We start from the raw sequence: 144,179 nt of genomic DNA, 5'->3' as shown, positions 1-144,179 counted from the left end.
ATTCAATATGCACCCGCTTTCTGATGCTGCTGTTCTCAGGGTAAAATATTAGCAATATTGCTATATGGTAGAGGATGTCATTTTTCTTGCCTATGTTCGCATAACGCTCTCTCCCTCAGCAGGTGTTATTTTGCAACCTGGAGGCTTTGTCTGTGGGTCTACGGGTCCCTTTGCATTGTGTTCATTGCTGCCTCTGGTGATTTTGTGGCGCTTTAAGAAAATACCTTCTGGGGAAGAAAAATAGGGTTAGAAGTTAGTAGGAGATTGTGAATTCGTAACAGGGAAGCTAAGGTTTGCTTATAGGCGCCTCCATTTTGTTGCTGTTCTCAGAAAAGCAGCTATATACGTATGGAATCTATCTATCTATCTAGATGTATATATTCCTCCTTCTTTCATTCGTCTCTCCTAAGCTTGAGGGTTTTGCTTCCAGGAAGATGCGGGGCTGCGATAGGTTTGGAAAATCCACCGGCGTGGGTATGCGGAATTTTCTAACCACTCTCAAATCCTTCTCCTAAAGGCTGTTAGAGGTGTCTTGGGGCGTCTCTCCGAGCCGCCGTGGTGTTTGGCCCCCCGCTCGTGGGGTGTGCAGACCGTCCTGGGGAGCCACTCACAGAGTCAAATCAAAGCTTTGGGTGTGGGAGGGGGAGAGGTGGGGTGTTTCATTTGTTTAGCAAGAAAGTTCACTCTGATGTCGACCAAGGCAGGTTAAGCAGTAGGTTGGTCTGCCCCAGGCAGGTATCATTAAACAAGGCCCAGAGCTCGTGAGGTTTATACTCAGATGCAAGCCATCGCCTTAAGCTGAAACGCCCTCTTTTTTTAATAAAGAAAGCCAAGTTATTTGTCCTCTTGGGGTGCATGCTTGTCTCATAACACCTTGGATTATCCTTCCTTCTCGCCGGAGTGCAACCGGGCAGCCTGAACCGTAGAATCTGCAGACAAAAAAGTTGCTGCTTGGAACTATAGTTATTTATGCTAATTACAGGGTGTCTGACAGAAATGTAATAAATGTACAGGGAGCCGTATAGAAATATGTTTCTTCAGGCAGTGTACAGTTCTACTCTTTGGGTTCAGGCTTGTTTTCCTGCTGTTCTTTTAATTTGCTTCTTTGGAAAATGTCTCTCTTCCCCCCCACCCCTTTGTTGACCTGTACTTCATATCGCACACCCTAAACCAAGATAGCTTAAGATGCCTGGGAGATTAACACTTCGTGTAATTTAAAGATTTTCCCCCCACTTTCCCGTGCTTTAGACAAGCTTCCATCTGGGAACGTCTGTAATGGGATTTGTTTAGTGGAAACCCGACATTTTTGGAAAGCCACCATAACATAGTTAAATAAATGGGTCCCGGGCTTTAATGGCACTTCGGAATTTATTGTCGCTGACACTAAGGAGTCTGGAATCCAAAGTTATAACGTCCAGCAAAATTCTTAGCAACAAAACGAGGTGTGAGTAGCCCTTAAACAGGTACAAAAACAACCCAAAACCTCCTCTACAGTAAACTTTAAATTGAACATTCAATTTCTTTACCTGTTCCCTGGTCCTCCCTTCCTTGGGGTGAGGGGAGGAGCATACACTTAAATATTATGTCCATAGAAAGGCACTTTGAGGCCATTCTTGTCAATAATCTGTTGTGTTAAAGATACTTCCCGTCCACCAGCTTTAACCCACCCCCCCGAAGAAATATGATATGAAAGTAGCCAAAGAAATTTGGAAAACAAAACAGCCGCCGGCTGCATCGCTGTGTACTACTTTGCTGAAAGTGGCCTTTCCTTTCCCCTGACTGATTTTAAAAAGGTAAAGAACATGACAAATAAAAGCCACGTAGGCGAGCAGGAGATTTTTTTCCCTCCTGGCCTCAGACTGTCTGCTCTACATTCATGCAGTCCAACGCATTGTGTACTTCCTTTTTTCTTCATAAGAGACAAGGGGAGGCTGGGTAAGCACAAAAGAAAGAAAAATTGGGGAACGGCAGAGAAGGGGCGGAAAGGAGGAAGGATAAGGAAAATATAACAAGTGAAAGCGATGCGACGCGGGGGTGAACTTTCCGCTGGGTAGGGATTAAAATATTCCTCGCTCGGGTGTTACCTCGGTGCTGTCTTTGCGGTTGGTTTCGTTTTCTTTACGAAGAGATAAGAACACAGCACCGGACGCGGGTGCTGGGATGCGCCGTGTGTGCCTGCGTTTGTGTTGTGTGTACTTGTGCGGCTGTGTGTGCGCCCAGGGGGGCTGAGGAAAAGAACGGGGGGAAAATAGATTTTTAATCCGAACTTGACAGTGTTAATGGAACCAAGTGGAAGCGAGGAATGCGTTTTTGGAGTCGCTCTGTTTGTCTGCCTGTCAAGGGTGGGGTGGTCTCTGCTAATCCCCAGGCCCTCGCTGGAGTTTAGCGATCCAACTCCCGCCTTCAATGTCTCCCTCGGGCAGCCGGTAGCCCACAGAGAGTTGCAAGTGCTTATCTATAAAGAGCACCGCTCTCTTCTCCTCCCCAGCTTCAGGGTGCAAATCCGGGCAGCTGCCCTCGAGCTCCTGGGTGGAGAACTACCGAGGGTTCTGCAGGCCTTGAATTGCAACCAGGGGGTGGTGGGATTTGTGCGTTTATTTATTTATTTCTAGTGGCTGGGGCGGGGGAGGGTTCCAAAGTAGCCTTCAAGGCAGCTGGTTTGTAAAGTTATTGACAAATAAATGCTTGGTCACTGAGCTGCAACGCCAGGGTCCGGGGCTTTTTGTATCTCCTCTTTGAAATCTGGGAAAGATTATCAAAGCAAACGGGCAAGACAGAATAAAGATCAGTAGTTATGTGCAAGCAAACCAGAGGAGGCATGGAGCTCTGCAAACTGCACACACACACACGCGCGCGCACACACGCACACACACACACACACACACCACGGGACCAAAGCGAATGGAAATAATTTCGCTCCCAAAGGTGTCAAAACTAAATGTGTCAGGTCAGTGATCAATCAAATAAACAATGGCGTGCGCTGTCTTTAACGTCACAAATACACATCTCTTTTGGGGCTATTTCCCCCCAAATTTCGTATTGTTGGTCTTTTCCAGTGATGGTTTCGTGAAAGGCAAAGAAGTTTTTGCTTTCAGGCTCAGAGGGGATGGAGATTAGACAGCCTGCATGAGAGATGATAGTCCAACATCATTTCCCATTGAACAAATAGCGAGGCACTTCTGGAAACAGAATCACATCTCCTCTGAGCGTGTCCAGAAACTTCACCAATGCTGCAAGACAGCCATGCGGGTATTGATTGTGTAGCAAAAGGGTGTTTTAATGGTAGTGTTCACCTCCGGTTGGAAGCCTTGAAAGAAATCTCTTTCAACCTATGAGCTTCTCTGCCCTGCTTTGAGACTCGATTTTATTCATGAAACCTTTCGCTTATCTACCTAACCCAGACAGAAACATCAGTGAGCAATGTTTGACTTCGCTGCAGAGTTAGGTTCTGCAATTACACAGCTAAGTGTTCTGATAATATTAGGCTAAGCCATGTTTTTACTCTACTGTAAGATGAGCTGTCTCTGTTTTGAACCGGGGAATTTCTCAAAGCATTCTTCTCCTTGAATGAAATGAGCTGGAGTTGCAAATGTTATGATTCCCTTTAAAAAACAAAACAAAACCTGTTCGGCCCTATGGAGAGATAACAATTCTGTTGGATGGAGGTTCCCCTGTACATAAAAGAAATCTTCTCCAGCAATGTTTTCCTTTGTGTCACACCAAAAATGCACCCTTCACAACTACATTGGAGACCTTCTCTGCTTGTGTTAAGGTTCCAGGAGCTGCTTTTATTTATTTAAGACTCCGCGTTTTTATAAGCCTGCTCGTTATGTATTTCATATCTTGTCTATTCTGTCATTTTTTCCTATTTTTTCCTCCACCAATCCTCTTTGCACTCTCGCCTCTTCTCTGTCTATCCCTCTGTACACTCACACATCTCTCTCTGTTTCATTCTGTATATATGTCCAGAGACACCCATTCTTTTGTAAGGCTCCATTTACAATAATTCATCCATGTACCAAAGACAAGATTCTTTTACACCTCCACGTTTTTCCCTCACAGCATATTAGCCGTCTTACGTGGAGAGTATTTAACCAAAAGGGACCTAGAGAAAGAATGATGAGTATAATTTTTTCCCTCGTGAGCATAAAAACAGCCGTCACTAGAGACTTTTGATTGACAAATAAATTGAACTCAATAGAGGCCAAAGGGGACGTTGGACTCCTGTAGGAATATCCCTCTTTAAGGGCTCACATAAAACACAGGGTTAGCAACGGAATGGGAATAAATTCTTGGAATGAACGAGATGATGTCTCCAGATTTCCCAGCCTCTGTCCGAATCTGGATTTTCACCCCCACAAAGCGAGGTCTACTTCTATTGAAAGCGGTGCCCTGTCAGAATTAAATACATTTCCACCACAAACTAGGACAGACCTGTGGCTGTTTCTTGGGAACTTTGGAAAGAAGGTGCAGGCGTGATCTTTTCTGAGGCTGTAACTTTCTAGGCGCTGGGAGCTTTTTCTTTTAAGCAGCGTGGTGTATTAACTCATATTTATGCCCGTATCTGCTTTTTTCTCCATGCTCGAATTTCCTATGGAACAAAGTAGGGGAAAAAAGCATTCAAGTCATGTGTGTTCAGGGGACTTGCAGACACTGTCCATAGTGTATGTCACTGGGGCTGCACCACTAACGGGCTCATGCCCTTCTCTGTCTCTTTCTCTCTCTCTCTCTCTCGCCTTGTCTATCTGGCTCGCTCTGCAAGAAACCATCATCACCATCGCAGGTTCCACTTTTCTTGCTCTTGCAAAATGTTGAGCCTTCATCCCACTCCAGTTGCAATGAAATTCCAAGTGATCATATGTCCTGCCAGCCCTAGATAATCCACATATTCCCCCCCCCCGCCTTTTTTAAAAGAAGAATAAATAAGTGGTGTTGCTGTGTAGGTTTATTCTTTTCCCCATCTTCCAGGGAAATCCACTAACTCCATTCTTTCCGAATCCAATGGGCGTGATCTATTTACCTACCTGCCTTTCTCTGCAAAAGAAAGGTTAATTTCTTTCAAAACACAACCCCAAGGTTAGGAATGAAAGGCCAAAAAATAAAATACAATACAATAGAATCCCCAGAACCAGAACCCAAACTACTTCAATCAATTTGGCAAAAAAAGTTCCCAGGCATTAAAATAATAATAATAGGAAGTGTCAAGTGTACATGCTTGCTTGTTGTAAAATATTCAGGTTTTTCCAGTCTCAGATTTTTCTGTTAGCTGAAACTCACTCGTACAGTTTTATTTAATGAAAGACACGTTTATGAACAATCAAATGATCCTCGTAAAATTTTTATTGAAGGACATAAAAACATCCACGGCTACTAGTCGAATAATTCAGATAGAGTCTGCAAAAGCCATCTTTTTTCTTTTTTGGGGGGTGGGGGGGTGGGAAGGGAGGTGGTTATTTTCCACTCATGTTGTACAAGGTTACCTTTGCCTTTCCAGAAGATAGTTATTAAAAAAAATAGATTTGCATGTGACCAACAGATTTCTTGCTCCTAAGCAGGGGTGATGAATATACTTCGCTGTAGCAGATGACAAAAAAGTCCATTTCATTTTAGGCGAAAGCAGCCTAAAACAAGATTCGTCCTCGGGTGGTGCTGAAATAGGAGGGCAGCCCAACTCTCTTACACTTTGATCCCAGCCCTTTTTAGTGATATTCAATTTAATGTATCCATTATAGAATACAAGCTGCAGAAGCAAAGGACAGACAGAGACAAATTACGTCAAGAAATAGTTCCTGAGGTACCTTACACACGTACCTTATAAGCTGCCTAGCAGGACAGCTCTTTAAGGCAGGCACTGCGGGAGAGCCCCCTTTGGTTAATGAAATGCAAGAGGAATTGCTTCTAATATCTGCATTATTTCGAGAGGTTTATGAAAAGCCAGGTCGCCTCGTCTCTATTACCGAAAAAAAAAAAAAAAAAAAAAAAAAAAAGACCTGCGGAGTGATCCACACTGTATTTTTGGGTAAATACAATCACGTGAGAGCCGCGAGCCAATAGCACACTGGGAAAGGCTGAAAAAATAATTACCTGCCCTGATTGTTCTATGAGAAGATAAAAAGTACACATACAGTTCATACAATAATCTTATGAATGTAAAAGAGGGGGGAACATGTCGGCTTCTGGTCCCATAAGCAACTATTATGTAGATTCCTTGATAAGTCATGAGAATGAAGAGCTCTTGGCGTCAAGGTTCCCAGCCACTGGCTCTCACCCTGCAGCCGCTAGACCTTCGGGATTAGTACCGGACTGTGCAGACTTTCCATCCTGCAGTTTTGCCCCTAAACCGGCCGTTTTTACTACTTCATGGGCTCCAGTGCATTCTCAGTCTTCTGTGGTTTACCATCCGTATACGCACCAGCCTCACATTGGGGCTGACACCAGGTATATGCGCTCTTGGTTGGAACCCATCTCAGGCGCTGTGTCCTTCCCTGGCTTCCCACCCAGCAGCAGGCATTACGGGCTGAAGCCGGACGCTTTCCCCGGCCGAAGGGCGGAATGTGGCCCGGTGGACGGGCGTAGTTATCCGGATTACATGTACGGATCCCCGGGTGATCTCAGAGACCGACCTCCGCAGACTATACCCTCTCCGGAATCGGAGGCAGTCGCTTCGGGCAAACACAAAGAAGAAAAGAACGAATTAGACCCTAGTAAGTTGAAGTCATTCTTGTTTACAACCGGGGAGGCATTACGACCCTCTCGTACAGTAGTCAATAAAATGAAATTACCTTAGAGGGCCCTGTCCTAAAACTCCAGATATGCAGGAAGACCCGGGTTTAAAAACCCTGCTCGTCTAACCTCAGGACAAAATAGTTTCATTTTCATTGCATTGCAAAAGGGGGTGGGGGGATGGAATCTAGTGGTTCGGTAAAATTGCCCGAACCCAGCCTTTTTGCACCCAAACTCCTGCCTCTCAGATATCAAGAGGAGTCCCCTCTAAATGAGAATTATTTCAGCGAGATGGAGAGGTGGTGGTGGTGGTGGTGGTGGTGGTGGGTGGGGGGGAAATGTCCAGGGATAAATAGAGAGAGGCATCTCCGTGACTTTAAAAATACTCAGTAGTGGAAATATTCATAAAATACTCCAAACACGTGGGAAGACAGGAAAAGGTAGTTTCCCTGGACGGAGTGCTAAGCAGAGGGTAATATTTGGACGAAGAACGTTATAAAGGGTCTAGGGGGGTAGATAAGGGCGAAATGCAGCCGTAAGCAAGGTATTGGGCCGAACATTTGGGGAGGAAAAAAGCTCTGTCTTCTTTAGTCCAAGTGGGAAGGGAAAAAAAAAAACCACTTGAGCAATGCAGGGGATCTGATGCGCCAGACGCCCCTTGCACCCTGGCAAATGTAATCGCTCTTTTTCCACTCCAAATTGTTCATCCCAGAATGAACATGTGCCTCTGTAAGGCAATGAGTGGCTTCTGACAGTGCCCGGAGTCCAGCAAGGCAACTCACCGGGCGCCAAAGAAAGTGTAATTCCAAATCGGGTGGAACTAGAATAAACGTCCACTTATGTATGTGGGAGTGTGTATGCATGTACCCACACGTACACACGCGCACACACAAGCACGCCATGTGTTTATTAAGCTTCCTGGCCTAGCAATCTGATGAAATGGGGATGTATAAATTGTGAATTGTGAGTCTGAGTGTGTCGGTGTGTCCCCATATGTACCTCTAGATGTGTGCACACACAGCGTTAGTATCCCTGCATGATTCTATCCAGTAGGTCTGTGATAAAATAAGTAGTAGGATCAAGGGAAACATTCTCCTTTGCTAGCAAAGGGCTCTTTAAAAAGCCCAAAGTTGGCTCAAGGAGATGATTCTAAAGATAAAAGAGCGTGATTTTTTTCCTTTTTCGTTCTGACAAAGTGAGACTGGGGTAGCAGACAGGAAAGTCTTTTAGGCTCAAAGAGAGGATTTTTGAGCCAATAGATTTATTCTGTGGCATCCTCTATATATTAAAAAAAATCAAATCAAATCAAATCAAATAAGCTAGTCATTCCAGGACTGGTATGGTTCTGGAGAAGGTATTGGAGAGCAGAGGTTGTAAAGAGAGTTTATAGGCCTATAAAATGGTGGGAATTTTTACTTTTTATGACTATGTTCTTAGATTACTCCTGCTAGGGGATGATTATTATTTTAAACCCATTGCTAGGGTTTTATTTACTGAAACTTTTTATCTGAGAGCACGAGTAAAAGGAAAGGAAATGCCCCCCTCCCCAAAATAAACACATTAATGCCTTCCGAGGGTTTCTTTAAAATATTTACCTGCTATTTCCTAATGAACCAAGTTTATTCTAGAAAAAAAAATCTCTGGGTGTGAGGAAGCCAGCTGTTGAAATCGATGATTTTATTTTATTTTATTTTATTTTATTTTTTTTAAATAATTTCCCCCAGGCAATCCGGTCGCAAATTGGATTCACGCCCGGTCTACAAGGAAGAAAAGATGCCCTTATACAAAATATCAGACCCTGGAACTGGAAAAAGAGTTTTTATTCAATATGTACCTCACACGGGACCGGAGGTACGAAGTGGCCAGAGTTCTTAATCTCACTGAACGCCAAGTCAAAATCTGGTTTCAGAACAGGCGGATGAAAATGAAGAAAATGAATAAAGAAAAAACCGATAAGGAGCAGCAATGAAGTTGTCAAAGTCGAATCAATGCAAGAGAAGCGAGGGGAGGGGAGGGAGGCCAGGAAAGCCGTTGGGTTTGGTTCGAAATGTTTCTGACTTTGAATGTGCTAATCGGTGTTTAGAATTAGTTCAACACAGCCAAGCTTGTGGGGACACCGGGCTTTTCGAAAAACGCAACTAAAATAAAAAAGATTTGGGGTCCTTTTTGGAAAACAAAACAAAACAAACAAAAAAGAGAGAGAGAAAAGTACTTGAATTTTTTTTTATTTTTTTTTTTAGTATTTTATTTCATAAGTTAAACTTCTCTGGTGTTTTATTTTTTTAATTTCATGACTTTGTGAGTGCATATTTTGTACAACAGGAGGAACAAAGCTCAGAAATGTTCTGTCATAGTGTTGGTCTGGTGTACTTATTTGTGTATTTTTATTCCTGTCTCTCAGACCTGTTCTGTAATATTGTTATGTTCCCTATAGTACAACAGCTCTATGTAAATATATACTTAACGTTACACACACACACACACACACACCCAAAAAAAAAAGGAAAAAAAAAAAAACCTTTCCATGCAGGTGTCTTTTATTTCAACTCCATCTCAGAAACAGCTCAGCGTTTATTTGGCTAAGGGTCCCACCTGCCTTACCCCAGTGGCTAAATCGCTGGTTTAAAAAAAAAAAAACCCACCCAGAAAAAAAAACAAACAAACAACCCATCCCTGAGCCATATTGCAGGCTCTGGAGATGGGATTGGAAATCCACCTTATTACAGGAAGCGAAGGCAGATGAGTGAGTAGAGAAAAGACGCGGCTTCCGCTCACAACATTTTGTATTTAATAGTACAATCATAAAAAGCGTTTAGGTAAGGGTTATACGTGCCGTAAATTTTTCGCTGGGGATAATTGTGGTAATTTATAGCCGCGGGCAATCGAAGTATATGTAAAAGATTAAATATCTACGCCGGGAAAGCGCGTTGGCGGGGCCGCGTCTGTTTGACACCCGCCTGGATGGCAACTTTCCTGCAATATGAAGGAGGTGCCAGGATAGTAGGTTTCTGTAGCTCGGAGGAGGTAAGGTTGCCAAGTCAAAAATAATCGGGGAGGGAGGAGAATATACTGAAAAATCGGTGCTTAAAATAGGGGGGTGGGTGTTGGAGGGGAGAATTTCTCGGTCTAAATAAAATAGGTTATGTCCCCCCCCCACCCCAGAGGGCTGGAGAGTTTTGCGGGGGGCACTCAGCTGGACCCCTTTCCGCCGGGTAGCGAGGTTCTGTCCTTGGCGCGGTCCCTGGCCATTTCGGTGGCGCAGAGGGGGCTCGCCCAGGCTGTCACCGGACATTTTTAGCGGGCGGGAGCGAGGGATGGATGCTCAGCGGCTGCAAGAGACGAGAGACAAGAAGAGCGGGGGACTGGGGGGGGGAGAAGAACAATGCTCAGCGAGGGAGGGGGTGTAACCCACCCCCACACTTCTCCTAGGTGGCTGTCTTTAATGACACCCGGCGAGCAGAAGCAGAGCGGGGTAGCAGGGTGGGTTGGTTCGCCTTCTGAGCGTGCCCCGAAATCAGATCTCTGGAATCCAGTCCCCGCCGACCTCAGACAACATGGCCCTTTGAATAGTCCTTCCCCGAAGTTTTGTCCCCCTCCCCTTTACTGAGTTGGACTCTCGCTTTGGAGGCGTCCTGGCTGGTTTTTAAGGGCGGCGGAGGGACGGATCCCGGGGTAGCTCAGCTGGAGCAATGCACAAGCGAAAAGCGGAGTTCATTCAAAGCCCAAGGCCGCTGCTCCTTCTGGCTGGGGCGTCTTCTGGAGTCCGCAGTCATGAGCAGGTTAAAAGGCGCTGGGGCACCGCCACCAAGGAAGGGACACCCTCCCCCAAATCAGCCTCCCGCCCCCGAACAAAACAGACCCCAGCCGTCCCAAACCCGAAAGGGTCTTGTATTTCCCCCACTCCCTCCAGCCGTCCTCCTCCGGTTTTAACTCTGCCCGCCAGAACTCGACAAAAATAAGCCATCAGGTTTCCAAACGGCTTGGCCACCTCGGATGGGCAAAAGAAGAAAATCCCCCCCTTTTACTAGGAATGCTTCCACTTCTGGGGTGGGACTTTTCAGGTCTTGCAACTCTTTCATGCGCCTGGAAAAGAACTGCTCCATAAGCCTCAGTCACCCGGCCCTCAGCTCCAAAGAGGACCTCTCTCCCCTTCCCCATCCTGCAGTCTTTACTCCGGCAAAAACCCCACTGGGCACGTGGAGGGGTTTCTTTTGTTGGTGGTGGGCTGTTTTGTTTTAAACCCTGCTGCAGTTGCAGTTCATGTGCAAGGCTCTTAGCTGGCCCATAATTTTAAGTGTCATTTGTCCGCTGGGCGATAGCGGAGGCTAACTGAGCCGGCATTGAATTGCCCTGCAGTTGGGAAGCCTTAGTCTTTCGATAAGAGGGGGGGAAAAGAAAGAAAAGATACAACGCGATTTAAAAGAGAGAGAGACGGTGAGAGGCACATTTTCAAAACCTTGCGGTGAGTATGGCTCTTCACGACGGTAACAATAATCCTCAAAGGGAAGATATTCCTTGGGCATATGGTTTGCATCTCTGTGTATATATTTTCCTGCTCCCTTTAAAAAAAAAGGCCCTTTTGTAACGCACACAAAAAAGACAGGATACTACCGCTTTGAAAGCTGACCATAGGTACATTTCCGCAGGAGGGGGGGTGTGTGGAAAAAGCCCATTTTACAACTCTGTTTGTCTCCCTGCTCTGTGTGCTGAATGGAAGTGAACAAAACAGGACCACGGAACTGGCTAGACGTCTGGGTTTAATTGTTTTATGGTTTAACGAAGGTGGGTGCTTTTCTCTTTGAAACCGGGTTATTGGAATGTTTTGTCTACAAACTACAAACAACAGACCCCCTTGGCTCAGGGAGGGAAAACGCCACCCTAAATTAAAACTGAGAAAAGCCCTGGAGTTTGGAGGCGAGATGGTGCGCCTCTGTGTTTGTCGGGGTGTATACGCAGGATGGGGTGGGGGATTAATTGGGCTCCCGAACAGAAAAAGAAGACACCGAAATAATGGGTGCAAACGTATTACCCTTAGGATTATGAAGAAACAATCGCTTATCTCAGCATATTTCTAAGGCCTCGGCTCAAGAGATAGCTGGTAAAGCAGTAATCCGTGGAATTACTAGAAAACGCCCGGTGCCCACAGCCACGTCAGAATTTAGTCAATCATACAGTTTTCTTTAGCTTTTAGATTTTATCTGCTGTTGATGCTGAAGAAACGGTTCCTTCTCCTTTTTGACAAAGGGGATCTCTCTCTTTCTCTCGCTCTATGTATAACGTGGGAACGCAAGATGGCGCTATTGTTCAATATTAGAAGTCGTTTGGCCCATTAACTTACAAGGCATCCTCCGGCACCTTTAGGCCTCTAAAAAGGTTATAAGAAAAACAAATCAAAACAAATATGTATAAATTCCCTCACTTATGACTTATACATTAGCTTAAAACGTGAATCGGAAAAGCAAACACATTAGCAACTGTTAAGGTGGTAGCACAGCTGATTGGAGGTAAAAGTGTCAATAAAAAGACCCTCTCTCTCTCTCTCTCGCTGTTTGCCTATTTTTTTAACAAAAATCGTTCGTTCTATCAGATGAGACACAGAACCACCCTCCAGTCCAAATATATAAAAGGCTTGCGGATAAAGCTGTTTTGTTGAAGGCTTTTTCTTTACTAGAGCCAGCACAAGTAACACCTTTTCTTGAACACGTTTATGGGGGGTGGAGGGAAGACAAAAAACCAGTTCCCGAAATTACAGACATTTTTGGTAGCAAGATCAGAAAATTAAAAATAACTCGGTCCCAGGACCCAGAGAATGAAAAGTCTAATCTTACAGACAGACAAACCTCTACAGCTGCATTCTGCAGCCTGCGCCGAGCCACACACAAGCAAACAAAAAAATGTAGACAAAGAACAGCACTTTCCGTGGATCGTAAATGTCAAGATATTTTTAAGCAGATCAGAGAGTTGCACATAACTGATTTAACCAGGGTGCTTTTTCCATAGGTCTTAAAGGTAAACATTTATTTTTAAGCCCGCATAGTTCTCGACAAATAGTCCGCATTATTCTGTGTATATTTGGGGTAGGACACGAATCCATACTCGGTTTAAAATGCAGCAAACACTTCGGGCGCATAAATTAATTTCACAAAGAGAGATCTGCTTTCTCTAGCATTAAATACCAATCGGCTGCCGCGTACAGAATGTTCGGTTACCGGGAATTTAAAGGGGGAATTACTTGATCATATCACTGTAAAATGGTCAGAGTGACTGTTAGCTGCTAATTAAGGCGTTTATATCCCCAGGTGCTTATTTACCCCCTTTAAATTGTTTTTAGGGGATTAATGAGACATAACGTTTGCCCATGTAAAAATCGACACGCTAATTCTACCGTGTTTGTCATTATTTTTAATTTGGGGTCATATTTGTTCACCTTACGTGTATCTTTTCATTTCAGTAATAACCTGTGACATGAGGGGAAAATTGCTCTCCGCTTCCATATGTACGAGTGTAAAATAATAATAATAATAATAATAATAATAATAATAATAATAATAATAATCCAATTTGTGAGTCTTATTGAAACAGGAAATACAGCCCTTTGCGTTATTTGAGGACTCCGCATGCTCGGGTTTTCTCTTTCCTGTAAAGAGGTGTATTTTAAAAAATAATACACCTAAATTACAGTCTCGCTAGCTATTTTAACTGAGCCCTCCCACTAAAATCAAGAATGGGAGCCCTGGCGTTATCTCCCTAAGTCGGGGTGAAAATGCATTTCACTCTTGCACACTTCAAAGCAGTTGGCATTTCTCAGGGCATTTCTGAAATTAATTAACTTGCATTTTCAGAAGCACTATAGAAGGGGGAGGATTTTGAAGCGATCGCTGGAAATATTGGAAGGGAACACGCTGATCCTTAGTATCACTTCAGAATTTATAGACGTGACTTGGATTTTTCCGTGTTTACATTCATTTATTTCGCCATTCTCATTAATTAAATACATACATTCGCAATCTTTTCCCACCCCAGTCCAATTTTTAAGAGAAACCCTGCCGCCTTCTGCTATATTGAAAGGTCTGCCTGCCTTAATGCTGTCATAAAATGAAGCCTCTAAAGTGAAAGGTTTCAATGAATGGTCGTTCCTGGGGAAGAGAAACTGGAGGGGGAAAATAGGTACATTCGGAGACTCTGCACAATTCAAAGATGGGAACAGCTGCCTGGGACTGAGAAACAAGTCTATTTTGAAAGACAACCCACCACACCGACACGCACACGCCAGAGTTCCTACTTCCTCATTTCCCTCTCTTCCAAAGTAGCTTTCTTTAAAAACAAAAATACATTGCTGAGTATGCTGCCTCCAAATGAGGCTTTCCTGTTCTTTTCAGCGACGTGTTTTCAATTGGTGGTCCAAAAGTGGCGGGGGGGGGCACAGACTATTTATTTATTTATTTAAAAATAGGACAACAATAACCCACCCATCAAAGCCATAGTCCCCTACGGGGCAGCTGCTCTTCCCCCCCCCCCCCCCGTTCTGTTTGTTTGTTTGTGTTCGGTTTTCTCAAGGACAACCACCACCAGCAAAAATACGCACGATTTAAATAGGGTGCCCACTCCTACCACCCTCCCCACCCCCATCCTCAGTGTCAGAAGAGAAGAGGAGAAAACCTTCCTCTAGATGCGTAACCCACTGGCTTCCTGTTTGGCTCGAGCCCCCAACAAAACACGGCCACGAAAATAATATTTCTATTGACACCGAACGGGGCTGGCTGGCGTTCCTTTTACCTGTTGAGGTTACCTAAATTGACCTCGCGGCGCATGTATTTGCTGAGATCTGTGAAGAGGCTCGCCTGCAAAAAGCACCTAAGGATATTAATGCGCACCTTTCATAACCTTCCTTCATTCATTAGGTATGTTTGTCCCCCCTTCCCTGCTGAAGTCTGGTTTTTCCACGTACCCTGCACCCCCTTCGAGACCCCCCAAATCCTTGTCGTTTTCTTTCTAGCCTGTCTTGGTGGGGAAGACTGATGAGTACAAATCGCGTGTGAAAGCGCCACACCATCGGGATTTTGAGGAATTTGCCTATGGTGTTAAAGGGAAGGAGCAACTTACAGACAAACTGAGAGAGAGAGAGCTCTACCTACCGACAGATACAAGAGAAGTCAAGAGCACTAAGAGGCGTAAAGCAGCCGTATATACACCCAGGCACTATGAAACGTCTTTGAGAGCTCATTAAAAAAAAAAAAAAGCCACTAAAATCAGGACTTTATACAGTCCCAGGGAGAGCCTAGCAGTAATCTCCTAGAATTAAAGACTTTTTTTTTCATGCGAAAGTCATGAGTTCCTACTTTGTAAACCCTCTTTTTTCCAAGTACAAAGGCGGTGAATCGCTGGAACCAACTTACTACGACTGCAGATTTCCACAAAGTGTAAGCAGGAGCCATGCTCTGGTTTATGGTCCGGGCGCTACGGCTCCCAGCTTCCAACACCCTTCCCACCACGTCCAAGAGTTTTTCCATCACGGAACCTCCAGCATCTCTAACTCTGGATACCAGCAAAACCCCTGCGCCTTGGCGTGTCACGGAGACGCATCTAAATTCTATGGATATGAAGCTCTACCAAGGCAATCTCTTTATGGTGCCCAGCAAGAGGCGACGGTTGTACAATATCCTGACTGTAAATCGTCTTCCAACAGTAACTCTAGCGAGGGACAAGGCCATTTAAATCAAAATTCGTCTCCCAGTCTCATGTTCCCATGGATGAGACCACACGGTTAGGACATTTTTTTTTCTCTCCTCCTTTAACTGTTTTTCATTGTTTTTATATATATTTATATTCATAGAGAGATATGAAAAATATAGACATAGCTATAAAGCAGGGGAGGAACGAGCAGTTTTGTAATAACATTTCTTCTTCCTAGGATGTCCTTTGCAATCCAACAAGCCAGCAGTTGCTAGAGAGAGGCAGCAAGGTGATCCTCGTGCACAGGGCTTAAATCACAATAAAGTAAAACTTGTTTTTTTATTGCTTGCCTTCAGGATAGGCAATAAGATACAGCTCCCACGAGGTTATTTGCATGTGGATAATACACAGCTCTCTAAAATGTCATATAGCCTTTCTTAACCGCTTGCAGACTTAGGCTAAAAGGTAGGCGCTTGTATAAGAGTATTATTCACACTTTATATATATGTGTGTAAATATGGTAGGTGATAGGTAGATCTAAATCTGTTGGTAGGTAGATAGGTAGATAGATAGATAGACAGACACCCTATTAAAAGAAAGTTTACCTTAAAGGAGACGTTAGTTGAGAGCTTTGAAATGGGATAGGGTGACGGAACATTCTACTGTCCTGGACAGGAAAAGATAAAGGGAGAAAGGAAAATGGACTGAAGAGAACTTTGTTTGAGGAAGTAAACTGTAACCATTCCTCGTTTGCACAGAATCCTGAATACTTCAAAGTACAAGTTTCTCTCTCCTAGCCTCAACGTTGCATATAATTCTCCTTAATGCAGAACATATGAAGGTTAGACTGCTGAGTGCTAATTTTAAAGGACAATCTAAGTAATAAAGTTCCCCTAGACCCCAGGAAGACCCACTTGGCTTTTAAATAATTTTAGGCTGTGGCCCAGAAAAGGCTTAAATTAGACATACAGTGGGAAAATGTTATTTATCTCAGCTTTGAGTCATAGGTAACCTTACGTATGTCAGAATTTCGAGCTATAAGAATAGCTTAGTAAACCCATGATTTTTTTTCTCACAAGTCAGTCATGGAAGAGGTAGTGGAAAGAACCAGATTCAGATACATAAGGCTTTGGTTTTTGTTTTTGTTTTCCTGTGGTTGCTATAAAATATTATTTGTGCAGCTGTTTTCAATACTATATATATATAATCTCCACACACATAGGTCCACATTACTATATGTGTATACACAGAGAGGGGAGGGGAGAGACAGAGAAAGATAACAAGATAACACAAACACACAAGGCAGAGGCAGCTAATCCAACAAAAGTGCAAATCCTCGAAGCTCAAAAATATCAGGAAACTGTGAATATATATTTTGTGGACTACCTTTGCAAAAAGAAAGCATTGTTAGACATCTTGCAGAAGAGCTGTGGGCTGGGGGAGGTTACATTAGTAATAAGATTTTTTAAAAAAACATTAATAGCTCATTTCATTTTCTTTAGCACCCCAGCTAAAATCCCTCAAACATTAAGAAGTTGGGAGGTTATATTTTACCTTTGCAAAGGGAAGCAAGCGATGGATATTTTGCAGAAGGAGGGGGTGGGTGTGGAAAGGAGCCTGATGAGGCTTATTATTATTATTGTTATTGTTATTGTTATTGTTATTATTATTATTATTATTATTATTAAAATACATAGTTTGTTTTATTTGGTTTAATAGCATGAGGGGCTGCAGGCAGAGAGAAAGGAAGACCCCCAGATTTTTCTAGGAAAGATCAGGCAAGGAGTTAAAAAAAAAAAGCACAAGGAGAGAGCTAACAAGTTATTTTGTTTGTGTTCTATAGCTCCCGGAAGGCGCAGTGGCAGGCAGACTTACAGCCGGTATCAGACCCTGGAGCTAGAAAAAGAGTTCCTCTTCAACCCTTATTTGACACGGAAGCGGCGGATTGAGGTCTCTCACGCCCTGGGACTAACGGAGAGACAAGTGAAGATATGGTTCCAGAACAGGAGAATGAAATGGAAAAAAGAAAACAACAAAGATAAGCTCCCGGGGGCCAGGGACGAAGAGAAACCCGAGGAAGAAGGGAATGAAGAAGAGGAAAAAGAAGAGGAGGAAAAAGAAGAAAGCAAGGACTGATTTCTCAGCTCCTTGAAGTCTCGTTTTATGGCAGATGATAAATCGAGATGTTTACGACGGTCATTTGCTTTTATAGAGTATAGAATGGAGAGCCTCACACAGCAGTAACTACCTGTCAAACAGTTGTAGCCTTTTTTATTGTCATAGAACTTCCCCTACTTTTTCTATGTGTGTGTGTGTGTATATATATATATATATATATATATATATATATATATATATATACACACACACACACACATACATACAGCTGTATATATATATATATATATATATATATATGTATGTATATGTATGTGTATATATATATATGTATGTGTGTGTATATGTATATATACACACACACACACACACACACACACACACATACACACCTATAGCTGCATTTTTGGTTTCATAAATATATAGGCTTTACTACAATTGGGGGGGGGGCAAAGAATCCAATCATTGAAGCAAATGCCACCTACCCATCTACCCTCAACCCACTCCTATCTATCTAGAGAGCGATATATAGATAGAGATAGAAATGTACGCATCTTATGTATTTGTTTTAGTAAGTTTGAATAGTATTTCTTCTCTCCCTTGGTATTCCCCATTCATGATCGGGGGGATAGTATGATATTGCTTTCTGCTAGACTTAGCTTATTTTAATATCTATATACCTATATATTTTCAATGCTAATAGCCATTTATCATTTAACTTTTTAGCTGCCTGTCTGAATTGGAAGATTGGAAGGTGACCACACCTGACACCAGGCACACATTAGCTATATGTGACGATATCTGTGTGTAGATGATACCTATACGCCTATGTCTCGGTAGGCCAAAACATGAAGGTTAAGAGCCTAACATTTCATGATTTATATAGGCACTGTTTACCATTTCACTGTGTGAGCACTCGAAATTCTTAATATACTACCTAAAGGGAAACCTGCAATAATAATCAAATCTATTATCAACCAGGGGCTTACATATCCTAAATTTTACTTGGTCAGAATTTATGGAAGGAAGGAGAGAGAGAGAGCGCTGCGTTTTGCCCTGATGCAAGCTACTAAGTAGCATAAAACAAAATGGTGATAATAAAAAAAATAAAAAAATCTTGTAATGTACTTTTCACTACCTATAGAAGGAGTCATGCTTTCAAAGTATTTGTAATGCGGTTTTGTTGTATTTGTTGCTGCTTTTTTGTTTCTTGGAAAAATTTTTCCCAACAACTGAAACTGCCTAGTTGAGAACGCACAGTATTGTATTATTTTATTGTGCTTATAAAGTAGTGTAGAAATAAATTGCACTGAATGTATAGTTATCTATTTGTCTTGACTTATCTGTTAATGCAACATGCTCGGAAAAAAAGCGTCATTTGTTTTATGTAAAAGCATAGTTCTGCGTGTTCAAAACTCTGAATGTAGCAATTTCTGCCAGAAGTCAATTTCTGGGCACCGTGGATTTGTATTGTATACGTGAGACATTACGTAAATAAATAAATGATAATAAAAAGATTTTAAAAGGGCTGAGTTGCTTAAATTGTTATGCACTTATTGAAAACCACACGGACACACGCACCCACCCGCACACGCACGCGCACGCACACACACACACACACTTCCTGATGAGCAAGCAAGCAAGCATGCCCGCGAGTCCCAAGTAGTATTTCATACATTCAGGTCGCCATGCTTAGCACAGCTCAAAAAACCTAGAGCTATAGTTATGTTGAGAGGAAATGAGGATGTCTGACTCTTGGCACAACTACAATAAATGTGGGTAATTAGACATGGTGAATAAGCCAGGGGGAAAATAAAACCTGTTATTGTCATTACCAATGCAGCATTGTTTGCTGATATAGAGTCTTAGCTCGTTTGAAAACTCCGTTTTCAGGTTGCAAGCTTCCAGAAACATTCATTGTTAAAATTCTTCTCCTGGTATGAAACATGCCTACACAAGTCCACAGCGACCTATAGTTCTTCCTGGGAATAGCTTGGTGGTGGTGGGGCGGGGGTGAGAGAATGAGCGAGATAGCAATGTATTAAACTCAAATATCTTTATTTTACTTTCTCCAGCTGGGAGGATCTCCTGAAAGGTCTCAAAAGTGTCTTCCACAGCACTAAAGTTCAGCAAACCCTTCACTCCTTCTTTGCTCAATAACCTAGAAGGTTCAGAATTTCTCATGTCATAGGCATGTGCAATTTGCTACTTGCGAGCCATTATCATAAAGCGATTGAGAGATCGGAAAGAGATTATGTATACATTAAAATATGCTTTAACTACATCGTAGAGATATTCACAAGCCATACTTGGGTTATATGGGAAGAGAATTAACTAAGGGGAATCTTTACCAGCATCCAACGAAGAAAATTGTCATGAAAGCAATGAATGGCTTTTTTTTTCCCTATGGAAAATCAGAAATTCTTTTTATGAGTCAATACATAGATATCAGACGCTTCTCTGGCACCTGAAGATGATATTTGAATCTGAATCTGAATTTACCCCAATTAAATCTCAGTGTGGTGTCTTCACTCCTTCTTCTTGGTTCCCTTGCGAAATACGGATATTACAAATATGCCCCCACCCTCACTTTATTGAACCGTGTATCTTCCCCTCCCTTCTGTTGATAAATGGACTCCATCATAAAGGAGTAGTGGGTATGAAAGTGACGGCTTGTTTACAATGATAGTATAGATAAGCAAACAGGAGATTCCTAAGATACATCTTGATGCCCTGAACTATGTCTGGAGAAGAGACGGGGGTTTGGGACATTCTTAACCCAAACCAACAAGCTTAAAGGATTTAAATGCTTCAAATAATTGAAAACGTTGGGCACTGCTCAAGAGGACTGTACAATGGGAAAGAACCAGTTTATTATATATTAAAACTACCCTGACGTGTATAGACTTATATCCACAGTTCTCCACCTCCATATGGAATATGCCCATGGAGAAGTGTGATTCCAGATATCTAATACAGTTTGTGTATGCGTGTGTGCACCTATAAATGTTCAAAACACGCACAATCCCTGTGCGTATGGAATAGGAAAGTGCGTGTTTCACTTGGAACCCTACTGCATATTGGATGTGGTTCGCGTGCACACGTTCAAAACAAAGACATACATAGTGCCTACACATATGCAATAAAATGGGTGTATGTACAATCCTAGAATCTAGTGCTGCCTATAGGTGTGCCTGCTATGCATGTTCATCACACAATATACAGTAAGGATGAGGGTGGGTATAATTCTAGAATTATAGTGCACGTTGTGTGTGTGCCTATTGTACTTGTCTATGCTATAGTGTCTGATGGGGTAGGTATAATTCTAGAATTACAGCGCACATTGTGTGTGTGCCTATTGTACTTGTCTATTCTATAGTGTCTGATGGGGTAGGTATAATTCTAGAATTACAGCGCACATTGTGTGTGTGTGCCTGTTATACGTGTTCAGAACTCAAACATGCACATGCAAAATGCAAAATGCATGTGCATCTGCAGTAAGAAAGGACGTGTGTATAATTTTAGAATTCTAGTGCAGATTGTGTGTGTAGGTGTGTGCGTTTTGAACATGCATAATAGGCTAGCATACAGAAAAGGAATATCTATATATCTATCTAATTTTAAAGTATGGACTTTATCCCCCGTGGGATTCTAGAATAACATGCAAACTCACGCTCTTCTATTGCATTGTGTTTTCCGGAGTGGACTATATGCTCGTGCTCTCGTTTTCGCCATGAAAAGTGCAAATAATAACAATGGTCGCTCCAGATTTTTTTCCATTTCGAATGCAGACACTTAAGGTAAACTGCTTTATTAGTCCTGAAATAGGCTGAACAGGGGTATCATCCTCTGGCTTATTCATCTGACTTTTACAGCGCCGTAGTTTTCTTCCGCTAGCTTCAATAGACTGCATCTATGCTCTTCAGGGGTTAAGGGGCTTTTGCAGATGACAGCTTGCGCTCTTGCTAAACTTTTTTATGAAGGTCTAAGCGAATCCATTGTCTAGAAAACACCCAGACACTTTTTTCTTTGCGAGGTTCGAGTGAGGAAAGATAACTTATAAAAGAGTTCTCTTTAAAAATTTAAGAAAAGCTGTAAGCGCAGTCTATCCATCATATTTAAACCCACATCTCTAAGTAGTTTTATATGAACGAACATACATAGTGACACTCATCTATCAAACGGTTAGGAGTTAAATTATTGAAACTATGAGGGAAGCAGTCGCTTGGAGGGGGGGCTTGTTTGTGCTGTCTAGTCAACACAACAGAGTCGCATCTTCAGTTGACAACCAGTTATTTTAGCAATCACTCCCCCATTTCAAGAGCAAAAAGAGAAAAGACTGTTTTATGGGGGAAAGTAATTTGAAAGAAGATTCGCTGCTCACAAACTGCCTTCGTCAGAAACCCTCATTACTTCAGTAATACTGAAATTAGACTCATCTAAGCCGCCTGAAGTGAAAAATATCCTATTCCAGGCTTTTTATTAGCCAATCAAATTTCCTTCGGATCTCCATTTGTGATTCGTGAAAAATGGAATTCCTTAAAAAACTGAGCTTGAGCATATTGCTCCTTTTGCCTTAATTTATTATTCCAATCATAGCAGCAGCTACACGACCATGCAGCCATTAGGCTAAAAAATTCGTTTAGATTTCATTCCCGGAATGGGCACAGATTATATTTTAGAGGCAACGAATTTCTCGGGCATTTATTGTATTTTATTTTATTTTTAATTTTTTTTGGCTCTGAAGGCAGAGAGGCGAGAGGAGGGTGAACACGGAAAGTTTGAAAAACAAAACTTGGAGAGCAATGAACCCTTTGGCATTTTCTGGCTGCAATTTTGCGCCCCGCTTTCTCCCCAGATTTGATCCTGGGGAGCAGGAGGTTGGGAAAGGCGGATGATTTCCCTAATACTTAAGGCAAGAAAAGCAGCGAGACGCAATTTGCCAAGACAAGGCTGTTGAATAAAGGGAATTGGGTTAAAATACTGAAGCCATGGGCCATAATGCTTCAAATGCTGGGGTGGGCTCGGGGCGGACGTGTCGGACAGGTTCCACTTTTACTTGCGGAGATAAAATTTCCTGTTCCTTGTATGGATTCTATTCTCTGGTCCGCTGGTTGGAAAACGAGGACTCCATTGTGTTCTTAGAGCTGTTGGAGCGGTCGCTTCCTCCTTGTAACTTTTAACTACCTGTTATAAAATTTATTGGTGGTTTGTAAAGTGAATAAAGTAATTTCCCTTCCATCCGGTTGTATTACAACCTTTGTGATGTTTGGATAGACAGACAGACAGTCAGACACACTTAGTCGCCCCCCTATCCCCCCCCAAACCCCCGACCCCCCAAAAGCAAGCAAGCCAACGAGAATTACCTGCAGAATTGAACTCTGGAAATACGTGAGCATGGGCGGGGAAGGTGTGATAAATATCTGTGTGTAGTGATTGCGACAAAGTGTGCTTTTGGCCTCCCAAAGCTTTCTGCCATGCCTGGCCCTCAAGCTAGGATTTAGGATTGCAGAGCGTTTCAAAAGGGGAAAGTAGAACGGTTCGGCTCAACTCGCAGAGCTGGTCTTTGCGGTTGTCCGGTGACCGACTTGTGCAAGGATCAAAGCAGGCCTCGATCTGACCCCCCCCCCCAGAATCGCCCTCACTCCAAATCCATATTTTCAAACTTTGGCTAAGGCCTCCAAATAAATGCAAAAAGGAAGAAAAATAGTGCCTCCTGATCTATAGCGCCTGCCCTTCCCGTCCCACCAGTCCAGAGAAAGACCAGACCCTGGAATGTTTCCTTGAGCACCAGTATTTACTGAGATTCTAGTCCGAAAGGGATCAGAAAAAGCCCGCAATGGAAAGGTGAAATTGGATCGCTAGTTGTTAATTAAAAAAAAAATCACCCCAACCTTTAAGGTAAAAAGATGGGGGTAAATACCGCCTCCGCGGCTGCCTTTTTGGCTATTACCGGGTGAATTTCACTCATTTCAGAATCTTGCTGTCCCGGGGCAGGGTCTGGGGATTGGCTCATGAGAAAGAACAAAAATTGTTAGGGTTGAGAAGAGCAAATTTGCGTTGAGTCTGCCAGGGCGAGTGGACACACCCTTGCCTAAGACCATTGTGTTGAACAGGGATGTTACTACCCGGTTTAATTCGGTTAACTGGCGGAGCTGGCAGACAGGAAAATGCTATTTATTCCTAGCTTGTCCTGTACCTTGCTAATTAACATGGTTTTATACAACGTTATTTTTTGAACCCTCCACCTCACGCCCTTTTCTTCCAGACCCTTTAAAGACCACCCTTCCTCCATGTTGATCTCTCTAAGCAACCAAATTAATTAGCGGTAATAAGAATAAAAAGCATTGCCTCCTGAAGGCCCTATCTCCCCGGTTAAACACCCCCCCAAAAAAGTCTCCCCATTAAGAGCGCGCTAGCGCGCGAGGTGTGCGTGCACATAGGAAAATATCTGAATTTCTCTCGGCCCCGTACTAATTTGCTCGCTTTAATTGCGAGGAGGGGTGAGGTGAGGAGGGGGAAAAATTACCAATATTAAGAAAGCATTGTATAAACATGGCGACAGAGGAGAGCATTTGCACTCGTCGCAAAAATGCAACGCATTCCTGGTTGTTTGCAGAAAATTTACAGCTAAGCAATAAAAGTTTACGACTGAATCACAAGTTGGATTGGCCACAGGAAGTCATGTGGACTCCATCCATGAACGTGAACTTTTTATTGTGGTTTCTCTTATGACTCTTTCGCAGTAGTCCTTCCTTTAACAGTCCAAGCAGTGCCAGGGGTAGGATGGTATTTTTTCCCCCACCTAATTATTAGCATGACGAAGGTTATTATTTTTTTTTAAAAATCTAGGTGTTTTTTTTTCCTCCTTTGGGGTTGGAATTTGTTGGTTGCTCTGGGCATTTTGGGAATGATGAGTTTACTCCTGCGTTTTGTTGCCGTCTCTTATTCTCCACCCCTAGGGGCAAAACCAATGCATTCCCCTTGGAGGATGCAGTGATGAGGGGCGCAAGGAGTTGTAAATACCTTTTTTTTTTTTAGAGAGAAAGAATAGCTGCCTCACCCAGCTTCCCCTCCTCCCCATCCAACCAGAGAAGAACTATTTTGCTTTTATTTCCATCTGTTTTTTTTTTAATGTTTCTGTGGAGCTGAGCTGCAGCGTCAGCGGAACAGAAAGAGAGAGAGAAAGAGAAAGAGAGAGAAAGAGTGGGAGAGGGGGAGACAGGCAACACTGGTAAGTGTTCCCTTATTGGCTCAAATGTGTAACTAATGATCCATAGCAATGAGTGTTAAAGATAATGATGCATCGTTTTGCGAGCGAGGGGTAGGCGAAGGGGTGTAGCTTGGATATGAGGGAATATGCTTCAGGCTCGGCAGCAATGTAGTTAATGCGGTGGGGGGGGCGGGGGGGAAAGGGTTTACGGGTTGTGATGTCACGTTGATGGGGAGCCGGCTTGCTGGAGGCAGACAGGGATGCGCGCTGCAGTCTGCCGTTCCGTTTACAATGGTGCAGTGTTCGCAGGGGTGGTGCCGCGGTGGGGAAGGGGCGGGCGGGCGAGGGGGGGGAGACTTACTGAAAGGCCTAAAAAAAAAAAAATAAAGCCACTGATCTGCCGGCTAAACTCAAGGAGTCGGGGGGGCTCGGATGGAGCCTGGCGGGGGCGGGGGGGGCAGGGACCCCGGAAGCGATTTTTTTTTCTAGATGAAAATGATAAAAAAAGGTAATCCCAGTCCAAACTTTTAATCAGAAGCCAACCTCGACTCTTTAGCGCACATGCGCAGTGGGCCAGCCAGCCGCATCCGGGAAGCCGGCTTTTTTTTTTTCTTTTTTTAAGTGCCGTTTTTAATGAGCAATTATGGCTTTGCTTCTATTTGTGTGCATCAGACACGGGCTGGCTCGCCCAGCCCCCCAACGGGGTTCTCCAAACGCTGGCACCGGAGGCAGAGGGAGCCTCCGCCCCCCCCCCCAGAATTTTGATTCCCCCCCCAGGGCTTTGCAATTTTGAGATCGCCCCTTTTCTCCCCAAACTCCGCCTCTGGTCCAAAGAGGCTGAAAATATTACCGCTGTTCTTGCTAGTGTTCACTCGCCTCAGAAGGAGCCATGACAAATATTTTTAGCTCCCCCACCAGCCCCGTTTCGTATAATAATAACTTTCTTATGGGACATTTTCATATGGGGTTTTTATGTTGTCATATTGTTATTATTATGACTTTGTTTAAAAGTCCGCGGAGCTATTCAATTGTATTCGGCTTTCCATTTCTCTCCTGTCTTTTAATTTCCTGAAATATTTTTTTCTTCAATTACAACACATGTAATTTAAATGGCAACCATTTCCCCTCTACTGCCTACCCGCCCCCGCACCTCGACACACACACGCCTTACTCCATTCATTTATTCACCCGTCCAAGAGAACAATATATGTGAGTTGGTTTCATTTAAGAATGTCTGTAATGTATTAACTTAATTTCCTGGAAAGTATATATCTCTTTTCTTCTCTGACGTGACAGCCCCTCTTGAAAAATATATATATATATTTATCGAGATTTGTCATAGAAATTCCTGTCGGTAAAAGTTACAGTACAAAACAGTGTACCCAAATAATAACATCGAGTAAAAGATAAGCCAGACATTGTTGTGACTAAAACCTGAGGTGGGGGAGGGGTGAGAAAGACAATTCTTGCTTCCTGCCTCATTATAAATTACTGCTGCCCCCATATGAATACAATATGTGAAAAGAAACCCTTACAGAAAGTACTCCGCGTTAAAATGTATTCGATTCATTCCTAAAACGTGCCGCTAGTGAAATATTTAGCATTTTCTGCCCTTAAAGACTAAATAAATAAATGGCCGCCTCTGTACTGCAGCCTTTCTGGAGACTACATAGGGGTTTATTATCTAAAGTGATCAGTGTTTTGGAAGTTACCGGGGGATGATTCTTAATTTGATTTCTATGCTTCTATGTGTGATATATATAATATATAGCATAATATATAATATGAATTATATATCATATTACAGACGCACACATATATGGCCATTTAAAAATAATTGCACGTGTTTATCCTACTATCCTTCCGAAAGCCATCCATCTGTGCCTGCATTTTTGACTCTGAAAATTGTCTTCTTTTCGTCTGTTTAAACCCAAACACCACCACCCATGTTTTGACTGTTGGCTAAGCGCAAGAAGTTACTTTTAATTTTAAAAAAATGGTTTCTCGAAACAATTTCTGCCTCATGCATTTCGGAGGCACTTTTTCGAAGGAAGAATCTGTTAGGTTGTGCGGAATTAAGTTATTTTTTTAAAGTAAGAGAAACCATGTTGTCTGCGGCTTCTTCCCTGAAAACACGTTGTCTCGCCCCTTGTCTGCAATCCGTATAGTCGTAAAGACGTTTTATGAGCAAACAATGACTGTTTATTGGAAGTACGTCATTACAGAAATAGTGTCTTTTTAAAGGCTCCAGACTAAATACATCTGCGAGCCTCTCGTGAGTTGTGGTTAATCTCACCAAAAACCTATCCCTCTTGCTTCGATATTTTATTGCAATAGTTGCATTTACTGTTTGCAATAACCACTGTCAGCTCCGCGAGGCCTGGAATCGGGTATACAAAATAATTTTTGATGTATTGATTTTCTACTTAGGCTGACGGACTGTCATCGTTTCGTATACTTGCAATGCTGAGAACCATTTTAGTAGGTATAAAATGAATAACGTAATGATTTATATTCTCGGAGTTTTACAGACTAAAACAGAGGAAATAAATAGCATCACTGCAGAGGCGGGATCATAAGAAAATAACCGCGTTATTGACCTATAACTGCAGACACATAGCAGCTTTTCTACTGATGTAGTTGGCTCAAAAGTTCAGGGGTCTGTAACATTATTGAAATGTAAATTATATTGTCCGCAATGTTCGTATTTTAATGACGTGATCAAATCTATTAAATAGCATCATTTACAGAGCTTACTGTAATAGATAGAATTAACAGGAATGTTTGGGACAGTTTCATTGATATTAATGGAAAGATGTCATATACTTAATTACATGTGTTTATATCTGGTCCTAATTTTGTCTAGGGATCGGAGTATGATAAATCTTTTTATATATTTTATCATGTATCATGGTAAAACATAGAGAAGTAAGAACATGAGATACAGATGCAGATTATATTCCAAAGTGTGTCTGCGTGTGTTGCAACACTTCCATATTAAAAGGGGGTAAACATAGAATAATATATAATATTAATATGCATAAATTATATATATATATATGTATATGTAATATAGAGAGAGTGATAGTATAGTAATAATTATACAACAGTTTACAGAAGTTTGAATATGGTAGCAAGGTGGGGAGGGGCGGTGAATCCACCCAGCCCACATGTTGTCCAGAAATAGGATGTTAATACACAACTAAGTTATAAATTCACATTCGTGTTAAGCGTAAATAGCTCCTGCGATAATGTGAACTTCGATTTTCAATGTGGCGCGTGTCGGGGGCATTGCTACATGAATGAATGTTATTTTTAACTATGTTTACGTTCGAAATTCTCTCCAGCGAATGCTTTTAAAGAAAGGAATATTGGAGGCCAGTCAAAGCTTTGGTGACCGTAGGGAGACAAAATATTAAGGGGAAAAATGTTTTCTTTAAAAAAATACGCCTAACCCCAGGAGATCGAGGAATTCCTGGTCTTTTCAGAGGAAAGATCCTTCCATTTCTTATTGCTAGCGCTACTGAAAATATAATCGAATGCTAATCTCTGTTCAGTCCTCGGAACATCAGGTTTGATTAGGGAAGGCCTTGCTACATGGAAGCAGTCCAGAGCTTTGGGAAACAACAGCGGTGCTAAAACATCCCAAGGCATCTCTGTAGATAATGTGTCCAGTGTATACTCAAGTCATATAAAATAGGGTGACCGAGAAAAGAAGTTTTTAGACAGACATAGATTACAGCTAATACGACCGCAAGTAGCTACCATCCGCATCTTTGTCGAATGGTATCTACAAAACAAGGAAGATCTTTAGACATCTCAGTGCGTTTTCAGTTATGGACAGAAGGAAGAAGAGACTAGCTGACAAGCAAGAAGCTCTGAGAGTCAGGTAAACGGATGCGGACATTCCTAAGTATTCTGATTCTAGCGAGTGTTTCCAAGGGCTCGTTTTGTTTCGTTTCTGCCTGTCGCGTGTGGACACACCTTTCTGGAAAACTCTCCCCCACCCCGGATTTGGGGCGGTTTGGTCCGATTTAAGAGTGTTGATTGCCAAGGGGCAAAAAGAAACCCAAACCCACTAGCGTTGAAATAATGCGCGTGCCTCGTATCTATGTTGTACAGTTGCTATTGTTTCCACAGGTAGCGAATTTTTTTCCGCCTTTCCTTCTCCCTGGGCGAGGGTTTAAATTTCTGCCCGTTTTGTTTACTCGTTTTGTATACTGCCACCAAGTGACAGAAACTTGCAAGCCAGCAATTTTGCAATTTGGTGCCTGTTTGTGGGGCGGGTGGGGAGCTGGGTGTGGAGAGTGGTGGGGAAGGAGTGGGTAAAACAACCTGACTTGCAAAAAGCTGAACTACAATAAAGGCCGGATTTGCAAGGAAGTTTTAGTACCTTAAAAGAGTCACTAATGTTTTCTCTCTGTCCTCCTCCGACACCCTTTGGAACTTCCATAAACGACCCCCTATTAAGGTACTCACTGAACGGTACTTCAAAAAGTTTGGCCTCTAAAAGCTGATTGAAATTCCTCCGTTGCACTTTATATCTATTCACTAGAAGTTTTCTTCCCCCTCACTTTCTTTTTAAAAGCTCCTTTCCTTCCATGTTCCCGTGTTTTAAATCATTCCAATGTACGTGCAGTCATAAAAATAGATAAGGCATGTCAACTTGGGAACGAGATTTCCCCCCCTTGAAAATATGAGTGTATTTAAGCAAATCCTGAAATATTAAATTGCAACTCGATTAAAGACCATGCAAATGTGTAAATTCAACAAAGAGCAGAGGTTGTCGCCAAATATATGGCTTCATTCGGTCTAAGTGATCGCCCCTGAAAAAAGCATCATTAAGGCATCTAATATTGTTTCCTGAATTATTATTTTTTACTCGCGACCTGAGATTAAATTTCTGCTTTAGGATCGGCGAACAATAAAAGAAAAAAAAAAAGCTGCCTATAGTTAATGACAACGATTTTTCATTGTTGAGTTATCCTTCCAGAACGTAATAAAATGGTCTTCCTTTTATTTTTAATCTGTACACCGACCATAAATAGTCGCGTGTCTATAGCTAGAGTTATATAGATACAGATACACTGAATAATTTTAAGCTAGTTAACCACTGCTGGCGTCAGCTCAGTGACGTCATACATGCAGCTATCTTGAATGTCCTAACCGCCGCCCCCCACCCCCCTCCAAACCACAAACCAGGATCGCCGGGAATATTTTCAGGCAACCGAACAGAACATCTAAGATAAACAATAGTTTTCTGAAATGCACAGGGCACTGGGATGCTACAGTGATACCCGCCTTTAACATGTGAGGCAGAACATACATGCGATACAAGCTGATGCATTCATTCGTCAAAATAGATGGGGCGGGTGGAATGTAGCAATGCTTTTTACTAGATCAAATGGAAGAAAAAAGTCCCTACTTTTTGATTTTAAGGGATTCTATTTGCAGATACACCAGGCAACACTCACTTATTTTGCTTTTATCCACGCCTTAGCTGGGTTTTCCTCCGCACTGAGCATGTTTATTCATAAGTGCATTTAATTATCAAACATTTGACATAACTGTTACATTGAAAATTGGATTATACCCATGCATTACTCATAATTGCATAGCACGTGGAAGGTGCAGAAGCTAACTTTAGCTGCAACATTGTTACTTGGCAATTTAAGACAAAGGGGAGTTCCATTTCTCCGGAGAGGTTTCGATTCTGGCTTCTTTTGTTGGGGAGCCGGCCACCAATAAATCTGGTAAGGAAAAAATAAATAAATCCACAGATTAGCAATGGTATTTCAGGCATCATAACTGTCTATTTCACTTAGAATACGAATTCAAATGAATATAAAGAAACTCTCCACTACCTTAGAAACTTTAGTAGGAAAAAAGGAATAAATTAAATAGCGCAATAGCTTAATTTATCTCCCCCCCCCACCCCGCCCCGCCAACTCCCAGTTTCCTGTTTATGAGATATGTGTTTTGACAGATTCCAGAATTCTGTCTTCTTCTTCTTTTTTTTCCTTCTTCTGGAAATGTGCGCAGTGATTACAGAATGGCTCTCGCAAACTTGCAGCAGCTCCGTTCCCCTGTTACCTTAGAACTGTTATTTTTCAGTTCTGGAAGTTAATTCAAAGGTTTGTACATTAAACTTTTTTTGTGCGTAGTAATAATGAGGTGATAGCGAAATCTTTTCTTTCTTTCTTTCTAAATAACAGTACATAAGACAAAGTATGTTTAAACTTATTTCCATCAGCCAGGCAACAAAATCAGTAAAATGGCTGGTGAGTAGAAACTACTCTTTATACAAAATTTGAAATACACTTGATGGTAAATATTGTCTTTCTAATCGGTCTCTCGAGATATTAAATGCACTTGCATACAGGACTGCAGAAAAGGCGTTTATATAATAGTAATATTATTACTAATAGTAAATATTTTATAGTATTAATTATTATGATTATTAAAGTCTCCTAGGAAAGAGGTGAAAGTGAGAAAAGAGAGAGCTCTATTATTGCTAATTATTGTTCTCTGCACCTTTGTCAAGAAGATGCCTTGAAGTGGCAAATAACCCTGCCAAATAGCCTGTCCCTTTCAGAACTATCTGTCTGCAACCTTGAAATAAAGTTTAAACAGTCCATCAAGCGCTGAATAGAAAGTATGCGCTAGATTTCCTCTTCTATTTTAATCAAAAGCTGCCAGACTCTTCCTTCTAGGGTATAATTACTGCAATATAACTTAAGGGGGGAAAAAAAGCGACTCAAAGCAATGCAAAACATTTCAGGTTGGGAAACAGTGCGGCCCATGACGCAGATTGTGCCGAGTAATCCTCAAATAGATTTTCGTTTTTATCTCTTTTTTAAAATAAGCTCTCTTTAAAAGAACGGCAACATTTGACTAGAGAAAGTCCTTGCTATAAAAATACAGGGATAAAACAATAAACAGAGGGCAAGAACTCACGTGCGCAGTACATGTCAAGGTTAAAAAAAGAGAGAGCTCAGAGATATAAGGTGAGATCAGCTAAAATCAGGAAGAAAGTTAATTACATCACGTGTTTACGTCTAACAGCCGTAAAATATTCAGCTCAGAAATGCACAGCACCTCTTTCTCTAGTCTACATACTATGTGTGAGTATATGTGCATTAATGCACTCATTTCTTGCATGTATAGCTGGGTATGTGCATGCAAAAAGAATTTCTGGTTGGACTATCCACATTCGTTCTATATAATGTATGTGTCTATACATGCACACATATATAATTCAGACAGATATTCAACATATAAATTCTCTTTGCACACACACTCTTTAGTCTGTACTCTCCCTCATACACGCACACAAACACACACGTGGAATACTAATCAGTAAATTCAAAATACAAACATTTTCTCGTCGCTCACACCTCCAGAATGTTCAAATTATATTCCTACTGCACAGAACGTCGCCGTAAACACTTCTGCCCCATAGTAACTTTTGGGGCAGGATAAACGCACCCAAAGACAGCCTGGATTTATGTACAAGTAGACTTCTACAGCGCTGGCTAACAGAGTGTGATTGCTTTTGACTGCAGTTGTGTTATTGGTCATTCTGACTAACAGACAACAAACTCATTCCCTCTTCAAACAAACAGACAGGCGTCTGAATTTGCATTCAGGATCTAAGCAGAATAGGAATCTGACAGTAGCGCTTTATTAAGACTGGAGGGTGTCTGTGTGTGCAGGGGGAGGACGATTTGGGTTTGTTTCCTTCCAGTAATTAGTGGGGACAGAGAACACATGTGTTGGGATTGCATTTGTGAAGCCTTTTTTTCTAATTCAGGTCTTCAATTCACTAATTATAGCTGGGAGAGAGAGAAAAAAATTCTCCCGACACATATTTTTCTTTTTTCCCCTTGTGAACATCAGGGTGTGTGTGTGTGTGTGAGCGTGTGTGTTGCGTGAGTGCGCGTGTATGTGCTGGGGAACAGGAATATGGCTTATGAGAAGTGGATGTTATTTCAGATTTCTGTGGGCTTTTTATTTTCTGGGAACAAAGAGCAACTGCTATTAAAGAACTACTCGAGGACTTGTGCATATTTCCACTGCTGTGTAGCAGTTTTAATAAAACATCTGTTCTTGCTTCTGCTGATGAGTTTACATAATTGTTTGCAGACCAATTTAACCAGAAATAGCCCTAGATATTTCCCTATACACGTTTTCATGGGGGAAAAATATAAATACCTTTTGCTAGTGACATACCTTGATGAAACACTTTCGAGAAACCCCAGTACTACTTAAAATATAGATTGACTAAAAATCTAGTGCATTTAAAAGGCTAGATTGAGACTGGTGATGCCCGCTCATATTTGCAGGAGGGGTTTTTATTTTCCACCCAAGAAACCTGATTTTTTCAGCAGGGAAAGCCTTCTATTTTAAGTTTCTTTACGGCAGCTGTTTTCTGTTCACTATAAATCGACCAGACTTTTAAGCCTTGCCCTCTGTTTAGAGAAGTAATAAAACACTTAACTTCCTCCACTCCCCGTCCCGCGGTTATCACGCAGGTCTTTAATACAACAGCACCTATACAAAAATTAATCCCGCCAAGCAGACTTTCCCCGAAACTTTAATAAGTCTGGGATTCTTATAAACGCCTCACTATTAGGTGAAATAAGCCACATGAACCAAACTCCATATAGGGTCTTGTCTATGTATCTTTCAAGGGTACCTGAGCTACTTTCAATTCATTCTCCAAGTGTATTTGGACCATAAGTAATGCATAAGGTAAGGCAACATACCAAGAGGATCTCCATGCATGCATGCCTTCATTCAGCTTATTGTACACAGGTTCATCTCTGGAAGCAGAGACCACTGATATCTTTGGTTTCCAAAGTAACCATGGTCTCCACTGAGCTTGTTCTTCTAGGCCATGTACATCCATGCATATATTCACAGTTCTAATCTAGATCACATCTACGCATCAGCAGACACATGCATCTGCTTGGATGTGCAACTTGTCAACACCAGGGGGATAACCTGGGTCCCTTTTTTGTTCCATTTTGTTGTGTTTCCATAACTGCCCTCGTCAAATGGCTGGGGAAGAGGGAGGAGCGGGTAGGGACAAGAAACCAAAATCAGCTTCGTTTAGGGGGAAATACCAGGAAATCTTCTCCACAGGCATAATTCCTATCTCTGGACCAGGCTGGCCACAAGTTGAGTCCTGCAGGGTGGGAACCAAGCTGGTCAACAGTGCTGAATAACATGGTGTGCACTTCCAAGCGAGCTTTTTTTTTTTTTGGTTAGAAACTTTATTTTATTTTTCTAGTGACACTCAAGGGAAGCCTTAATGTTATAGAAGATGAATACACGAGGCTTTTTTTTTTTTCAGTTGTAGTCTCGTTTATGGCTTTATTGCCACCATTGATTACTTTGCTTTGTTACACAGAGGAAAAAGATCATAAAATCCTTTGGCATCCGGGTTCCGGTTATAGCTAGGGGGAAAATATAGCTTTCCCCCTCTTCTTTGTAAACTAAAATCTTTTAGGGGAGACATCGCTTAAAAGAGATTAGAGATATTGACTAACAGCAAGAAAACACATTCAGCTGTTCGAATTTGTACCATGCCCCCTGGAGCCTGCATCTCAGCAGAACTCGACACAAATCCCCAAATTTTAAAATCAACCCTGCCCGAGAAGGAAAAAAAAAGAGGCCAAGGGTTCCCTGCCATAATTGAATTTTTAAATAGCAAGCCACGAGAATGATGAATATACCTTGCAATATTTACAGATCAGCAGGTATGTTTTACATTTAAGGAGCAATTTATGGGACTGGGTTGAAATTAAAATGAGATTAGCTGCCTCCATTTCAATTAGTTCGAGGTGCAATTCACCAGGAGAAGAGATAATATAATCCTCTTTTAATCTAACTAAACATTTGCAAAGGAAGTTCCCTAAATCTGTTGTAAATATCTGAAACCATAAATTGATGCAAACGTAAACACGAGGTGCTTGTCTTCTCCCAGTGCCTCAAAATGCCCTTACATCGCACACAGGAAAAGTGTGAGTTTTGTTGTGGTTGCTGTTGAAAATGTAAATATATTCTCACAGTGCCAACCACTGAAAATTACCAGGGAAATATTCAGGTCAGGAATGTCAAACTGCACTAAAAGAGAACGTCCAGCTTCCAGACTAATGTGAATTCGGATTGTTGTCTTTTTTTTTTTTAATTACAATGTTCTTTCCCTAATCCATAGTTCAGGGAAGCTTTAAATGCCACATTATCAGCTGAGCAGTCGCCATGTTTTTTTTTTCTTTTTGATCCCTTTATGCAATATTTTCCTCGTAAAGAACACAACCACTTGATTCCATAATATTGACCAACCCTCTATGAGGAAACGAAGAAAGATGGATAATTTATGGATTAATATGCTGTGGGCACCTGAGATTTATTACTTTGAATTCTGGGCTATTTTGCTGCCAGATAACAGGAAAACATAAAAAAAAATTCTGTACTTTCAAAGCTGTGCTTTTTTTAAAAAAAAAGAAAGAAAGAAAACAAGAAAGAAGGAGAGCGAGCGAGCGAGCGAGCGAGATAGCGAGAGAGAGAAAGTTAGATTGGGTTGTGAAATTTCAAATTTAATTCAGAGTTGTTTTTTATCTTGAAGAGTCCCTCCCGCCCCGCTTCAAACCCCCCCCCCACGCACTTAATATTTGCTCCCCCCTTCTTCCAAACCATCTTATATTTAGAATTTCAAGACTTACTTCCAATGCATACTTAGTTTCAACTGGGGAATCAACACAAGCAAAAGCAATTTTTCCCTTTCTTGACATCTAGCTTCCTATTGGCTCCAATCGGGTCAGCTGACTTTGTCATTTTGTCTGTCCTGGAGTAGAGCCTTCCCTATAACAATCTAGTTCAGGCTACAAACTGGAGACAGAAATAAATATTAAAGAAATCATACACCCAGGTATAGGGGACGGTATGAATTCCTATTTTACAAACCCCTCGTTATCTTGCCATCTAACCAGTGGCCAGGATGTGCTACCCAATGTAGCCCTCAATTCAACGGCTTATGACCCCGTCAGGCATTTTTCTACCTATGGAGCAGCCGTTGCTCAAAACCGGATTTACTCTTCTCCTTTTTATTCACCGCAAGATAATGTTGTGTTTAGCTCCAGCCGAGGACCCTATGACTATGGATCTAATGCTTTTTACCAAGAAAAAGACATGCTTTCCAGCTGCAGGCAAAATTCTATGGGACACAATACACAGACTTCCATTCCACAGGATTTTACCAGTGACCAAAACAGGAACACTTCGCAAGAACAAAAAACTAGCATTCAAATATATCCCTGGATGCAACGCATGAACTCCCACAGTGGTAAGTTTTACAGCTTGGAGATATAAATTAAATAAACTGAACCATCTTTACGACCATCTCCCGAGCAGAACAGGCTCAGCTACTTTTTATGGCCCTATAAAAACAATAATATAGCTCCTTCACAGTTGCCGCTACAGGCCTTTTATTTGTTAAGTTGTTGCAAGCAAATATGGCTTGTTATGCTCTTTCTAATTAAAAGACTCCGAGAGTGTAAAATATCTGTAATAAAGTGCACCGAGCTCTGCTTTGGAGTTAAGTACAAAATATTACGTGGGAGAAATAAGTTTTAATGATTGGTGAGTAGGGACCTTTTTTATATACACGGGGACGGGAAGGTCTGTAAGAAAGGGCCCCTCCCTGTGACAGAGTCCTACAAGGGAATTTGTGAAATTGTGTTGCACACACAGAAGAGGAAGAATCTATTTCTAGAACGCAAGGCAACACTTTTTTTGGGGGGGACTCTAGTTTTCTTCTCTCCATCTCTGACTCTCTGGTAGGTGGGAGAATTAAAGCAATTAATTAAAGCAAGACACCCTCCAAAGCTTTGCAAGGAGTAGCACGCCTAGGTGGGAATTTGTGTTGCAGGGGCTGAGTGTGTTAACTTGACGCTGGGCAAAGAGGAGCTAAGAACTTGGGGCGGGGGGGTGGGGAGTAATGACAATAGGGATGTGGGATCCGAGGGGAGGGGATGGAAGGGAGGGTCGAGGTTGTGATTGCAGTGGTAAAAATAGAGGTTTGCTTTGGTCTGGATGTCTCACTAATGAGTTTTAGTTTGCCTTGTTTCCGAATCCCTAGGAGTCGGCTATGGAGCGGATCGCAGGAGGGGTCGTCAGATCTATTCCCGCTACCAGACCCTGGAACTGGAGAAGGAATTCCATTTCAACCGCTACTTGACCAGGCGGAGGCGGATCGAGATCGCCAACGCACTTTGCCTAACGGAACGTCAGATCAAAATCTGGTTCCAGAACAGGAGGATGAAATGGAAAAAAGAAAGTAACTTGAGTTCCACTCTGTCGGGGGGAGCAGGCGCAGGCGCCGGGGCAGCTGCGGATAGCTTGGGGGCCAAGGAAGAGAAACGAGAAGAGACAGAGGAGGAAAAACAAAAGGAGTGAAAATCGACGGCTAAGCCCTCTTATACCCCCCCTCCAGCCCAGCCCCCACCCCTCCTCGCAAACACGCTGTATTTATCACTGGCACAACGTATAGGGTTGGCTACATTAAAAATATAAGAGTCCAACGTGGACATGAAAGACAGACCTTCCCCTCTCCCCGGTATTCAGCTCAGATCTCACGCCACAGCCCCCCTTAGGTTTGACTTTAAACCCTGCCCTGCACTCATCTTGCCCAGTTGTCTAACTTTAAGGACTGTGTTGATAGCCACACGGTTTTCTCCCTGAAAAGAAATTGGCTCGCAGGAGGCAGGACACCCTGAAGAGCTGCCTCGCTGTGTTGGGATGACCCTTGTAAAATGGACTCTCTGCAGTTGTTGGGTTATTATGGTCACCCAAAAAACCACCGAATTTCCTCCCATGTTGAAAAGAATGCCCTGAAATCTCTTTCCACGTAAATATAGCATCTCCAAGAGTAACCTAATTGTATTTAAACAATACCTGGCTCATCATTGCAAACTGTGACAGTTTATGTGTGAATATTTTTAGCTGTATTTGTGGTATCTTGTATTTATATTTATGTTTAGCACTGTAATGTTCAACAGTATAAAGTGAATGGAGGTCTATAGCAGTAGAAAAAAGAAATCTTGTGTTACACCCTCTCATGTATAAAGATCATGTCCAGAGGACTACTGTTGAGTATTTAATAAAACTGAATATTATTTTTAAAGTTTACAGACTGGCCTCTGAGATTCAATTGGAACCCCTCCTGGTGATAAGAGCCTGTTAAAAAGTTTACTTATTCTCTGCGTGTTCTTTCCCCCCAAATCAAATTCCTTTATCCTTCCCCACCCCCATCCCTCCTCCATACTTCCCTCATTCAAAAATATTCCGAAAGGGTTTTGCTTTGTCGCTTGTATTTTGTCTTGTTACTGTATTGTTAAAGGACATAACGAGTCTATCCCATACCTTTCCTTTTTTAAGAAAGGGGGGGAAATAAGAAATAAGGTTTCCCAAAGTTCAAATAGTATTTTTATTGCAATCCTCCTTAGTCAATTCACAGATCAAAATGTTTATTGCTGTTACTGAATAAACAAACAAACAAACAAGCAAAGAAGCCATTTGAAATTGCGGATGAACACTCAGCTTGAGGCAATCCCACACAGTTTTCCAGAATTCTTAGCCCATTTCTTCAGAGCAGCTGGCACTCAGGGGAGGGTAATTGACAATATCATGCTATGAAATAAACAATGCTCACATTACACTACGGTGTGTCGTAGACTTCTGTGTTACGAAGGATTGAGCACAACTTACATTTTATGTCCTCTGTGGGATACTTGGTACATAGGCATTTTACCAGTGGCACGAACATCCTGTATCCTGCACTCAGTGGGATAGAGGCATGTCTGTCAAGCCGCACCATAATCTTTTAAAGTTTGTATCAAACAACCAGGGTTCGGCGGAATTCAGTCGAAATAAAAAGCCCAGAGAGGTTCCTGGTCCCATAGTTTACTTATTTTCCACCCCCGCTTGTTTACGTTACAGAAAGCGGCGTAAGAAAGCAGGGTAACCCAGGCGTTTACAAAGCAATCCTTTCGGTACACAGCAGAGAAAACAGGCAGGTTAGAAACAAACAAAGAAACAAGCAAACTATTGTTTTCCCAGTCTAAACTGTCATATAAAAATAAAAGTTTTTCTAGCTACGTGACCGCCACAGACTTTAAAGCAACAGCCTTTGGAATGGGTGGTAACGGTTGTCATTCTGCTATATTGTGGCACACACGTAGGCAGTCTGGAAAAAGGGATCCGATTTTAATGCAATAATTTAATTAACTGCCCCCGAGAAGCAGATCTGATGTCTCAATGAGCACGGTGCTCAGGTCTCCCTACTTCCTCCAGCAGCAAACTGCAGTGGTAAAGGTGGTAGAAATTATAAACTTTCGCTCTTGACTACAGCTACATGACAGAAACAGCCTGTGCTTAACACTTCAGAGCTTTTTGTCACCTGTACCGAAGATAAGGCGTTGCTCGTGTTTATTTCATTTACCTAAGCTATGAAATATTTATGGAGAGGGACCTTGATAGGATTCGCTGCCACTGAATACATACACTGATATGAACGCATACCACAGCACACACACAGAGAGAGACACAGAGCTAGCGTGCGTATTCCCTTCTGCTGTGTAGAGGTGCATGTTACAGGAGATTGAGATGACACATCCTAGGCACATTCATATGCACAATGTCTGTATACATCTATGCATTATATTCAGTGTATGTGCTATTTGGAATGTCCTGTCCGAGATGCAGATTGCTCCCAATACATGGCACATATTATTTATAGATATGAATACAGGAGCTGATGCATTATTCTGACAAAACAAACTATGGCTGACCGTTCACCCTAACGCGTCTTGAGAACTAGGAAAACTAAAGCGTTTCGTGCTACAGCAAACGCCCAGGCAGCTCTCTGGTCCTGCCGACGTGCTCACCCACACACACCTACGAGCCACGCTTCCCACCCGGACACGCGTGGGGGCATGCGTGTCTCCCCCGGTGCATGGCCACCCTGCGTCGTTGTGAGAGCCACACCATACATGCGCACAAAGAAAAGAACATCTTTTTTGCATGGAGCCTCCCCGGCTTAAGCCCACACCGAGGCAAAGCAAAAGCCGTCCACGTCCGCTCGTGAAGCTCTGTCGGCACAAAACGAGCCAAATCTTCCGTCTCTCTGAGAGGCTACAGACTTTTTAATCTATGCTGCCCCGCTACACCCCAGCCCAACGCGTGCAGTGAGGGGCCCGGGCACGGCGTATTTCACGAAGCGTTGTACCACAGGCCTGGCACCAGGTGACGCTATAGTCTCGTTGTCTTGGTTTTTGTACGTGGGGCCTTTCGGTTGCGTTGCCAACATATCAGATCCCTCTCGCAGGCTTCCATCAATAACCTCCTGGGGTCATCAAGCCAAATTTATGACTGGCCCACACCGTCACGTGACTCTATTTAAACATGCCATATTTGGGCAGCGCACATAGAATAAAGAAAGAAGAATCTCCACCTATAAATTCTGCACTTTAGAGAACAAAAAACCCCCTGAACTTCAAAGGGCCACAAATCAAGCCTAATCAAAAGGGTGCAAAAAAATCCGACATGAGTTCTTACGTAGCCAATTCGTTCTATAAGCAAAGTCCAAATGCTCCTGCCTATACCATGCAAAGTTATAGGAATTATGGATCTGTGTCTGAGGTTCAGTCATCCAGGTATTGCTACAGTGGGCTGGATTTAAGCATCACATTCCCATCCTCTGGTTCTTCCAACTCTCTGAACGGTTTGGACATGTCTTCAAGCCCTAGAAATAACCCCGAGCGACCTTCCTGTACAGTCATGGGTTCTTCAGGCCGCTCTCTAGCCAGAGACGACCAGACTCCTCTAAACCCAGGAATTTACGGTCAGAAGGCTGGTAACACGGCGCTGGAGGACAGATCTAAGAGCGCTAGCGAGATCAAAGCGGAGCCGGTGCAAACTACACAACAAGGAGGGCAACAACTGCAGCAGCAGCCACCACCACAAATATATCCGTGGATGACCAAACTACACATGAGCCATGGTAAACTTTCACTTCTTGATTTTGTTTCACAGGGTTTGCCTTGGTTTTATAGGCCATACGGGGCAAATAATAAAAAAAACCGAAGGTCGTAAATTTTACGACTAAGGCATCAATTGCTCGTAAAACTGTCCACTAAAAGGCTTAGAGGCTATATACGCCCAAATTTATGACAGCATAATTGGATCATAGAAACAAAACGTGTATAAAAGGCAATATTCCGATTTTTGGAGGGGGGTTTAAAAATACACACGGTCTTTCAGCCTTCTCTTTTTTAAAAATATATATAGATTAAACAAAAAACATATAAAAAGTCAGCCCGTCTATGGAGACTTGGCTTTTCCTCTGCCACCCTCTCCAGGATAAAAATCCAGCCCAGGAAAATAATTTCCCTCTTTTTGCACACTTACTTAGCCTGTAACAGGAAACAGGTTCCCTTCTGACCCGTCTGCCTGCGTTTGATCTTTAAAGAAAACCCATATAAACTTTGGTGGGAAAGTGTTTCTAAAAGGAGAAGTTTACACGTTGACCCTGGACAAACCTTGGTGTCCTGGGCAGATACAATTGTCCTGGGCATTACCAAGGAGATTTGTTTATAGTCTGTTGTGTTGTTATTTATTTCTGAAACAGAACTGTTTTGGCTTTTCATGTGGTGTCTTTTATTTTCCAGAAACAGATGGCAAACGTTCCAGAACGAGTTATACTCGCTACCAAACTCTGGAACTAGAAAAAGAATTTCATTTCAACAGATACCTCACACGGCGGAGGCGCATTGAAATAGCCAACAACCTGTGCTTAAACGAAAGGCAGATCAAAATCTGGTTTCAGAACCGGAGAATGAAGTGGAAGAAAGATTCCAAATTGAAAAGCAAAGATTCCCTCTAAGCAGAAGGGCGGCTCTCCGAGGAGAGTCCATACGCATATACACGAGTTTTGTTGTAATCTACCTTCAGAAAACTTTTCTTGTTGGGGTGGGGAGGGGGTCGTATTGCTGAATGGACTGTGTTACATACCCTCACAAATCCATCAGACAAAGGAGTTCTCTTATTAGTATGCAAAAACCTGCCCTTAGCTTCATGCAGAAATTCGTGTAAAGAGCTTCATGGCACTCAATGTTCTAACCTGTATGTTCTTTTTTGGGGTGGGGGAGGAAGGGGGTTTATAATAATAATAATAATAATAACCGTCATAATAATGTTGCTCAAAAACAAGCCGCAGAACTAATGGGGTGTATTTTATCAGTACTGTCATAGTAACAACAACAACAATAACAAGCTGCCTAGGAGAGACCTAACGCAGAGTAAGTCGTCTAAAGTCACCGAATCTTCCTTAACTGTTTGCTTAACCTTAATAGAAGAAGAAAAATGCTGATATATTTTACTTGTATGCAAATTAACCTCTGTATCCTGGAGTCCTACATAAAAGACCTGACATCTCTACTTTCACTTTCTGAAGTCTAAAAGAAAAATGTTTACCTTGTACGTGGCTTGGTTACGTCCACAGCTTATATCCTAGATGCACTTGTCCTCAAACAGGGCAAAAACTCTGAGAGGCTTTGTTTTTTGTTTGTTAGTTTGTTTGGTTCGGGCTTAGATTTCCTTGTTTTATTATTTGCATATGAAAAGACAGGACTGGACTATGAAATAATCGGCCTGAATCTGCGCAGGGAAGTAAAGCATGGGTGGGGTGAGCGGAGAATGAATTGTCTGGACCTAATATTATTGTGTATTTATTTGTTGCGTAATTAATGTAGATTCGCTAAATGCTAAAAGTATATAAAAAAGCAAAAAAAGTTATACATCTTTGTTTACATGTAGTCCATCTTAATAACTCCCCCCGCAATAATGTACTCCGCATATTTATTTGGTTGAAGTTGCATATGTGAGAGACCATGGAACTTATATTTTGTCATATTAAATAAACCCTGAAGAATACCAAACTTTGGCGTGCCCGCGGAGAAAACCTCCGTGTGCGGATTTTCTTGTATTCAATTCCTGCTGCAAGCGGCCTTAAAAATCTCTCTGGAGATAACGGGGGCCGAACGCCCTTTCTGTGCACTTCTATATCTTCAGTCTTCGAAGCTAGGGGTATTTTCAATGTTGGGGGGTCTTCGCCCTGTAGAGTACGAGAGAAGACCGCCACTTCCAAGGCACAGGTAATATGGCAGCTTTGGCTTTGGTTTGGGACTCGGTATTCCTTTCCCCCCCGGCTGACAGAAGGTCTCTTCTGCCAGGAAGATGGTTTTCAAAGACTGCCACAAATGTATAGCCCAGGAAAAAAATCCCCTCCCTAAAGCAGGCTAGTTTATACCGCTGGACGCTCTTTGAACAGGTTGAGAAGCAACTTAAGCCCGGTCAGGCGCAACTCCCACTGGGCGTGTTGTGGTAGGGGTGCACCGGGCCGCTTCGTGACTGTAGGCCTTACCCTTATTCCCATTGAATCCCATGGTAAAACTTCCATTTACTTAAGTGATAGCAGGACGAGGCCCATATTCCAACAGAGGCTGAGGGTGAAAGTCCGGACCCACTTCATCCAATGGCAAAATTCCCAAAGGCTTCAATGGGGCTAGGATTTCAGCCGCCAGGTTGGGAAAGGAAGTGTGGGGCAGACTCTTGAACGTGCCGTTTGTGAAAGTCAGTACAAAATGACATTTCTTTGGCGATTAAAAACCTGTACTGGAACCCCTGATACTTCAAGAAAAAAAGTCTATTTAAAGCCACTATTTTTCCAATTCCTTGCAAAAATTATCAGATTATTATTATTATCGTAACTGTGCTTATTTTTAGTATTTAACGTGACTGACCTAATTTAATACTCCTGAGGTTTGTTTTATGTGTATGCACACACACACGTATATACACACACACCATTCTCTAGCGTGTGTGTATGTGTATATATATATATATATATATATATATATATGAACGCACACACACACACACACACACACACACACGCCCACCCACAGGGAGAGAGAGAATGGTGTGTGTGTATGCACACAAATAGGTATAGACAGATATACAACATGTATTTGTCTAGACCTGTGTATATACACACATGCTAGCCGGATAGACATCCCACACTCCTAAGGTCATCTTTGGAGTGTCTTGAGAACAATTTACAGTAGAAACAAATGCTTCAAGAAGCCAATAGCTCCATAAAACTTTATAGCATTTCCTTTACACATTTCCAACAATGGAACAATTTCCTGAACCTGGAAACAAAAGTTTCTTTTAGTGACAGCCTGGAAGTCTTTAAGGGTACAATGAGTACTACGTGCTCCAGTATGGAATGTCTCTCTGACGTTCTGTCCCTAGCTCACCCTATACTTTTTATTTATGTATTTCTATACTTGTTTATTTATTATTAGGCACCTTACAAGTCTCGAACAATGCTTTCAGAAAGGCTGTGACATTTAATTTTATTGTCATTTAGCAGTCAGTTGGAAATCTCTTTTATTTTTCTGGCAGAACTGTCATTTTCCCGTCCATTACAGTGAAATACTGCTAAGCAAATCAAAACTAGGTTTGTAAATTTCATTCTGCCTGAACCAGTTTTTGCTTAACGCTCTGGCCCTCTGACTATGTGGGCCTTGGGTAATTACAAATAGAATAATAGAGTCCTTTAACTATTCCTTGTAGGTTTTTATTTTCTACCCATGCTGTGTAAATCTATTGAGAAATTGCTCAAGCACAGAAAATAATTTGGCGGATGCTGGTGGCTGTTCGCTACTCACGTAGTTCTGTGTCTAGTCTGATCCTTCTGTCTGTGAAACAGTTTGTGTTAAATCGTCAACAACGTCTTTCTTTTCTGTTTGACCGCTAAACTGTCAAGCAACAATTAGACCTGACAGTTAAGGGTTAACACAATCCGACCAATTTTTGCCATATCTGAGGGAGGAGTGGGTTTTGTAGGGCTTCTTTTGTTGTTGTTGTTGTTGTTGTTGCTGCTGCTGCTTTTTTAAAAACCTAACACGCACGACTCCAAACTTTCTCATTGTCATCGGGCGAAGCGGCAGTGTATTTATGATTAATTAGGTTAAACTGCCTTTCCTGAAGAAGGGAGGGGGAGATGGATTAATTTCAACCTCTCTTCTTTTTAAAGAGTCATGTTCCAAGACTGATTCATTTTTGATTGTTGTTCTTGCTACTTTCTCGAGAGAATTTTTTTCTCCCCTGCCTGCCTCTCTACCCTTTCCGAAAGATCTCTGAAAACAAGAAGGAAATAAAAAATGACTTACCTTTTCCGTGTCAACCCAGTGTGAACTTAAAATGGCCCCAAAAATCAAACAGACCAAAGTTCCATTTTTTTTTTAAAAATCCCGCATTGTTATGACTATTAACATCATCATAATTATTGAGCAAAGGCCTTTTAGTTTAACTGAGAACATGAGAACATTAGCAGAAATACCCATGGCTTCAATGTGAATTTAGTAGTTTAAAACTTTTGAAGGTTATTTATGTGGATGGCCCTAAGCAAAAGCCCTGAATGGCTCCCAGAGAACACGTGATGTCATTAAACTAAGTTTTATGGTTTGGGGGAGCTGACAAACCCACAATATATTTACATCATATATAATCTTAACTGTCCACCATCGCAGCTGCTAGAGCTGTTTAATGCTGGGACAGTGGGACAAGGCATTTAGTGTGGATTACGGCGTCTCAGACTGCTGTTAGTGAAGGTACATCTTACCAAATGGATCCCAAGCGTTCTCAGTAAGTTAATTTCGCCCCCCCTCCTTTTTCCCCCTCCCCTCGCTTTCTGGGGGAAAAAATCCATGGCACCCAGTGAGTGTGATTAAAATAGAACGTTAAGGGCGGACGGGCATAAAACTCTGCTTATACAGGGGGCTGGGGGGAGAGCGGTTCTAAACGTAGGACTTTACTGCTTTTGCTGTCGGATCAGCTGCTACGTATGCCGCTTTAAAGTAACAGGGAAGGCGTATAAGGCGAACGGCCGTCAGGGACCTTATCTAGAAGGAATATCAGATGCCACCCCCCTCCTCCCCCAGGGCTTGTGGAAATTAGATAAGGCCAGAAAGCTCCGTATAGTACTGGGTAAGCAACCCCCCCCCCCCCAACTCCACCTTCCCTGCGGTCAATAAAATGCTTAAAGAAAACGAAAGGTGTGGGGGGAGCAACTGGGTTTTGCTTTCCCCCATGGAGTTCCAGTGAAATCCGAGCAGCTCACTTCGGTTCGGGCTTGACGGTTTGGTTGTTTGCTGGCTTGTTTGTCGTCGTCGTCGTTGTTGTTGTTGTTGTTGTTGTTGTTGTAAAGGACCACAATCTAGAGCTTGCTTTAAAAAAGGTTTCCCGGGTGGCTGAGTGCATGCGCATTGCCGAGCAGAGACGCTCTCCTTTGAAGCTGTTGGCAGGTGTGTGGTGAGAGGCAGGAGCTCAGAGCTTGGAACTAGGCCGAAGAATTTGTAAACTCCCTCTGGCAGAGCAGGTCTAAGGCGGTAGAGACGTGGCATTTTTCTTTCCTTCTTCAGAAGAACGATAGGATCAGATCCCGAAGGCAGCTTTTGGACTAGGCGATCTTGTCTTACTCGTCTTGTCTCCTTGGCTTAAGGAAACCAGATTCCTCCAATGGATCGGTTCCAAACTCCAGCCATGGAGGGGGAGGGTCGAAAGGAGCTATCGAAAACGGGGCAGGCTGCAATCCAACCCCTGTTTAAATTGGGGTTACCTTATGAAAAAGAGGACCCCCCTAAGAGGTAGTGTACCTGTATCAGAATCGACCAAGTCACCGTTGCATTCCTGCCTTACAGTATATAGAGTCAGAGAGAGGTGGGCCTGTTAGCTTGTATCTTCATAAAACAGTTCTGTATAGCATACAAAATACATTCATACCAGGTGAGTTGATAGGCGTTGCTACAGACACTCTCCCTCTCAGGGGGGTCCTCTTGTTTCCCAGGTGGGATATGGTAACCCTATGAAGTAGATGGGTGATCTGGGTGGTTTACCTTCAATATTTTACGCAGCACACCTGAGCAGAGGTCCTTGCGGGAAGGCAGGTCCGGAGGTCCTATCTGAAAGCTGACCACCTCGTGGTCATAGTCAGACGGGTCATATTTGGGGGTGGGGGTGGGGGGGATCAGGCGAGGCAGCAATGACTGGCGATAGGTGAGAATCCCTGCCGTGGTCCAAGTTCTACTTCCAGGGGGAATCTCGGTTTGTTCACGTCATATTTCCCCTCCAGTTCAGACCGGTGACTACGCAGGACAGAGCTCTCCGAACCCAAGTGTCAAGGGAAGGGTGTAAGCCTAGAAAGAGCTGGGGCTTCGTCTGGTTTTATTGGAGTCCAACTCGCGATCAAACGGCCCCTTGGGGTAAACAACGAAGTGAAAAGAGGACGTGTTTTCCGAGTTCAAAGGAACAGGAAGGAGGGGGGATCGGGCGGTGTGGAGAGTCGGGTGTTTATGTGTGAAGATATAAAATGTTTGGCTGCGCTTGAAAGAGAGAGAAATTGACGCGTGGAGGGGCTGGCGGAGGGGCGGGGGGAAGTATGCAGACCAAGAGCTCACAGTTAGATGCCTGAATCTAGGAGCTGGACTTTCTGAAGTGTTCAAAACCCAGTAGATCCTCCTGAGAACAATGGACAAACACAGAAGAACAATGGGGGAAACCCCATTATTCTTCATAGGAGCTTCTTGGGAGCTGGTCCTCTGACCCAAAGGGTCCAATCCTGCATCTCTGCACCCCACAAAAAACTCAAACCAAACCAAACAAACAAAACCACACTCGTGGAGTTGGGGAGAAGATCCTGCCCAGTAAGCTTTAAGGTCTTGCTTCCCCAAACTGTCATGAAAAGGATATACCTGGAGAAAAGAGGAGTACCTCCAATCAAACAGCTTTCCTTTTCATCAGGGATGAGGAAAGCAGGACCCTCCTATATTGGAAAGGTTGTAACCGCACTCCCATCACGGGAAAGCAAGTTGAACGGTGGCCACAGGCCTCTCTCTTTTTATAGGTAGGCCCTATCTTTCAGGTAGGTGCTGCTGGTGTTACTTATAGCCTTGACTAGTTTTTAAAGGTGATCTAAAGCCTCTAGCCTCGGATCAAGGCTCTGATCCCATCCACACAGCTGGACAACACACCCACTAGACTTCAATCAGATTCAGGCCTAAAGACTCCTTATCTAGTTACTTAGGTAGGGATAAAGATCCAACCCTTTTCAATAAACAGCAGCACTTGCTGAGTCCTTCAGTAAGGTTCTCCATTAATTTAATTAATTGTGCTCATCCTGGAGCCAGATTCTGTCTCCCTTCACCAGAGTAAATAAGGAGGCATTCAGGATTTACAGCCCACAGAGCAGAATTCACCATTGCCCAGCTGTTCCTACACTCCTTCAGATAGGTTGTTCTTTGTAGAGGCACAGGTGAGATCCTAGCCCCACTGCAAAAGTGACATGGACTTGAATGGGGACAGGTTCTCAGGTGTGTGCACTAAAATGTACCAGACTTTTAGCGTTTTGGTTAGGGGAAGTTCCCATTGAAGCATATGCTAATTTTGCCTGAACAAAGACGATTGGGGGTACACTATTGAAGTTGCTGCAGGGCTACACCTACATGTGCCCCCAAAAGTACACCCTTCCTGTGTATGCTGTATATAAAGTGTCACCTGAGAGATATGCACAGTAATTTAGTGTGAGTGCAGAGAGCCCTACCTACTTATTAAATGCAGGAAAAACACTGGGCCTAATTCACCATGACCTGGAACTTCATTGACTTCTGAATAGTTACAAGATGGGACTGTTCCCTGCTGGTAACTTAATGGCATTTATTTTTTAAAGATTTGACCTGGTTCTCCATAAGGGGCCAAATCTCCAAGAGCTTTGCCCGCCCCCCCCACCCCCAAGAACCAGGAGTTCCCCAGCGTTCCTCTTATGGCCTGGTATTTTTATCCCTTGAAAAGCTGCGGGGGCCAGCCTACAGCCACCACCATATGTGTGCACATCTGCCCCTCCCCCACCTCTGTGCGAAGCTGGATCTGGTCTCGTGGTGGCATGAGGGCTTTCTGGCGAGAGATCTCCCTTCTGTGGAAGGGGAGCGGCGTTTGGCCTGCTCTTTGCAACAAAACTTGAGCGGTTGCCGGAAGGAGAAGTGGAAAGGTACCGGAGGGGTGCCATGATTTCTGAGTGGGGGTGGGGGAGGAGGAGAAGGATTGAGAACAAAGAAATATTGTGCCCACGCGATCCTTCCTTTCTACCTCTGCAAACCAACCAGACTGAGGTCACCTCTGCTGCTCCCATTGAACGGGCATCAGTCCGGAGTGTCACCGGTTTAAGTTTGGGCTGGGTGGAGTAGCCGCTTGGGAAGCCGGGGGAGGCCAGGAAAGAGACGCCCGGAAATAAATCGCTCCCCCTTTCTTAGCCTTCTTGTCCTTTCGCTACGCAAAATGCAGCCACGCTGCCAGACAGTCGCCGGGCGCGGTAGCTTGTAGTTCTCCGCGGGCGAGGGCGCGTGGGTTCCATGCTGCGCAGTGCTGGGTGAACGTGGTAGGAGCTGAGCTGTTTCGTCTGCGGCTGGCGTCAATGCACGTCTGGGATCCATCCCGCACGTGGGCTTCCCCCTTCCCCCGTTTTTTTGTTTTGTTTTGTTTTTTGTTTTTGTTTTAATTTTCCTTGCGTGGCCTCCAACTTGCACAACAATGGAGGTGCTGGAGGCTTTAATTTATTCAGGATTTGTGAACGTGGAGGAGTTACATATTCAACCCCCTCGTTTCTCCATATATAAAAGTTATTTTAATACTTCCGATGACCACTCCTCTACCTTGCAAGAGAACACCCCAGCCTAATTCGGCATCTTCACGAAAGAGTGAATGTTCTGTATGGCAGGCAGATTCCCAGGGTTTCAATGAATTAGGAAGTTTCCTCAGACGGGCAAACGTGACACTTATTTAAAAATAGTCATTTCGGTCTTGCTTGCAAAGAGTGATCCCTGTAGGTTGCTGGTTGCTCTTTCTCTTCCACCTAACTCTGAGTTTCTGGGGGAGGGAAGGATTTCTCACCCACAGAGAAACGGGTACAATTGGTTTTCACCTGGACGTCGTATTCACACAGTCTGTTATTTATTTGTGCTTTAAGAACAAGATTGAGCTGGGGCAGGCCTCTCTAGTTCATTTCATCTTCTCCAATGGGGAAGTTCTTGCCAGATGAAATCATCCACTTTTAATTTAGCTTTCTCCAGAGCTAAATATTTCTGAAGGGTTATGATCAATGCAATGTCTCTGCTTCCATCCCTGTGACTCTTCGCTGCATGATTATTTTCCTTAATGTATATGTGGTTGGCTAACATTTCTCCACGAGAAGATGGAAAGTTAGCCTGGAAGATTTGTGTACCTTACGCTCAAGGACCGTCGCAGGCATGCGCAAAGTGAAGTCACGTGGTCATGGCTTGCCAGTCGCTAGACAGGGTCTGCACATGCCCTGACAGCTATTAAAAACAAAAATTAAACATTTTTGATTAGAGGAGGCACATGTGACATTCGCCCAGGTGTGTCACTGTCTCTGTCACTTACACTGCCCCGCCCCAAGCAGGTAGTACAACATTAGCCTGAGCTTGACATTTTATCCAATGTTTCACCGTTTGGGTTTTTTTTTATTGGAACATAAATACAGTCCAAGTTTTGCCACCGATCGAGGATAAATCACAGTGCTCAGTATTAATCTTTGGATGCTGTCAGGTGGGATAGTTGAGATTCGGAGGCGTTCTGCTTAATTTGGAATGACAATTGAGCTGAACCCCCCGCTGCACTGAAATTACTGTAACTGAAAAATATTCACACGTAACCTTTGAAACTACCTGTTTGGGGAAAGGAGAGGGGCTATGGCGTTGAAAGAAGAACATTTTACCACGCTAAAATCCTGCAGTTCGTGCTGGGAACATTTGTGTGAAAGGCAAAGAGACTAAACAAAATAAAAAAAGAACCAGGAAGACAGAAAACGATGAGTTAGCAACTCCAAAACTGCAGCAATTGCGAGTCAATATAATTGGGCTTCGTGCTATTATAACAGTGGGAATATATTATTGTCTACGTAAAAACCAACCACCATCTGTGCTGCCTTTAACAAGACTTGCTACTGAAAGACCCTCATTCCGTTTTTTGTTTTTGTTTTTAAAGTAGGGTTATAACTTTTTCATCACCCTCAGAAGATTTGTAGGGGACAGTTACCAAAGATGTGTTATATTCCAAAAGCAAACCTTTACATAGTCCTCCAGAGCCACCATATTTGACGTACAAAGGGGCGGGGGTTACAGCAGAGACAGGACCTGAATATTTCCAAGCAATCCTTTGTAAGGCAAATTTAAGAAGGAATATTTTCCAATTGTCCTCCTTTGGGGGGAAGAAAAAAGAATGGAAAGTGAACGCGTGTGCTTTGGTTTCAATGCTACAGCCATGATGACAAATAACCCCTCAAGGCATCTAAAGCACGAGCCGAGTATTGCCAAGGGTAAGAAGTAAATATTGATACTGAATAAAGTCTAGGACGCTCGGAGGTTTGTTATAGCTTTCAGCCGCTGCGGGGCTGACACGGGAAGAAAGTTTTGCGACTTGAAAATACTCTTTCGGGAGAGTGTTTCCTTGGTTAGAAGTAGTCATGATTAAGGTTTTTTTTCTCTTAAATCTAGGGCTGTAGCTGGTAAATTATTGGCACTTCCTCCGCAGATTTGGCTGCTTTGGTTTTTAAACCTGAAGAACACGTTTGAGAACAGTTGATCAGACTCAACAAACTACCGATCACCCCCAGTGCTACTTGCCGCTGAATGAATTAAAAATGAAGAAAGTTCATAGTAAAAAGTCCTCTTTTGCAAGAAAATCCCTGGGCATCTGAGTTACCCACATGAGCGGAACCCTCATGGTTTAAGTGTGGCGATGAATCTCGGGGGGTGGAGTTGGCGGGGAAGAAGCAGCAAGAACAAATCAAACTATCCAGTTCAAAGAAGGTCCCCACCGAGGGTGCGACCAGACAGTCAGTTGGCTGCTCTCGGTTATTTTCCCACTGGGTTTTAACCATCACCCCCCCCTCCTTCTCTCTGTTAAGACCCCCGGTGCCTATGCAGATTGTACTGCTGGACTGATTGGATCGATTTGGTATCCGATCCTGCAGCAGCCTTCCTGTCAAATGATAGTTTGATCGGGGTTTTCCCGGTCAAGAGTTGAATTCCGAGTTATCGATTATTTTTTTTTTAACTTGCGATTTCCCTCTCCCCTGGCAGATATGAACGTAGGTTCCCTTCTCGCCCCCGCCCGCACAGGAGCTGCCCACCCGGGTGCCCGCCAGATCGCTTCTTCATTTAGGAGGACGCCCTGCCCTGGCGACTGCCCCTTTCATTATTCCATTCATAAGCTCGTTGGTGTTTTCAATCCCGTGTTTGTTTTCCCAGCCGACCCCACGCGTGAGCGGAGCCGAGCCGGCGAGATATTTTTTGATCTAAATGAAGAGAGCTCAATTTATGCCCCCACCAGAGTCTTTATTCCGTATCTGTTCCTTTTCTCCTCTCCTTTGGCACCTACAGCGCTCCGCAGACACAGCCCTCTCTTGGCACTTCACTGATTTCTCTAATTCGTGTGTCAGCCACAAAATAATCACACGGGGAGGAGAAAACAGCCACTGTTGACCTCTGTATTTATTTCTGGCCGCGGCAGGGATTAGAATTTGCTGGAGTTGTAGGTAACATGAACTGGAGCGTAATCTACAAGTCAACTGGCCAAGTGCTCTCACGCGCCCGTAGGTAGTGGCTGGTCCTGCCGGACATTCGCCTGTGTGTGTCTTTCTTTAAAAAAATGAAACTTTCTTTTCTGTAGGTTTGGCCATGACAAAATGGAGAGAAACGGCAGTAAGTAATTTTCTTTCTTCCTTCCTTTCTTTCTCTACAAAACCCAAGCCAATGTCCTTGTTTTAGACTCAGGAGCCGCGATCGTGTGGATTTTGTTTCATCTTTCACAAAAGGGGTGGCTGACTAGACTTTTATTACGGGGGGGGGGGGAGTTTCCTGTCAGGAAAGGGGGGTGGGGAGGACAGCGGGGGTTGTAAACGCAGGTAGGTGTCCGTTTTGATCTGTCGCTAATCGCAGGAAGTGAGGGGGTCTGTGTCTTTAAGGCTGTAAATTCCCCAGATCTGCTTTTACTGCCAGTACCAAAGGTACCTCGGAAAAGTTTTTTCTTTTGAATAAGCTCGTGCTGCGGGCTGGGAACGATCGATTTTGGCCCAGTTACCTCTGCAGTGTTATCGTTAAAAAACAACAAAACTGACTGCATCCAGCCTGGCACCCCAGCCTCTAATCTGAGGGCAGAGACAGTGGAAATGTGTGTAGCTCATTTTCTGCTGAGGCCATTCAATAAGAGCTCAGGACCCATTGGTACAGAAGATGAATGCACCAAAGCCATCATGCCAGACCTCGCTTTGCTTGTTATCTCTATTTTGCCCTTAAAAAAGAACTTATTTTGCTTAAACTCCGCCCAAACACAGGCCAAGCGAGCGTCCCGTAGTGGAGAGGAGGTCAGGCCTCGCTGTTGTTGTGACTGTTATTAACAATAATCATATTTATTCTTTAGTGCTTGTGCTGTGGTTCTGTTTCGAGTATTCCACGAGGGTGATAGGCTGGTGTAATTAAAGACGAGCTAGAGGTTGGTTGCTGGGTTTTTTTTTTCTCCCCCCTTTGCTTTGTGTTCTGTATTATGTACGTTTGCGGCTGTGATGCATGATAGCCAGCCGGAGAAAGCCATACTTTACAAAAACGACTAAAACGTGCGCTCTAACGAGGCTTCGCAGTAATAAAAATAGAAACACGCACACTCACCAGCTTTCCTGGGAGCTTTGAGAGCGAAAAGGTTAGGTACATGCTCAGTAGGCAGATAGGCAGAGGAGTGAGCGGCGTACGCGTTCTTTATATCTCCCTCTGATGAAACACACTTACGGGAGAAGCGAACAGATTAGCAAAGACATCCATTTTTAGACACCCACGTAAACACGAGCTGAGCCTATGTGAGTTTATAATCCCTGCTGAAGGCGAACTGCTTTTTGTGAGGTAGCGTTCAGTATCTTTCCAGAGTCTGTCTGTCTGTCCTCTGTGTGGACACTTTTCCATAAAATAGCAATCGGGGTGTGTGTGTGTGTGTGAGAGAGAGAGAGAGAGAGAGAGAGAGCGAGAGAGTGAGAGAGAGAGAGCGCACATTATGCTCCATATAAGACAGCGTTAGATCAATGTATGTTGTAAATGAATTATCTAATATGCATTCCTCGATTTCCCCCCCCCCATCATGTTTTGCTTTCCTGACCCTTTGGGTAGGAATAAAACATTTGAATGTTGGGGGAATAGGGAAATATTTACTTATAGATACAACCTGACACTTGACATCTGTCTCTGCTTTTCTTGGGTATCTGTCTGTGTCGAAATTAATCCCCCTTATTGAGGTGGAGAAAAGAAATATATTGCTTCTTTTATAAAAAATAGTCCCGTCTCAGAGTTGCTGGGTCATGTGTAAGTGAAGAAGTGGAGTATGAACAACCCAATATTTTATGTTCCTCGCCCACCCTGCCTCACCTAATGCTTCTTAACTCATTCCATCCAAATGAGAGCTTGAAATAAGATTTTCGGATCTAGGAGGTCTGTTATGTTGAGTACTAGCTGGCATTATGTTCGGTCATCATTTCCTTCCACTGATGTGCTTCCCCCACCTGCAAACTCTGGCTGGAATCTAACAGCTCTGTTGCCTTGTGGTGGCGCATTTCTGGTACCCAGGGGTTACCTCTATACTAGAAGCATCTGTCTACAGAAGTTGCTGTCAGAAGAGATGTTCCGACAAAGACTCTTGTTGACATATCACATCTTCACATAAAAGCAGATGGTTGTTTTCATCCACTCTGTCGACAAAAGCACCCTTTTTTTTTTTCCCCTGAAAGTTTCTGTCCACCAAGTGTATTTTGTGTGTGTATGCTCAGCGGGTTTTGTCAATAAAACTCTTTATTGTAGGGGTAGCCTAGGTGTTCCCTCACCTTGGCCTTTGCCCAGGTTTCCATAGGAAACCCCTGTCTCCCATCCAGGCATGGGACAATTTATTCAACGCATCCAAGGCCCAAATGAACGGCTTAGTTATCTTCTTGCAATAAGGCCGCCGATTCCTTATCAGGTTTGAATTGATGCTTAGAGGCCTGGTTCTGCTGAGATTTCTCTTGTCCAACTCCGCGGCTCCTTTTGCTTCTGCAGTCTTGACTAATGACTGCTGCAAACAACAATGCCTGCAGAATTCTAATCGCCGGGATGGGCTGGGCCACCCTTCTCAATTTATGTCAAAATATGTTGCAGCCGCCGAAGTTTAGTTCAGTTCTGCCTGCTGCTCGGAGGGTGCCGCTCCACCCTCGGCGGGACTGAGACACTCATAAACGTTTTATTAAAAGGGTTTGATGGATTCACCTTTGGGATTAACTAAGATAATAGTTTATGACAAAGTGCAAGATTAAACTGAACGTACCCTGGTGGAAAAAAATAAACATTAGAGCGAACAGCAAACGGCTGTTCAGCCATCATGGTCCATCCTTGTCGTTCTCCATGGCCCGCTGGAAGATACTGGTTTTTTTTGGAATTCAAATACCTCTTTTGGTAGCTGCAGGCCATTACAAGGGTTCTCCCGAAATGCGCGTGTTTTGTGGCCTCCTTGGAATACACCCAGCTGCGAGGTTAGACTCTGTGTGTTTGTGTGAAGCGGGCTGGGCGACAGAAAACGCTGGCTAGGACTATCCAGGCTGGCCCTCTTAGGCAGGAAAATAAAGTCAACTCAGTAGCCAACTTTTTCTCATCTGTCTTCAGCCAGTAGTGCCAATGGCTCCTGGAACCGCTTTCAGCCACTAAACCAACCTTTCCACGTGGAAACTTGCGCGCGTCTGTCCCTGTGTGTGGGGGGGGGGTCTGAATATATGTGTGTTAGTTGTGCACGTGGCAACATACTCTCTCATTAATAGTTATGAAAAGATACACAATACTTTAAAACATAGTCTGAGGTGTGGGACCTGTGACATTTACACCTCACATCATGAGATATCTGATACGTGGTCACCGTGGACATATATGTACAATGCACTGTGTGTATAAGTGTAGTGTGTGTGTGTGTATTTCCAATACATATATATGCGTGTGTGGGCATACAGTCGTCCGACTCAGAAAACGTGTGTATTCACAATTTGTATATACATGCACTTTAGCTACACCACATTGGTGTGCAAGCCCTGCACATTGTTATATACAAGATGTTTCCATTAGACTGGCTGGGAGAGTGACTTACTGGATCTGCACGGTTTTAATAACAGTTAACTATCGATTCAACCCCTCACCAGTCTATAACCGTATTGAGGACATCTTTGTACAGCTAATCTAATTAGACCCTATATCAGCCCTAGGTCTGGAAAGAGCCGTCTGGCCATTTGACCCCCCCCTCCCCCGGGGGAAAGGGTTCTCTTTCGCTGCCCTCTGCTTAAAAAGTGTCCGGTGATTACTTCACGTCCCCCGAGAGACCCCCCCGCCCAATTGATTTTAGATTGCAGAGGGTGTCAGTCCCGGCCAGCGGTGCCTGCAACCTGTGCTGCTTATTTCCCCATAGACTCCGGGGCTGAATGGGAACCACCCATCGGAGTTTTCGCTGTGGCCTTTCCACCTCCAAGCGAATGTCAGGAGAAGCGGAGCCTTCACTCCAGCTGCAGCCTTCGCTCTTGCGCCAGCTAGCCCGGGAATCCGGCGGAAAGGGAAGGCGCCTGAGCAGGAGGAGATGCTGGAGGGAGGCTCTGGCTGCAGCCCTGGAAAGGGAGGCGGGCAAGGGTCTGGGAGGGCTGCTGTGAAGTTAGACGCGGGTCAGGACGAAGTAGCCAAGTCTGGAGAGGGACTTCTCATGGGAGGCTGGGATGTTCCCCTTCACCCTCTAGACTGTCTCTGGGGCCAAGACCAAACCCATTGGCTCCTGGCTAGTCTTCTGCTTTCAAAGCCCTTATCAGGAGGCGTGGGGTGCTGTCCCAGAGAGACTCCCACTGGAGAAACGCATCCTTTGTCGTTATGAATACGATCGCTGTGGGGGAGGATTTGAGGGCTGAACGGGTTAAGGTGCTAAGTGCCACTCAAGGAGAAGCTTTCCTGCCTAATACAGAACAAGAGCTGTCCAAAGTTTGTATATATTTCCATACCATACAATAACATCCACCTAACTTTCCAAGGAACAGTCCCCTCCCCCGCGCCTCCCACCGTCCCCGTAGAAGATCAATGTTTTCTTTACAACTTAACCTAAGGTGCAGAAGCAGATGAGTCATTACAGGTATTTTTTGTGTAGAAAAACTCAAGGAGAAACTCTATATCCTGTATATATGTCACTTAAAAGGATCCTCCATCAAATTTGTTTTCCTCTTTGTGCTGGAACGCATACAGTTGTCAGACTGGGGGAAAGATTGTCGTCAGAATTTATTGATCACAAAACATACATAGTTCAGCCTTTTTAAGAGGTTTTAAGGGGCTAATGGGAGGGAAAAAAGGAAAAGATCAGCTGTAGTCATGTAAACCATTGCAGGCAAGCAAATATTACATAAAAGTATACAAAAGAACTCGGTCGTTTGTAAGTTTATTAGTTAACGTCAGGTTTTAAAAAAAGACAGTTATTCTGCAAGGGCCATCTTTCCCAGGGTTGGTTTGCTAGTTCTTAAAGCTGCAAGACGTATTTTCTTGTCTAGATGAATGAAATCACATGAGAAGTTTTAAATGGACACAGAAAGGGGTTTACCCACCCTGGCGACTTTGATCTATTAAAATATCATCCTTTAAAAAAAAAAAAAGTAAAAACAGGTTTCCTACCAAGCACCAAGTCATTTTTAGGCTCCTGTGTAGTTCAAGTCTTGAAGAGTTCGTGAGCTCCAAGGCGTAAAACTACAACAACAGTAATAAAAAGATATTTGTAATACAGATTCAAATCTCCTTTCGGCTAAAGAGGGTTCTTCGCCCAACCCAGATTTTAAGGGGGAAATTCTGGGGTGGGGGGAGCGAGAGAAAGAAAACCAACAATTTCTCCAGCATAAAAATGAAACATCAAATTAGTTTGCCTCTGGGCTTCATTTTTCCCCTTCTACATTATAACTAGTTATTGAACTAGCCAGAAGATGTAAAGGCCATTTGTGAGGAGACAAATTTCAATGGAGTTCCCCCATCAATAACTCCTTGGCAGTGACCTATTGGATCAAGTCAAACAGTTGAGGTGAAATTCAGGTCACGCTGTCTAACCAATATTAAAATGCGCCTACTTTTTAAAAAGGCACTTTCAACGAGATTTGAAGAAAATTGAATTCCTGGGTGGGGTAGGAAGGAGGGGGACAGAGGAAGAGAGAGGGAGCTTGAGAAAATGGTTTGCATATTTTTTACAAGCAAACAACAGGAATTCATCTTTAATATTTTAGAAAGAAGGGGTAAATATTTACTTTATTACAGATTCGGAGACTAAAGAGGCTCAAAAGAAAAATGTGAAAACTAGCACTTCTGGTGACATGCTCTGGTTATTAAAATCGTTTTAGGCCGATTCATTACTTTTACTGACAACAGATTTAAGAAAAAATCAATTAAACATTTGCATATTTCTTTGCATAAATTAGACCTGTCTATTTGCATTATGAAGGAACAAAAAGAAAAAGGTCTTTTTGCACTTACTGCTTTCAAGTTGTTAGAAAAATTAAAATTTAATTAATTGCATGTCATTGCATATGTCACAGAGAAAGCAACTATTTTTTTCTGCAAAAAACCGATCTGTCTTCCTCCACACAGCACACACACACACTAATGTAACTTATTGTACAATAATCGCCTTAAAATAAACCCTTAAATGCTTGAAATAAAACGCTACTCAAAAATTTATTTCCTTCCTATGAATCTTGAGAAGAGATAGTTCATAGCGTGCGCTTGGCTGTTTTATTATTATTATTAAACCTTGAATAACAAAATCCCCAGTAGATAGGTACTTCATTTTTCTAGGATGCACAGATTGCTAATGGCTCGAGGTACAGGTTACCAAACGGTCAGTATGGTAATAGCTAAGACAATGAATCCGCAGGGACAATAGTCACTTATTTTTCTTCAGTACTGTCAGAAAGGGGCTTTGTACTCAAAAATGTTCTTGAAATGGTAACCAGCGCTATATTTTGCAACCTGATTCCTGGGTAGAGAAGGAAATAAAGACCAGAAATTATTTTTTTTCGAGGTGCTATATTTCTCTCCTCGTTGTCAGTCCAAAACTGTTTGTCGACATTGTTGTGTTGGCTGGGGAAATCGAGGCGAAAGAGAGAGGGGCGGGAGGGGAGGTTTATACATAAAAGAGCCAGATTCTTGTACAACTATTCCTCAGGCGTCCTTCCAGACTTATTTTATGGAGACAAAATTGTGCCACTCTACTGAAAACATGAGAGGGAAAAAAAGAAAAAAGTCAAGTCTGTAGGTGTGTTTGTAGGTGGGGGACATTTTCCTACCCTGCTTAGATAGAATGTCAAAAAATGACTAAAATAAAAGGGGGAATGAATTTAGATTGCTAAGGCAGGGGGGCCAGGAGCTTCTTTAAATAGAAGCTTTTTCTAAATAAAATATTTGCAGTTAAGTCCCAAGGCTACAAAAATAATAACTCCTTGAAATAAAACTGCCGTTCTCTCTGGGCCAGCTGGAAGAGTGAGCCAAAGGCATTTTTAAGCCTTCGAACTGTAGCACTGAAACTCATTGGTAGAAACTGGTTTGGGTGACCTTCCCGGCTTGGATTTGCGAGCTCTTTAGTTGCTGGTGTTTAGGATAACCTAAATAATCTTTTCTTAGAGAATTACCTGTGGACAGTTTTTTCATTGCTTTTCTCTGGATCTTACCGAGATGCATACATTAAAAAAAGCTGGCTGGCTAAAATGACTTGATTAACCCTACGTCTTTAGTCAATATCCCCGCAGCCTTGGAATAAAGTTTTTGCACCCATCTGAACAATAAAAGCCAGAATCCTGTAGGAATCCAAGGTGTTTGGACATCATGGGAGCTAGCTAGTGAAAAGAAATTTATTGGCTGGATCCGAGCCCATGTTTTGGATACCAGAATACATTTCCATGAATGGCTTTTGCAAAAGTCTCCCCTTTTCTTCAGAGACCATTCTTTAGAGCTGGGAGAGACATCTAACTCTCATAAAGCAGGGCTCATCTTTTCCAATCCACCGCTTAGCAATGAGTCAGGCCGTGGGGGGAAAAAAGATGCCAATGAAAACAATACAGGCTAGGTAATAATAATACAAAAACGAGTTTTCACGTGTAGCAGGGCCAAAATACATATGGGCCTGAGTCTTGGTGGGAGGGAGGACGTGGGAAATATAAATATGCAAAGCAACCCATAGCTGGGAAGGGCTGGAGCAACAAGCTAAGTGAGTGGCCTTTCCATGCTTTGCAACTTTCCTCCAGCCAGAGAGCTGGTTTTGATGTGCGGTCTTCCCACACCACAAGTGCCAAATTATACAGTCGTCTATATGTACCCTGTAGAATCGAATTTGTGTGAATATTTGAGAGTCACAAATTCGTCTCTAGGGGAATATATGGACGATGCCAGAGCCTTGTAAAGTTCTGCTTTCCTTTGATTCCCTTAATTGCAGCTGTTCTAATTAAATTCTCAAATACCGGTTATGTCATTTTAAAAGGTAGTTATTCAAGTGCAAAACAGCCTCTGCCTCTGCCAGGGCAGCGTGGGGGTGGCTTGTTAAAGGTAGGCTGAATAATAATGATGATTGGGGATGAGGATCATAATAATAATAAAACCACATTATTACTTTTCATATAAAGAAGCAACAGCAGAAGTCTCAGCCAACAGCACAAAAAGCCCCAACCATTTCATGTGACTGATTTATGGCGTTTTACAACCCCATAAAAGCTGTAACAACGAGCCAAAAGCCGCCGACACCGCTGGCACGTTTAGTCTAATAAATAAAACATAAACAGTTAACTTTATGTGTCACTTTTATTGTTATCAAGTAAAATATGGCAATGCCCTGCAAGCTATGATTTTCAACCATAATTGTTATCAAGCAGTACAAGGGATTAATCCGACTCTCTCTGCCCCTCTGTTTAGTGCAAGCTACAGCTAAAGCCCTTAATTGCAAGGACCTGCGCTCTCCAAAATATTTTCCATCGATTTCCAGGTTTTGTACCTGCACAGGGCGTCTGTTTATCCTGGCATGTGGGAAGGGGAGCCATTTTTCTATAGGTTGCAGAGATCTCAACGTCTCCCCCCGCCCCATTAAAGGAGCTAGTTAAATGGGTCTTTTGAATGGAAGTTGCTAGAGAAACTAATTTTCTGCCTGGATGTGGAGCTATGAATCACCTTTCTCGCTCGCTTGCATGCGTGGCGCTCATGCATGTTCGTTTAAACATATGTGCGTGTGTTACATGGAACTTTGGAAGACCGGAAAGGGCAAAATTCTGAATGACGAAAACAAAGCATAAACTAACCCCTCCCCCCCGCGCGTAAAAGCCAGTAGGAATAAAAACACTCGAGTAGTTTTACAAGTAAAGCAATGCTGTCACTCCAAAAGCACTCCTGCCTTCTGAGTGGGTGGGAAGCCTGGGGAGCTATATGAGCTTTAATACACAAATAGATCCTATCAGTTTTCAAGGAAATGAGGTATCTCTTAAGCAATGGTTGGGGCGGGGGGAAGAGGCATGTGGAGAACCCTAAATTACTCAGCCACGATTTGCATATTCCCTTTTACCTCTCAGGTAACTTGTCCCCTTCCATCCCTCTCCCCGCCCCCATGCAATGAATGATATATGTTAACAATATTCCATTTTAGGTGGGGGAAATCAAGTTTACTGGCAAGGACACAGTCTGCCCTGTGTTATTTAGTAGTGGGAAGGGGGCAGGTTTTTTGTTTTTTTTTTTAAACCCCAGCATTTCTTTCCAGTGAAAAATTCACGCTCTTCTGACAAGTCTCGGGGGGCGGGGGAGGGGGAGCCGTGTTCGCCTGTGTTCACCTAACCAACGAGGAGTCCCTTGGAACCTGGATGTAGCTGGGCATAAGCTTTGGTGGGTCAAACGCAATTCTTCAGACGCAGCCTATTCGTGAACCATCTTCATGGAAACCAATTCTCAGCCCGGTTTATTCTGTGCAGGGCACAGGGGTAGCTGATCTTCGGAATTAAGGCTTGTTCTGGTGCTGAGCTCTGCAGGATGGGGGAGGGGGGTCCGGCTGGCAGCAGATCTCTAAAATCCAGCCTGCCGTGGCGTGTTATTAACAATATTCGCCACATGTCCCCCCACCCCCGCTACAAAAAACCGGTAGGGTTTCATTCTTCGATTTGTTCCTTACACATTTGTCTGATGGGGTGGGGGCGGGGGGCGGTTGTTTCTGCTCCCCATCCTGGTCCCTTGACTCCTAGTTTTGAGACCACACAAACAACAACCAACCACCACAACACACACACGCCCGCGCGCGCGCGCGCGCACTCACACACAAATTGGATACATTTTGAAAACGCTTTTGGTTCCTTATCCGGGGACTAGGCTGGCTGGTGTGATTGGCCCAGGGAGTCACATGGTGAAAGTAACTTTACGGGGTCGCCAGCTTGTAGGAGGGCTTTATGGAGCAGAAAAACGACAAAGCGAGAAAAATTATTTTCCACTCCAGAAATTAATGATCATGAGCTCCTATTTGATGGACTCTAACTACATCGATCCGAAATTTCCTCCATGCGAGGAATATTCGCAAAATAATTACATCCCAGACCACAGTCCGGAATATTACAGCCGGACAAGGGAGTCCAGCTTTCAGCAGCATCATCAAGATTTGTACCCACCAGCAAGACCAAACTACCCAGAGCGCCAGTACAGCTGTGCCAATATCCAAGCTCCAGCCGCGCACCAAAGGGGCCATGGGCAAACGCAGAGAGGCCACCACCTCTCAGAGAAGCCGCAGCAGCTCTGTGAGCAGACTGCTCTCACCAGTTCCTCCACCTCTCCTTCCCCAGCCCCTCCAGCCTGCAACCAGCCAAACCCCGAGCATCCTAACACAGCTTCTAAGCAACCTATAGTCTATCCATGGATGAAAAAAATCCACGTCAGTACTGGTAGGCAACTATTTTTTTTCCTCTGCTCTTGTCTTCATTCCTATTTTCACACCATGCTGTCCCTCGACTTTTTTTTTTTATTTCCTTCCCTTCCATGAGAGTCTTTGGGTTAGCACAATTGAGCTGGATTTACGACTCGGAATGGGTAATTACACCCACCATAAATTTTATAGCCAAGTAGTCCGGGCAGCCTTAGCCATGTGGTTCATTCTGTTATGTATGTGTGAAACTCTGAAAGCTTTGTAAGGCGTGCATAAATAATTCAGTCTTTGGAGCCAGGGAAACCCCTTCTTATTAGAAGAGAAAGTCTTGGGCTGCCAGAAGTTCTTTATAACCCATTTAGCTGATTACTTTTTCCTGAGCCACTCTAGATTTCCTGTGTGCGAGAGAGAGGGAGAGAGAGAGGGAGTCTCTCCCCCTCTGCCTCTCTCTTCTCCTTGCTCCTCTCCCTCTATTCATGCTCATCTTTGCTTTTGCAGTGAATCCCAATTACAATGGAGGCGAACCCAAGCGTTCCCGGACGGCGTATACCAGACAGCAGGTCTTGGAGTTGGAAAAGGAGTTTCACTATAACAGGTACCTGACCAGGCGAAGGCGTATCGAGATCGCTCACTCCTTGTGCCTCTCGGAAAGGCAGATCAAAATCTGGTTTCAGAACAGGCGGATGAAATGGAAAAAAGACCACAGGCTGCCCAATACCAAAGTCAGATCCTCGGCTCCTTCGAATCCATCGGCAGGCATCCCTGCTCCAGCTAACCCCGCTCCCAGCGAGGAATTGTCGCCCGGCACAGCTCAGGATCAGCGAGCAGACGATATCACAAGGTTATAAACAATCTCCCCCACCCCCACACAATTGACTCTTGATTATTTATAGAATCTAATATATACATATATATATTTTGGTTCTTTTCTTGTAGTTTTCCTGTGCGTATAAAACAAACCAACCAACAAAACCAATGAGGTCTTCTGTGAGACCTGCATGTAAGATAGCATGGAGCCAGGTGACCGAGTACCTGCAGGGTTTTTTTAATGCCATTTCAGGGTTTTATTTATTTTTAAGGGTGAGGCGGGGGAGGGGGCAGAGGTCAGTGTTCTGTTAGGTGAATTTAAAGAACAAATAAGGATAAAGAGGGAGGGAAAGAATGGAGGCGTTTGCCCTCTGCATTACAAACGCACAATGATCAAGCGAGAATAAAATGGAGCGTTGAAATTCTTTTCTTTTTGCAGAAATGGGGGAAAAGCTGAAAAAAATCACACCAACCAGAGAGGGTAGTGACATATTTAAAAAAAAAAAACAAAAAAACAAAAAAAACTGAGCAAGGTTGAAGCCAAGTCAGTAGCTAGTTTTTTGTCGTGGTTATTTGTGTTTTTGGACTGATTTTACATGATCATTGTAAACTTGCAATAAAGAGTTTTAGTGTGTCTGTGAAAGTCCCAGTGTTCAATAAACCAGTGAGTGTGAATTAGTTTTATTTTAGTGTCTGGTGGCTTATTTTACTCTCAACATTTCCCTTACCCTAAAAGAAAATATAATAAGGATCCTAGGAATGTGACATTAATTCCTTGTGCAGGAGGTGCTGCTTAAATTAAGGCTAAACAAACATATAAAATAACTCTGTCCTCTCGATTTTATGACATCCCAACTTGGTCAGTGTTTTCAATCTCAGAGATTCTCCCAGTCAAACATACTTGGTGGTGGTTGGGGGGGGACAGAAATCTTGTTTTGAGAAAGGAGCAGTGATGTGTGTTTGGCTTACAATGTTATTCATCTGCCTCTGATGCCTCCCTACTTAATATAGTGGGTGTCTGATTATTTTCTTTTCTCTATACTTCTGTTGTTGTTTTTGTTGTTGCAAGATCCTGTGAAGTAGTTTATTCATAAAAGCCAGTGGGTTTCTTTTAACCTTCTTGCAAAGACAGTGAAAGGTTTGGCAAAAAGGCATTATTGATCTTGGACTAGCAAGAAATTTGTCCCCCAAAATGAATGTTTGTTTACTTTCTTGGAAGGGTGAGATAAATGTAAGGAAGAGTTGTGTGCCAATGGGCAAGTTAACCATAGCTGTTTTCTAGGCCCCAATCTTTTGCAAGTTTGCAGCGTGTCCATTTTCAGAAGTACTGTCAGGCTGAACTAAGGTAGGGGTGCCAGATTTTCAGGTAGGCCTGATTAAAGATATTTATTGTTCAAGGGTAGCCTTGCATTAGGATAGCTGGCCAGGGGATTAGATCTCTTTAACCCTTCCCAGAAGAGAGATGATCAAATCTGAATAAAGAGGCTTGGGAGAGGGGAATCTCTTGGCCACCTTTATTTTTCATTTGTTTTTCAATTTTGTTTATTTATTTATTGTCTCTCACAAACACGTGTAGCCCTCCCTTATACTAATAATGGTCTCAGAACCTATTGTGATAGCTGGTGAGACAGATCTTGGAAGGGGAATATGAATGATTATATACATGTAAAGTCCATCTGAATTTGTACATGTAAAGTCCATCTGCTCTGTCCATGCCTGCTTAGCAACATTAATAGAAGAATGAGTGGAGAAAAAATGTTGCCATATTAAATAGACATCCAGTTTATAGTGATCTTTAAACATTTCCGCCTCCAAGCAGAAGTATGTGTAATGAGTTAGTTGGAATTTTTCCTCTTCCAATCACCCCTTGCCTGTAACAGCAATCTCACACATTTTACCAGTAAAAACAAACAACCTCTTATGGAGGTGGTGGTGGTGTGTGTGCGTGTGTGTAACGCACAGTATATATAGGTCTATGTCTATCTATATCTACCTATCTTTATGTATATAAATAGGTAGATAATCTGTAACAAAGCATCCTCCTGGGCTGTCCTGGCCAAGAAAAGCAAAAGAGTCTTTACTTGGGGTTAGAGACCCTGTCTGCAAACACATCCACCCTGCATAGACACTGTAAAGACAACCAAGGCTAAAAAAAAAGAGCTAACCTTGGAATAATGGGGTTGCTACAAAGTTGAACTAAGAACTCCCAGGCAAGCAGTCTCTCTGTCTCTGTTTGTTTGCCTGTATTCGTCAGCGGACACCTCCATGTGCTCCTACTGCAGAGAAAACTGCGGGCTGTCCTGGATGGGGGTTAGGGTGGGATAGGTGGAAATATTTCTGTTTAAAGTTTGATCCACTTCCCTCTCCCCCTCCCCCGCCTTCTCTTTTTGCAAAGGGCATCATAACTTGATGGATTATAAGGGAGGCTTTTTTCTTCTAGGCTTTGCATGCGCTGAGACTTTTTGTGGGGCTTGTGTTCTCTCTCTGTGTGTCCGATGAGGAAGCTAGAGAAACATTCATCACCTTTTCCACCGTATGGGCTGCATATTCAACAAGAACAATAAAAATCACATTGAGGCAGATGCCTTTGCAACCGCGCACTTACTTTGCCTGAGACTAACTTTACTTTTTTTCGCCTCTTCTCCGAGCATTGCTGGACATCTTACTCAGCAGCCTGTAGACTTGGCCATGACACAATTCCTGGCATGGAGGGAGATTATGAAAGCATTAGATAGGCAGGCAGCAGTGGAAGGGGGGAAAATGAATCTTCCTAGCTACAAGCAGCCTGCACCATAGTCTCTTTTTACCCTCCTGACGCTTCCATGTTGAGAGCCTGAAAGATACTTTATTGAAGTTCGGGTAAATGGCAAATCTGGGTTCACGGAAAGGACAACTTTTCTATCCCATCAGCTTTATTCTAGCCAGGCAGGCTGACCTCTAAGCCCCCCTGACCCGGGTAGGTCTCACAACGTGTACCTTCAGTGTCTCTCTACATACATTGAGAGGCACCACTCACTGTTGAGCGTCTTTGTAGATTTTTACCATAGTAATGGAGGGGAGAGCGGGGACAGATTCAATGCGTGTTATCGCATTGTGTTGTCACCAAAATCATCCAAGAGAAAAGGAAGAAGGGTTAAGTTACGGCCAAATTTCACTTTCCGCCTTCCCAGGGCTCCTTTCCCAATCTACGACCAGATCAAACTAGCCAACGCCATGGAAGTAGCTTTGCACATAAAGCAAAACCAAACAAATATATATTTGATTAAAGACATTTGGAGACATTTAAAGACGGCTGGAGCTTGGATATTGGCACAGCTGTACTGGCGCTCGGGGTAGTTTGGTCTTGCTGGTGGGTACAAATGTGTATATACATATATATATATTTGTATATTTATATATATATATAAACTCACTTTGCAAACATATATATATATAAAACTCACTTTGCACTTATATATATATATATATAAAAAGCTCACTTTGCAAACATATATATATATATATAAAACTCACTTTGCACTTATATATATATATATATATAAAAAGCTCACTTTGCAAACATATATATATATAAGTTTGCAAAGTGAGTATTAAAATCAGGAAGTCAATGCAAGCGGGCGAGGAGGGAGACCATTTGTGCGCGTGTGTTAGAGGGCAAACAATAGTTTATTCCGGTGATGGCTGCAAGTCGCTCCAGCTATGTACCCTCTAGATATGGTCCAAGAGGGTTCCTGACCCCCCCTCCCCCCACCCCATCACTCCGTGGTCGAAGACTCGAAGTTGTTTCCTTCCAGCGCTGTATAGTCCCCATGTACCTCGGCACATAGAGATTTGGCCTCATGTGGGTGGGGGTAGGTCCCCCTCGTATGCCATGGCTCGGGGATTGGACAGCCTCGCCACTTGTACCACTGAGCTCTAAAAGTAGCATCATCGAGCAAAAATGTTTCTCGGGGATCCAATTCACATCTCAGGTCAGTTTCTTTTAAGTCCTTTTCTTCTCGTTCCATGTGCTCGAAAATCGGCCCCTTTGGGGGTTCCCCTCTATGCTGGGCTTTTTCTCTTTTTTTATTTGAATTCTCACGTGAGTGAGAAGCAGTTTATAAGGGCTTTCAGGAGCTATAAAAAGACCTTCGAAAACCCTTAGACCCTCTCTTCAATGTAGTTCAAGCAGCTGTGAAACTTAACGTTTCCTGTATTGCCTGTTAAAATCCAACAGCTCCGGTGATGTTAGGGGAGATAACTTCCCAGAAACACGGGCCATCAGCCGCTGCTCTAAGTGGCTCCAGTTTTATGCAAACTTTTCCAGTATTAGAGCTACAGCTTTTTTTTTTCCCCTTTTGCCCTAGGGCTAATCCACAGAAGTGGCCTAGTTTAACTTCCAGGCTTTCCCGTTAACATAATATCCCAGGTCTTTACAGCCACTTGTAGTTGGAAAATGTTCGTCTGCGCTGTTAATTGTAATTAAAAGACAAACATCCAGCCAGAGTTAAGTGAATGAGTTACTGGTTTACAACCATAACTGACAGCGCCTCGAACGTGTAAATTATATTTATTGTGCTCTCTTATATCATTATTCAGAGATATACTTTTATGTACTTCCTAATCTGTCCGTATGATTTATTTTGATGGGCAAAGTCCCAAACCAAACATTTTGGGACTTCAGTGAAAGAGTAGTATTTCCTTACAAACAGCCAGCAGCCGTTATGGTAATGATATTAACAATTTTTGGCAAATGTTTGTTGGTCTCATTGGCTGTATGTTATCTTCCTGCGCGGAAAGGTATTTTCCCGGCTCAGCTATATTTGCAATAGATAACTTTGAGGGTTTTTTTTTCGGGAGGAGGGAAATAGTTTTTTTCTACTTGGAGAGTTAAATATTGCTTTGTAAATTATTCACTTTTCTTAAATTAATGCTGTCCCATTCCTAAATAAAAGTTTCTCTTACTTTTGAGTCCATGACATGTATTATAAACTTTCCTGATCCATAGAGTGGATAGACAAGCGTGCAGCCATCAGATATTTTGCTTTAAACCAAGATTTTTTTGTTTTGACTATCTTTGTATGAGCATCTTTAGCTGTTTCTGGAGTTCGTCTCTCAGGGGTATTTTGAGCATCGTCTTCATTTCTGTCTGTCCTGTGAATCTTTCTATTTCTTCTTCTCTCTTCTAAAGGAGTTATTTGCTGGGCTGGTGCCAAATGTTATACACGGTTGGGTAATATTTTGTCCTTCGTCTGGTCGTTTTCGAGGACTAAACAAACCACCTCTGAGCCCGCGAAAATAATTCTAAATTTATGCAGGATGCAAGGCGTATGTTGTACATGTACGGTTCTGAGTATGGAGAGAGATAGATGTTATTCAAATGCTATTTCAAACTTTGGGGTGTTTTAGTAAAGTTTTATTCTGATGAGCTCTCTGCGACAGCTGTCACTCAATCACTTCCGTTTGGGTCTCTTCTGATGCTCCTAAATATCTGTGTTGTCACGTTTTCAGCTAAACAGTTTCATTTCTCAGGGGGTCGGATTTTAACTCTAATATCCCCCCCCCCCCAGCCAGCACCACCATTCCCCTCTGAAGCGTTATTTATGCCTCGTGCTTACTACTTCCCAGGAAAAGGGAAACTAGGAAGGACAATGGATCTCTGGAAAAAACAAAAACCCTTTCCTGCGAACCCTTCTTTAGGAAATAGAGCAGAATAAAACTAAAATCCAGTTTTCAGACACAGAGGAGGCTCACACGAGCCAAGTACCAATCCCAGCGTGGGACAGAAGAATTCATTTGTTCCAGGGTAGCCAGAGTGTTGTTAAGATGACTCTTTCCTGATCCTTTTAAAGGAAGTCTGTTGTTTTAACCACCCCTTCTGCACACAAGCCTCCATAGAGCTCTCCCCTCTGCTTCCTCCTGAATCGCACCGCATCACACCCTGGCGCGTTTATTTTCAATCCACTCCCTGAAGGGCACAGCAGCTGGTGAGGGCGAGTTTCCTTGGACTCAGAGCCTGGCAAATGCATCCACCCAGTACAGGAGTGTTCACACGGCCACAGACATATGGCGAATTAGAGGACGAGGCACACCTATGCCTACAGCAAGACATCCACGCTCACACGTATAGGGACCATTAACAGTACATGCTTACCCAAACACACACGTCCACACCCGTGTTGCTGCGCATGGGTGCATTTTACAGATACACGCATATGGACAAAAACTCACACCCGGAGAGACAAAACTAAAACGCACCGGAGACCCGCACCCACATAGCCTCGCATTGCTTAACCTCCAGAACCAGACCTGCAAAGGAGAAGCAACCTAGTTCCCGGGTTGTCCACAAAGCTACGGTTGCTTTCTTGGCACTGGCCAGACACAGTTTTGGCTCGCTTCTGGGGCGCGCATGCAGCAGAGGTCTGTCTGGATTCCCTGAAATGCCCCGATCCCAGGTCCCCTGGAGTACCTCTAAATATTTAAAGAAGACCCAATAAAGTGTTTACTTGCAGGTTTGCTTTGCATTAGCCAGGTCATGACCCCAAGTTTGGACAGCAGGACAAAAGAGCTTTGACTAGGGGCTCGAAGGCTCGTGTTAGGGAAAGGCACAATCCCACAGCAATTGTTTGGACCAGCAGGTTAATTTACTAGTTTGGCAACAGCTCCAAAGTCTCTGCCTGGCCAATTTTATCTAGCTCATGTCTTTATTCTCCTCCAGGGCGACTTAGAACCCTCTTACCCTCCCCAGATCAGATGACTGGCAGAGCGTTAGCAGTTGTTTTCGGTTGGAATCCACGAAGGTGTTTTATTTTATTTTGATTTGGGACAAAAGTGCGTAATAACAAACAACCCCCTGGAAACTCCCGCTAAGAAGACCCCTTCTGCCCCTTTTCCAGGCTCTCCTGCTCTGGGCGGGTCAAGAGTCGATCTCCCCACGCGCCGTGTGGGTGTCTGTGCCGGAGACGCTGCTTTGGACAGTAAAATGGGCTGTGAAGAGACAGCGCAGTGGCAAACCTCTGCCGACCTCGCTGACGCAAACTCAAGCCCGAGGTGTGGCTGATGCAGAGGGTCCCCCGCAAGGGCTCATTTTCATTTAGCAATACCTTTTTTTGGGGGGGGGGTCGGGTCGGGGCGGATAATAGCTTAGCAGGACCCTGGGCCGGTCCTCCTAACTGTAGGCGTGTAAAATAAGGCTTACAGAGGTCGAGGAGATTATGTTATCTGCAGCTAAAGGCTGTTTTGTGAGCAACCTGTTCGCAAGGGGTCACCGCCGCGCTCCTACTCTGTTCCCAAGGAAATCTTCGATTTGGAGTCTTTCCCCCTCTTCAGACCGAAGGGACGGATGGCAAACCTGAGCTGCAAGCTGCCTAAACTTCACCTCGGGGCTCGAGCGCCGTTTACACGGGCCTCTTTGAGCACTGAGCGTGGCAGCTTTGCGCTTGATAACCGTATTTATACATTCGGCGTACAGAGTTGACCCTGCGTGTGTACGCAGCGAGATAGCGTTGCGAAAGGTGCAGGCGCCTGCAACGTGCGAAATATTCCAGGAGCGGCTTTTCAAGCGACCCGACTTCTCCCTTCTCCCTGGGCGTATTTAATAAGGGAAATGTTTAGTCCGAAATAATAATAACAATAATGGGAAGGAGAAAAAGAAGCGAAACCAACCCCCTCTCGTGTCCCTTATTTCAGATGGTTCCCTCTCTTTTCACAACGCTACAGCTGCTTTTAGGGGGGGAAACATGGGGGGTAACAGAGAGGAGAAATTCCCCCAGGGAGCTTCTTTAGCCTGACTATCTGCCTTTTAGGGGGAACGTTTGAATATCAAGTTTATCAGGAAAAGGAAACACTCGGGGGCATAAATCGGCCGACCCTCCCAGGCTGTCACCCCACGCTGGGGAGCCCGGCCTTTCCCTTCTTCACCAAGGAGTTGCTGTGGCTTTTATATTCACCCCACTGGGGAAGAAATACAGACTGGGGAAGTGGTTGGACTGCCCGGAGCAAAACATCGAGACTTGTAATTAAAAAAACAAAAACAAAACAAAAACAAAACAAAAACCCAGTTCTTCTCTCTAGCTGGAATCCATCTTTCCGCGCAGGCGGAAACTTCCCCGCCCCCCCCCCCAATACATGCAGAGAACTATTGGAAGGAGCAGCACAGAGCTTATTATGAAGCTAACGTGGGTGCGCGCTTGTCAGGGTGCCTGCGCCTGCGGTGGGTTTGTGTGGCGAGCTGGGTGCGCTTTTGTGCGTGGCTGTGTGGGGTTGTGAGTCCCTCGAGGGGGGTGAGGAGCCTTTGCGGGCCTGGCTTTGTCTCTGCGTGGCGCGGACAGGCCTGTCTCCGCCGGGGTGCGGTGGGGTGCCTGGCGGGGTTTGTAGGTGGAGGTGGGTGTCCTGCCTTCGGAGGGTGCCTGCCAGGGCTGCAGAGGCCGGCCCGGTGTAAAGAGGGGGATTCCTCGCAAAGGCTTCACCTGGGTGTCTGGCAGAGGCAGGCTGTAAATCCGACTGTTTTATCGCCCTTTCAGCAGCTGTTTGCAAGCGCGTTTTCCCCCTTGGCTTCTTGTTGACCGCAGAACTCCTCGGCCTGCCGTGCAGCGCCCGACAGCCTTTCCTGGCGGGGGGCGGGGAGCTGGTTCGTTTTGGGGTTCTTCTTTCAGCTGATTGCTGGCCCTCTGAGAACTGTGCCCTCAAACCGCCCCGCTCGGCCACTGCGGCTGGCCAGTCGCTCTGGCTTTTGGCTGCCCCTGCCCCTCCTGAGTCGCAAATTAAAAGCGCCTGTGAGCCGACCAGACCTTCATTACCGGGGGAGATGAGCACTGAGCGGGGGCGGGGAGGGTGCCTAAAATTACATGTCTCCATCGGGAGAACAGCTCAGACGGACACGTGGTAGGAAAGAGCTTGAACCTGCTGTGTCTCTGCCTTCCCTCACCTATGCTTCCCCTCTTCTGTCGGCAGAGCCGGCCTGGACCCCAGCTGGTCAATAGAACCTACACCAGGTCTTCACGAGAACCATCTGTCGACAGCGGTGACTTGGGCGATTTTTCCAACAAAACTTCTGTGGACAGAGTGTGTCCACACACGAAAGCGGATCAAAAAAAAGAAAAAAAGGGCCATCTACTCTGTCGACAGAGAGCAACCAGACTGCCCGGCCCTCTCTCAACAGAATGGCTGACAGAAAGCTCTGCAAACAGGGCTGCCCAGAGCACAGGAAGCCCAGTCTGTTGAGAAAAGGGCCCCAGAGTGTCTACACAGCTGTTTTGTGAACAGAACACTGTCGAGAAAGGCGTTATACCTGAATGAGGACAGGTGTAATGGTGCTGGTGGATGTGCTGGGTTTAGTCGACAAACTGCCAACAAAGCTTATTTTGTGTGTAGATGCTCTGCAGATTTTTCTAACAAAAGCCCGGGTTTGTTGGAAGAACCCTCTCATGTAGATGACAGAATCACAGAATCACAGGGCTGGAAGGGACCTCAGGAGGTCATGTAGCCATGCGGCAAAAAGAATCCAGAGCAACTTGCCTTGGGGCTTAAAGGGCTAGGTGGTTGGATGAACTTTCCCCAGTCTATCAAGCCACGGCTGGTAGGCCTGGTCGAGCCACCTCCAGTGGTCTCCCTCTATCATATGCCAGGTGCATTTGGAGATGATAACTGAGGAACATGAGGTTAAAGCCTCTTGCTGTGTTAGGCAGAGAGAGAGGGGGTTATAGAGTCACTTTGCAACCCATTGTTCCTCATCATAAGCTTCAAAAATATTCTCCTTGGGTAGGGCGAGAATATGCCCCCCAACCAACAAAATAACAATACCGTCTTGTTCTTCTAAAAGATGGGGGCTCTTTGGCTGAGCTGTACCCATCATTGCTTCTTTTTTCTTCCTGATCATGGAAAGCGATTTTCATAATGACTTGCAAGAGGTGAGCACTCCTCAAAGTCCTCTGGTTTGTAAGGCGGCAAACTTTTTGCAAGCTGACTCCCTCAGCCACTGCAACTGGGTTGCAGTCCTCCAAGTTTTGGTGAGCTGGGCCCACTTTGGGGGCTAATAAAATGACAGTCTGTTAGAAACAAATACCCACTTCATGTAAACAAGGCCCCCGGAGCCTCCATCCCCAAGACAATTTGAAGCTGTAGCATCTAAGCACACCCTTGCCATGTCTACATGGCGGACTGATTTCAGGACAGTGCAGTATCCCAAAATAGCTGCTCATGCCTATGCAACAGGCCCATTTTGAAATAATTTTTGAAGTGAGGAATATGCTGTTTTGACACTTCTGTACACCTCATTGCAGGAGGCTACAACTACACTAGGGAGTTTTGTTGACAAAACTCATGAAGCATCCACATTACAAAGGTGACAGCGTTCTGCTGATCCCCCAGGGAGCAGTACACCTGTCTTGGCAGAATTTGTTGATGGAAAGCAAGCGTGGGCATTCCAGGAGTCCCTCTGTAGATAGACAGGGCTTTAGAGCTATGTCTACACCACAGCGATCTGTTGACAGAAGTTACTATGAAAATGATCTTCCAGCAAAACTTCTCTTGACAGATCATGTCCACACACAAAAGTGGATTGAAAGCGCAATCTGCTCTGTTGACAGAGAGCGGCCAGGCTGCTGGCTGCTCTCTCGACAGAAAGGCCAACTGGACGCACAAAGAACAGGGCTGCTCAGCAAACCAGAAGCCCTGTCTGTCAACAGAGGGCACCCAGGAGTGTCCACACAGCTTTTCTTTGGTGACAGAAACTGTTGACAAAGGCGTTATTCGCAGAAGCTGTTGGCAGAAACACAGAGTTTAGTTGACAGACTGCCAACACAATGCATTTTGTGTGGTGAGTTTTGCTGACAGTGGATCTGAAGAAGTGGGTCTGTCCCATGAAAGCTCATCACTGAATAAATCATTTTGTTAGTCTTTAAAGTGCTACATTTCTGCTGTTTTGTTTTGTAGGAGTACAGACTAACAGGGCTACTTCTCTGTTACTGCTAAAACTCTCTGATGTAAGCATAGCCCAGGACACTGGCCAGTCTTGTCTGCTGTACTTCCAGTTGGCTGTTCTGTCAAGAAAGCAGCTGGGCAGTTAGGTCACTCTCTGTCGACCAAGTGGATCGACAGAATGATCTGCTTTTGTGTGTGTGCATGTGTGTGTGTGTGGCCACAATCTGTCGACAGAAGTTTTGTTGGCAGATCTCTTCTGACAGCAACTTCTGTCAACAGACATAGCCTGGGAGAAGTTTATATAGTTAGCAGGACTGCAGAAAGCCTACAGGCATGCAGTGGTTTATTGTGGTTAGCCCTAATGCTTGTATTACTCCTGTGTCCAAAGAATCTGACCTCAGCCCCAATTAACAGAACTGAAGGGACGGGGGAGGGTAACAGAGTTGTTTTTAGATTTCCTAGCTGATGTTTCTGTTCAAATTCTTGTGGGACAGAGGGAGAAGGCGAAATCAACCCCATAATAATTAAGATTCCAAATCTAAGTGGGTTTCTTTGATTTCTTAACCTGGGGGTACGTGATGCCCTTTCTGGGGGTGCAAGACATCAGATTTTTTTAGAAGGTAAATCATTGAAAACACAAATTAGGCACAGGCAGGTAAGTATGACTATGCTTCATCAGACCTATGTATTTATTAACATTATACATTTTTAACGATTACTGTAATATACAAACAATTTATTTTTAAGTTTTTAAGCTAATTGTACTGAACTTATCTCGCTACTAAATAGAGTATACTGCTACATTGCAGGGTATTTCTTGACTCATGTGCAGATGATGATGTGGCAGGACAGTGGCTTTGTTTGAATTCAGCTAGCTGCAAAATGTTAGTGGATCGGTTACCGTTTACTTCCACAGAAAAACTCCACAACATCTCTGGGTAGTACTTGCATATTTTTTGTATGCCTGCTGTAGTATTATTTGTGGTGCATAATAACATAAAACTATTTTACATATATTTAATATGCCCTTAAAAGAGTACAGGCCCCCCCACCTGTTTTTTTATTTTTGATAAGGAGTGCGAGAACATATTTTGAGAACCAAAAGGGTGCAGGCTGCAGTAAAGGTTAAGAACCACTGATTTAGAAAATAAACACCAGCTACTTCTCCTGAGGTCCCTTCAGCCCTAGGATTCTATGATTCTATGAACTTTGTACCTACCCGTCCAAGATCAATGCAATTTATATTGATGCTATGAGGAGCTTATCTTCCCCTGCCCCCTACCCAAGTTAACTTAAGACTTTTCCAAGGTGTAGGGAAAGGCAGTGGGAGGTTGGAGAAATCTATTGCCAGAATCTGTCACAAACTAACATCACTGGTGAGCCGGTGAGAGAGGCTAAAATACACCCACAAAGGAAGAGAAGAGACAATTGTTTTCCTATTAAAAGCTGCTGGATATTCCAAAAGGGAAAAAAGAGGCTGCATTCATTTATATGATTCAAGGCTGTTTAAATAATAATGTGGTCCTGGCAAAAAATGGACCTCTTTGCCAATTTTCTCTCTTTGCCCAGATAGAGCAAAATGATGCTATCTCTGTATTTACAGTTCAATGGCTTGAATACTTAATCTAGTCTATTTTTCCGAACACTCCGTACACCCATAAATCTGCCAAGCTTTCTCTGTTACAATGGCTGCGAATAAAGAGGACATTGACTTCCAAAGCAGCTAGGGAACGAATAACTAACAAAGATAATCTATAAAACTGATTTGGAAGGGAAGAGATGAGATGCAAGTCCTTCAGTCTAATCACCTTGATGCTTAGAAACAAATGGCGAATCTGCAGGAATTAGGTTTGCTTTAATAACTTTTCATACACAGACGTCTGTCTTGGAGGCTGTAGAAATTATCCTGACTGGGCATTTCACTGCATACAACATACAGTAGGGCCTGGATTCTGCATCTGGTGAAAGCTTGGTTTTACACAGGCAAGTGAAGCCGCGGAAGTCAGGAGCTGCATCTACACTATAGAGTTTTCTCGACAAAAGACAAAATTTGTGGAGCATCTATACTTAAAATGTGATGTGTTGAGAAACTGTTGACAGAATGCAGCAGTTTTTTCAGGAGCATTCTGTTGCACCCTTACGAGGCAGAACACGCCTGCTGATGGAATCTGTCAAAAAAACTATAGTATAGACACTTCGAGGGTGGTGGGGGAGGGGCTCTGTTGACAGATAGGGATTCTGATTCATGGGGCAGCCCTGTTTACAGAGCTTCCGCTCGGCCCTTCTGTTGAGAGAGGGCTGGGAGGTCTGGCCGCTCTCTGTCGACAGAGCAGATTGCTTTTTTGAGCTTTTTTTATGTGTAGATACGATCTGTCGTCAGAGGTTTTGTTGTGAGGTATCTTATGACAGTAACTTCTGTTGACTCATCTCTGTAGTGTCGATGCAACCCAGGCAGTCAAGGTGATTCCTCTTCCGAGAAAAGTGAAGTAGGAGGTGAGTCCAAATAGCTGCACTTGTGAGAAAGAAAGTGAAGTTGGCTACGGTTACGCTATAGCATTCTGTCAACAGAAGTCACCTGCTGGAAGAGATTTCTCAGCAAAATTTCTGTTGACAAAATGAGGCCACATACAAAAGCCCGGCCACTCTCTTGACAAAACAGGCACCTGGAAGCACAGCAGATGGCTTCCCAACGTTCTGGATGCCCTGTCTGCTGAGAAAAGGCCCCCCAGAGCATCCACACCGTTTTTTTGTCAACAGAACCTGTTGACAAAAGGTGTTCTTCCTCACCTGGGAGAGGAGAAGGTTGTCAGCGAATGTGCCAGGTTTTGTTGAGATACCGTCCACAAATCCCTTTGGCTACAGTTACACTACAGTGATCTGTCTACAGAAGTTATTGTTGGAAGAGATGTTCTGGAAAAACTTCTGTTGACAGATTGCATCTACGCGCAGAAGTGGATCAATCTTTTGATCCACTCTATCGACAAAAAGGCTGCCGGAGTGTCTACACAGCTTTTTTGTCGACCATGTCTGTTGACAAAATGCATTTTGTGTGTGCATGCTCCATGAGTTTTGTCTACAAAACCCCAATTTTTTCCACAAAACTCTCTAGTGTAATCATAGCCATTTTGTTTGTGGCAGCCAAAGAAAGAAAGAAAGAAAGAAAGAGAAAATTAATTACTCCCTTCATTAAGAAGAAATCCCTGGTCTGTGTCTGGTTATGAATAAATAGTCATAGGTGGCTGTTACTTAGCCTTGTTCACTCTGGACGTTGTCTCAATCTGAGAACCAAAAAAGTAACCTAGCTTTTCCATGAGCAATTCCCGAGAAGTTAGAACCACACACTCAGGATTCATGCAGGTGCAGAATTATAGCAGACAAAGGGATGCTCGTTCTAAAGGCACAAACATGTGTTAGAGCCAGAAGCTTGGCTTAGCAGGAGTGTTCTTGTGTCTGATGGTACCTGTTAAAGATGTCTCTCAAAAGACAGAATTTTGTGAGGTTTGAGGCCCTAAAAGAATGGCTGTTCTGCCTAGAAGAGAGCTTCCTATTGGCCAGTGGTGATCTGTGAAAAGTTTTAGTTTTTATTTTAATCTTCCCAGCTCTGCCCTAACCCAAAGGTTGGAATTAGAACAGGCCTTGAATGAGGGCCAGCCGAGGAGGACACTTGAACATTACAACTTCACTGGTGGCGTTCTTCCAAAAACAACTTCTTCATCTCACTTTTCAACAAGGCCTCTCTTCCCCCGCCCCTCCGCCCACTCCACTCTGGGGCTTGAGAGGGAGGGAGCACAGGGATTCGTCTCTTAGGATGAGTTGAGGACTGTCCTAGGAAGAGCCAGAGATGCTGTGGCCAGCTCTTCTCCAGTCCCAGGCTTTGTCTGGCTGAATACATTAAACAAGGGCACCCAAAGGTCATGCACTATTTCAGCAAGTTTCATGCTTCCGTGTAAGCCCATTGCCACTGATGCTGGAGTGCAGCCCTGCAGGGTGGTGGGAGGTGGGGCTGAAACTACAGTACAGTCTCTGAATTAAACCAGCAGTCAGGGTTGTGAGGGATAGGTTGGTGTTTTGAGCATTGGCCTGCTAAACCCAACATTGTAAATTCAACCCTTGCAGGGGCTATTTAGGCATCTGGGACAAATAGATTAAAAGCAACAATTCCTCAGAAATGGTGATGGGTCGTACTGGGGACTGGACTGGATGACCTCTCAAGGTCCATTCCAGTTGCTTGTGGGGTGGTACATTTTGCCCTCCAGAATTCAGGGTTGGCCTCAGGTGATGCCTCCTGCATGGAGGTAAATTTGCACACCTGCTTAGGCAACATCTCCACTGAGGTCAAAGAGAGGTTGCTGTGGCTGGATCCGGTTTTGGTGGGAGAATATTACATTGAAATAGCTGTCATGTAGCACTTTAAGGACTAACAAAATAATTTAACAGGTGATGAGATTTTGTGGGGCAGACCCACTTCATCAGATTTGCCCCACAAAAGCTCTTCACCTAATAAACTATTTTGCTAGTCTTTAAAGTGCTACCTGACTGCTTTTTTGTTTTGTAAAGATACAGACTAACATGGCTACGTCTCTGTGACTATTGAAATAGCTGGTACTGTTTTCTTAGAATCATAGAATACTAGAACTGGAAGGGACCTTGAAAGGTTATCAAGTCCAGTGCCCTGCACGCGTGGCTGGATCAAGCACTGTGTAGATCATCCCTGCAAGAGGCTTGTCTAACCTATTCTCACTCAGGCAAGTAAAGCCATGGAAAGCAAGGTTACTCCCCTTGTGAGGAATGTGCAGCAGGAGGTGTCTCCAAATATTTGTGAAAGAAAGAAAGAAAGAAAGAAAGAAAAAAAGAACCCACTAAATTTTTTTGTTGCATGTCAAACCCTCTATTGTAAACTCAGACAGGAATAAAGGTCATCTCACTGCTGCAAGATCCATGTGTAAATGTAATTCCACATGTTTTCTTGCACATGGCATGGGGCATGAAGTTGCATGGATGGGTTTGTGTTTGGTATTTGTGCATATTTTGTGTATGGGATAGCTGTTGTGCATCTGTGTTCACCTATTTTATATAGTATGTTGGTGCCTTTGTGGATGCTTGTATATCTTATGTGTGTAAATTGTTATATCTATTATGTTTACATTTGGCATATGATTGAGTGTGTATGTGTGCTAGAAGGCTACAGTTACACTACCACAATCTGTTGACCGAAGTCGTTGTCAGAAGAGATTTCCCCACAAAACTTCTGTCAACACACACACCCACACACACAAACCAGTCGGAAGAGCACTCCACTCCATTGACAGAGTGACTGGACAGTTTGGCTGCTCTTTTGACAAAACAGGCACAGAGAAGCACAACAGTCAGGGCTGCCCATTGTTTTGGGCTGCGTCTACATGAGAAGCCTCTGTCAACAGAAGTGGCTGTCAGAGGCTACGTCTACACTAGCTCACAACTTCGAAATGGCCATGCAAATGGCCATTTCGAAGTTTACTAATGAAGTCGTAGTATTCCTATCTGCTGTTATCACCAGGTCCTATCTGCTGTTAGGAATAAGGGGATTTCAAAGTTGCTGGGGTCCTTTCGAAAAGGAGCCCCGTCTGGACGAGCAGCGCAGCGGTAAGCCGTGTCAATTTCAAAGTGCCGCGGCTGCCGACATTCTGATGAGGCGCTGAATATGTATTTCAGAGCTTCATTAGTAAACTTCGAAATGGCCATTTGCATGGCCATTTCAAAGTTTTGAGCTAGTGTAGACACGACCAGAAGGAATTTCCTTGCAAAACTTCTGTCCACAGATTACATCTATACATAAAAGCAGATTGAAAAGCAATCTACTCTGTGCCCGGCCCTCGCTCGACAGAACGGCTCACCAGAAGCTCTGCGAACAGGGCTGCCCAGTGAACCGGAAGCTCTGTCTGTCGATTAAAGGCCTCAGAGCATCTGCACAGATGTTTTGTCAACAGAATACCGTTGATGGAGGCGTTATGCCTCAATGGGGAAAAATATAATGTTGTTGTCGGCAGACGTGCTGGGTTTTGTTGACAAACTATCAACACAGCGCTTTTTGCATGTAGAAGAAGAATAGAAGAATAGAATCCTAGGGTTGGAAGAGACCCCTGGAAGCCATCTAGTCCAGGCCCCTGCCCAAAGGAGGACCAACCCCATCTAAATCATCCCAGCCAGGGCTTTGTCAAGCTGTGATTTAAAAACCTCTGAGGATGGAGATTCCACCATGTCTCTAGGTAATGCATTCCAGTCTTTTGCCACTTTTCTAGTGAAATAGTTTTTCCTCATATGCAACCTTGACGTCCCGCAAGGCAATCTGAGACCATTGCTCCTTGATCTGCCATCTGTCACTGCTGAGAACAGCCTCTTTACAGGCTCTTTAGAGCTACCCTTTGGGAAGATGAAGGCTGCTGTCAAATTGCCTCTCATAAAATCATAGAATGTAGGCACTCTACTTTTTCCCAACCAAGGCCCAGTTTTGCTGGGAAAACCCTCTCATGTAGACGTAGCCCTAGATGCCCTGTCTGTTGAGAGGCCCCCTCCCCACCCCTGAGTGTCCATATGGCTTTTTTATCAACAGAATCTGTCAACAGCGGTGTTATGCCTCATGGCTGAGAGGCAGAACACTGCTGGCCAAACTGCTGAGTTTTGTTGACAGAACTCATGTTGTGTGTGGGCTGTTCACCAGTTTTGTCAACAAAACTTGCAGTGTAACGCCGACTAATGCATATATTGGCTTTTGTGTGTATATCTATTTATGGTCCATTGGTATGGATGTTTGTGCTGGTGTAAGTGCATGTTATAAGAATGCATGTGAATTTGAGTTCGGTGTGTGTATGTGAATAGTTGTATTTGGTTATGATACATGTGCGCAGGTCTTTGTGTTGGTGTATTTCCTAATGTGTATGTTTGCATGTGAGCAGGTGTGCATGATGAATATGCATGTCTGATGAGTGCATGTTTAGAGTATGTGTGAGTGTCAGCATGTGTTTGCGTGGTGAAGAGGGTTTGGGGTGTGAATGTGTGTGGCAAAGTGGGATGGGAAGCAAATAATAATTTTGTCTCCATTGCAAAGTTACAATCTAACTAATCCTGAAGCTCCATTTCCAACATACACCTTCCATATGGAATTTATGGCAAAGAGATCCTGAAAGCAAAACTACCCGGATGGGCTGACACACTAACCAGAAGAGGCGTGTCAGTTCGCTGTATATGGCAGAGAAATAGTTAACCCAAACTGTAGTGAGACTCAACCCCTCCAGACTACTAAGGGCAACACCTTTGATCTCTGGGCCCTTTCACTGAAATTTACCATTAACTTCTTTGTTGTACTTTCTTCACAGAGGTGGGAATTTCAGGTGAAATCCTGGAGCAACTGAAATCAATGGGGGTATTTTGCCATTGACTTCAATGGGGCCAGGATTCGCCCCTTTATATTTTGCAGGTGTTGTGGGACATTAGATTGAAAAGTGCTTATGCACATGGCTTGATTAAGCTTAGCAGGCCTATAGGCCTCAGCTAATGTAAATAAACATAAATCCAAGGGAACTGTGTTCCTTAGCACCTGAGTCTGATTCCATAGTGAAGAATTGGATTTAGTTTACGTGAAGTTGAAAAAAGTTCCAGAATATCTTTTTTTAAGGACCCCCCTCCCCAGAAGTTATTGAATGACATGACACCTCTGCTCTGCGGTGGTAGTGTAGCTGTGTTGGCCTCAGAGACAACATCAGGGAGGGGATGTCTTTTATTGGGCCAGCTTTTGCTGGGGACAGAGACACTATTACAAACTCCACCAGGCTTTTCTTCAGGATCCATGGAGCTTGGAAGTTTGTCTCTTCTACCAAGAGAAGTGAGTCCAAGAAAAGACATTCCCTTCCCCCAGCTTTCCTCGCTCAAGGCACATGCTTGTCAGAGATCTTCTAGTCACTTGCAGGCCGATGGATCCCACCCCCCAGCCCCTTGTAGCCAGTGTTTTATGGAATAGTTTGAAGAATAAATGAAGGACCAGAGTACATTGTGATGAGTAAGAAACAAAAACAATATTGACTTTTATTGCTCTTATTGTTGTTGCTGGTGTCTTGCTAGGCACTGTTACAAACCCACTGGGAGAGACAGTTCCCAGTTGTTTAGGGTCTCAATAGACAAGAGTCCAGGAGAGGAAACAGAGGCACAAGGAGGTGGAGCACCTGGGCTGTTTATCTGGACAGGCACTGCAGGTTAGAACGCTGGTATCCATGAACATAGAGGTATGGACCTTGAGTCAGCGATCCCAGGGCTCTTAAGCTCCTGATCAGCATTAAGCACAAGCTTAAGTGTTTTGCACCAGTTTAAGGTTCTGTTCTTTGGGTTGTCAGATCCTTTGAGAGCTAAGGTAAGTGGCATTGCCTTGGCTAACGCATTTCATTCCTAGGCCTTCCTAAAGCCATTTGACCCTTGAAAGTCAGCTCATGCGAAGAAAACATCCAGGATTCTAAAGAATGGATGTCACACATGACATATCGGGGAAGTAGAATACATTTTTTAACATATGAGTCACAGTATTGTCCATCTCCACCCCTCTTCTCACCTCCTCCCCACTGCCACCTTCAGTTGGTGCACCTATTTCCTGACTATAGAGAGTGAATGAAGGGTGCTTAACTCCTGGAAATGGGAGGTGGAGAATTCCTGCACTAGAAGGTTACAACCCAGAAAAACTCAGCCAATGTAGGGTCCCGAGACAAGTGTTCTTCAAGGGCTGAAGCCAAAGCTGTGTTAAACTTAGATGATAAAAATTAGCCTGTAAAATAAGTGAAATACAATTTCCCTGAATGCCAATTTCCTTTCATTGCCCTTTGACTGGCTGGGACTTTACAATCTTATACCTCAGTCTTTTTTTAAACTTCTTCATGATCCAGGACCTAATGAATTTGCTTAGCTACCAATGTCAGAATCAAAGTTTTTGATTTTGTGCTCCTAAATTTCTTGGGAAGAATCACCCAAGAGTGAGGCTGCCCCTAGTTAGCAAAGGAATAGGCTATTTTTATGCTTATGCTCCAAAATATCTGTTACTCTGTAAGATGCCACAGGGCTTCTTGTTGTTTTTGAAGCTACAGACTAACTCAGCTACCCCTCTGATACTTCAGGCTATTATTAGCAACCCACAGGCTTTCCTGTGTTGCTGGGCAGCCTGGCCTTTGCAAATTACAGCTCTTATTCAGCTGTTTGTCTGTGCCTTGTAAAATGTGGAGCACCGCTAGATTTTAAACTGTTATGTATTATGTATTTATATATAACAGCAGCCATTATTTCTCCCATCGGGACCATAGCAGAGGGGCCGCTGTGCCCTTTGATTAAAAGGAACTTCAGTGGAACAGAATATGGTGATCCTTAGAAATTGGTTTCTGACATTTCCTTGCCTCAGTGGGATCTGATCAATACAGTATGTATGAGGAAATTTGTTGATTCTCCGCATCTGTTGCCATAGATATCTTAGGGATGCCATGGATATTAGAGAGATGTGTAGTTTCTTGGGTGCATGGGGTGTGGGGGTGGGGGGCGGGTACGGTGAGAAAGATCTACTGGTTATTTCACCCTCTAAAGGCTAAGTGGGAATGAACATGCAACCTTCCATACCAGAGAACCACATTTGTGATTCTCCTTGTGAGTGTGGCAAGCGAATGTGTTGAATGTGCATTTTCTCATCTCTCTGTCTTCTGTGCCAAGGCTGGTTACTGATGTATCCTTTCCATGACTTCTTGCCGCTTGGCTCCCACTCAGAGCCTGCACTGAAGGCATTTATCATTTTACATCACATGGTGGCTCCTCGATTTAACTTCAGAACCAGTTCTTTGGGGAATACTTAGGGCATATGTAGTGTGTGGGGGGAGCGGGGGACTTAGCAACCTTTTTATTTATCATCCTTATGTAGAATGCAATGCACAAAAGTGCCTCACGCCATTGTCTAATGCACACAAATAGTGTTTATATTCCCATGGAACCAACGTCCATAGGAGCCTAATGCCAACGGACACAGGAGGGGTATTTAAGAAGAAGTAATACATCCAGGGGAAATAAACTGTACATTAGCTTAGGTCTTTTTATAGAAATAAAACAATAACACTGTGTGGCACAGCAAGTTTGCTGTGGAAATAGGCCCACAAGCAAATACAACAAAACTACCATTTCTTGATGTTTTAAAATAGTCTTTAATGAACACAACCAGATGTGGGAGCAGGGGCCTGGCCTCCATCATCTCCAAAACGTTGATCTAGGATGGGAGCTGGGAAGGAGGAGAATTTAGCAGAAAAGACACTTCATTCTCCCACGCCACCCGCACAAAGAATTACCTCTGAAATCTGAATTGGGCCATTCGGGTTTTTTGTTTTTAATTTTTTGTTTGTTGTTGTTGTTGTTTTTCGATGACCCAAGATCCCAATACTCAGCTCTATCTGCCCTTTACAAGGAGCATAAAAATGGTTTCCTGACATAACCTTTGGGTGTGGTGCAGGAATTCCCTTGCCCCGTGCAAAGAAATCGAGGTGACATTAACCAAACTTGGAGCTGAGAATTCTGTACCACGGATGCAGACAGCAGCGCTCCCTAGACTCTCGTCTGTTCCAGTTATCCCCCCTCTGTAGTCCAGAGTTATTTTTCCAGAGTTATCCCCCTTCCCCCATAGTCCTGATCAGAGAAGGGAGACATTCCTGCCCCGGATCCTCTGAAGCCAGAGATTCTACCACTCTGGAAGTGTCCGGAGTGTAAACCGAGAGGTATTTAAGTCACTCCAGACAATTGCTCATTTTGCAGTGAGTTATTACACTGCTGAGCCAAAGGTCATTAGAGAGGATGAGGGCAGCCATAAAACCGGCACAACTCGCCTGCTTTTCCTATAGAGATTATCATTATTGGCTTATTAATACACGATAATTTTGAATTATACCCTGCAATAAATAGAAGCGAGTTGACTTACGGCTTTAAATATTTTATGAATCTCAAAGCGAACGTTTTAAGCAACACCATGTGCCTCCGAATTGTTAGACGGACTCGCTTGCTTCCCTGGGCCAAGTTTTGTTTTGCTTTCGTCCAAGAGCAGAGAAGAGGCGGTTTCAAGAGTGGAAGTTTGCAGCGTCTGAAGGGTGGGGGGAAACGTGTATTTAGGAAGCTTCAAAATATTTTATTCGGTCTGCAGATGTTCTCAATCCCTGACTGAAATCTGGACATCATATACTGCGAGGCAGGGGGGAAAATAAAACAAAATAAAATAAAAAAGAAGAGATCACAATGGTTTCAAACATCCGAAGCAATTTCATTATTTAAAATCACCCTCTGATCGTCCGCGGGCTAGGAGCAAGCCAAGGAAAATAAAGAGAGGCGATGTCCCTTCAGATTTTAATTCAAAGAATGAAAAAACTAGGGTGCAGCCAACGCCAAACACGATTTAAAGTAACAACCTCCCCCCACACATATCCTTCCCCCTTTCTGGAATACTTTAGTAAATTTCTCAATTCAAGAATCTCAAAGTTCAGCTTTCCAATTGATACACTGCGTTCTGAGGGTTCAGAGCCCTGGAGATGCAATATACCATCTTAAATGCCTGCAACCCCCATAACTCTGCCAAAGCCCCAAGTTCATGCAGGAGGGAAAAAAATAAATAAGAAAAACAGTAACAGTAACGAGAAACTTAAATGATATTTTAAATTCCAGCTCACATGCACCAGTTCTTCAGTTCTTCAGCCTCCACCGCCTGAAATATATTTTAGGGGCTTGGTTAAATAGAAAACAATAGCCAGATTGACACAAATAAACTTAGCGGTCGGGAAAGAATAAGTTAAAATGTACGTGTGCAGCTCTACAGCCAAAGTAAGATTCCGACACGGAACGGCCTGCAGAGATTCAGAAATGCACAAGCTAGTTCACGAAAATCTTCAGCGGGTTTAAAGAAATCGCATCATCACAGGGAAGAACGGGTTTTTTTTTAAATCGGAAATAAAATAGAATAATTTCTCGCATAAATAAATCTGACACAAACAGTTCAAAGCCATATGTGCCCCGCACCCACCAGACTCTTATTTTTTCCCATTGCCAAAGTAGGTGCGACAAAATTATCCTTCCAAGAGTAAATCTTCTGCAGAGGAGCTACAGAGAGAGGTACCTTTCCTCTGAGCTTGCAATCTGCCTTGTGCACAACCCCCTCCTAGCCCGCCCGAGCGACTCCAGCCGCACACCCCGAGAGCTCGGATGGCTTTTAGAAACGCATTCACGGAGCGATTCGGCCAGAGTGTCTGGCCTTGGCGAGCCTATGCAAATACCTTTAGCCCAGCAAGCATAACCATGGTCGCCTTTTTTAAAAAAACAAGCCTTTCCTCTGATATTACCATCTTCTTCCAAGCAATGGGCGCGTTTCTCGCTGGCACCGGGACAATCTAATCAAGAAAGTAGAACCCTGGCCTGGGGGAGGGGGTTGGAATGGTACAAAGGTCGCTCTACTCATGGGATGCAGTTATCTTCATTGTTCCTTTGTTGGAGTTTGCATCCGCGCGAGAGGAGCATCTCTCCCCCTCCCACCCCCCCCGGCACGAAACTTTCCTCCCCCCCCTCCCCACCCCTTTCTCTCGGGCTCGGAATCCCGGTCATTCTTCATCGTCTTGCGCCGCTCGGCGTTCCATAGTCGCGCGCGCGCGCGCGCGCGTGTTCCAGCCTCTCTCCTCCCGGCCCAACCGTGGGCACAAGGAGTACCACAGCCCCAGCCGCCCCACCACACGGAAAAGTTGCAGACTTCGTAGGCATCTCGCTCCCAGAACCCGGGCCTCCTGGATGCATTAAGTGATGCAGAGACTAAGGGGCTTTTTTTGCCCCCCTCCCTCTCCTTCCCCCTCCTTGTTTACAGCTACAGAAGGCAAAAGAGTCATAAATCTTAGGGCAGCCCACAGAGACAAGTACATTTGTATGCATCGTTAGAACTAGCTAATACCTAAACCCATTAGCAGACCATGTAGAGTTGGAGTTTCCGGCGTACATTAACTTACAGTTAAATTCTGGAGGAAAGGGCATTGTGAATTAACATAAACTAGATCCATCACCGAGTTTGTCATATTAGATTAGTCAGCCATGGATTTTTGTGCGTGTGCGTTAAACTTTTTTTTTTTGGACGCCTTCCAGCGCTGTGTTGATTTCAGACAGGGGGTTGCTTCTATTTTTATTTTTTTTGGCATAAGTTCCATAAATCATATCTGGGGATTTAAAAGAAAAGGGCGCGAGCGCCCCAATTATGGTGCATGTTAAGAAATCGCAGAGAGGAGAGGAGGAGGATGTGTCAACGAGAAGAAAAGAAAAAAAAAGAGTATCTGTCTACAGTATCTATTTACCCCCAAACATTTCCCTCTGCCTACCCGGCTCTGTCTGTCTGTCTGTCTATCCCATACACCCGCTCTGTTTGTCTGTCCGTCTATCCCCATACATTCTCCCTCGCTCTCTCTAGCTAGCTGTTTGTCTGTCTGTCTCCACACACCCCTCTGTCCGTCTGTCTATCCTCCCCTTACACTTCTATCTATCTATCTATCTATCTCGGGCCAGTCTCTCCCTCTCTCTCTCTCTCACGCCTCCCCCCTCCCCCCAAAACAATCCGCTATTAACAGGAAAACCGGGGGCGGCCTTCCCAGAGCAAAGGGCTCCCCTTTTCCACACAGTGAACCCTACTGGTGACCAGGGCCAAATTAGGCCACCACTGCACAAGCCAGAGCCTGATTTCTGGTCCTTCCTCCAATGCCTCTCAGCCTCTGCCGATCGATCCCCCGGCAGAGAAGGGACCTTCTTCCCCGAGCTCCGTGGCGGTGCCTACGTCCCTCCGCTGATGGATGCTTTTGTGTCTCCTCTCCACGGGCCCAAGCGCCCAGCCTTTGCTCTAACGAGGCTGGGCTGATTCACAGATCGCAGCTGACACCTCCCTCCCCCCGTTCCCCCCCCCCACCCCATAGCATCATGTCTCCCCCTTTGCTCTGAAACCCCCCCTCTTGCTTCCCGTCTACGCGCGGATCCCCCAGCCTGCCCCCCTCTTTCCCCCCCATCCCCATCCCCCACGCCCCCCAGTTTGGGTTGCACACAGATCATGTGAACTTCTGTTGTTCGCTTTCCCCCCTTCGCCCGCGAAAGCGTTAAAGGTAAGGGACGGGCACTCGAGTCCAACAGCAGGCTTTTGTAAGGGTGATTTATTGCCTCAATCTTGGTTCACCCAGAGTTCACATGGATTTGCTGCTGCTGAGGGCTAAAAGATGGTCTCCCTTGACAAGTGTGACTATTGGAAATGCCTCTTTCTCCCCCCCCCCCCCGCCCCTCTGCTGGGCTTCGGACGTGTAAAATGGGTTCTGATCGAGATGGAGGCTGGAGAGTTTTCTTAGTTGTGTGAGTGTGTGTTGCACCCCGGGCCGTGTTGGCCTGAATATGGGTGCAAAGCCAACACGAGCTGCTACCAGGGATCGGGCATGGAGGCCGATTGAAAAGACACACACACACACACACACACACACACACACACACACACACACACGGGATCGGGCATGGAGGCCGATTGAAAAGACACACAAACACACACACACCCCTGGGATCGGGCATGGAGGCCGATTGAAAAGACACACAAACACACACACACCCCTGGGATCGGGCATGGAGGCCGATTGAAAACACACACACACACACACACGGGATCGGGCATGGAGGTCGATTTAACACACACACACACACACACACACGGGCTCGGGCATGGAGGCCGATTTAACACACACACACACACACACACACACACGGGATCGGGCATGGAGGTCGATTTAACACACACACACACGTGGGATCGGGGATGGAGGCCGATTGAAAACACACGCGAGCGCGCGCATTTCGGGCTCTCTGCCCTGTCCCACACAGCAGACTTCCCAGGCAGATGGTGCTGGTTTTGCCAGGATGCTCAGACAAATGGCTCTTTCGCTTTGAGCTACACCTCCCGACTCCAGCAGTGGTTGCACGGTGTTTGGGCGAGCTTGAGACTATATTTGGGGGGGGAGGGGGGGAGGGCTGTTACTAATGCGGACCCTGAGGGTGTTCAGAGCGGTTAATTTAGTAGGCTGAGAGCCCGGGATCTCTTTATTTCAGAGGAATGCCTCCGTTAACGACAGCGGCAAATCGCCTAAAATGCATTAAATGCACCGAGGTCTTAAACGGATGCAAACGCATCAACCAGAGATAACACAACGTGACCAGCCTCCCAACGCTCTTTATCCCACCCCACCCTCACCAAAAACAAGAGGGAGGGGGGAGCAAAGCCAGACCCAATTCCCTTTGAGAAGACCCTCTTTCCAAACCCCCGCCCCCACCGCACTCGCCGCCGCTTTAATTTTGCAAGGGAAAGGTGGTGTTTTTTTCCCATCGAAATGCGTTTGCGCTTTGAACATCCGCCTGCATTTGCCTGCAAAATAACCCTGGCGGTAATGCTAATCGGATGCAAATTTTATAGCGCGCTAATCGCTTTATCTTAATTTATGCTTCAAGGAAATGAGGGGCCTTCGGTACAAAAAACGTTTAAAAATAGAGCCAGCCAGGTGCGCGTGTTGTTTGGTATTTCTAACTGCCCCTTGCATCTGTCTCTGTGCAGCTCCGTGGGCATGGGCGACCGTGGGGTGTGTATAGAGGGAAAATCCATATATAGTACAGACCATATGGATATATGGCTTTATGTATCTAGATGTACGGGGCCAGTTTGGGTGTGTATGTAATTGTACTCTACATAGACTATACATGCGTACATCATATATACGTGTGGCTCATATGTAGAGATTTGTGAGAGATCTTGTGTGATTGTCCGCTTTTATAGACTGCACATCTGCCTAGCTGAATAGTAGCAGAGAGGGAGCCGGGCTAGTCTATATCCTATCAAAACGAAGAAGCAGTCCAGTAGCACTTTAAAGACTAAAGAAATAATTTCTTAGGTGATGAGCTTTCGTGGGACAGACCCACTTCTTCAGCCCACAGCCAGACCGGAGCAGACTCAATATTTAAGGCACAGAGAACCAAAAACAGTAATCAAGGTTGACATCAGAAAAATTATTATCCCCCCACTTCTGCCCCTCTGCTCTCTGATTTGCTCACCGTGATAATAATTTTTCTGATTTGTCAACCTTGCTTACTGGTTTTGGTTCTCTGTGCCTTAAATATTGAGTCTGCTCCGGTCTGGCTATGGGCTGAAGAAGTGGGTCTGCCCCACGAAAGCTCATCACCTAATAACTTATTTCGCTAGTCTTTAAAGTGTTTACATGACTGCTTGGAGAAGATACAGACGATCTATCGATCTATCTATCGATCTATCTATCTATCTACCGCATAGGTTGATTTTTTGCGTCTCTATACTGTAGCTACGCGTTTATGCACAATGTTGTGTATGCTTTGTGCGTAAGAACAAGCTATGTGGCGTATATATGGGGTACAGCCTATATCTACATGTATCTGGATGTATATACCCGATTGTATATATGGGCATAGTCAGAGACTATACAGAGAGTTATCGATACACGGTGTATCATCTCTCCTCATTTTACTCAAAACGATTTGGAAACTGTTTTATGTTTTCGCTCTTTTCTAAAACGTTTTTCGTGACGGGTTCAGTCTCCGAAAGCTGAGGAAGAATCACTAGGAAGAGGAGAGAAATATTTTCAGTGAACACCCAGGCAAGAATAACTCCACCGGCTTATTGATGATGTCAGTGCAATTTAGGCAAATTTTTATTTCTGCAAAAAGAACGAAGCCTTCACAGGATTTTTTTAATATATTTATTGAGTTATTTAAATTTTGCCTCTGCCAAATCTTTCCCCCGCGAAGGTGAATCTGGATTTGCACAGGAATGCATTTTCGGTCTTTATTTCTAAAATGTTTGCTGCTCAACTTTACCGCCTGTCTCTTACATTAACCCCTTGATTCGCTTCGCACTTCTGAGACATCACTCCCGCCTCTCTCTCTCTTTTTAGCTTTCCTTATCCCCAGCCCCAGCCCAGACCTGAGTTTTGAAAAAAGAGACTGAACTGTAATTGAACAACATCAAAACGGAGTTTAAACCGGGGATTGCTTTAAACGAACCAGCTACGTCTCTTTATTACTCAGCGCGGGAGGGTTTAGTTAAACCCAGCCCAGTGCAAACACCATAAATGCAGCTATAGCTAATAACACATGGGCAGAGACTCCGCAGTGGTGATCTGATCCTTAAAGGCTGCGGCTAGAGAGGTGGGTAATTAAATAAACAAATCGCAAAAAAACCCTTTTAACTTCAGCGCGCTTTAAGGACGGCTTCGGAAGGGAAAGACAGAGCGCTGCGAGGTCAAATTCCTCGCTCGTGGAGCTCCAGTGACTTCCCCAGATTTACACCCGGGGGCTCACGGGCTGCGTTTAGCTGAGCGCCTTGTAAATCAGCCGCCTTGGAAGGAAACTTTAAGCGGCGAATGAAATTGACCAGAAGCCGAGGAGGAATCACAGTGATCGGCTGGAATGTAAATATGCTTCCAATAAGCGGAGGGCGTGGGCAAATCCCCCAGCCTTTAGGGACTGGATGGCTTTGGAGCGGGGAATCTGAACTACTCTCTTTATTTATGAAACTCTCCCAGGGCATCCCCCCAGCCCCTTTTAAATAGCCTCACCCAGGGCATCAGTCCCCCCCACCTTTTTAAATAGTCTCATCCAGGGCATGCCCCCCAGCCCCTTTTAAACAGCCTCACCCAGGGCATCAGTCCACCCCCCGCCCTTTTAAATAGCCTCATCCAGGGCATTCCCTCCCCACTCTTTTAAACAGCATCACCCAGGGCATTCAGCCCCTACCTCCTTTTAAAATAGCTTCATCCAGGGCATCCACCCCCACCAGTGTTTAAATAGCTGTACCCAGGGCATCTGCTCCACACGTTTTAAATAGCCTCACGCAGGTCATTTGCCCCCCCTCCGCCTTTTAAACAGTCTCACTTGAAGGCTATCCGATAGCTGCACTATACCCACCTGCCCTTTCTACCAGGCTGACCAATTTAATGGCTGATGTTGATCAATGTTTATGTGTTTCCTTAGTTGCGTTTGCTTTCTGTTTGGCCCCGTCCCATGGCTGAGCAAAAATCTTAGCACTCATTGCAGTCCTCTGCTGAGCACCAGGCTGTTTCAAAGCCCACTGAAAATTCTGTGCAGGAGTGGTGCAGTTCTGCAGAGGCCCAAGTGATTTCAACACCTCTTGGCTTTGCTAGAAATTGAAAATCATAGGTTCGATTTCTCCCTCATCTAGTTTGGCGGTATGTAAAAAGGGCCCTCTTTTTCCGCTGTACATTTGAAGAGGGATTTAGGTCTGACTTGAGCAATTCTGGACTCAGGCTATGTCTACACGGGGAGATTCTGTCGACAGAGGTCACCGGCCACAGAGAAACCTTGGCGGTACCTCCGTCGGCAGTTTGCATCTACACATCAAGGCTGCATCTATGCTAGCAAGTTGTTTCAAAAGATTTTTTGAAGGAAGGGGACTCTTTCGAAAGATCCCATGGAGTGTCGATGCACAAAAAGCATTCTTTCGAAAGTAAATCGAAAGAATGAGGCGCTCCTTTCAAAATCTCTCTTCCTTTCCCATTTCAGGAAGAGCGCCCCCTTTAGAAAACTTCTTTCAACATGTATACACGCTCCACAGGGCCCTTTTTCCAAAAGAAGTCTTCATTTTTGATCCCTGTCCCATTCTTTCGAAAGACCGGGGGCTGGGTGGATGCTCTCTTTCAAAAGAGCAGGTGACTCTCTTGATCTGCTTTTTTGTGTGTAGATGCACTCTTTGGAAAGATGTCCTTTTGGAACAGATCTTCCAAAAGAGCTTCTTTTGAAAGATCGTGGTAGTGTAGATGTAGCCTTTGGAGGCTTGAAAGAGCAATCCAATCTGTCAACAGAGAGCAGCCAGACTGCCTAGATGGCTGATCAGAAGCTCTGCAAACACGGCTGCCTGGGGAGCTGGAAGCCCTCTCTGTTGACTGAAGTGTCTACAGGGGCTCTACGTCGACAAAACACTGTTGACAGGTGTTATACCTGATGGAGGAGAGTATAATGCTGCTGAATGAACAGCTGACTTTTGTCCACAAGCTCTCAACCTAGCGCTTTAACTGTGCAAGTGCTCTGCAGGTTTTGTCGACAAAAACCCAGCATTGTCAACAAAAGTTGCCTGTGTAGATGTAGCCTGTGGGTGTTCTTTGCACTTGTCCACTTCTATATATCACTCATCCTACATTTCAATCTCCTCCTGTTAGTCAAGGAGTCCTATGGCACCTGAAAGATTAACTGATTTATTTTGACATAAACGTTTGTGCATAAAACCCATTTCATCTGATGCATTGCTGTAGTTAAGACTTTAGTACATGTATGGTGGGGGATATAGGCCTAAAGCACTAAAGCAGCATTAGCAGTGATATAACATGCAAACTGACCACAGTGACTTTCACACACACTGGATACATTTTCCAGTCCAGGAAAGCAATCCCACATGTTCTTTCTACTCAAACGGGACACAAACATTTTCTCTGAGGGCATTAGAGAGAGAGGACAAGAGATTTCTGATCATCTGGAAATAGTCCACCACACATGGGAGAGGAAATCAGTAGAGCTTTAGCTGTTCCCTTCTGAAACAAGGGGGGAAAATTAAACCAACAAATGTGAAAAGGAAATTGAGGGTGTGTGTGTGGGTTATGGGATGTTATTCCTGGGGAGTTATTGTGCCATGTCTCTCTGTGGGGGTAGCTAGAATCTTAGCAGCCCCCAATCAACTTGTTTGTAATGGTATGTGGCATTTTAACTACAACCCTTTCCTCTGCCATAGAGTGATCTGATACTAAACCTGTGCCTGACTTAAAACAGATAAGATTTGTAGGGAGGATTTCCAGTGGTAAATAACCCAACGGCCTCTCCCAGTGGGTTTTCCTATCAGGCCCGCTTTGTCAGTTTCGATTGGTTGGGCTGTTCCAGGCAAGGTGGCTGGGGCATATTTCCATTAACTGAGGAGCTGCCCCACAAGGTGCCAACCAGGCAGCTAAATCTTGGCCTCTTTGGCTACATCTACACAGCAGCCCTGTTTCAAAATAAGGCATGTTGTGCTTATCTACACTACGCCCCTTCTTCGAAGGGGGCATGTAAACAAACCCAAGAATGGAATAGCAATGCAGCATCTCATTACGCTAATTCTCACTGCGGGAACTTTGAAGTTGCAAACGTTTAGGGAGTAAGGGCACCTTGAAGTGGAGCAGGTACTTCCAAGTGCCCGCGGCTACACAGCTTGCCAGTGTTTCAAAGTCTGCAGCTTCAAAGTTCTGGTGGTGAGAATTAGCCTAATGAGGTGGTGCACAGCACTGCAGCACTTCATTGCTATTCTCCACTCGGGCTCGTTTACGTGCCTCCTTCGAAGGAGGGGACTGGTGCAGATAATCAGGTTGAAATGGATATTCAAGATACACTCATCGCTCATTTAATGAGTACTTGACTTATGAGTACTCACTAAAACGAGGGACATAGATACATACTTTTGTTCACTAAAAGAGTGAACTCCCCCCATTTATACGAGCCAGCCGCGGTGTCCTGGTCAGGGCATGGGGAAACTTGCAGACCTGCGGCTCGAGCGGAGCCAGCTGCGGGGCTCCCTGGTCAGGGCATGGAGAAACCCACAGCCCCACCCGGCCTGCTCCCAACACCTCTGGCCCACAACTCCCCACACACTCCCCAGCCCTGTTTGCTCCCAACACCCACCCAGGCCTGGAACCCCCCCAGCCCACTGCACCCCCCACAGGTACTGCACCTTTTCCAACACCCCCCCACCCCCAGGTTCACTTATCTTTCAAGCTGCATGCTACCACTCCTTCGCCCAACTAGGAGCACTAGGAACCAATCAGAGACTTTTACATGTATTTTAATTGTAATTTGGTGTGCCTCTTATGAGTTTTCGCCTACAAGCAGAAAGTTGGGAACCAGTTGTGCTCGTATAGCAAGGGATGAGTGTGTCTTATTCAGAAATAACACAACCATATGCAAAATGTATTCCAAAATAGCACCCAGCTATTTCAAAACAGCACTTCCAGGTCCATAGCACCTTTCAAAATTGTGCCATAGGAGCCCGTTATGGCCTGTTTTGAAACAGGCTTTATTCCTCAGGAAATGAGGTTTACTGCAACTGATATAACACACCCATTATTTCAAATTTATTTTTCTATACTTCCTGCATTTTTGACAAGCTGCGAACAGTCTGCTGGAGTTCAATTTTTCTGCTTCAGCAAAGATGCAGAAAATCAATCTCTCTGGGCTCGGCTCTCAGCCCTGGTACTTCATCCTGCTGCGTGGAGTAGGGGATATCGGCAGGAGCCCAAAAAGCCCTGATCTACACCAGGCAACAAAATCAATCCTGATATGTCGATTCTAGCAATGCTAAAGGCATAGTTAGAATTGCGTATTTGGGATCGCCTTTGATGCCTAGTGTAGATCAGGCCTTAGACAATGCCAAAGTTATTTTGAAATAACTGTTGTTATTTTGAGATAACTTGACCATATAGACAATGAAGGCAATGGGCAAACTTTACCTGACCTCCTTCATGGTAGGACTCCACCCATGTGTCTGAGCTCTGGGACAGCCGCGTGGTCCACAACAGTACCTGAAACCAGCTTTTTCAGGGACAGGGTCTTGCAAGTGAGGTGTCTTTGACTAGCCTTTAATGAGAGTCTGAGACTACAATGTTGATAATTATCATTATCATTGTTCCTTGTTGTTGCTCACTTCGATTTATCTTCCAGGGCTCTTTTGTATGCCTGTCATTGCCTGCAGAAGCTAATGGTTTTGCCAATAGTCCTTGCTTGTCTCTTCCCAGAGAAAATCATTTGGCTTTAAACAAGGACTTCCAACTGCAAAACTCCTAAGAGGAGCAAGAGGGTGGGTGAGATGCTGGGAGGGATTGGAAAGCGTTTCTGGTCCATTTCCATAAACAGCTAATAAAGATGCATTTCTAAATACACCTATTGCACTGAAATTTCCCTTTCCTCTGGGAACCTTATTATGCTTACGCTGAACAAGCCATTACAACCAGCACCACGCATCGATAGGCTTCCCCCGCCCCCAAGCGAGATTGCAACATGAGTGACCCTATCATGCAACCTCAGGGCCTGAGATCATCTATTGTGTGTTAAAAAGAATTAAGATCTACCAAATCTGGGGCAAGTATTCACACACCTGAAAGTGGACACAAACACCCGCACATGCCAGTCACAGAGGTGATCAAAAAGGTGCAAAGACAGAAGACATCACTGTGTTGATCCTGAAGCTATTTTAGTTTTATTTTTAATTAATTTTCTTTTTTGTCAGCAGGTTCGGGCCCTTTATGAACAGGATGGCAGGTGAGAGATGTTCTTAAGTGGCCAATGCATGTTGTCCTAAAACTCTGAATTCTAATGCTGGTGGAATCTTCCACAGAAGAAGCCATGAGTGATCTGTCCACTGGGTTCTTCTTCCATGCTGAACGAGAGACATCCACCCCCTCTTCTTCAATACCCCAGAGTGAGAAGAAACTGGACGTGCAAAAAGCCACCCAAGGCCACAGCCAGACAACTTTTGAAGGTTCTGTTTCCTGAGGTCAGGGGTGTCAGTCAGCAGCCTGTCCAGTCTCCAAAGGAGCACCAGCCTTATTGCTCTCTGAAGACAGAAACATCCACTTCTCCAACAAGCCAAAGACTTCAATAGGAATCTAGGGAGCAAAGGTGGTCAGATCTCAGACGTAGCCCATGGTCGCGACAGCCATTCCATGGGACCTCTCAAACAAGCATTCAGAGCAGAAGTTTTTTCATATCAATGACCAGCCCTAGTCCTCATGGTATCAGCAAAGCTCACCCCAAAAGTTTACCAAGACATATGTGCCCTTTGAAAGAGACAGGATACAACTACAGGCTAACCAACTAACCAACACAACCTTTCTCTGCACCCCCCTGACAACAAAAACAAAAAACACCCTAATTCCTGCAGGAATGCTTTCTTGTCACAGTGTGTATAGACAAAGGGTTTCTTAGCAACTCCAAAAGAGTGGTCATCAGTAGCCCTTTGAAAGAATTTTAAACAACTGTATAAATACTTAGGACTTTCTCCAGAGAATTTTGCACTGCATGTTTAATGTTTGTTCTCACGCACTTATGAAAACAATGCCTAGTGCTAGAAATGCATTTGAATCCAAAAATAATAAAATCTGCATACTTTCTTGTTCTAATATTTTGTGCGCCAGCCATTACATTTTGATGCTGCAGTGTTTATTTATTTATTTATTTGTTTACTGAGGGACAAAAGGACGTAGCAAGGAAAGGAAGGATGGAGGAACGGAGGGATAGGATCAATGGCGGCCAAGTTACCCAGGCAGATACATGAAGGGATAGAGGCTGTGTCTACACTTGCATTCCTCTTTGAAAAGATGCATGCAAATGAAAGAAATTGAAAATGCAAAAGAGGCACTGATTTGCATATCTGATGCTTCAATTGCATAATCTGTTTTTTGAAAGAGCGTCTTTCAAAAAAAAAGAAAGCCTTGTGGACAGGGCTCTTTTGAAAATAAACCCTATCTTTGAAACAACGATTCTTCCTGAAACAAAATAGAAAGAAGGGTTCTTTTTAAGATGATGTTTATTTTTAAAAGAGCCCCATCTACACTGCTTTCTTTCTTTCAAAAGAAGCTCTTTCAAAAAGAGATTATGCAAATGAGGTACAAGATATGTAAATCACCGCTTCATTTGCCTTTTCAATTTCTTTCATTTGCATGAATCTTTCAAAAGAGGAATGCAAGTGTAGACACAGCTAGAGAGAACTAGGCGTATACAGCATAGTTATTTCAAAACAAAAGCTGTTATTTCAAAATAACCATCCTTGTGTCTACACAAGGAAATAACTATTTCAAAATAAATTCAATGTAGCATATGAGTTACTTTGAAATTAGTAGCCCTCATTCTGTGAGGAATAGTATCTATTTCAAAATAGCTAGTTTGAAACAGGCACTATTTCAAAATAGGAACTAAAGTCATGTCTACACTCGCCCCCTGCTTCTGGAAGGGGCATGGTAATGAGAGGAGTGGAAGATGCAAATGAGGCACAGATTAAATTATCTCACCCCTCATTAGCACATCTCCATGAAATCTTGTTTCTGGAAGATCCCCTTCTGAAAGCAAAGCTGCTGTATAGAGGGGGACCCTTTGGAAGGACATGGGAGTCCTTCCAAAGGAAATCCCACTTCCGGAAGACACTTCCTCCACAAACCTTTTCAAAAGAACCCTGTACATCTAATTTTTTTTCAGGAACAACGGTTCTTTCAAAAAGGTTCCCCCCCCACCACCCAAAGGAACCCCAGCTACATGGCTGTTTTTGTTTTCGGAAAAGTCTCTTCCAGAAATGTGATCATGCAAGATTATGTAAATAAAGCACAAGATTTGTAAATCAGGGCTTCATTTGCATTTCTGATCTCCCTCATTAGCATTCTTCCTTCAAAAGGGGAATGTAGTGTAGACACAGCACGAAAGAAAGAAAGAATGAAAAAAAAGAATGAAATAAATCAGTATATATATTACAATCTTGAGTAATAGAGGGAAACTTTGAAATTGTCTGCACAGGTTCTACTGGAGGCCATTAAAAATCCAGACTTATAAATGAATGTGGATATTATCTGTCCACCAGTGGGACTTTGCAAATAACTGCATTCAGTTCACTGCTTGCAGTCATGTTAATGTCAACTGTTTCAAAGTTCTGATGTTGTAAAGGGTGTGGGATGGGGGTGTGGAGGAAGGAAGGAGGCTGCTGCAACAGCAGAAGCAGATGAGCTGGTGTGGCCTTTTATTTTCTAGGTCTCTGCTGAGGGCCACCATGATCCAGTGCCCAGCTGGAGAAAGAGTTCCATGTTCTCAGGTATCCCTGCTGACTTTGGAGCGAGAGATTGGCTCAGCCTCAAGCTCTGGTTCCGGATCCAAAGGATGATGTGCAAGAAGGACAAAGGAGGAAAGGGCACTGGCAGCCTGTCCCTTAGTAGAAGTGCTCAAGTGCACTCCCAAGTGGAGGCGCGTACAATGTGCCCAGGCACAAGCTCTACAGCAAGGTCCAAGGAGGTGCATGGGTTGGCAGCCCATCTCTGACAGCCCCTGTGCAGTTGCCCTGGAAGTTGGTTCCTCCTCTGTCTTTGAAAGGGGAGCACCAGTCCAGATTCCCCTGCCCAGCAAAGGAGCCAAAGTGAGAAAATAACCATGGAAAATGTGCCTGGGTCTGGTGCATTCTTCAGTCTGCAAACCTGGACCACAGCTGTGCTGCTCAAATTCTCAGTCTGCGCTAGCTTGGGCCCTGCAACCCTCAGTTCACTTAAACACACATCGTGCGCCTCAGGAAAGATTTTCAGGGTCCTGCAGTCCTTGAGCATCTGAGAGGGCTCTCTGCCATGGAAACCAAGCTGGGAAAATTGCAACCGTCCTATTATGTCATTAGAACACACACACACACACACACACACACACACACACACACACACACACACACACACACACACACACACACACACACACACACACACACACACACACACACACACACCTCTCCTCTAAGTGTAACCAACTCATCCTTTGATTTCCTCACCTTACCTCCATTCCCAGTTATCTGCTGTGTGTGAAACTGTACAGAGATCTATGGACAAGGCAGCTAGGAACTGGTGTGTGCATGCAACTCAGCCAATAACAGGACAAACTCAGTGTGAGCTTATAACTTGCTCCATGTAATTACCAAAGTTGATTATACTTGGTTAGTTACTAAGCTGTCAATAGCTGCCCTGAAAACATCCCTGCATTCCAGTTCCTCCAAGTGCAGGCCAACATTTTTGAAAAGCAACTAGCAATTTTATCTATCTCAGTTTCAAGGGGCAGGGGAGGGTCTTAAAAGGCAGTCCGATTTTTAGAAAGGGTTGAATATTTGCCAGCTGCCAATTAGGTCCCTGCAGGTGTCTCAGATTAGGCACCGAGGGATCTTTTCATGAGGACGGTTTTGGCTTTAATCCCTCACAGTCACCCTACGGAGAAACCCCATAGCTGTGGTATTTCTACTAGCCACAATCATTATCAGCACAGCGGATTATTGTTTGCTGAGCAAATGCAGTTATAAACATGTTTGTACCCATTTTACAACTTTGACCCTGCCAGAAGTTAGAGTCTCATTGTAATTTAGACTTTTTCTTTCTAAAAAGACCACTTGGCCCTTGGCGTGTTTTCCTGTACTGTTGTGGTATTCAAAATAAAGAGGCCTTTTAAAAACAGTGCTGGACAGCTTTCTTGGCTCTTCTGGGTGGGTTTTCTCCAGGAACACTGCTCTGTTGTTTTTAAAATCACTTTGCCATCTTGTAGTTTACTAGGGGTTGGGCTTCACCCTGCTTTCACCCCCATTAATCACTGACACAGCACTTACTTCAGTAGGCCCCCAGCTCTATTCATCTCCCGGTTAGTATGCAGCTCTGGAGCCCTGCCTGCGTGTGCACTGTTTTTTATAATGGCCCCTGCCTTCCATTAAAACTCACCCATTTCTCTGGACGGGAGGGTCCTTCCTCAGCTTTGTAGGGGTTTGTGGAAAGGTACATTTAGTCTGAGCTTTTCAAAGAGGCAACCACAATAGGTTTCCTCTTTTGGGAGGAAAGGCAGCATGTAGATCCACTTTCAGCCCCACAGAGTTCAAGGCAGAAGCTGGACAAGTCATGGTTCATTTTATAGGATGAAGCGCAAAGTCTCACTGGACTCTGTGGGAGACACTGTGATTATCTGGGCTTTGCTATGCTGTAAAATCAAACAGGGTAACAGGAGAGCCTGTACAGCTTTAAGTCTCCTGAAAACAATGCACACAAAAATGAAAATGTAGCAATGCAGATAAATATAAAACACATTGCAGGCCAGTTGTTCCCATGGCATCAGGCAATTATGATAACACAACTTGCAAGTGTATTTTATTGTATCCCTGCCTAAAGATGAATTACCCAGCAACTAAATCTACATATTGTAATTAACTGATAAATATTTAATAATGGTTAGAACTTTATCCATTTGATCTTTCCATCAACAAAGTTTAGGAGGTAAACAGGCAAATTGAAAAGGACATTTTTTTTTGCGTTAGAAATTCCAAAGCTACCCTTGTCCAGAAAATAAAAAAGGAGAAGAGAATCAGTGTGTCAAAAATGTTAATTTAAAGGAACTTATTATGCCAAAAATAGTTATGATCTAAAATAAACAGCAATAGCTTTGTCAATTGCAGGGCAATGGTTGTGTTGTGTAGATCCTTCGCTTGCTTAAGAGAAGTGTATTATCAAGCATGTACATGCATGTGTTAGTGTACATGAGTTAGTGTTAGTATATGCATGCTTGTGTGTAAACTGTGTCTCTATGAGCATATGTGTGTATGTGCTGGCATCTATGAGTTTATGAGAGGATGCATGTGAGAGTGCATGTATTTATATGTGTTATGTATATGTATGAGCATATGTGTGTGTGAACATGTACAAGTGTTTATGTGTGTGTGAACGTGTGTGTGTGTGAGCTTAAGTGGCCTTCCAGTGATGCCACAAGCAGAGCTCCCATTGACTCCAATAGAAGCAAGAGCAGGGCTTTGTGCTTTTAAACTATAATAAGAGTACCTGGAGATGCCCGGTGCACCGAACTACCAGATTTTAAAATACCTCATTTGTGGCATCCCTGAGGAAATAAGCACTTGGAGACCTTTCTGAAAGTGTCTCTCGCCTCTGCCACCAACGCAGCCCAGCTGCAGCCCGGCAGGAAAATGGCTCTGCTATAAGCGAATTACAACCCTATTCCTGGAATTAAATCAAAACTCAAAGCTAACTCAATTGTACCTAGTATGACAGGGGTCAAAAGGGATTCTTGCTCCATAGTCAATAATTAATGCAGCCTGGCAACCTCTTCCCTCTCACACATGCTAATGGGCCAAGCAACACCACAGCCGGGAAATTGGGTTAGAGAAGGAGAAATGCCACCTCCAGCACCAGCTTCCAGCTCTGTGTCTGCCATCTTTGGAACAAGTGGAGCTAGAGGTGGTTGTATAGTTCCTGATCTTCAGCTGTGGGCCAACACAGCTGACTGACAGTGCCTTGTAAAGAGAGGAGAGCGCTGTTGTGAAAGGGGCTTTGGAAGTGTAGGAGAAGGGCTTCTTAAGAGCCTCTTTGGGTGTGTCCGCATGTGCGTGTGTGTTGCATAAAGTCCTTGTAAGACCATTTCTTGCTGTAGGATAAAGCCCTGGTAAGGCAGCCTGTGTCTGTGGGTGTATTTATGTTTGTGTATCATAGAGCCTGGTGAGATACAGGTTGACTCGCTCTAATTCAGAACTGCTTCATCCGGTAACATCTGTAATGCAGCATGATTTTAGTTAGTTGGATGACCACTTATCGTATGTGTGGCCAAGTTTCCCACAGGCCCATAAAGTTTGTTTCCAGCCACCAGTCCTGGCTCTCAGTGTTCTGTGTGGTTGTTTAGCTCTAATTTACCCCAAACCTCTTCTAAGAGCCCAGTAAGCAGTGGGAGTGTTGGTAATATGCTACACAATATTAACTTCCTGTGGTTTGGCAAATTCTCTCATTCAGCCTTTGTCAGGTCCTCAGGGTGCCAGATTAGAGAGGTTCAGCCTGTAGTCTCTCTCTCTCTCTCTCTCTGTGCTTAGATTAAAGTCTTTGGAAGAGAATCTAGGGCAGTGATGGGCAACCATGAATGGTGAATAGGCCACAAGTGGCCCTTCTTGACCACAGTGGGCTGCAGCAGCCTGCAACCCACACAGATTCCAACTGTGGTCCTCTTGTTCCCTCCTCCCACACGTGCTTCTCCTGCACTGGAGCCTGCACCTCTTTGCTCCTCACGTGCCCTCCCAGCACTTTTGGAGGAGCCTGGAATTCCTACTCCATCCCCGTTCTTCCCTCTCCCTCCCAGAGCTTGGAGGCCACGAGTCAGCAGTTCACAGCTGATCCAGCGATGGAAGGGAGGGTGAGAAGCAGGGACAGAGCATGACTCAGGTGACTGGCACACTCCAAAAGTGCTAGGAGGGAGGGGAAGGAGCAAGGAAGTGTTGGGCGCTGGGCCACAAGAGGTTCATGGGAGAGGGGGAAAGCCAGGGGGCCTGCAGCCTGCTAAGGAGTCCACAGTGGGTTGCATGTGGCCCATGGGCTACAGGGTGCCCATCACTGATCTAAGGGCTGGCCTACACCTGGCTTTTGCACTGGGTCTATAAATTATCAATAGGAGGGAATGCTCTTCAGACACGATACATACGGCCCCACAAAGCTGTTGCTACTGTTCAGCTAAAATCAAAGAGTTCAATCAGTCTAGGCAAGCCAGCAGGGTATTTGTGTGTGTACGTATAGAGAAAGATACAAATCTCTTATTGAGGACAGCTGGCTTGGAGGGTACACTTCCTTAGCACCTCATAGTCCTTAGTGCTGGATCATGGCCTGTAGTGCTAGGGGCTGTACATTATTTATTCATATATTACATTAGCACCTAACACCTCAGCCATGGATCAGGCCACCATTGCATTAGGCAGTGACCATTGCTGATTAGGTACACTACTGTTGCACCTCAGAGGCTAGTCATGTGCCATGACCTATGATCCCTCTAATATTTTCCACATACATGTGAATTTTGTCCATGTCTGTGCAGAATATATTTTTTTCTTATGTGCACCACCGGTAGAACCAAAAAACCCAGCTGTGGGTTTGCCGCTAACCAGCTAGGTGGCCTTTGAATTTCTCCTGAGTGGCCACACAAGTCCCTCGCTTACTGGGATCTCTGGCCAAGACCCCATTGCACTAGGTGTTGCAAAGAGGAAAAAGCTGGTCCCTGTCCCCAAAGAACATATTTGTCATCTTGTGCCCAGGCAAATCTGTTCACCCATTCAAAAATCCCTTCAGAATGAAATTGGCCTCTGGATAGGCCTGATAAAAACAACATCCAGAGCACAGGGATTGAAGATCGGGATTGTAGAGACATGCATCAGTTAAATCAACAGCAGAGAGAATGCCTCAGGGGCCTTCTGCCTCTCTTCCCAGTTTCATCACAACTAACATCCCCCCACTTAACATCCCCCCATCAGTAAGACCTCTTCACGGGCAACTACAGGGGAGCTAAGGCTCAGATTCTCCAAGGCATTTAGGCATCTATCTCTCAAGTTCTCAGCACTTGCTCAAGTCCAGTGTTCCCTGTCGGCTAGGCAGTTGGGCAGCCATCCAGGAGCTATTCAGGAGCCACCCAGCCAATTAGCAGAGTGCCTGCAACTATCCACAGCTGGCAGCCTGTGTCTGTATTTTTGGTGCACATCCACACATGTCCTGGTGCACATATAATTTCTTCCACCCATGGATGGAAAAAGTTAACAGGAACACTGCTCAAATCCCCTGAATGGGACTTTTCAGCTTAGACAAAAGGAGACGACAGTGGGGATATAATAATCAGACTGGTGTGCAAAAAGTGAATAAGGAAAAAATTATTTATTTGTAACAGAAGAACAAGGGGGAACTGAATGAAATTAAGGGGTAGGAGGTTTAAAACTAACAAAAGCAAGTTTTTCTTCACACAGTGCTTAGTAGTTGGGGATGTTAAGGGATGTTATGAAGGCCAGGACTTGAACAGGGTTCAAAAAATTACTAGATAAATTCATGGAGGTTAGATCCATTGATTGCTGTCAGCCAGGATGGGTAGGGATGGTGTCCCAAGCCTCTGTTTGTCAGAGGCTGGAAATGGGTGACAGGAGAGAGATCACTTGGTCTGATTAAACTGTTCTGTTCATTCCCTCTGGGGCATCTGGCATTGGCCTCTGTTGGAAGACAGGAACCTGGCCTAGATGGACCTTTGGGCTGACCCATTGTGGCCATTCCTAGGTTCTTATGAATGTTGTCAGAGTGACTGTAATTTGCAGGTTTTGTTAATATGGCAAGGCCACAAAAGCTGCGTCTACACGTGCACGCTACTTCGAAGTAGCGGCAGTAACTTCGAAATAGCGCCCGTCACGTATACACATGTTGGGCGCTATTTCGAAGTTGAAATCGACGTTAGGCGGCGAGACGTCGAAGTCGCTAACCCCATGAGGGGATGGGAATAGCGCCCTACTTCGACGTTCAACATCGAAGTAGGGACGTGTAGACGATCCGCGTCCCGCAACATCGAAATAGCGGGGTCCTCCATGGCGGCCATCAGCTGGGGGGTTGAGAGATACTCTCTCTCCAGCCCTTGCGGGGCTCTGTGGTCACCGTGGGCAGCAGCCCTTAGCCCAGGGCTTCTGGCTGCTGCTGCTGCAGCTGGGGGTCCGTGCTGCATATACAGGGTCTGCAACTAGTTGTTGGCTCTGTGTATCTTGCACTGTTTAATGAAAGTGTGTCTGGGAGGGGCCCTTTAAGGGAGCGACTTGCTGTTGAGTCCGCCCCGTGACCCTGTCTGCAGCTGTGCCTGGCTCCCTTATTTCGATGTGTGCTACTTTGGCGTGTAGATGTTCCCTCGCTGTGCCTATTTCGATGTTGGGCTGAGCAACGTCGAAGTTGAACATCGACGTTGCCAGCCCTGGAGGACGTGTAGACGTTATTCATCGAAATAGCCTATTTCGATGTCGCAACATCGAAATAAGCTATTTCGAAGTTGGGTGCACGTGTAGACGTAGCCAAAAAGAGCACCCACAGAGCTCTCCAGCCAAAAACCTGCACAAATCATATGGTCCTCTGAGAATGAGCATCGGTGAGGATAATATGCAGTGCAAGAGCAAGGCCATTTAGCATGCCATAAAACCTCCTGGCTTGGTGGACAGCTGCTGCCTCTCAATGCTGGGCTATGGGAGCTTTGCTAAATGCTGATAAGAGTCATACAAAATAAGCTGACAACCAAGCATTTTACAAAGCCTCCTATTTATTAATGGTGGACCTCGGTTTCCAGTTAAAGACATCACTCAGCACTGCTGTGAAGCCACTTTCAGAGCGCAGCCCCCTTTGCCTGACCAACCTGAGTGCCCATAAGCAGAATGGGGCCCTTTCTGTGGATTTCAATGTAGCATTCTAATTCTACTATTACTGTCATAAATCCATTTGTCAAATGCCCTGAGAGACTCCATGGCCGTCAGCCTTGTAATACTTTTTATTGCCAGCCTAATCTTTACAGATCGAATTAAGACTGGGGGACTTTATCAGTGGATCGAGCTGGGTGAAGGGTTATGTGAGTATTTCATTTGTTCTACTATCAAAGGAGCAGAGGCCCCTATCCTGGTCTGCTGCCATCAGGGCAAAAAAACGCCTATTACTGTGTAATCAAATAGCCTCCAAGAGGCTAGCTCAGTGGGCTGATGTTCTAAATCAAACAAGATGAATGCGGCATTTTTCCCCCCTACCTGCAGAGCAGAGGCGATAGCCTTGCATCATGATATTATTTCCCTTATTAAATTAAATAACACTCAGGGCTGCATTGATCTCATAGAGCATTGTGGGCAAATGAGCCCCCTACGTTCCCTCGTTCTCTGTGCTAGCCGCGTAACACTGCACTAATTAGCAACAGGCTGGTGGAACATTCTGCTACCTCCCCCTCCTGCTTATTAATTGCTTTGTGTAATAATAAATAGGTTTCTCAGGGCCTGAGGCTGGGAGGATGGAGACCATCAGTTATGAAAAGGCTAGATAAAGGAATTACTGGCCTTGAGCAGCATGGAGTTTGGTTCAATGCCTCATGGACTTTAATGGGCATCAGGTCAACCCTACAGGGCCAATAGGAAATGGTATGAGAACAGAACCGTAGAAACAAAGGCACTACCAGAATGGCTCAGAGCCAAGGTCCAGCTAGTGCAGTATTTCAAGTCTGACAGTACCCAGCAGCTGGTACCATAGGAGAAGGTGTAAGAACTCTACTGTAGGCCAACATGTTTCACATAGACCTCACCCTGGTTACTAACGGTTAGAGACTGGTTCACATGCTGAAGTAGAAGGTTCACTACCCCTTTCAATATTTATTTTCATTAATTATGGTGACTCTGAATATTCTTTCTATCCATACACATCTGATCCCATTTCAAATCCTGTTAAGTTTTTGGCTTCAATGACGTCATGCGGCAATGCGTTCTGCAGTCTAATCACACGTTGTCAGTTTTTAGTATCCTGATTTTTAATTTAATCAAATGTCCCCTTGCGCTCGTGGTCAGAGAAAAGCATCAGATCTTCCTTCCTAGATTGTTCATTATTTTGTATATTTTTATCATGTCCCCTCTTCTTTGTTTCCTTCTCAATCTCAGTCTATTTCTTCAGATGAGATTTTTCCCACAAGTTCTGATTCAATTGCTTTGCTCTAAAATCCATCCAACTTTGCAAGATAAAATCTGTCCCTATTCAGCTCAACATATAAGTTCCAATTTACATCAGTATCCCTATTTAAGAAGAGCATGTAAGAACATGCTAAACCCTAAACATGTGCTTATATCTAGAGACGGCTGAATATTCTCCACTAAAACTTTTTTTAATGATAGAAAACTGGGTCCAACTAAAGTTTCACGGAACGTGTCTCATTCTTCATGATTTTTTTGACTTCTCATCAGAAAATAAAAATATTTTGTCCATAAAGGTGTGGGCCAGTGTATGGGAAACACATATGAGAAATTCTTCAGATTTCAATAAATATTTTTGGTTTGCAGTTGACGGAAAAGTAAAATAAAATTGTTTTTTAAACCAAATATTGAAGTTTTCACTGAAAATTTCAATGACAATTTGCAAAAAGGTTTTCACCCAAATTTTCTGGGAGTGGGAAATCCAGCCAGCTCTTACTTAAATCTCATGGCCTTCAAGGGAAGGCGCAGAACCTCAACACCACAAAAAATCATGTCACCAGTACAGGTGCTTAAACAGGGATAATTTGCAGAGGGCCAACAACCTAACTTTGAAAATCTGGAGTTTGTCCCAGTTGGATCTTCATTTAATCAGCAATGGGCACAAAATTTGCAATGCAGCATTGCCAAGGTTTGGTTGAAACAATGAGAAGTCCTGTGGCACCTTCTCGACTAACAGATTTTTTGGAGCATACACTTCCTTTGGCAAAGACCCCCTTGGTCAGATGCATGAAGTTTTGATTGGATTCCCAAAAGCTGCAGCTGGCTATCCATTTCCCATTAATATCCCCAAGGCTTTGGAAACATCTCAGCTTTTCCTTTATAAATGAAACAGCTTAATGCCATCTGCAGCGGAGAACAGCGGCGACAAGATGTGTTTGGAGCCAGGGCATGCCAAACTTTCTTGAAGCAATGACCCACCTGAACTTTCCTCAGTGTTTATTCTTTCCCTGTTCATGAGCAGCTGACGTTGACAGAAACTATGCATCTGGGGCGATCTCTTTATCTGTTGCAAACCGATCTCTCAGCAACTTGTCACGGATGCTCCTTTCTTCACACCCAGGGTGTGGAGGTGAGGAAAGACGAAGCCGACATTCCTAAGGAAGCTGCAAAGGGTGGTGTCTCAGTGCAGGAGCTTGCTGGCTGGAGACCTAAGGGCTGTGCAATGCCACCAGGCAGCGAAAGAGCTGGGAAGTGCAGCAGATAGGGTTCTGCAAAGGTTGCCTTTTGTTCTTAGACCAGCTCACGCTGTGGGTTTGTTCTCCAAGGAGAAGGTTAGGTCCTGCTCTAACTTAGGGCCTGTGTCCACTTAAAATTCTGCCCGTGATGCTTCAGTGCATGCAGGAGGGGTTCTTCTGCTGACATAACTAATCCACCGCTCTGAGAGGGGGTAGTGAAATTCACAGAAGAATTCTTCCATTGATGTAGTGCTGTTTGCACAGGGACATAGGTCAGCTTAACTATGCTACTCATGGGGATGGATTTTTCACATGCCTGATATAAGTATGCTGGCCTAAATTTCTCATGGAGACAAGACCTTGGACCAGGGAGGGGCAACCAAGAATAACAAGTGGGTTGCATGAGTGACCCTCCTTCACGTCGGTGGGCCAGTCCAGCCCGCAGCCCACTGCAGTTCCACCTGTGTGGAGCCTGCCATGTGCCCACGTCTCCCACACACCTCTTGTCCACTGGAACTCTGGAGTCCTGCACTTACCTGCCCTTCCCTATCCCTCCCAGCCCTTTCAGAGTGGACAAATCACCTGATTCGCACTCTGTCCCTGCTTCTCTTTCTCCCTCCCAAAGCTGGAATGCGGTGAACAGCTGATTTGCAGCATTCCAGCTCTGGCAGGGAGAAGGAGCATGAACACAGCAAGAAACAGGTGATTCATGGCTGGTCTGAAAGTGCTGGGGGGAGGAGGAGACACAGGAAGTGTGGGGCTCTGGCGCCCCATTGCGCAAGACACGTGTTGGGGCGGGGGAGAGGAGCAGCCATGGATCCATGGCTGCATGCTTCCCAAGGGCCACAGGCTGCTCACTGCTGCCTTAGACTCAGGAGTAAATTCAAAGACTATATATTGGCATAGCTGTTCATAGATTCTAAGGTCAAGAAGAATGGCAAGTTGCAGTTGGGAAGGTCCAGGTTGAACATTAGGAAAAACTTTTTCACTAGGAGGGTGGTGAAGCATTGGAATGGTCTACCCAGGGGAGCAGTGGAGTCTCCATCCCTGGAGGCGTTTACGTCTCGCCTCGACAAAGCCCTGGCGGGGCTGATCTGATGGGTTTGGTCCTGTTTAGAGCAGGGGGCTGGATTCGATGGCTTTTTCAGGTCTCTTCCAGTTCTATTGTTCTATGATTTTATGATTTCTGGATGAGTGTGAAGAAACTTTCATCTCAGCTACCTGTTGCTCTTGCCTTTGCATCATTTAGAATCCTGAGGAGAGTGTGCAAAAGCTAAAGCAAATGGGAATATTTCATATAGCCCACAGATGGGTGTAAATGACTTTGTAAGAGTCAGACTAAAGAAAAAGGAGGATCTGATTTCACTTGGAACTAGTCTACACTGACAGTTGCACTGGTTTGATGAAAGGTGCGATTTTAAACTAATGCCATTTTGCTATGGAAATTTAGAGTCATTTACGTGGCTTATAACAGCTTAGCCTGCGTTGCGCAAACCTAAAGGGGTATAGCCAGTTTGAAACTGACACGAGTCTACAGATCGTGAATTCATTTTTTAAACTAATTTAAAACAAACTGGAGCAACTCCTGCGTATGGACAATCCCTCAGTGGAATATTTGTTGAGTCTATCTGTTGAACATTAGCTTAATAGGAAAAAAGACGTTTCCTACGTTGAGTTACCCTTCAGCATTGCTATCGCATTTAAGGGTGTGATTTTTAAAAACCAAATTAGCTGTGTCAGCATAAACCCTGCTGTAAACACAGTTATACTGGCATGTTTATGTTTCTCAGACCTGGGCTTCACTTACAAGCTAGGTTGATATAGCTGTGAAAAATGTCATGCCCTATGGAGTGTAGTTAGATCACTAACACCCCCTGTTGAGGTAGCTAGGTCAATGGAGGAATTATTCCATCAAGCCACCTTTTGGAGGGATGGATTTACTACAGTGATGGAAAAAACCCATCCATTGCTCTATCTCTGCTACTTTAGTGCATTTAGGAGGGACACAGGTTTAACTATACCAGTAGAAGTACTCTAATTAGAATAGAAGTGGTGTCTACACTAGGTCCAAATGTAAGGCACAAAGTTCTGTCAGCATAGCTATGACATCTAGGTATGTGGAAAAACATGCCTCTTAGCCGTCATAACTATGCCAGCAAAACCAATAGTGTACATGTAACTAAGCTGATAAAACAGTGCTTTATCCATATAGCTAATGTTGTTCAGGGAGGTGGTTACACAATATCAACAGGATTACTCCTATCGGCATAAACTGTGTGTACACTAAGAGGCTCTGTCAGTATAACTATGCCACCAAAACTTTTCTAGTGTAGACAAGACCTTAGCTCTCCCACAAGCCATGGGTAAATTTTACCTTAATGCAGCTAATCCAAGTCAATGCTACACCCACCACCAGGGGTTTACCTGGCTTACATACACTGAGTTCAAAATGAGAGGACCTGGTCTCCTCTATGATTTTATGAGTCAGCTGTGCCTATATGCCACCCTTCTTTGAAGTCAATATATACACTACACTGCCCACATGCCACCCCCATGAGTTGTAACCACCCTGGGAGGTCTCTCAGGAGATATTTTGTCGAAAGCTCCAAGATAAAATTAGATACAAGGATTGGGAGATAAACTGGCTGGATAACTCTGGAATTCTCTTCCACAAATACCTGTCACCTAGAAGGGGGCAGAGGGAGCTCAACACCATTCCATGACCTCTAGGGAAGTCAAGCCAGGTGTTTCTTATATGCCCTGTACAAAAAAAATCTCTGTAATGCAGTCGAGAAAGAAATAACAAGAATCAGTGGCAGGAAGCTGAAGCCAGACTTATTTCAATAACAAATAAGACATCAGTTGTTAATAGTGAGAGTGATTAACTCTTGGAATGAACTCCCAAGAGTAGGGGTGGTTTCTCCATCTCTTGATGTCTACACATCATGGCTTGATACCTTTCCGGAAGAGCTGCTTCGCTCAAACACCAGCTGTTGAGGCTAGATAGAGGTGTGAGTAGATGAAGTTCTCTGGACAGGAGGCCCGACTGGATGGTATTAATGGTTCCTTCTGACTTACAACTCTATTAATCTAGCAAAGGCTGAAGCATTTAGTTTAGTGGGAAACACAAGAACAGAGTAAAGTTCTGGGACCAGACTTGGGCTGTCAGTTTCACCAGTGTAATTCCGAGTAACACACTTCAGTTGAGCCTGGCCTTGCCAAAACTGGAGGTTTGCCCCAAATTCAGCTACCTTCTGCTGACGATGACATAGATTCACCAGCAAAACTGTAGCCCGGCTTTGGACAGAACTAAATGGGTATAACCAATATGAAATAGATATGAGCATCCCCATAAAGTTTACCCACCTCATTTTTAAAAGTAATTGATGTGAAACTGGTGCAACTCCTGTCCAGCAGAGTGTGGACAGAGTGACCTCCTATATGCTTACTTCCACTTGTGCAGTTAAGTTCAGTTTGAAGCAGCTGTTCTCAGGGGTGCTGTTCTGAGACAATCCATATAGTGGGGATGCTAACAGAAAGCCATTGAACCAAACTGTAAATCCTGGATGTGATGGAAACCTCCTCCAGCCAGGGAATGCATCATCACCCCTGCTTCCAGAACTGATGGCCACAAACTAGCAGTAAGTAGTTTGTCGTGTCCGACGATGACATCTTGAGCTTGCACAGGCTCATGGCTTGTGGACTCGCATGTGGCTGAGGAGTCCAAGCTTTGGGCGTTCACAGTGGGGGCAAGGGAATTGTCCTCGCTCTGTTGGTGCAGCTGCTGCTGTTGCTTTTTTCCTCTCATGAGCATCAATGAGGCAAACCTGTCGCTGCTCTTCAAAGTAGTCATAGGCGTGTCATACGACAGCATGCCAGCCTGTTCGGTCTTTTGCATGCTGCCTTAGCTGATCTGGTTTTAAACCAGCATAAGCAATGCTGGCCTTCCTGCCATCTTTATATCTCTTGTGAGCCCTTCCTTGATTCCTTTTGCCCTGGGAGAGTTCACGGCAGAGGAGTTGCTTAGGGCTACAAACAACACTGGAGGAAATAACTAGTGCACCTGTCTACGCTCCAGGGTTGCACTGGTGCAACTACACCCCATGGCTATAATCAAGCAAATCCCCAGCACAGAGAAGGCCACATTCCATATTTACGTTAGTGGAACAGAATAGAATTTGGACACTGACACTGGGAAGAAATTGATCTCCCTGGGCTGGGATGCAAATGTATCCCTGAAATTTCTTTTCTTCCCTTTATTAACCACAGAAGGAAAAAGCAATACCTTTCCCCTCCTTTAATCTCCTACATTAGCTATGCATTGTGGGGGAGCAACACAGGGTGAAGGAGAGCAGCTATTTTGGGGTTTGCTATGCACTTCTGTGCCATGTCTCCTACACCCATATGTGCCAGCTGAAACAGCTGTACCAAAGTGTCATTCAGTTTGCTGAGCCCTCAGCTCACTCAACTTTCCCTCTGTTTAGCTCTTGAAAAGGGACAATACATAGATGAGACCAAATTTGCATTCAGCAGATCCTAACCCACCTGTCTCCCAAATTCAGCAAAACACTTAAGTCCTCATGAGACTTTAGGCATGTGCTTAAATCAGGGGTGTGCTTGAATGCTGTGTTAGCCTGCAGCACTGCCAGCCCCAACCGCGCACACATTTTGAGATTGGCTTAATAACAATGAGATTTATACTACATTTTATAATAAATTGGAGGATTCCTTTGGCTTAGAGCTTTTGAGCATTTAGAGGTCTGGTTTCAAGCTTTTCTCCGCAACCTGGATGGTGAGAAACTTTTTTGTTGGAATAAAAGTTACAATGCTCCACATGTTCACCTGACTCCTTGAGTAGGGGCTATTAAAAAAACACCATGAAATATCATGCAACCCATGAGAAAAAATTTCACAAGATTGCAACCGGGGTTGGATGCAAGCATATACTTAAATACTTTGCTGGATTAGGGGATAAATCACTTGAATGGGACCGAACCTGGGCCCCCTCTCCATAGAAATCCAACAAATTTGCTTTGCCCTGACTCTATTTTTAATTGTGCATGATTCCTCTTTTGGGTCTAGATGCCACCAAAATACCTGTGACCAGCCCCTGCTTGTCCTCCTCATATTTACAGATGCAACTCATTCATGCCCACCTGAAAAAAAGAGCTAGTCTGAAGGACTAGATTTCTGAATGAGATGTGATGCCTTACTGGTATTATATACAATCCAGGGTTTCCCTCACTAAGAGCAAAATATCAACAGTAGCTTCTGTTTCTAAATGTGCTGTTGCTGTTGGTTGATGGACGTTATGGAAGTAACTCAGCGGTGGGATTTTAAATGGTTATAATATGAACCACTCTCCAGGTAACCATTACTATCTCTTAAAAACATTTTATTACCAGGGCAAATGTATGGTTTAGCAATGCTCAGATGGCTACTTAATGTCATGTTTATCCCAGGCCAGAAGCTCCTTGAAATAAATGAGAGTTTAAGATCCAGTTTCCTTTTTTGTGTAATGGAGCTAAAGTTGTTTAAATCATTGCTTTCCTTATAAACGTTTCACTTTAAAAAGTCGGCCTATTCTTCTCCATTAAAAGTTCATTCATCACAAGTGGGGAGAGGGGAACCGGTGGCAAATATCTTTCGGGAAAGATTGATGGAGATTGAGAATGGTCTCTTTATATCACTGGCTCCATAGGGGAGCATTCTCCTCTAGGCCTAAGAATGGACAGTGTGCAGACCTGGCTTTGCGGAAGCAGACTGAGAAGGAGATGGTGAGGTAGTATACATCTGCCCTGAAAATGAAGAGGGTTCACAGATACACCCATGTTAGCTTTACTCTAGCTACTACAGGTAGCTATAGTAGAAAGGAAAAAAAAAGCAGTCAAGTAGCACTTTAAAGACAAACAAAATAATTTATTAGGTGATGAGCTTTTGTGGGACAGACCCACTTCTTCAGCCCATAGCCAGACCAGAGCATACTCAATATTGAAGGCACAGAGAACCAAAAACAGTAATCAAGGAGGACAAATATGAAAAAAAAGATCAAGGTGAACAAATCAGAGAGTAGACAAGAGCGGGGGAAGGTCAAGAATTAGGTTAAGCCAAGTATGCAAACAAGCCCTTATAGTGACTCAGAAAATTCCCATCCCGGTTCAAACCACATGTTAATGTGCCAAATTTGAATATAAAAGACAGCTCGGCTGTCTCCCTTTCAATAGTGGTGCGAAAATTTTTCTTCAGTAACACGCAAACTCGTCATTAACAGAATGGTCCATTCCATTAAAATGTTGACTAATCGGTTTGTGGATCTGGAGTGTTTTTAGTGTCTGTTTTGTGCCCATTAACTCTTTGTCTAAGGGAGGTAGAAGTCTGTCCAATGTACAAAGCATCTGGGCATTTTTGGCACATGATGGCATATATGATGTTAGCTGAGGAACACGAGAATGTGCCCATGATTCTGTGAATAACATGGTTAGGTCCAGTGATGGTGTTACCAGAAAAGATATGTGGACAAAGCTTGCAGTAGGCTTTGTTGCAAGGAAAGGTTCCAGGACTGGTATTCCTGGGGTATAGACTGTGGCAGTTAGTGAGGATCCTCGTGAGGTCGGGAGGTTGTCTGTAGGAGAGAACAGGTATGTCACCTCAGGCCTTCTGGAGTGTGGCATCTTGATTAAAGATAGGTTGTAGGTCTTTAATAATTCATTGCAGTGGTTTGAGTTGGGGGCTGTAGGTGATGAGCAGTGGTGTTCTGTTCTTGGCTTTTTGGAGGATCCTCACCAACAGCCACAGTCTATACCCCAGGAATACCAGTTTTGTTTTGATAGTATATAGACTAGCATGACTCCCTCTCTGTTATGATAGTAGAAAGGGTGTGATGGCCTGGATTTCAATGCAAGTAAATTCTCAGTGTCCCTGATGGACTCATGGTGGGGTGAGTGGCTAACTCATGCAGAAGCTATACCACCATGTCTACACTACTCTTGTATTACCCTTGCTAGTTAGATTAAGCCTACTGCAGCTGTACCAGCCCTTACTATAGTAGTGCATATTGCAGAGCAGACATCCAGCTGGAGAACCACAACCTGATTCCACCCCTACCTTCTCCAGTGGTTATATCCCCTGCCTTGTGCCCCTGGGTGATAAGTGAAGACTGGACTTGAGGAGGCAAGCATCAGCCCTGCCTGTCTATGCCCACCATTGCCCAGCCTCCACTATGGCTACTGGCCTGGGTTCTGCCCCCCCCAAAATTATCACAGCCCTCCCCACTCCAGCATTGGGCAGCCCTACCTTCACTCTGTCCCTGCCCCACAGTCGCAGCCCCGGGAGCATCTGCACAGCCCCAGTCCTGGGAGCAGCCGCCTGACCCCATGAGCAATGGGGCAGACATGTCCCAAAACTGATCCAGGCCCTGCACAGCCCCAGCTCTGGTCCTGGTCCCGGAACCAGCCCAGCAGCCACTAAGTCCTGGCCCCAATTCCAGTCCCAGGAGCAGTGGGGCAGCTGCACTGCAGCTCCATCCTTCCCAGCTGGCAGCCTGGGAAGCCACAGGACAGCCAGAGCCCCAGCCTTTCCAAGCAGCTGGAGTGTGGTGGCCATGGTCACTCTGGTCTTTCTGGGAATGGAGTCCCTCTATTACCTGCCACCCATGCCTGTGCCAGTGGCAATGACCATCCCTTGGCACTTTGGTACAGCTGTTTCAGCTGGCACATGTGGGCGGTAGGAGAGGTGGCACAGGAGTGCATCACGAACCCCAAAACAGCTGCTCTCCTTCACCCCTTGTTGCTGGACCACAATGCGTAGCCAGCATAGGAGGTTAAAGGAGCACTTTCCATCCCCTTATGGTGCAGGATGGCATGAGAGATGGACCACAAGCCAGACCTACAGTCTAACAAAGAAAAATCAATTTATTATTTGTTTCTTCAAATTTATAAAACAAAATAGAGCATGACTGGAATGTAACTGTCTCATTGAAGTTCCCCTTTTTATTATAAGCTGCTTATAAAGGGTTAAGTGATGTCTCCAATATACCTCACTCATACTGCCCAGGTTGATTATAACTAGGCTTGATAGACTTTTATTTTTGCTATTTTCTATAATTTTGACAGTTGATATCAGGGTTTATTTTTAAACATTTTGTCCAACTTTTAAATTTTTATAGTTGCAGGAAATTGGGGTCAGGGAAGTGAAGAAATTGTGGCTGGTGTCAGGCAATAATTAATGAATAGTAGTACAGATGCTGAGATTCAAAAAGTTAAAGCTTTATACTCACTAAAGCCCATGTTGTCAACATCAGCTATCATCATATGCAAAGTAAATACAGTACCCTCAAATCTATCCTGAATACATTCTCAAACAAAATTGTTGCCTACCTGTAAACCTGGATTTTGCTCAGTGGGCATATTTTTTTTTCATCTGTGTGCGTGTGGTAAAATCAACATTTACCAACATTTACTGATAAAAATCTAATTAATTCAAGCCTACTTATAATTGCGCCTATCCATGAGATCCATAATGCCTTCTGCTGGTGTGTTTATAAACATTTGTAAGGCAAACTACCCCTGCCTGTAAATACATGCAATCAAATATGAATAGCCCACTACAGTTGGTTGTGCTAGTCAGAGTTACAGCTGCTGGTGTCACACCAGCCATCATGTAGTGAATTTATCTGGTGAGGATCAGATTCTGGGAATCCATGAATCTAGTGACTTCAGTGGAGCTACAAACATTTCCTTCTGCTGAAGATCTGCCCCTGGGGGTATGAACCTGGCCCCATTGAAGTGCCTGAGAAAACAGCTATTGACTAGGGGGGAGATAGGAATTCACATCCATTCCTGGGCTTTATTGCTTTACACACTGTACAGACATGACAAAGAGGTAGTGCCTGCCCTGACAATCTTATGTAAACCAATTATGAATGGAACTTCAATTTAAAATAAAGAGGAAGGGAGGCCTTATGGGTGAGGGTATGGAATGGGACTCGGGACCTGCCACAGGGTTCAGTTTGGGATACTTGAACCACAAAAATCATGAGTCAGGAGCCCCAAAATCAGAATATTAATGTAAAATCATAAGGATTTTTTAAAAATAAAACCCAGCTCTTACTTGGCTCTTTTGACCTGGAGAGCTCAAAGATCTTTCTAAAGGACATTAGTGTCTCTAGCTCCATTTTACAGCTTGAGAAACTGAGGCACCGAGCGGGGCAACGACTTGCCTCAGTTCACCCAAACAACCAGCTGGAGCACTGGGAGTAAGAGGCAGGCCTCCTGAGCCCTGGCCCACTGCTCAGCTCACTAGGTGACACTACTTGCAGGGCTCTCGGGCACAAGTGTTAGATTTTTTTCACTGGCTGCTGGGATTCTTATCAAGTCACATATCTCCCAAAGCTGGGACTTTAGGAAAACAGTGCATGAGCATGAGACTTGTGATCAAGTCATAGGAGTGGGTAGTACTGGACTTAATTGGCCAAGTCCTGTTGGTTTTCACTAGGAGCTGAGTATCTAACTCTCTTGGATCTCTCTGACAACCTCAGCCGCTAAGTTCCTAGGCTCCAGCACAGGTCTGCTGTGTGATCTTAAGATGGAATTGTCAAGGGGACCGAGGGGAGTTAGGAGCATGACTTGCATGGACTGAGAGTCGGGCACCTCATATTTTTAGGGCAGGCCTGTGCTGCAGAGTTAATGTGAGTTCTTTTGTGCCCCAACCCCCTTCCCAGCCACACACAAAACTCTAGCTTGAAATTGGTGGTGCATTAAATGCAGGCCAACTGGGGAGACAGGCAGGGCTCAGATGTCACCTTTCTTCAGGGTGGTTCTCTATCCACTTTGCAGTGAGGATGTTGGCTGGATCGCTGAGCTACTGATAGGTCTCCAATGCCTTCCCATAATTCCCCTGATCCCAATTAGGCTCAAAGGCCTTGTCCACACACCAACGGTGCACCACTTTAACCATACGGACAGAGGTCAAGCAATACATTCTGGCCTAGCTTCAGTGTTCCCTGTTAGCTGAACACTTGGGTGGCTGCCCAGGGGAAATTCAGGTGCCACCCATGTGATTAGCAGAGCACCCACAAGGCAGCTCACAGCTGCCAGCATGTGTTTCTGTTGGTGCACACCCTCACCTGTCTTGGTGCACATAACAACATTTATTCTGCCCATGAGTGGAAAAAGTTAGAGGGAACATTCCTCAGTGTGGACATAATTATATTGCTATGAATGTGGTCATACCAGAATAGCTTATTCCACACACCAGAATGCTGTGTCCACTCTGGGGCCTGGGCTGGTATAATTTGAGTGGTGAAAGAATCACATGGATAACTGACACAGTTCTAGGTAGAAAAATGGTAGACAAAGTCATCCTTTAATCCCTCTGTGCTTTGAGTTCCCTTTTGTAAAACAAATCCAGGCTCTGTTCTTTCTACTGCTTATCTCTAGGTTGTCAGCTCTTCAGAGCAGGGGCTGTTTCCTATTATGGGTATGTGCAGCACCTAACACGGGGGTGGGGGGAGAGGGGCCCTCCTCTCAGAGCATGTCCATAGCTACTGGAATAAAACGCATAACTCATGATCTTGATGAGCATGAAGAAGTACGAGGACAAGTCACAGACACTAACTTTTTCAATTGCAGGAACCCATTTTTGTTTTGCAGAGCACAACAGGCAACCTTTTCCAACGTAGGTGTCTGTGGTTAGTGAGAACTGGCCTATACCTAAAACTCAGCTCACCTAAGCTACATTGCTCAAGATTGAGAAAAATGCAATGTTCTGTGCATTACAGGCCAACCTAATTCCCACTATGGATGTGGTCAGGTTGGCAGAAGAATTAGGATAACAGGGGACTTTTCAGTCCAGAAAGTTTTACATGAGCCAATGGCTGGAAGGTGAAGCAAGGCCAGATTCAAACTGGAAGACGGGTGTGCATTTTTAATTATAGTTATTAATCTGTGCACAATCTTACCAAGGGTCATGGTGGGCTCTCTGTCACTGTTCATTTTTAAATCAAGGGTGGGCATTTTTGATTCATGATCTGCTCTAGGAATCCTGTTGGGAAAGTTCTCGGGCCCGTTTTATACAGGAAATCAGGCTAGATGACCTCTCTGGCCTTGTAATTATGAATCTATCTGTGAAAAAAAATCTTATTCATTAACAAAACACACACACAATTGGATAGATATAACCCTTTTAAAGGGTCCCACCCTTTGGCAACAGCCTGAACATGTCTTCATACAATTCACAGTTGCTTTGTGTTAGTTTTCTCTTGAAAAGTCCAGGACATGTCCAGTGCAAAAAAATTCAGAATGCTGTCTTTTGATATGTGTGATATCAGGTAACCTGTGCTTTCCTATACAAAATAAATGTCATTTACAATAACTCCATGTGAGTTTTTCTTTGTTGGTTTGGGTCCTAATTCTAGTGGGGTGATAGACTTTGCATAGTTAAGGGTGGGACACAGTCAATATTCTAGGTACTCCAAAAAACACCTGCTGGCATGGAGTGTCTTAAGTAAACATAGGAACGTGGGACTTTCCAGATGGGATGGGATCTTATGTGTCTAGCTGAGTATTTCACCTCTGACAGCAGTGATCAGTAGATACTGTAGTGAAAGGCATAAAACTCAGCAATAGCATAGGTGGGATAATGTGTCACTGACCATTGGTCTCCTCCTGATCTCTGTGCATATGTTTACATGACAATGTGAATCCACAGTTAGCAGATGTGGTGTTAGTTAAACTAGAGAACTTGAACATCTATGTTCATTTGCAAACCTAGGTTACAAATTGTTGGACCTGGGTCCCAACCCACGGCTGATGCCGCTAAACCTTATTATGTGGGCCCCAGTCCAATCATACCCAAGGCTTCCTGGACCCTTCCAACATATGGATTCTCTAGCCCTTCGTTCACAGTGCAATGTGGGAAAACTTGACTGTTGGTGTCCACCAAACTTAACTGTCTAGAGGACAAAGTTGTGCGATGCTTTTGCCAGACTCCTGGAGCACAAGTGAAGCTGTAGTTACACTGCAAGCAACAGGATTCGAACCCTGGCTTGAGTTAAGCCCAGACCTTCTTTCCCTGTGGATTCTTTAGACCCTGATTTTGAACCCTGGTTAGTGCAATTTACGTGTGGATGGAAATGGGAGTAGGTTTGAGTCTGAATTTGAACTCTGGGCTTGTATAGTGGTGTCTACAGACCCTAAGACTTAGAGATTGGCTCAAATCCTGAAGCAGGAGCTTTAACATTCCTTCCCAATTTTTTGTTATAATTAATTACAATAACACCAAAAAACTGGCCTGTTTGTATCTCATCCTTATTTTTCGTAAGGTTTCACAGAAATCATGGCCATGCCAAGTATAACCTGTCTTCACTGCCCTTAATGATGCAGAGAAGGAATGAAATGGCCACGTACTTTAAAACAGTGAAAGATCCAGGGACAGAGAGAAAGACTGGAGGCAGTTATAGACCCTGGTGCGAACGCTTCAATATCTTTCATTATATCAGTAAAATTAAAACACATGGAGCGAACATATAAAATTGGCTGGCTAATAACAGAAGGAAAAAGTTGTTAATCAGACACGTGACCCTATAAAATAAAGAGAATAATTGGAAAAGATATCTAATTTATCTATTGAATGCCTCCAACATGCTCTTTATCACTTAGATGGACAGAATATAATTGGTACAGTGAAAGCCATCAATCTTATGAACTGGGCTTCCTGTACAGGGTACAACTATTACTGTCATATTATGACACCATAATATCAAGATCAATGACATTTTAAATGCACTCCAGTTATGGGCAATTGGTGACAATAAAAACAGTGACAAATTGATGAAACAAGCACCAAATGATCTGGTGTCTAAAATAAGCCATAAATAATCTTCTTAAAAATATATTCACTGAATTCACAGTCACTGGGGGTGGAAGGTATCTGACTTCCCCAGCTGACCAGTTTCCTGAAAGTGTATTTTCAAGTGCTGAATTATTTGATGGACTGCAATTTTCTTGAAGGGGAAATATTCTGATTTGATTTAAGGGTCATTCCCCTGCCACTTAATAATGCTATCATTAGCATAATTGTGGCCATAAGAAGGAATGATATCATTTAAAAATGAAAGTCTCCAAGTTATTCTCTGGCTGAAAAGTCAACGCAATTGGATGGTACACATAATGCATTTTAGGAAAAAATATAACAGCAAGGCAGCATTTTTTCTTACTGTATTTTGTGCCTTACATAGTAATAATGACACTTAGCTTTTGTATGGTGCCGTTCCGCTGCACATCTCAAAACACTTTGCAATGGAAGCTAGTATGATGATCACAATCTTTGCAATTAGGGAAACTGAGGCACCAAGAGACAGTGACCTTCCCACAGTCCCTGAGCAGGAAAGCGGCAAAGTTAGGAACAGAACCCAGGTCTCTTGAGTCCCAGGTTTGTGAGAAAACCATTAAACAAAACAAGTTTGCAGCTGAAGCTGAGATTTTTCAAAACTACCAAGGGGAACTGGACAGTCACCCTCCATTAGGCAGCTTTCAGGTGCTCTGCCTGAGTTATGCGTTCATGAGGAAGCATTCTGTAATACAGGGGTCAGCAACCCTGACAAGTAGCACATGAGCCGATTTTCACTGGTGCACGAGGTGGGAGCTCAACCACACCCCTCCTCCCCCATGCAGCCATGAGCTTGCTTAAAGCCAGGCTGCCTGTGGATTAACAGAAGACCAGCTAATGCTACCAACCACCACCTAAATAGTAAAGCTCTGCATATGAATTTATTTATCAATGAAGCTGTTGTAAGTAGGACCGTTAGTGACTTTGAAAAGTATCACTGGCACTTGGACCGTAAATAGAAGTTAAAAGGTCAAATTTTGGTACTCCGCCTCCAAAAGGTTGCTGACGGCTGCTCTAGTAGGTAGAGTAGGGGACTGGAACTAATGAATTCTGGATTCTGCCATGGACTCATTCTGGAGCAGATCACTTCCCCTCTTTGAGTCTCCCCATATTCTTTGGCCTGTGTTATGCAGGAGGTCGAGGTTCTCAATGTCGGGTATGGGTAGAGCTGGAGGTATCCAGAGGTCTTCCATGGGGTATATCAACTTATCTAGATCGGTGTTTCTCAACCAGGGGTACATAGTAGCCTTGTTTCAAAATAGGCTCTATTTCCTGTCTTAACAGCACCTATTTTGAAATAGATGCTATTCCTCGTGCAATGAGTTTTATTAATTTTGAAATAAGCCAACCACTATTTTGAAATTATTTTGAAATAATGGTTGCTTTGTGCAGACACTAGGACAGTTATATGGAAATAACTTTGCTCTGTAAACATAACTGGCAGATATTTCTGGGCATAAGCTTGCATGGATGAAAACTACTTCATCAGTTGCATGGAGCTGAAATTACAGAGGCAGGCATAAATATGCCTCTACCAAAGTGGGATTCTGCGCAGGAAAGGTTATGCCCAAATAAATCTGTTAGTCTTTAAGGTGCCACAGCACTCCTATTTATAAAAGCTAATAACCTCCTTTTTCACAACTATCCATCCCCACTGAATACCTGTCTTTTCACAAGAAAAGGTTGACTTTGCAGCTTGCCCTGAAGGCTAACAAACATAAGCCTGCGTGGTTTCACTTCCAGCCACAAGCTCTTAGAAATGGAGCTCCTCCGGAACGCTGGTTACTTGGCCGTTTGCATTAGCAGTGGAGAGAGGAAGGAAAGCCATTTGTTATAGAAGGCACATAAGCACCACACAATTTCCGAACTTCTGCGAATGAATAATATTTTACGTTCTTCAAGGCCATTTGAACACTGCCTTATTGAATTGGGCTCGGAATAGCTCCCTCTGAAGTGTTCTGAGACCCCTCTTATTCCATCTTCTTGATGAATATGAAGCGTGGGGGAAAGTTGGGGACTGTGAAACTTTGACAGTTCCTTTATGATCCTGGAGTCATTTTCTTCAAAGTGCTAATAGATTTTCTTTGGTACACATATTACAGCCATATAAAAAGGCTGGCTAACTGCTTCATCCTGGCAACTCACGGGCTGGTAATGAGGAAACATTTTCAAAGGGAAAGAAAAAAATATCCCACGACTATTTCAATGTTTCAATAAGAGGGACATCAGCAACTCAGTTGGCTGGGAATGAGCATGAAGAGGCCTGAGTTACTTTTCTTTCAATATGGATCAGGGACATGAAACTGATATGCTTTATCTTAATAACTTCCCCACCTAAGACTTCTGCAGAGGGAAAAATGGAGAGATTTTCTTTCCAGCTGTAATTTTAATCAGTAGGAAATGGAACAGTAGAATCACCTGTCACCATTTATAAAATATCGCCTGGTGAAATGTTTGAGAAAGGATTGTCTTGTGGTAACTTGGATTGTCGCTCCTGAGCACTGGAAGATTCAGGCTTCTTATTTATTCAGATTTAAACTCACAAAGAGGCCTGCCCAAGGCTGTAAGATGGCATTTTCAAAAGCATGGACAGACCAGATTTTTAAAGTTTAGGTGCCCAAAAATGCAGGTAGCTGCTTCTCAGAAAATTCCACAACATTCAAGCAGCCTAATGCTCATTGGTTTCAGTGGGAGTTAGGCATCTAAATATATTTAAAAATCTGGCCCTGGGAAATTAATCTGTTTAGGTGCTTTTGAAAATCCCATTAAACACCTAGCTTCATCTGTAGGTGAGCAAAAACTCTTGAAAACATGGCCCTACATCCTGTAACAGTCTTAGGGCTAGTCTGCACTATCAAACTAAATCAACTTACATCAACATACAGCCACTGCAGTAATTAAATTGATTTAGCATGTCCATACTATACTCCTTGTGTCGGTGGTGTGTGTCCTCACTAGGAGTGCTTGCACTGATCGGCTGCCAGTCTGAGGCATCACATGGCTTCTGAGAGGAAACACAAATTGATGTAAGCAGTGTGGTGTCTACGCTAGTGGTGGGCAACCTGCAAGCCTGGAGACCCTCTGGCTGCCCTTTTTCCCCGCATGCCTCTTGCATACTGGAGCACAGGAGCTTAGCACTTCCAATGACTCCCCCACCCTCCCAGAATTTTCAGAGCCCATTAATCACTTGATTCACACGTCATCCCTGCTCCTCCCCTTCCTTCTCAGAGTTGGAATACTGTGAATCACCTGTTTGTGGCATTCCAGCTCTGGGAGGGAGGAGAAGTGGAGAGGAGCACAAATCAGTGGATTTACGGTGCTCCTACCATACTGCGATGGGCAGGTAAGTGTCGTGCACGAGAGTACACGGGGAAGGGGGTCAGACAGAGGGCAGAGGAGCTGCAGATGGAGCCCCAGGGGGCTATGGGATGCTGTGGCCTAATGAGGTGAAGGAAAGCCACTCATGCGGTCCACTCGCCATCTCTGGTTGCCCATCCGTGGTCTACACTGATACTGCGCTGACATAACCACATCAGAGTCGGACTTGTTAAACTGGTATAGTAGGTAAGTTACACTGATGGGGGCTACATTTTAGTGCAAATGTTTACAGAATGAGGTTGATGTAAACTGTCTTATGTCAGCCTAACTCTGTCGAGCAAACAGGCCTTAATCCCATTCTCGGAAGTAACTCAGAAGTCCAAACCGCCATGAAAGCGAATGAGATTTCAGCCATTTTGAAAATGACATCCCAAGTGCCCGTGTCCTTCTGCAATTTTTAAAGTGGTGTGAAAAAGTTGATTCTGGGTTTCATAAAAAAATAAAATCCTAGGGCTGGAAGGGATCTCCTAAGTTACCTTCCACCCCCTACGATTCTATGATCCTAGGTTGCCGTTATGTCCTCTTAGGGTTGGATATCCTCTTTTAGGTAGAAGCCACAGATGAAGTCTTTTGAGGCAGATAAAATCTGAAGTAAATAGGAGTCAGACACCCAGGTGATTTTCAAACATTCACTAAGTGCAATCTGTATCACTACGCCCCTAAACCCCTTTGAAACTCTAGCCCTGAAATACATTTGAAGTTTAACTGGGAATAGAACTGGTTGAAAATCTTCCGACGACTTTGCTCACTAGAATATTTTTTATTAATATCTTTTTTTATTTTTAAGAGTGTCACAGAAAAAACTTTGAAATGTTTACTTTCAAAATAGTGTTCCTCCACCCAACTTTTTCAAGTTGGGAGCCATGACAGAGCTGTGAAAAGTGAAAGGTCTGAAAACCTTTCCTCACCTTTTTTCAATTGAGAAGGAAAGGTGGATAAAATGTAGAGATACCCCAAAAAGAAGACAAAAAGCCATAATTGAAAAACTGGAATTTTTCATTTGTCAAAATCCATACAAAATATAATAGTTTTATTTTATTTCTAAGGCTACATCTACACTAGGCAAAGTAAGTCAACCACAGATATGCAATTCTAACTATGGTGATTGCGTAACTAAAATTGAAGGATCTGCACTCAGTTAACATGGCTGTCCTTACTGGGGAAGGTCGAAGGAAGAGTTTTGTGTGTTGATCTCCCTTACTCCTTGCATGTCATGAGGAGTACAGGGGTCAACTCTGACCCCTGAGAGGTCGATTTTGCTTGTCTGTGCTAGATGTGAAAAATCATAGAAGATCGACTCTGAGCGAGTTGGTCTTCCAGGGTAATGTAGATGTAGCCTAAGTGTTTCTAACCAAAGACACACAAAAAAAGACTCATTTCAAAATGTTATTTCAAACCAAAAAGATCCACAGAAAATCAAAGCATGACCCAAAAGCTTTACTGGGGAATTTTTCCTATGACATTTTTTGAGTGTAAAATTCAGATTTAATTGGGAGTTAAGCATCTAAGTCCCTTGGGAATCATGGGCAGCAGTTATATTCTAGCTAGTTTAACTATATTAGCCTTATTCATATATAGGCTTGGAACGATTACATTTTTATGTTGCTAAATGTTGATTTCATGGTATACACACAAACTGATTTCTGTTGACGGTAATCAACATTTACAGATAGGCAAAGTAGGAAAAATGCTGTTTGAGAATTTATTAGAATTTAATTTAAGGCTAAAATGTTGATATATGTGATTGACAGTTTGTGCTTTCAGAATTATAAAACTTTTTCTTTTTGCATCCCAACATGTATTAAATAATAATAGTCATTAAATATGTATTGCATGACTTCCCATAATTTCCTGCACCTGTGACAAATTTAAAATGATTAAAAATTTTAAAGCTTAAAACCCATAATTTTGGACAATTATGAAAATTTAAATAGAAAAAAATGCTTAAAAAGAAATATTGATACTACCCATAAAATCATTTGAAAACAATCAAATTCTGCCAAACCTATTTATTTAATGGTAAAAATATTTTTCTTTTTTCTTTCTTTCTTTCTTCCTTTCTTTCTTTCTTAGGAGATGCTTCACAAAAGAGATTGGGAGCTTTCTTCTCTCCAGTGTTCTCAGCTGTTCTTCATTATGGGTCAAAATCTTAAAGTCATGCCTAAGCCATTCAGGAAAAAAACTTTGACTGACTTTCCATTTCGAGCAGGAATGGGTTATGAGACATGGGGACCTTGAACCTGTCACTGGTCCAGGATTGAATGCTGGTTATCCTGGGCTTGGAGCCAGTCCTATGTTGTGGGAGGATTCCAAATTTTGGGGAAGGCAGGAAACATTTCCCTGACAGGTTGGGGGTGGGGGTTATTAAAAAATTGCAGCTGTTTAAAACTGCTCAGCGGTTTGGAATTTTCCAAGTAGCCCCACTGGAGATGGATTAGTAGACAGAATGCAAGTGAGCAAAGACTTTAGGGATTATCCCACAATCACTAGAATTCTCTGAGTCACCCAAAGGGGATAGCCTGATCTTAAAGAATAACTTCAATAGGGGCAGTAGAGGTATAACCTTGAATACAATACAGCCCTTGACTTGATTTTTCATGACTGTCATGTCATAGCTACAGCTCCATCTGGCTGGCTGTCACAAAAGCATCATGCTGGGCCAGATGAGCCTCCATCTTCACAGGCAGATCCGATCCTAGGCACCAGAGGCCCACGATTAGGGAGTCTCAGAATGAGATCGGAATCTCAGCTTTCTGACAGAGGACAAAGGCAAATGTCCAGCTCTTAGGGATGCAAAGAACAGCTCAAAGAAAGATCACAGTAGAGCTGCCGCCTGCCTGAGTCTGCCGTCAGCCTGAAGCAATAGCAGACGTGCAGACGGTCCCCTTGATATTAATTCTGAAACCGCCTGCCATCCCCAAGAGGTCTGAGGCACAGTATATGTGTGGGGCTATCGCAGGGAGGTGGGACCATGGGGCCTCATGAGAGATGCATGAGAGCAGGCCTACACTACAGCCCCGAGCAAGCTGACCAACCTGGCTAGACAGACTGGGACTAGCTTAGATTGAGCTGGTGGGATAAAAATAGCAGGATGGATATTGAAGATCTTCTGGTAGTTTGGGTTTTGGGGGCTTAGGTGAGCTAGAGTTACCATCCAAACCACACTGGCCACACTGGTATTTTTATCCACTAGCCCAAGTCCGTCTACCTGGGCTGGGAGGCGCCCTCCCAGCTGTGGTTCACACGTAGTCAGTCCGTCCACGATATCAGTCACTCCAATATAAATGGCTTCTCATTTACACCATTGCAACTTGGAGGAAGACGATGTAAAAATTCCTCGCACTTAAGTTGTTATGTTGTTTAGAGAACAGAAAATTAGCGACCCCTCTCCCAGGATCCTCTGCGACTCTCGTCTGTCTCATACTGCACATAGGATAAAAATGGTTTAAAAATGTACTTTGGGTTAGGATCTTTCCTTTAAATGTTGCTTAAAAAGCTTTAAATGTCTGGGACATTGGGGTTTAAATGGTCACATACACAAAATTAACATTCTTACCGTCCCTTTCCCCCCATTTACATTATTTCTTACAGGGGAAAATTCCTCATTACATGGCCTTTCATTTTATGTTGCAATTTTATGGTCCCTATCCCCAGTGTATATTGAGGACCCTCTGCACTAAGATTGTTTTAATCTGTCTTTGCTCAGCAGGTGTGAATCACCATCTTCACTGATGTTAAGGGAGCCACATTGATTTACACCAGCTGGGATCTCATAGCCTCGTTCGGCCAAAATGTGGAGCGTTGAGGGTTGTTTCTGTTCGATGAGAAAGTGACAACACAGGCAGGTATTTCTTTGGTGAATTCCTCCTTATATCCAATGAAGGCCCCTGCAGTTCTACTTCCTGAATGCAATAGGCATCCAGCAACGGGAAAGAGCTTCTTTGCTCATAATAGCAAGCCTCTTTTCAGCTAGCACTCTGCCCAGAATGCTCTCTCTTCTGCCTTGATCTCAAACTCCTGCTACCACATTCTCACTCTGTGTGTTCTTGGCCTTCCTGCTGTCTTCTCGATCTGCTTGCCACCAAACAGTTCCCAGCCCCCGGTTTTGCATTCAGACCCAGGGGCAACCTCTCACTCCCAGGATCACATGGCTCAATTCAATATTCCAGCCTACTGAAGGTGACTTCAGCTGTGAAAACCTTAACACGGGAGAAAAGCACATCAGAAACAAGGTGGAATTCACAGATTTTTTGAGCACTAGCCCAGCTCTGGATTTTGAAGTCAAGTGACACAGAGGGAAAGGGGACCAGAACAGATTATGGTAAAATTCCAAGGAAACAGACCACTTAGCTTCATGAGAAAGGGCAGTTCTCTCTCCTCCATTTGGCAAATGGACTCTGCACAAGCTGTTGGACTGCAAATCATTCCAAAGCCACGTAACTTTTCTGGTCTGGGCCCCCATGCCAATCCTGACCCATTTGCTTTAATAGACAGGCTTTGTCTTTATTATATTTGGAGAGGAGAGCAAGGTTCTGGTCTATCCTGTATGCCTGAGCAAGGAAACAAGTTCACTCCAGCACAACTGTGCTGAATACCCCTATCTGCGCGCGTGGGTGTGTGTACATATCTATCTGCGTGCGTGTGTGTGTGTGTACATATATGCAGGATAAAACAGCCTCTGTGAGGTCAGGGTTGGAGCTGAGTAAGAATCTAAGCTTTCAGTTTGCGGGGCATTCCGTGATTTTAAAAAATGTATATGTGGTTCCAAAATGGAACACAAAAAAACAAAGAACAGAAATGGTTCCCGTTTTCTCATGACACAAAATTCCCTCTCCACCTCCCAAAAATATTTCTGTCCAATCAAAACATTTTGTTCCAATGAACTAGAAATGTTTCATGCCAACTTCATGCTTTATTTTGAGTTTTTGATTATATTTGAACAGTGTACAAATTTTTTAAAACAATAAATGAAAAATCCTTTTGGAGGGGAAAGTCAGAATATTTTATTTTGAAATGATGGAACTTAGGATATGCCTCCACTGTAGATGAAGATGTACACATGTTGGCTTTGATCAAGCCAAAAGAGAAGTGTAACTGTGAAAGGCCTGGCTGACCTGAATGCAGCCCCATCCAAGACCCTAGGGATGTACTCTGGCAGTTAACCCATCCCATTGTTTATGCCACTGTGATTATAATGCTATTTTAACATGCTACCTCAAGTAAGTGTACCTCATGCATCTAGGTGTGGTTCAGTCTCATGCAGTGCCACCGAGACCGCTTAAACTGAGAAAGAATGAATCATCTCTCCAGCCTGTGCTGAGAGCCATCTGGCTTTTAGCTCAAACTGTAGAGCAGAGGTTCCCAAACTTTTTGGCATCACACCCCCTTTTTAATTCTCGAGAAACCCTCATGCCCCCCACCTCTCCTATATCCTCATCCAACCCCGCTTTTAACAGAAAATTCTAATCAGGACTTAAAACCAAACACAAGAGCTTGGTATGAAAATGCTATTTAAAATTACAAATAAGCACAAATAGTTTTTCCTGGCTCCAGAATTGAATAAAAATGTAATTTAAAATCAAAAATAGCAGAAACAAAACAAATGTAATGGGAAGGATGATGCTGCATTTTCTTCATGAGTTGGGACATCCTAGATTTGAAAGACAAAAGTGCACAATGCAAACGGTTCTCGACATCCAGTCAATTCCGCTGTTTCATTTTTATTGCGACAAAACTTGAAAAGCTTTTTTCGCAGAGGTACATTGACAAAAATGACAGAATAATACGCAGCCCAGCCACCTTTTGAAAGGGCTGCACCACGAAAAAAGGTGCCAGATCACTGTTCCGCAGTGTTCTGGCAGAAAAAAAAACCCCTGCCTTGTGCCCCCTTTGGAATTTCTTCATGCCCCCCAGTTTGGGAACCAATGCTGTAGAAGGGCATGCAGTAAGATCCAGAGGCCCCAGGTTTGAGTCTGCTTGTGGCATGTTATACAAGGAGCTGGAAGTTATACTGGCAGTAGCATACATGCAGCCTTGCAGAACGTTTCGACCATATCAAAATGCTTTCTCCCAAGTTTTCAATCTCATTTAGCCTTCCTTGAAATCATCATGTTGCTGCAAAATGTTTCACTATCAGCCAATCAGCATTTTCTGATGGCAAATCATTCTGCCGGAACATTCCCTGCCAGCGCTAATGACGAGATCCCTTTCTCCACATGTCAGCAGGAAAAGAAAGAGAAGGAGGGAGGAATGGGGGCATTCTTGGTGTCAAGTTGTCTGATGTGGCTTATAACTGTATGTGCCAACCTGAAGTCAGATTGTCAAGGAACAGGGCACACACCCCATATTGGTTATATGTCCTAACTTATTAGATTTCACTAATCAAGTAACAAAATGCTAAAGCGTTAAAACAGCTTTAACCTGGAGTCACTGAAAGTCCCCTTGGGTATGCTGAGCTGTCCTGCCACCCAGGTAAGCCAGCCTTTGTGAAAGCTGGTCCCCATGCCAAAAATCACAACCGTGTCCAGGGGATTCCCAGTCACAAAGGACCAATCACTTACTGCAAGTCATTTGTGACTCAGCGCGCATGCCAAAGACAACACTTGTAGCCAATCCTATAATGCTTGCAAAAGATGTATTACCTAAGAAACAGAACTGTGAGCTAATCACAAATCAAGAGCACACACATACACAAATGAGATACAGGCTTATGTTCCAAATGGTAATAGTAGCTGCTTTAGTATGTAAGCACTGTCTGTCCTTCAGGGCTCACGCAAGCCAAGTAGCTGGGGACCTACATACAGGACAGACCCTTGCTTATGCTTAGAAATTGTTTTCCTTCTGAATTCCTGGCAGCACAGTGATATCAATTCCTCCTTTGCAAGGATTTTTATGCCCTTCCCTTAGCATTCAAGCTGTGATGGAACAAGGGCTTGAACCAGAAACCTCTTTGTGGCTTTGTGGGAGTAATCAAAGACATCTTTTGTCCACGGTTGTCCCACAGTGGTGCCTTCTTTTGCTGGGGAGAAAAGGACACCTCTTGTTTCACACTTCGTCATACTTTGCTGACTGTGTGGTTTGACTGTTGTAGCAAACATTGTCACAGTCACAGAGCAAACATTTAAATGTTATAACAAGGGAAATGGATATTACCAGTAAGAGTAAGGCATGCAGCATCCCACAAGCATTTCATAAAGTCTAACTGCTAAACACGTTCTTTTAAATCTAAGACCTATTTTAACCATACTCGCACACAGGTGAGCCAGGCTGGTTTCCAGTTCTGCACTGGCCAGTGTCCCTGGAGGCCCAGGGCTGTGACATGAGCTGGCACCTGGTCTACCAGAATCACACTTGGTTCACTCCCACTCTCCCATGCAGTAGCCAGTGAACACTAAGCATACAGCACTGGCATAGGGCTGGTGAAGGGTACTTCCTCTTCACACTCACTTAAAGGGTTTGTCTACATGAGCACACCCTAGAAAATGAATCTGAATTAACTAACAATGTGAATTTGAAGTGGATAAATTAACCCACATCAAAGCCCAATGTGAACTTCTTCATTCAGAATTAAAGTGGTCTTAATTTGTTCTAGTGAATTAAAGTAAAGTAATGCTCTCCAACATCAATTAAGTTATACTGATTTAAGTCCACTTTCATCATGAACAAAAACGTTTATATAGGGTCTTAATGTAGGTTAATTTATTCAGTTTGGAGTCAGACCTGGATGAATTAACTTTCCTTGATAGCTCTTTGTTGATAAACCCTTAGAACAGGAGTTGTAATATTTTGGGGAGTTCTGGGCATAGCTGAGAGAACCAGACCAGTGTAACTTGCTTAAAACTGGGCCCCTTACAGCCCAGGCTGGGATTTCCTTCTCTATAAGGCAGATCAAACCAGCCACAAAAGCACCTCTGCCAGCCCCTCTGCCCAGCCAGAAGCTACACAAGCAAACCCACCGATTCTCCATCAACTCCTAATGCCCAGCCAGCAACCCTCCGTACTGAAGTGAGAGGTTATTAAAACCTATTTCACCAAATCCACACAGATTCTTCCAAGCTCCAAAGGGTTCAGCCACATTCCCAGGTCAACATATACTTGGTTCTTACCAAACCAGCACTCTGGACCAATCCTTTAGGATCCAAAATCTAAAGATTTATTAGTAAAGAAAGAAAGAACAGGGTGTGACAGAAAAAATGTTAAAGTGGTACATTACACACATCAATTAGCACTATTGCTGCAGGCCAGAGGGGTTATATGCTGATTTCTTGAAAGTCTCTGAAAATACACTCCATGAGGGATGGGCGCCGGTCCATATAGGCTTAGTTCATGAGGATGGAGACCAGAGATGGTTACTTTCAGGGCCATCCTCTAGCTTGCCATGTGGAGGGAAAAATTCCTTTCTTCTTCTATAGGCAATGGAGTATCACCTGCCCAGGTGGGCTGGCGTGGCACTCTGCCATTGGTCGATGCCAGCAAACTAGTAAGCAGTCTATTAACATAGTAAGTGGAATCAGTGTCTGGGCATCTGATCTCTGCCCCTTGGTTCGGCCCAGGTCACCTGACTGGGGAAGTGATCACACATCCCATTGTGAATCTCAGCACTAAAACATTTCTAGTTTAGGTATAAAGCCAATATCTATAACTTTACAAACAAACACGGCACAGATATACAAGTAACATAACCAGTTTCAGGGCATTACCAGTTTTCATTAGGCATGTCACTTGGCCCACCTGGCACAAGATTTGGTGCCACTATATACATTGGTGGCAGAATTGGCTTCCATAGCTAATTTAAAAATCCAATAACATCACAGGAGTAAACAGGGAACTAGCCCATGAGTCTGAGTGTACATCTACTCTGGAGATGGACAGTGTGATTTCCAGCTGTAGGAGATGTGTCCGGGTTAGCGCTCATCAAGCTTTTGTGTCATAAAAAGAAAAATCCGACTATGGACGTGAGCATGCAGGAAATGAACACACACTTCAGGTCTTAGAGGGGCTCGCTCTCAGGGTAGCTAGCCCCTCCCACCTTTCATGTGCCACAGCTATTTTCTATTTTTTGCCAACTACCTCCAAGAGAGCTTGCACAGATATGTCTACTCCAGTTGGAAATCGCACCTCCAATGGAGACATACGTGCATCCCAAATTGGTTCCCAGCCCTCTCCTAGGGTAATACAGCCACTGGGCAGGCAGAACCACAATTTAGGCCTAAGAAAAGAGGCATTCATATAGGGTGCATCTACACTAGCCGGCTACTTCGAAGTAGCCGGCACAACATCGAAATAGCACGTGTCGCGTCTACACGCGCCGTGTGCTATTTCGATGTTGAAATCGACATTAGGCGGTGAGATGTCAAAATCGCTATTCCCATCCAAAGATGGGAATAGCGCCCTACTTCAACATTCAGCGTCGACGTAGGTCATGTGTAGATGATCTGCGTCTTGCTTCTTCGAAATAGCGGGGTCCTCCATGGTGGCCATGAGCTGACGGGTTGAGAGACGCTCTGTTCAGCCCCTGCGGGGCTCTGTGGTCACCGCGTGTAGCAGCCCTTAGCCCAGGGCTTCTGGCTGCTGCTGCTGCAGCTGGGGGTCCGTGCTGCATGCACAGGGTCTGCAACCAGTTGTCGGCTCTGTGGATCTTGTGCTGTGCAGGGCAAGTGTGTCTGGGAGGGCCCTTTAAGGGAGCGGCATGGGGCTTTGCTGGCCCCTTATTTCGACGGGGAGTGCTTGTGTGTGTGGATGCTCTGCATTTCCTTCCAGGGTGGCTCCTTTCGATGTTCCCGTCGCTACTTTGACATTGAATGTCGATGGAACCAGCCCTGGAGGACACGTAGATGATACGCATCGAAGTAGCCTATTTCAATCTCCTAACTTCGAAATAGGCTACTTCGACGTAGTGTGCTAGTGTAGACGTAGCCATAGAGATAGAAACATCCCTCTCAAAAGGGGCAGACTGGTTCTGGTTGGCAGAGACCCTTTTGTTGGTTGGATTCGAATGGAGTCTCTCTGGAAAGTCCTCCCTGACATCTGGGATGATCTCCGGTGATGTACGATACACAGCAAGAGAGAACACCCACTTAATTAAAACACAGGAGATATACTGCCTGAGATGCAGACTCTAACAACTTCACATGCAGCTGCATCTTATTTGAAGCATCTTTCATGCTTGTGATGATAGTAAACGGCTTTAATATTGAAATATGTGCCATTTACTAAACTCAACCCACCCTGTACAAAAAAACCCCAACAACTCGTAGCTTGATGAAAGATACACAGAGTAAATACATTAATAGGAGGTAATTGAAAACTCATGGGCAATCTTTAAGCAATCATGCACTTGCCTGCGTCTGTATGTCTGGGAGCATCTCCTACTCTGTATGACATAGGGCTGCCTGGTACAATTTTACAAATCGTAGGCCCGGTGTTTTATGGTGCGAGGTCTCCAACTGTATCAGCAATGTCATATTTAGATTCTAATTATATTTCAAGATGCTTCAGTGGCTTCTCCTGCCATGCAGCATCCACAAGGATCTGTTCTCCTTGCTGAACAAAGGGGGAAATTGTACAGAAGATCAAACTGAGCTCAATGCACAAAGAAAGAGATTCACGGATTCCAAGGCCAGCAGGGAGCATTGTGATCATCTGACTGGACCTTCTGTCTGACCCAGACTATAGAAATTCCCCAAAATAATTCCAAGAGGCCATCTTTTAGAGAAACTTCTACTGCAGAGAAGATGGGGAATCACCCGCCTGCAGGGAGAAAGATGTTCAATTTAGTTTTCCTTAGTGGAACCTGAGTATTAATAGTACATGATAATGTCTGGTGCCCAAATTGTAGAGATGATTAATTACATTTCCCATTGGGTATTTTAGTGATTCCAGCTTCACTCTCTGGCTTTTATTACAACCAGAAATAACACTATGCTTAGAGTTAATTTGCAATCTCTCATTCTTTCTCTCTCCCTAGTTCAGCAGAGAATTTGGCCCTAGGCCTTAACTCTAAAACATCTTAAGACCGTGCCATAATGCTTTGCTGAATCAAGGCCTATGCAACGTTTTCAGTAGCACATAAGTGTACCCAAGTCTTATCTTCAAAAGTGACTCTCACATTTAGGGCCTAGATCACCAAAGGTATTGAGGCACCTAATGGCCTTTGATTTCAACAGAAATTAGGCACCAAAATACTGCCAGAGCCTCAGGCACCTCACTGAAAGTCATTCAGATCTAGGCCCTCATAAATTAGATTTACGAAGGTATTTAGTCAGTGAAACATGTAGCTAGACACCAGTAGAGTTTTCCAAAGCTCCTAAGATAAAATCAATAACCTGCTTAGGTAGTTGGTATCTCAATCACTGAGGCGCTTTAGAAAATTTAACACTCTCTGGCTACGTCTACACGTGAAGCTTACATCAAAGTAGCCTATTTCGATGTCGCCACATCGAAATAGGCTATTTCGATGAATAACATCTACACATCCTCCAGGGCTGGCAATGTCGATGTTCAACTTCGACATTGCGAGGCACAACATCGAAATAGGCGCTGCGAGGGAACGTCTACACGCCAAAGTAGCACACATCGAAATAAAGGTGCCAGGCACAGCTGCAGACAGGGTCACAGGGCGGACTCAACAGCAAGCCGCTTCCTTAAAGGGCCCCTCCCAGACACAGTTGCACTAAACAACACAAGATACACAGAGCCTACAACTGGTTGCAGACCCTGTGCCTGCAGCATGGATCCCCAGCTGCCGCAGCAGCAGCCAGAAGCCCTGGGCTAAGGGCTGCTGCCCACGGTGACCATAGAGCCCCGCAGGGGCTCGAGAGAGAGCGTCTCTCAACCTCTCAGCTGATGGTCCCATGGTGGACCCCACTATTTCGAAGTTGCGGGACACGCAACGACTACACGGTCCCTACTTCGACATTGAACGTCGAAGTAGGGCGCTATTCCTATCCCCTCATGGGGTTAGCGATTTCGACGTCTCGCCGCCTAATGTCGAAGTTAACTTCGAAATAGCGCCCGGCGCGTGTAGCCGTGACGGGCGCTATTTCGAAGTTAGTGCCGCTACTCCGAAGTAGCGTGCACGTGTAGACACGGCTTCTGTGTGTAGAGTACACTATATAGTCTCTTTCATTCCTTCCACTATTTAAAAAAACCCTTTTTCATAAGGAAAACAGTTCCCAGTTGCAAGATGCTAATAAATGAAATAAATTATTAATCGTAATAACACCAACAACTTGCCTCCAAATGTCCTTTCATCTAACCTAAGTAACGTAGAGGAAGAGTAACCAGGTGTGTTGTGGGCATATTTAAACATTGATTTTTAACCTCCCAAGGCTCAATGATCCCAAAGGATCAATGATCACAATTTGGCTCAAAATTCATGCAGAATTCAAGTTTTCCCTGCCTTGGTTTTTGAAGACTAGGTAATCTTGGGGGGAACCAGGTATAAATTGAGAGATCACAGATAATAATGCATTAAGAAGCAATGGTGCTTTTTAGGTGACTGCTAGGAATTCTTATAAAACTTTCCCAGATGATCTACCTACTATAAATACAATGATTCCAGATGTTCGGCCCCACCATCATTATGTTTCTGTCTATGCTAGCTCTGTGTTCTTATGCTTTGTCTCCACTAATTATTACTATATTACTGTAGCACTAAGATCAGTGCCAGAATTTCATAGACACATAGCAGAACAGTCCCTGTCCCACAGAATCTACAGTTTAAACAGAGAAGTCAGGCAAACCAAGTGATGACTTGACTAAGGTCACAGAGGAGGTCAGTGGCAGAGATTGGATTTGAACCCTCATCAATTCCAAGCCAGTGCCCTATTTACTAGGCCACCCTGCCTTACAAGTGCAATTCTAGGAGACCTCTAGCGTAGACTAGCTGTTGGCATGGTGGCTAAACTTTTTCAGAGAAAGTGACACTGTTATTGACAGGAAGATGCCTGTGGCTTGTGGGGCAGGGCAGCTGTTCAACTTTCAAAACACTTTATTGCAGAGAGGGGTCAGGGAACAGATCAAAACATGTAATTTCCATTTTGTGGGAAATTCCAACATTTCAGAATTAGATTTTGCTCCAAATTGGAAAGCAAGTATTTGACATTTCTTCCAAAACAGAATTTTACAAAAAAATCAGAGGTGGGAAATTTTTGTTTTGGAATTGTGAAATTTCATTTTATGGATTTTTTCATTTGCACATGATTGTTATTATTTTTATATTATTTCACTATATAATATGACAATATAACAGATGAGCTTTTATTTTATTTTTAAGATGATTAAATGCAGCTGCTACTTAGTACTGATACAAACAGCTTTCCTGCTTTTCCAGACTAAAGTCTCTCCTTTTTTTGGTGTAAATTAAAAAGTTTCCATTTTCTTCTTGTGGGAATTTTCATCCATACGTGTTTCAAATGTTTTGATTTAGACGAAAACAGCAGGTTTGGCAAAAAACAAAAACAAGAATCCCCAGCTGCCCCCCATTTTTTAAAGGAAAAGATCAGATCTGTTGCCTCTGCAATGCCAGTTTTACCATTGGCATGTCATGGTTGAAATGAAGTTCGCCTTATCAATGGTCGAAGATGACTGTCAAAAAATCCAGCTGTTTATCAAGCACTGCCTCCATAAATCCTTCAGATCCATTGGCCATTCACCATCAACAACCAAGACCTCTGGCAACTGACTCACTGACTTCCTGACAAGGAAGAAATCAGGAAGAGACGATGATGATGGAGTGGACATACCCTCAGAAACCCAGCCACCAACATCACAAGGCAAGCCTTAAGTGGGAACCCGAATGGGAAAAGGAAAAGGGGGCACCCAAGAAACACCTGGCATAGAGACCCGAGGCAGACGCTAAGAAGATGGGATACACCCGGTCAGAACGGGAAAAGATCACCTTGGGCAGGGGGATGCTGGCAAATGGTCGTCAATGGCCTTTAGGTTTCACTTCACACCATACGGTGGAAAAATTTGTCCCCCTCTCCATCTCTAGTTGTTGCTGGAGTGATTGACTATTATCAGTCTACTTTCACTTAGTAACACAGATTCTCAGGCCCCTTTTCTACCTCTTAGGTGAAATCTCTTTAAATCTTCTTCTAAGGATACCCATTGTGAGGCAGCCCCAACAGGTGTGAAGACAGAAGAAAGAGCCCATGCCGATGCTTCCACTGCACAGTCCTGGCATAACAGGAGTGGGAAGGGGAGGCAGCAAAGCATAGATTGCTCCAGCAATGTACAGCTGATACACAGTCTCTAGGAAATATAGACAGCTGGCACTGTAAGAGCAGAACAGCCCCTAGGCTGCTCTAAATTGCTTTGAGGAGATCGCTGGAGACAGGCTTCCTATTGGTTCCCATAAACATCTAAATGTCTTTGGGGGCCTGGGTCCACATCCCTAAATCTCACTGAAATTCTCTTTTAGCTATCTCCATTTAAAACATTTAAGGCTTAACTCTGGAGCCAACAAGGACATTTCTTTTGTCCAAAAAGATTTTTGACAGAAAATAGCTTTTGGCTCAAACCGGAAATGTTCATTTTAGTCCACATCTTCCATGTGTTTCAACGACAAGATGTTTAGATGAATAAATAGACAGTTTTTGGATTAAAAAAACCACAATGCTCAAATTTTCAGCATGTTTTGCAAGTATTAAGTTTTGGAAAACTGAGGATCCTTACCAAAATGATGGGGACAGCTGAAATTTTTTTCATTGAAAAACTTAGAAATATTCTGAAGGGAAAGAGAAGTAAATAATTTAAAAAAAAATCCCATTAAAAGTACTTAGCAGGTGTCAACCATATTTAAACACCCTTCTCACAGAGACACCCACACCCACCCACCCACCCACAAATTCTTCGCTTGGCTTCCTACTGCAGTCTATGCTCTGTTTTCTACTAATCATCGACTGGAGAGGATGAACTCAGAATTACCTACAACAATTTCAAGGAGTGATTGTGTTCACCCAGCTTAGCTCTTTTCAGATTTTGAAAGCCTTAGGGCAGACACTCCATAACCTTGCACCACATTCAGTTGTGAGCAGAGAAGGATTTCCTTCCACTAGGTTGGGCTTCCCCATGCTATTTCTCACAACCTGAAGCCTGCCTGAGGATTCTGTCACTGATCTGGAATTTTAAACCAGTGATTCACTTCTAAAAGCCCTGGCCATAAATTTCATCCCCCAATAAATTAGCATGTTCATACATTGCTATGTAGAAACAAGACTTTTTAGGTATTACGGTCTCCATGCGGCTTGCTCATATTTCATTTTGAGGGAATAATTGATGGAAACAGGGGAAGAAACAGGTGAGAAATGTCAACCCACCTAGGGTCAAAGAGCAAGTGAAAGCTTATAAATTCAAATTTCACTGGCACATCCATCTCGGGAACAGAATTCGACAGAGTAAGAGGAAAAAGAATGAGAGGAAGGAGATTATCTCCATTTATGAGGCATGTTTTACCACACAAAATGAACAAACTACCCAATCCACAAAACTATGAGGTGTTCTGGTGTGGCGGATTCTCAGTCTCTTGCTGAAGCTGTTCCATTTTGTATTAAACATGATGGGCAAGAAAAAGTGCAAGCACAGAGCTTAAAGAAGCACACGGGATCATTTTCTGGGGAAAAGGGAACACACACACACACACACACACACACACATCCTGCAGATGGCCAGAGTGGTGGTAGCCATGTTAGTCTGTAGCTTCACAAAAAAACAAGCAGTCCTGTAGCACCTTAAAAACTAACATTTTTATTTGTTAGCTAATGAGCTTTCGCAGGTAAGACCCACTTCATCAGGCATAGCTCAAGTTAGGAACGAAGATGAGCATCTTGAGAACGTGTATTCAACAGAACGTTGTATGGATATGACTCACGAGTGATAACGGAAGATTTGAAGAGAAGGATATTAGCATTTGAGAGGAGTTGTTATAGAAAGATCCTGAGAATAATACAGATGCAGAAGGTCACAATGAGGAATTATATAAGAAGATACAGCCGAAAGAGAACGTACTACAGAAGGTTATGCAACGGACGCTATAGCTCTTCAGGCATATGTGCAGAATGAATGACAAATGAAAAATCAAGACCCTGATATTGGGCATAATGGACAGTTCGAATAGGAGAGGCAGACCCCACAGAGAATGGGTAGAGGATATAGGCTGGTGTGAAGCTAGTCTACAGAAACTAAGTCACTCTGCACTGGACAGACAAAGATGGAAGGGAATAGTGAGTGATGCATCTGAGCCCATGGTTGTTGATGATGGTGATGAATCTAGTGACCAGTTAGGATCAGGTCCAACTTGGGATTCCAGTTTCTGCATGTTGTCATTGGCACAGAGTTCAGGTCTGGCAGCTCTGATCTTAGCATTGTGTTCTGGAGTTGGAGCCCAAAGAACTTCCTTCTGGGCCCCAATTTATCCAACGAAACTTACACCCCACTGTGCTGAAACTTAACCAATTATTTCACTAAAATTTTACTAACCAATCCTAACATATGGTAACAGAATTATCTAACCAGGGGTCAGCCACCTTTCTGAGGTGGAATGCCAAAATTTGGCCTCTATGTATGGTTCAAGTGCCTGTGATACTTTTTAAAGTCACTAGTAGTCCTACTTACAACAACTCCATAAATAAATAAACAGATTTACCATTTAGGTGGTGGTTGGTAGCATTAGCTGGTCTTTTGTTAATCCACAGGCAGCCTGGCTTTGAGCGAGCAACTAGCTGCATGGGGGAGGAAGGGTGGGGCTGAGATCCCACCTTGTGTGCCGCTCTTGACATCCATGCCAGGGGTTGCTGACCCCAATCTAACCGATCGTACCCCACCATCTTAACTGATTCTCACCTAGCAAAATTAACCATACAACAGATAGATACAATCAGAAATCAGGCAGAGATCATGCATACAAACAATGAACAGTGAAAAGTGGGAACCATAATGATAGAATAAAGAAATGATGCTTTCACAACCTCAACTATTGATAAGCAGCTTCTTGCTAGAGGAAATGCTCTCAGATTAAGTTTTCTTTAACCCTCTTTGAGATCTGTTTCTTTACCTGGTGATAAGGGTGCCATTAGGGCCTCATTCTTAACGGCCTGATACTACACTATTTTAATCAGGGATTCTCACCTTATGGGTCAGGACCCAAACATGGGTCACCATTAGATTTAAGGGTCACTGGTTGGGCGGTACTGAGCCACATGTGGCTTCTTAAGGAGCCATGTGCAGCTGCTGCTGCTCACTCCTCCAGCTCCCAATCCCTGCCCTGCTGCGTTTTGATGGAACTCAATGTAACTGGTTTAACAGCTGGCAGCAGGGATCCGGCCATTAAACCAATTAAATTGAGCCCTATTTCAGCACGACAGGGCAGGTAACTGCTCACGCTGCAGATGGGGGAAGAGAGTAGGAGGAGGGCTGAGGGGAGCCGTGTGGAGGAGGAGGCAGCCCGGTGAAGGAGCAGAAGGGGCACTTGTGCGAGGAAGCTGGGAGGGCATCTTGGGGCAGTGAGAGGTTTAAGCCAGGGCGTGGGGGGGGAGTTTGGGACTTTGAGGGGTTTAAGCCTGGCGTCAGGGGGAAGGGGTGAATCAAGATTTATAAATAAAATTTCCTGGGGGAGAACCTTCTTGCCCTGGTTTTCAATTGCCTGGAGTTACAAAGTCTTACTGAATTGTCAGAATGGGTCACTGTCTGGAGAGATTGGGAACTGCTGATTTTAATGCAATTTATGGAATGAGAATACGTGACTGTACTTTCCAGCCAATGGTGGCTGCTCTTTCAGTCTGCCTGCAGATGAAGGCCTTAGGCTTTAGACCTTCCATGTGGCTACAGAAAAGGGCCTTATCCTTGCACAAGAATGCCTCTAGCCACATGTGGCTATTTGGCTGGTTGAGTGTGGCTAGTTTGCTTGAACAACAAATTCATTTTCAGGATAACATGGCCTGTCGTGGCTACTGCTTCAAAACTGATGGGACACCACGGGTGGTCAGGACGCTTAGCCGTGAGGTGGAAAACCCTTTCTCCCCCACAAACAGAAGGATTGAACTAGGCTCTCCTACATTGTGGGTAAGAGCGCTAACTAGGCTAAACATTATGAAGCTGGGGGTTTTGCTTATTTGTCCAATTTGTGTGGAGCTCAGCACATTCTGCACATACCTATCAGATCGACTCCCACAAGTGAGATTGCTGGTGGTGGGACACCACCTAACTTCTCTTGATGTGAGCCTCAAGCTGGGGTCTAGGCACGTCCGGGTACTTGCCTGGGGCAGAATGCACATGCCCCGAGGCAGAAATGTATGTGTCTAGGGGGCTTTTACAGCAAAATTTTAGGCACCAGGGGAGCTGTGGTGCGTATGGGGTTAGATGCCAACTGAGATCAGGTTTTGTAGAGAGTGCCTAAACCCTGACACACAGTCCAGGATTTTTGTTTTCAAGACCATTCTGCTTTCCTAGACTGGCCATCACTATCATTTTGGGCTTGAATTGAACCAATGACCTGGAACTGAAAGATTTTATACAACCATAAACAATCTCCAGGGCTAGCCAGTCCACAATGCGTATTAAATTAGCAAGTAATACTTAACGTAAATCATCTCTGCAGTTAAGGAAATCGCCTTAGCCTTTATTTTTCATGTCCTGAATTTGTCTGGTTTGGAACAATGACTTTCACTTTATTTAAAAGTATTCTCACGTTTCATTTCTTTGTGGTTTCTTTCTATGCAAAAAACCTCTTGCGCAGGACAATTTCCCATCTCTGAGTTTTGTGGCTTCTTCTTTAAAATGTTTT

General features: G+C 44.1%; 5 protein-coding genes across 27 annotated transcripts; all 5 read left to right on the top strand.

Moving 5' to 3' along the window:
• Positions 1–6,132: 6,132 nt before the first annotated feature.
• Positions 6,133–9,475, top strand: HOXC9 (homeobox C9). The gene is made up of 2 exons (XM_074979841.1): positions 6,133–6,704; positions 8,448–9,475. Exons 1-2 carry the CDS (start codon positions 6,167–6,169, stop codon positions 8,690–8,692), a joined length of 783 nt encoding a protein of 260 aa, XP_074835942.1. The 5' UTR covers positions 6,133–6,166; the 3' UTR covers positions 8,693–9,475.
• Positions 9,476–14,660: 5,185 nt separating this feature from the next.
• On the top strand, positions 14,661–17,681 carry HOXC8 (homeobox C8). The gene is made up of 2 exons (XM_074979844.1): positions 14,661–15,486; positions 17,240–17,681. The coding sequence occupies exons 1-2, from the start codon at positions 15,051–15,053 to the stop codon at positions 17,530–17,532; spliced, it is 729 nt and encodes a 242-aa protein (XP_074835945.1). The 5' UTR covers positions 14,661–15,050; the 3' UTR covers positions 17,533–17,681.
• Positions 17,682–24,232: 6,551 nt separating this feature from the next.
• Positions 24,233–100,169, top strand: HOXC5 (homeobox C5). 22 transcript variants are annotated; one of them, XR_012642761.1, is made up of 5 exons: positions 24,233–24,748; positions 52,601–52,632; positions 53,351–53,422; positions 96,930–96,961; positions 97,038–97,969. XR_012642761.1 is itself a non-coding variant. In XM_074979544.1 (2 exons), the coding sequence occupies exons 1-2, from the start codon at positions 40,337–40,339 to the stop codon at positions 41,673–41,675; spliced, it is 672 nt and encodes a 223-aa protein (XP_074835645.1). In that variant the 5' UTR covers positions 40,309–40,336; the 3' UTR covers positions 41,676–41,883. The 22 variants fall into 22 exon arrangements, 1 of the variants encoding a protein (XP_074835645.1); XR_012642758.1 differs by having other exon boundaries at positions 96,933–97,969; XR_012642774.1 differs by lacking the exons at positions 24,233–24,748; positions 53,351–53,422 and adding an exon at positions 45,486–45,505 and having other exon boundaries at positions 96,933–96,961.
• LOC142002978 (homeobox protein Hox-C6-like) lies at positions 34,511–37,885 on the top strand. Of its 2 annotated transcripts, none has more exons than XM_074979543.1 (2): positions 34,511–36,077; positions 36,873–37,885. In XM_074979543.1, exons 1-2 carry the CDS (start codon positions 35,678–35,680, stop codon positions 37,187–37,189), a joined length of 717 nt encoding a protein of 238 aa, XP_074835644.1. In that variant the 5' UTR covers positions 34,511–35,677; the 3' UTR covers positions 37,190–37,885. The 2 variants fall into 2 exon arrangements, with proteins under 2 accessions (XP_074835644.1, XP_074835643.1); XM_074979542.1 differs by having other exon boundaries at positions 36,849–37,885.
• HOXC4 (homeobox C4) lies at positions 62,339–64,357 on the top strand. The gene is made up of 2 exons (XM_074979546.1): positions 62,339–62,885; positions 63,365–64,357. The coding sequence occupies exons 1-2, from the start codon at positions 62,354–62,356 to the stop codon at positions 63,712–63,714; spliced, it is 882 nt and encodes a 293-aa protein (XP_074835647.1). The 5' UTR covers positions 62,339–62,353; the 3' UTR covers positions 63,715–64,357.
• Positions 100,170–144,179: the final 44,010 nt, after the last annotated feature.

Source organism: Carettochelys insculpta, chromosome 29, assembly GCF_033958435.1.
Source record: "Carettochelys insculpta isolate YL-2023 chromosome 29, ASM3395843v1, whole genome shotgun sequence".
NCBI lineage: Eukaryota > Metazoa > Chordata > Testudines > Carettochelyidae > Carettochelys > Carettochelys insculpta.
The sequence above is the reverse complement of the archived record's forward strand: the minus strand, read 5'-3'. Positions and strand labels throughout refer to the sequence as shown.

Bases quoted from the DNA above. Each gene is read 5' to 3' on its own strand.
- HOXC9 (XM_074979841.1), top strand. From the start codon at position 6,167: ATGTCGGCTTCTGGTCCCATAAGCAACTATTATGTAGATTCCTTGATA. The intron at 6,705-8,447 runs GTAAGTTGAAGT...AATTTCCCCCAG, and splicing joins AAAGAACGAATTAGACCCTA to GCAATCCGGTCGCAAATTGG.
- HOXC8 (XM_074979844.1), top strand. From the start codon at position 15,051: ATGAGTTCCTACTTTGTAAACCCTCTTTTTTCCAAGTACAAAGGCGGT. The intron at 15,487-17,239 runs GTTAGGACATTT...TGTGTTCTATAG, and splicing joins CCCATGGATGAGACCACACG to CTCCCGGAAGGCGCAGTGGC.
- LOC142002978 (XM_074979542.1), top strand. From the start codon at position 35,678: ATGAATTCCTATTTTACAAACCCCTCGTTATCTTGCCATCTAACCAGT. The intron at 36,078-36,848 runs GTAAGTTTTACA...AATGAGTTTTAG, and splicing joins ACGCATGAACTCCCACAGTG to TTTGCCTTGTTTCCGAATCC.
- HOXC5 (XM_074979544.1), top strand. From the start codon at position 40,337: ATGAGTTCTTACGTAGCCAATTCGTTCTATAAGCAAAGTCCAAATGCT. The intron at 40,794-41,460 runs GTAAACTTTCAC...TTTATTTTCCAG, and splicing joins CAAACTACACATGAGCCATG to AAACAGATGGCAAACGTTCC.
- HOXC4 (XM_074979546.1), top strand. From the start codon at position 62,354: ATGGTGAAAGTAACTTTACGGGGTCGCCAGCTTGTAGGAGGGCTTTAT. The intron at 62,886-63,364 runs GTAGGCAACTAT...TTGCTTTTGCAG, and splicing joins AAAAATCCACGTCAGTACTG to TGAATCCCAATTACAATGGA.